Genomic DNA, 111527 nt, shown 5'->3' with positions numbered 1-111527 from the left:
ATTCGACAGCACGTAGAATACATTCCCGCGAGGCAAGTAGAAGACGAGATTAATACAATTAGCAGTGGGTGGAATACAATGGACAATGTTTTCAGAGCTGGGAGACCATCCTGTAAGTGCCCCATATCCATGGCAGGCTCGTGTCACTTGTTAGGTTTAGCAATTTTTGTATTTCCCTCTGTGTGTAGTATTTGAATGATGGTTTCACTGTCTCCTTCGGGGGCTGGTGCAAATACTGGCTCACCCGTGTTTCCGTCAGGAGGCGGTCGGTTACATTGTGCCAGGTCGGAGCAGGGGACACAGAAGTTCCTCACGGCAGTACTCACAGGGCCGTGAACCTTTGTGTCGGTCGGTCGGCGGATGGTAGGTGTGAATGCTGGTGTAGAACACACTCACCCTGCGTTTATGTTCATCCACAGGTGGCTGGCCAATACTCCCACCGTCTCAGGATGGAACATACACACACATTGCCCATTGTCCAACTCGTCCCAAAGACACGTGCCCAGTGACATATCCCTGCTCTGTGCTAGGGAGGTAGGGGTAAGCGCGCCCTCTCCAGAGGCTCCATCCTGTGCACCCTTGAGCGCACAAAACTGGAATTTCTTTCCTTTCCTAATCCCAAAGCCCAGGGTGACCCAAAGATTCCCATGGCCAGTCCTGGGAGCAGGCTTACTTTCCAGATCTGTCCCCACAGGCGGCGGGTGAACAACTTGAACAGTTTTGCCTGGTGTAGTAGGGTGGGGTTTCTGGGCACAGCTAGAGAAATCAATCCAGGGTAACTTTGCTTAAAATCTGGGCTACTTAGAGCCCCAGGCTGGGATTTCCTTCTCACTAAGTCAAATCCAACCAGCCACTACTGCACCTCTGCCAGCCTCACTGGCCAGTCACACCCACACAAACAAACCCACAGACTTCTCAGCTGCTACCAGCCCAGACCAACAACCCCAACTTAAGGTGAGAGGCTCTTAAGCCTGATTCACCCACCTCCCCCCCACATTTTTCCAGGCTCCACCACAGCCCCCAGATCCAAGTATCTAAAGATTTTTTAATAAAAAGAGAGAACAGGGTTAGAGGGAAGAACTATTAAAGCAATACTTTACATACATCAACTTCATTTACTGATGCAGCCAGCAATGTTATTTGCTGATTGTTGAGAGTCTCTGAAAGTCCATTTCTGGTTCCATAGTTTTAATTACTGGAGAATTGTAGATTGGCCCACTGGGGCCAGCATGCTGGGAGGTGGACCCTTGGAGACAGGCCCAGGTGCCAGTAGACAAAAAAGTCCACGATGAACAGTAAGTCTCTCTTGGAGGCCAGGGACAAAGCCCTTTCTTCTTCCCCTCAGGCCCTTGAGGGACAGAAGACACAAGTCCCAGGTGAGCTGCCTGTGACGAGGTATCTTTTATATAAGTGGAGATACACATCTCCTAGAGCTGGACGGGACCTCTGCAGGTCATCTAGTCCAGTCCCCTGCACTCTCACCAAGCACCATCCCTGATACCTATTTGCCCCAGTCCCTAAATGGCCTCTGTGATGGAGTGGGGGGGAGTGCACGTGTGAGTCAGGCTGGATGTCTGAGGCAAGCAGCAGCTCCCAGTGGCTAAGGATGACCCTGGGGCTACAACTGGCAGGTAACACCTCTGCCCTGAACAAAGAGGAGGGAGGAGCCGAGCTGGTTTTTGAATCGGGGGCGGCAGTTAGAAGCTGGGGAAAGAGGAGCTGGAAGGCAGCCAGCCTGAGGAGGGGGAAAGCTACACCCCAGAAGGGCACCCCTCGGGCTCCTCTCCCCAGGACAGTTTGGAAGGACTGTCTCTGGCTGCTGTGCTGTCGCTTCTGTGAGAAACTGGGCATCTGTTGCCTAATAAACCTCCTGTTGTACCTGCTGAGTGAGAGTCACTCCTGCCAGCGGACGGGGTGCAGTGCAGGGGGACCCCTGAACCCCATCACACTGGTGTGAGAAGTGGGATGCACTGCACCCAAGGATGAGCTCCCAGCAGTGGCTGACTGAGCGCAAGAGAAGGAAGGAGCCTCACAAGAGCCAGAGGGGGAACAGAGCAATTCCTGCAGCTGCTGCTGGTGAGTGGATACCCCGGGAGATAGCGGGGAGATGCATTATACCTGACTCCTGAAGGCAGAGCTAGCGGGGCTGTGCAGAGAGAGGGGCCTGACCGTGGGGAAGGCGACCAAGGCCCAGCTGATTGCCCAGCTGGAAGAGAGTGACCGATCCGGGGGGGGCAGAGCCTGTCCCGGCAGAAAGTGGCCGGTCAGCCTCGGGAAGCGTTTCGGATTCTCCGACAGGAGCAGGGGCTCGACGCCGTCAGACAGACGCGGTGCCCGCCAGGTCGCGCTCAGCTAGCGGTGGTCCATCGCGGGCAGAGTCCCCCGCTGCAGAGCTGCGACGGATGGAGCTCGAGGTGAGATTAAAGGAACTGGAAGCCCAGGAACGGCAGAGGGAACACGAGCGCCAGGAATGGGAAAGAGAGCGTGAGCACTAGTGCCAGGAACGGGAAAGAGAGCGGGAGCATGAGCAGGCCATGGCGGAGGCGAGACGCCAAGAGGCCCCAGCTGCGGTAAGCGGGGAGAGGGCCAGGCGGCTCGGGGTGGCCAGTCACTTGGAGACGCGTGTGCTGGCCCAGTGTCAGGACCCAGGGGACATGGACGAGTTCCTTACCGCCTTTGAGCGAGCCTGTGAGTTGCATGAGGTTCCCCCAGATGAGTGCCTCCGGCACCTCACCCCCTTGCTGGGCCAGAAGGCCGCAGCGGTGCTCAGCCAGCTGGAGGGACTGCAGCCTGGGGACTATGAACGGTTCGAACAGGCCCTGCTGCATAAGTTCGGGCTGACTCCGGAGATGTACAAGAAGAAGTTCCAGGAGGCGCAGAAGAGGCCAGAGGAAACCGACGTAGATACAACTGCCCGCCTGAAGCAATACTACCAGAAGTGGGCGATCGGAATGGGAGTCCAGTCCGTAGAGGACCTGATCGAGCTGGCGGTCGTGGAGCGATTCTACGAGATGTGCGCACCTGACCTGAGGGTGTGGCTCGTGGACCGGAAGCCAGGGGACTCTCAGGATGCAGGGAAACTGGCAGATGACTTCACAAACAGCCGGGCCAGGTTTGAAAGTGAGCCCCATAAAGAAAGGGAGTCTCGGAGAGAGAGGGAGTCCCGGAGGGAGAGGGAGTCCTGGAGAAACCGAGAATCTCAGAGAGACCGGTTCCTGACTGTACGACAGAGGGGACCACCTCTTGGGCGGGCCCAGGAAAGAGGGGCCGGCCACCCACCCCCCAGAGAGCCAAACAGAGCCCGGACAGAGCAGCCGGCCCGAGGGACACAACAAGACCCAGGCTGTTATCGCTGTGGGCTAAAGGGGCATAGAGAAGCCCAGTGCCCCAAGCTCCCAGACAGGTTGAGCAGGCCGGGGGGTCATGGAGTCAACTGGGTGGAGTCCCAGAAGCCAGAGGAGCTGGCGGCCAAGGTGGGTGGTGCTGACAGTGGGCACTCGGATTGGGCCGAATCCGCCCCACAGACCAGCTCCTCAGGGGGACCAAATGCTCAGAGGCCATTTTACAGAGTGGGGGCGGCACTGCCTCTGTGGAGCAAGTGTCTCAAACACCTCGAGGTAGACGGGAAAAGGTCACGGGGTTCTGGGACACAGGCGCTGACGTGACGCTGGCCTGACCCGGGGTAGTGGCACCGGGCTGTATGATACCCAATTCCCACCTGAGGATAACAGGAATTGATGGGACCCCTTTCAAGGTGCCCATGGCGAGGGTGCATCTGAAATGGGGGAAGAAGGAAGGCCCCAAGGAAGTGGGTGTGCACAGCCATTTGCCGGCGGATGTACTGATGGGGGGTGACCTGGAGAACTGGCCAGGTGAACGCCCTCGTGCCCTGGTCCTGACCCGTAGCCAAAGAAAACGAGGGGTGCGCTCCCCAGATTCAGGGGTACAGGCCCAGCCAAAGTCACAGGAGCCACAGGGGCCAACCCTGAGAGAAAGGGGGCCCCCAAAAACCAGATCTCACAGGCCAGGGGTGCTGGAGCCAGGCAGGGATGGGGAAGTAGCATCCGCCCCTGCCCCAGCCGAAGAATTCCAGGCAGAGCAGCAGAGAGACCCCTCCTTGCAGAAGCTGAGGGAACTGGCCAGTCTCAGCCCAGCTCCACAGCTGCGGGGGGCTGCAGGGAGAGATTCCTGTGGGAAAAGGGATTCCTGTACCAGGAGTGGGCTCCCAGACGCAAAGCGGAGCCATGGAAGGTACAGAGGCAACTGGTGGTTCCCCAAAAGTACCGGCGCAGGCTGCTGTACCTAGCCCATGATGTCCCGCTCGCAGGACACCAGGGGATCCACCGCACCAGGAGAAGGTTGTTACAGAACTTTTTCTGGCCAGGGATCTTTGCAGCTGTCTGTCTGTATTGCCTGTCCTGCGATCCCTGCCAGAGGGTGGGGAAGACCCGGGACAAGGGGAAAGCTGCCCTGAGGCCACTACCCATCATAGAGGAGCCTTTGCAGAAAGTGGCTATGGACATAGTGGGACCCTTCAGCAAGGCAATGCGTTCGGGGAAGAAATATATTTTGGTGGTGGTAGATTTTGCCACGCGATACCCAGAAGCAGTGGCCTTGACCTCTGTCGACGCTGACACCGTGGCGGATGCACTGCTGTCCATTTTCAGCAGAGTGGGGTTCCCCAAGGAGGTCCTCACAGATCAGGGGTCCAACTTCATGTCGGCCCTACTGCAAAGCTTGTGGGACAAGTGTGGGGTCCGGCACACCTGGGCCACAGCCGACCACCCGCATACCAATGGGCTGGTGGAGAGGTTCAATGGGACTCTGAAGCAGATGCTGAGAACCTTCATGAATCAATACCCCCATGACTGGGACAAGTACTTACCCCACCTGCTGTTTGCGTACAGGGAGGTGCCCCAGGAATCCACGGGGTTCTCCCCGTTTGAGCTGCTGTACGGAAGGAAGGTACGGGGACCCTTGGACTTGCTCAGAGAAGAGTGGGAGGGGACGGCCTCTCCTGAAGGGGAGTCAGTGGTACAGTATGTACTGACCTTCCGGGAAAAACTCACCGAGCTTATGGGCCTGGCCAGGGAGAACCTCTCCATGGCCCAAAGGAAGCAAAAGGTCTGGTATGACCGTAACACCAGGGCCCAAGCCTATGTCACCGGGGACCAAGTGATGGTCCTTGTACCTGTGTGGCGGAACAAGCTGCAAGCGGCCTTGGATGGGCCCTTCAAGGTCGTCAAACAGCTAAATGACGTGAATTATGTGGTGGAACTGTCAAACTGGCCCACAGCCACCGGGTCTATCATGTGAACATGATGAAACCTTACTGGGACAGAGAGAACTTGGTGCTGGCCGTGTGCAGACACTGGGAGGGGCAGGGGGATGATCCCTTGGTGGATTTACTCACAAGGACTGGAGCCGGCTCCTTGCTGGAGTCTATTCCCCTCTCAGACCAGCTGACTCCTGCCCAGCAGACGGAGATCAAGGAGGTGCTGCATTCTCACCAACAGCTGTTTTCTGACAGACCTGGACGCACTGACCTAGCTGTCCACCGAATAGAGACAGGCACCCACGCCCCTATCAAGTGTGTGCCATTCAGAGGCACAGGGAGGACGGCTCAGGACATAGAGCGGGAGGTTGAAGACATGCTGGCTCTGGGGGTGATCCAACCCTTGTCCAGCCCCTGGGCCTCCCCCTTGGTGTTAGTCCCTAAACAAGATGGGTCTGTTCGGTTTTGTGTGGACTATCGCAAGCTTAACACCATCACTGTCTCGGACGCCTACCCCATGCCCAGGCCTGATGACCTTTTAGACAAGCTGGGGGGAGCCCGTTACCTCACCACCATAGACCTCACCAAGGGGTACTGGCAAGTGCCATTAGACCCAGATGCCCAGCTCAAGTCGGCTTTCATCACACCTGTGGGGCTCTACGAGTTCCTGGTCCTGCCCTTCGGCCTCAAGGGGGCACCCGCTACCTTCCAGCGTCTGGTGGACCAGCTACTGAAAGGGATGGAGAGCTTTGCCCTGGCTTACATGGATGACGTTTGCATCTTCAGCCAGACGTGGGAGGACCATGTGTCCCAGGTCAAGCAGGTGCTGGACCGACTCCAGAAGGCTGGTCTGACTATCAAGGCAGGGAAGTGCAAGGTGGGAATGGCTGAGGTGACCTACCTGGGCCACAAGGTGGGCAGCAGCTGCTTAAAGCCAGAGCCGGCTAAAGTGGAGGCTGTCAGAGATTGGCCCACACCCCAGACTAAGAAGCAGGTCCAGGCCTTCATTGGGATGGCGGGGTACTACTGGAGGTTTGTGCCCCACCTTAGCTCCATCGCAGCCCCCCTCACGGAGCTGTGTAAAAGGGGAAAGCCTGACAAGGTGGTCTGGACCGAGCAGTGCCAAGAGGCCCTCTGCGCGCTGAAGGAGGCTCTGGTCAGGGCCCCAGTGCTGGCAAATCCAGACTTCAACGAGCCCTTCCTGGTGTTCACCGATGCCTCAGATGTGGGGCGGTGCTAATGCAGGTGAATGACAAAGGGGAGAAACACCCCATCGTGTACCTGAGTAAGAAGCTGCTGCCCTGGGAGCAGAACTACGCGGCCATAGAGAAGGAATGTCTGGCCATGGTGTGGGCGCTGGGGAAGCTGCAGCCGTACCTGTTTGCACAGCGTTTCACCCTGTACACTGATCACTCACCCCTGACCTGGCTGCATCCCATGAAAGGGGCCAACGCCAAGCTCCTGCTGTGGAGTCTGCTCCTGCAGGATTACAACATGGAGGTGGTCCATGTGAAGGGGAACAACAACACCATAGCTGATGCCCTGTCACGCAGGGAGGGCCCCAAACTTCCCCAGGTCACTGGCTGAGTGACCCCGCTCAGTTCGGTCTGGAAGTGGGGAGAGATGTGATGGAGTGGGGGGGGTGGCTGTGTGAGTCAGGCTGGATGTCTGAGGCAAGCAGCAGCTCCCAGTGGCTAAGGATGACCCTGGGGCTACAACTGGCAGGTAACACCTCTGCCCTGAACAGGGTGGAGGGAGGAGCTGAGCTGGTTTTTGAATTGGGGGTGGCAGTTAGAGGCTAGGGGGAGAGAGAGCTGGAAGGCAGCCAGCCTGAGGAGGGGGAACACTACACCCCAGAGGGGCACCCCTAGGGGCCTTCTCCCCAGCACAGGTTGGAAGGACTGTCTCTGACTGCTGTACTGACACTTCTGTGAGAAACTGGGCAGCTGTTGCCTAATAAACCTCCTGTTGTACCTGCTGAGTGAGTCACTCCTGCCAGCAGACAGGGTGCAGTGCGGGGGGACCCCTGAACCCCATCACAGCCTCCTCAAGGATGGAACTCACAACCCTGGGTGTAGTAGGCCAATGCTCAAACCACTGAGCTATCGCTCCCCCCAGTGCTGTTGGTGGCTGGTTTGGCCAGCCTGTTGCAGCCCATTTCCATGGCAGGTGGAATGGGTGTCTGGGCATCTGATTTCAGTTTCTTCGCTCAGCCCACGTCACCTGCCCAGCGGCTGCGCTCCAGGGACAAGCCCCAAGCCTCTGGGATGTGGGTTCGACGTCTGAGCACTTGTTTACACTCCGTTCATCCTGGCTGGGCTGAGTTCACACCTCCCATGGAGAAGCTCAGCAGTCGAACGTTGTCTAACCCGGCTGCAGTCTGTCACTGCACCTACGCACAAGTAGCACACCCAGACTCAGGGCATCCTCAGCTTCCAGGCCACACCTCACACACCGCCCCGCAGCAGGATATTTGGGAACAATAGACACACTGGACACACACAACATCTTCCATACCCAATATGAAAATGCAGCCATGTGACGCACACGCAGCTTACCCATGGTGGGGACACACAGCATTCCTTCGTAGTTATAGGTAGCAGATAATGACTGGGGAGGGGAGGGGAGGGGAGGACCCCCCCCCCAAAAAAAAAAAAAGGCTGCTTACCCTTTTTAGATGTCAGCCAAATCCAGTAACTTTTAGTAGTTCAGAGCTATCCTCTTTCTGGGCCTTTGCTGTGTATTAACACACTTACCATAATTCAACTTATTCTGCACCTTCATTTCTACATGCTTAATTGTACTGGCTTTGAAGCACATATGCTTCAGTCAAAATAATTACAGGTGGTTGCAAAATTTACATTTTTATCTTTTGACCCTTTTACCAAAACATCACACAAGCCAGCAATTGTTAAAACACCCTTTATCCATGCGGCAATGTCTTGAGGGTCTGTGGCCTTCCATGCCCCGCCTAGAGGCTTTATCCCTAGTCTTGCTTACCCTGTGCCTTCCTGCCCATTGTAAGGGTGTGAAAGTGAGTATTTTTGCCTAAAATGACTTGTTTCTTCCCCTGATGCTGTCCAGTTGGAGATGCCTATAAACACAAAAAGGGTTTACAGGTGAAAAATAGAAATTTAAAATTGTCCCCAGTTTACAGTCCTAAAGTCCCATTTTGGTTTTGCTTTTTTAAAATGTACTTTTACATGTTGAATCATTGATTACCTCTATAACTTATAAATAGATATATTTTTACTTCAAATATAGAATATTTTATTAGTGCTTTTATAATTTTTAAAACCATATACAACAATGCTAGCAACAAGACAGCACAAACACAAAACCAAACAACACAAAACATAATTTTTGACATGATAGTAGATTGATTTATGGCATTGGGGTTGTTTCTCAGCTGGTACCAGTTGGGTTTTTGTTTTTCTGAAGTTTTTACAGACAAGAAAAATGTTTTCTGTCCCCTTTGGGGTGGCAGGTTATTACGTAAAATACTTTTTTCTTTTGCAAATGTTCCTGCTGGTTTCTCTGTTTTGCCTGTAACTTACCTGTTCTTTTGTTTTATTAGCAGGTCATGTTTCAATGGCTTTTACTTTTCAAGGTTTAGGGTAAACTGTTTCATTGTTTAATTATTATATTTATGAGGTGGTGTACCTCAGTCTCCCTTCTTATACAGCAGACCAGGTTTGTAATAGTTTATCCACTGTGCCAAGCTTTAAATTTATCTACGGACAATAACTGAGAAATGTCATTTTATCATGAGGTGAGTTTTTAATACCATTTCTATTTCTAACCTTCTTAAAGGCTTTTTTTTAACCAAAAGAAAATCATACATCACACCTTGTTACCCAGTCATTCATAAACATTACATTTGTTCCAGGGTTAAACAGTAACATTAGCATTAAGTCTTTTACAAGTGGGTGTTTAGAAGTATTTGCTATACTATGCCTTTTATTATGATGAGGAAGTGAAATCTTTGCATAAATTTTTAAATTTAATCATGTCCTTGAGATGTAGGTGAATTACAAGGCAGGGGTGTGATATGTAGGAGCAGATCGCTTTTGTATGTGTTTCTAGACTTCAACACTGTGCATACACCATAAAATGGTTTTGATTTTCCTTCTGTCCCCTTTAATTCTCAGTTTGGCCTTTTTTCCCCTCTCCACCTTCCTTTCCAGAGCGTCGTAATGTTTGCTTTTGCATTTTTGCTGACCAGGTATATTTATTGTCTGCAGCTTTTTTGTGCTGCCACTTTGGGTATCAGCTAGGTTACCTGTGTCTGGCACACAGACACTTTCTGGCTTTTTTGATCTAAAGCTGGCAGTAGCTCATAGACTTTGCCTTAGAAAGGGACACTTGCACCAGAGTTTTGATTACTTTTCACTTTTAACTTCTGCTTCCACAACACATAGCAATCTGATATTTTATTTGAATAACATGTTTTCTAGGGATTTCTTTGACTCCTACAATACACTGCATGTCATAGGAGAATACATGTTCCTTCCATGTTACTTACGTGATCAAAGGCACATTCTCATGCACTTCCAGCAACATTATTTATGCTATTATGTGCCAACAATTCCCGGACACTATGTACATTGGACAGACTGGGCAAAACCTTCGTCAAAAAATAAATGTACGCAGAGCAGACATCAAGAAACTCAATACGCATAAGCTGGTCAGTGAACACTTCAACACTACAAGATCTTTACGAAATATTCATAAACCTGAATTACCCATCAGGAGAAGTAAAAAAACAAATCGACAGGGCCAGATGAATACCCAGAGACCAGCTACTCCAAGATTGGCCCAAAAAAGCCAAGAACAGAACACCACTGGTGATCACCTACAGCCCCCAACTCAGACCACTGCAGCGAGTTATTAAAGACCTACAGCCTATCCTTAATCAGGATGCTACACTCCAGAAGGCCCCGGGTGACATGCCTGTTCTGTCCTACAGACAACCTCCCAACCTCATGAGGATCCTCACTAACAGCCACAGTCTATACCCCAGGAATACCAGTCCTGGAACCTTTCCCTGCAACAAAGCCCACTGCCAGCTTTGTCCACATATCTTCTCTGGAAATACCATCACTGGACCTAACCAGGTTACTCTCAGAATCACGGTCACTTTCTCATGCTCCTCTACTAACATCATATATGCCATCATGTGCCAACAATGCCCAGATGCTTTGTATATTGGACAGACTTCTAACTCCCTTAGACAAAGGGTCAACGGGCACAAAACAGACATCAAAACACTCCAGATCCACAAACCAGTTAGTCAACATTTTAATGGAATGGGGCATTCTGTCAATGACCTCAAGGTATGTGTGTTACTGAAGAAGAATTATCGCACCGTTCTGGAAAGGGAAGCAGCCGAGCTGGCTTTTATATTCAAATTCGGCACATTAACACATGGTTTAAATCGCGATGGGAACTTTGAGTCACTATAGGGGCTCATCTGCATACTTGGCTCAATCTAATTCTTGATCTTCTCCCCCCCCTCCACCCTCTGATTTGCTCACCTTGATTATCTTTTTCTGATTTGTCCTCCTTGCTTACTGTTTTTGGTTCTCTGTGCCTTAAATATTGAGTCTGTTCTGGTCTGGCTACGGTCTGAAGAAGTGGGTCTGTCCCACGAAAGCTCACCTAATAAACTATTTTGCTAGTCTTTAAAGTGCTAGTTGACTGCTTTTTATTACAAGTACTGCTTCCCTTCCTTTGATGCTCATAATTATCTCAGACAGGACAGTTAACATTTCCACACCCCTCACCCTCTTCCTTCTATCCTATTTGATTTGTCAGTTTTTATTGCAATTTTTTTTTCTGTTTTGGTCCTCTGTACTTTTGTCAGTCTGTATTGGTAATGAAATTGATCTGAAGCAGTGGGTCTGTCCCTCGAAAGCTCATCACCGAATAAATCATTTTGTTAGCCTTTGAAGTGCTACATTTCTGCTGCTTTGTTTCGCTGAAGTACAGGCCAACATGGGTAGCTCTCTGTTGCTGTTCCTTCCATAGCTTAGCTTTTATAACCTTACATTAGCCATTTCAGCTTTTGCATAAGGTGCATCAGTTTCTTTTGTCCTTACAGAGGTTTTAAGGGCTCTTATTAAAGTGACATTCTTACTACTCAGAGCCACCTTAAGGCTTAGTGTTCTTAATAATGCTTTTTTGTGCACCTTAGTTCATTCCTTATTCCAGAGGACACTGTTTTATTTTTATGTCTGTGTACATTACTGCAGCTTGAGGCCGCTCTTTATTACAACAGGACTTTAGCCTTTCTTTAGAAACCTTATAAAACATTAAAGTACCTTGAAGATTAAGTGCATACCAAAGTCAAACAACAATAACTATCTGGGTCTGACAAAACGCATCTGTCAATTTAGGAACTTTAAATGAAAAAATTAAATAGATTTTTAGTGGCGTTAATTAAAAACAAAACAACATTTTTTTTAAATTTACAAACAGGGTTTCAAAACCCAAGAGTATTGGCTTAGGTCTTTGAAATATTAACTTTTTTCATACAAATACAAACATACTTATACATACATTTATTTCTAAGTATTGTTTACACTGCTTTAATTATTTTTACACAGCTGCACATCGATTACGTTTCCTTTTATACATTTGGGGGTAGTTACATTCCAGTATAAGCCCCTGTTTTTTTCAGCAAATTTGACTAAAGAGTTCACAGTTACATGATTTAGCTGAGATTGTCTCTTCACCTGGTTTATTTACAGATGTTCCTTGGGGGGAGGGGCCCAGTTTCCCTTCAGAACGGCTGCACAGAAACCAAGAATTGTTTAACTGCTTAGTTCTCTGCGGAGTTAACATCTCACTCTTCCCTGAATGACCCCTTCATTGCTTCAGGTCTCTCCAGTCCAAGTATTATTCCAGGGATTTGAATTTCCCATTCCTGGATTTACTGCTCTTGCTCCTGCCATTACGCCCCTGCCCTGGGCTTTCAGCAAGCAGTCCAATTTCTTTATGTGCTGCCTGCCTGTCTGGGCTTAGCCCTGCTTTCCTAGGGGAACCGTGTGTTCCATGGACACAGACTTTGCTCCACTAACAGTCGAGCAAGGGAGGGCGGTTTTCTCCACGAGCTCCCATGCCTCGTGGTGTACATGTGAATTTTCATTTCAGCATCAGCTGCGAGCTTTCCGTGAGAGCTGAACTGCGGCAGCTGGTGTCTTCATTGGAGTTGAGGGTTGGTAAGGCAATAAGTATTTAGCCAATTTGTCGGGTGCATCTGAAACTGTGGGCGTCGGCTAGCATTCGATCAGGCCAAGGGCTGTGTCTGAATTGCAAGATTTGTTCAAAAGGAGTGACGTCTTTTACAAATGTCACTTTCTGGGTGGCCTCTCTGGGAGCCTTCTTAAAAGATTGTTTGCACATATTTTTAATATGCCCAACCTCCTATTGGGACTTAGTAGCAATCTGTAACCTTCTCATTCTCTGTCTTGTACGCTTTAGAACCCACCACGAGGTAGAGCAGACACTGAGCTTCGTTGGGTTTTAGGGCCGGTCTTTGCTACAGCTGAAGGTATATCAACTTTAAATTATTCCCCGATCTGCTGTATTGGAGAGTGGAATACGAAACCTCCTCCTTATACGACAGTGCTATGACTGATGGCGTGTAGACCTTTAAGACAGTTTCACTCTAAGAAAAGAGAGAATTCCTATTCTCCTTTCTTCGACTGTCCCTCCGGGTGCTCCACCTGACGTGTCAGGCTCGCCCTGGCGTCACAGCTTGGAGATCGTGCCAGCTGTTTCTCCCAAACAGCACATGTGCTTCTGCTGCTCCTCTTCGCGCTCTTTTCATCGTGTGCATGGTCCAGTCCCATCTAGTTCCTCTCAACTGCCAACGGCTGCAGATGGAGCTTCCAACTCTCTCTCTGGCTTGACCATTGTTCTGCTTCATCACGTTCCTTGTTGGTTTGTGATTTGTTGATGGAGACTGCATTGTTATCGTTTGTGTTATAGTTGATTCAGCATTAAGCTGCTGTTTGGCTGATGCTTAGTTTTTCCATTGAGTGTGTTGTGAAGTCAATTACGAAGTTCTCCAGAGCGAGGGCTCCTTACCTGTTAGTGTTTTACATTTCAAAGAACTGTTGTTAATGCCTGGCACAGCCAGCTTTAAGAAGTGTGAATCTTGTTGGAGGCAATGCCTGCCTCTGATGGACATTCCCGTTGTATTCATTGCTCCGGAGAGGAGCACGCGCCTCTGAGGTGCCCTAATTGTTCTAAGTTAACCCCACAGGCCTGGAGAGACAGAAAAATACGTCTTCGCGTGCTCCTGTTTGAGAAGGCCTTACAACCTGCTCCGCTAGAAAGTGGCGAGCCTTCTCAAGAGGGCCAATGCAAGCATAGAGCTCCGTCCACTGAAACGGTCACACACAGGTGTCCAAGAGTCTCTCCTACTTGAATGCTACCCAGTCTGCCTGCAGATGTTGTGATGGGGTTCAGGGGTCCCCCTGCACTGCACCCCGTCCGCTGGCAGGAGTGACTCTCACTCAGCAGGTACAACAGAAGGTTTATTAGACAACAGAAGCCCAGTTTCTCACAGAAGCGACAGCACAGCAGCCAGAGACAGTCCTTCCAACCTGTCCTGGGGGGAAGACCCCGAGGGGTGCCCCTCTGGGGTGTAGCTTTCCCCCTCCTCAGGCTGGCTGCCTTCCAGCTCTCCCTTTTCCTAGCCTCTAACTGCCGCCCCCGATTCAAAACCCAGCTCAGCTCCTCCCTGCTCTTTGTTCAGGCAGAGGTGTTACCTGCCAGTTGTAGCCCCAGGGTCATCCTTAGCCACTGGGAACTGCTGCTTGCCTCGGACATCCAGCCTGACTCACACATGCACTCCCCCGACTCCATTACAGATGTGATGAGTCAGACTGAAGTGAGCCCTGGAATGGTCCCTGGTGCTCCTAAGAAGGCCAAGACCAAGAGGAGACCTTCATCTTCAACATGAGAGAGAAGTGAGTGTCTCACGAACTCCTGACCATCCCAAGGTGGCACCAAGGGCCAGGCTTTCACTACCCCAGAGGCCTGGGCAGCGGCACCGGTTGAGTCTCTCAGTGCGGCACTGATGTCAGCAGCGCTGACTCGCACATCGATGGCACCGACGGTCTCAGCACCAGCAACCCGAGCACCGACAATTCCAGCACCGCAGCACATGCAACTAGTTCCTGCATTCTCGGTGCTGACTTCATCGGTGCCGACAATTTCAACAAGACATGGCAGAGCAAGCACCAAGTTGATGCACAGGCACCATCGAGAACCCTCACCTCAGCACCCAACATCACCTGTATCTGTAACTTCACAGATTTCTCCGGGATGGTATTCTGTTCCATCGGCGTTTTGAGCTTCCTCATTTCCCCACCATAGTCCAAGATCACCATCTCCAGACTGGTACGTACAAGTGCTGGCGGAAGTACCAGAGAGGCTTTCTGTGGCATCCTGGTCTCCCAGCCCTTCTCTGATGCCTCCACTACCATTGACTTCTCATCTTCTGTCTCCACCACCTTTGTCTGGGGAAGAGTCCGCTCGATCTTCTGATACTGACTTTCCTCCCATCCTCACCCAACAGTCCATCCTCATCTTCACCAGACGAAGCTGTGATCCCGGGCAATGTGTCTCCCCCGGTCGACCTCCGTGAGTTTCAGGACTTATTTCATAGGGTGGCTAACTCTCAAGGAATTCAAGTGGCAGAAATGCCTGAAAAGAGACAAGGGTTGTCAAAGAACTTGAGACCCCCTGTCTCGACTAAAACTGCAATTTGTCTTGGTGAGGCCAGCATAGAGGTGTCCGATAACATCTGGCAGATGCCTGCATCTGTGCCTGCCACAAATATGAAAGCGGACAGGAAGAACTTTGTTCCCTTTGTGGGTATGGAATTCTTCTTTGTCCACCCACAGCCAAATTCTTTAGTGGTGGAATTCTTGCTACAGAGACTGCAGGCACCTCAATACAAGTAGATGGGCAAGGAGTCCAAATGACTGGACCTGTTTGGGCAAAAGATTTATTTGTCCTCAACGATGCTGTTGTTGCACATGGCTAATTATGCTGCCACTTGTCCAACCACAGTTTTGATAATTACTCCCAGCTGGTGTCACTGATGCAGTGTCTTCCTGATTCCAGAAAAGCCGTTACTGAAAGCTATCGTTGAAGAGCACTACGCTGCCTCCAGGGCTAGTGTCCAGACTGCCCTTGACAAAGCTCCATCTCCTTCCTCGATGCTGTTTCACCGCAATCTACCACCGTATCTCAGCCAATGGTCCAGAATCACAACAGACAGATGGGTGCTAGAAATAGCGTCTTTGGGTTACGTTGTTCCGTTTTGAACCATCCCACCCACCACTCCACCAATCCCTTCCCTCTTCAGAGACCTCTCTGATGAGACCGGGTTGTGGCAGGAGGTCGACCATCTCATGCCCTAGGGGCAGCGGAACCCTTGCTGTGCAAGTTCAGAGGAAGGGGCTTCTGCTCCCGACACTTCCTCACGCAAAAGAAATCCGGGGTTCTTCTTCGAGTGTCCCCGTGGGTGCTCCACATTAGGTGTTGGGCTCGCCCGGTGCCGCAGATCGGATCTTCCAAGCAGTTTCTGCTGGACCGCACATGCGCCGGTGCGCGCCACTCCCCCGCGCACGTGATCCGGTCCCCGCCAGTTCCTCTTAACCGCCGTCGGTTGCAGACGGAATCCGACTAGGCTAAGGCCAAATAGCGTATTCAACGACTTTATCTGTTTTTCTTTCAAAGTTTTTTTCAGATACTTAGGCTACTATGAGTTAGCCGGTTGTTATGTTGCAAAAAAAAAAAAAAAAAAAAGAGAACGAACAACAACAAACAAACTACGAGCGGGACAGCTTCAGCCAGTCCCAATAACAAGCGCCGGAGGCCAGGAGCTACGGCCATCAGCCCTCCTGCTGAGGCAGGCCATCGGACGGGGAAAACAGCACAGGGAAGGTGCTAAGTACCCACTTAATAAAACTCAAAGACTCACCAACAATGTCCTCTTCAGGCTTTAAAAAATTTGAGTCCTGCCGAGAGGCGATTAAGGAGAGACAGGGAGATGCGGCTTAAAATGCTGCTTTGGATAAGGCCCTCCAGCCAGACGTGCCGGAGCGGCCGCAGCAGGAGGGACCCTCCAGGGCCCATAAAAGGAAAGCTGCCTCCCTCACTCCATCAGCGCAGAAACGGAGGAAAGTCTCCCCAGCCCGATCCCTGCCGGCAGCAACAGCGAGCGGGACGGGAGGAGCGCACAGCCCCCAGCCGCAGCAACAGCTGATCGGCGGCGGCAGGGAGAGCCACGTGGAAGCGGCTCAGCCTCCGATGATCAGCCAGCCGCCCCGCACCGCAGGCAGGGCAGCGGCTTAAAACTGCTTTTCATAAGGCCCTCCAGCCAGACGTGCCGGAGCGGCCGCAGCAGGAGGGACCCTCCGGGGCCCATAAAAGGAAAGCTGCCAAAAACGGAGGAAAGCCTCCCCAGCCCGATCCCTGCCGGCAACAATAGCGAGCGGGACGGGAGGAGCGAGGAGACCCCAGCCGCAGCAACAGCTGATCGGCGGCGGCATGGAGAGCCACGTGACAGCGGCTCAGCCTCCGATAATCAGCCAGCCGCCCCGCACCGCAGGCAGGGCGGCGGCTAAACAAGCGCCGGTACCGGCGGCACCGCAGGCAGCGGCACCGACCCCCGGGGAACCGGCGGTGCAGAGCGCGCAGGCACGCAGCCTGCAGGCACCGGAGGACACCGCACCTGCGGCACCGCCCTCCAGCGTGCCGAGCTCGGTGCGCACGGGGCCAGAATCCCCTGTACGTCAGGGGGCAGAGTTACCTCCTCAAGGGAGGGGGAAGGCTGCACACAAGAGGAGGCATTGCAGCCCCTCTCCGCACAGGGCTGTGGAGTTGCTTTCTCACAGCCCTCCGCTTATGTTACAGACTCCAACCAGAAGGCAGGGGTCCCCCCTAGCCTACCCGGAGCCCCCTTCTCCATTTTTTGCAACCAGCCTCACCCTGGCTGGGACCACCTTCACCCTTCCTGGGGTTTGAACCGCTGGACTATTATGCAAAATCGCTCTCTCCAGCCCTCCCCCAGACGCAGAGGGTATGCACCAAGGGAGTGGTCTAGGTCACCTTCCCAAGAACAGTGCCTATACTGCCATGGTCGCCCCTACCATGCGGGGCATAGACACCATCGGCTATCTACTAGGGAAGTATCCCCACAAACGATCTCGTACCCCCGAGGGCAATTGCGACCGGGGACAGAGACTCAAGCATCTCAGGGGGGACTGGTTATGGAACCCCGAGATTTTCCCTCGCAAACCTCTAGTGAGAGGGTGTACCATCACCAGCAGGAACCGGAAGGGTCCACAGAGACGTATCCCAGTGGTTCCTCGCTCTCCTCCCCGGATGAGGCTACGGCCCCGGGGGACGTCCATCCTCCGGACGATCTCAAACAGTTCCAAGAGCTGTTTTACGAGGGTGGCCTTCACGCAAGGCATCCAGACAGCTAAGGTGCAAGAGAAACACCATAAGCTCCTCAAAAATCTGAGACCTCCGGCCTCCTCCAAAATAGCAATACCGCTTAATGACGCAATCTTGGAGTCTGCCACTATGATATGGCAGACCCCCGCGACTATTCCGCCTGTCCACAAGAGAGCAAAAAAAAAAAAAAAAAAAAAAAAACTTCGTGCCGACAAAGGGCACGGAGTTCCTGTTCAGCCACCCACAACCAACTTCCTTGGTGGTGGAGTCGTCGCAATGTGGGGGAACAGACAAACATGCCAAAAAGCTAGAGCTGTTGGGCAGAAAGGTCTACTCCTCCTCCACTCTACTGTTGCGAATGGCAAATTACGCAGCGCATCTAGCGAACCATAATTTCGATAACCACATTAGGTTAACCTCCCTCATGGACTCGCTTCCAGAGGGCAAGAAACCAGTGCTCAAGGCCATCATGCAAGAAGGCTACGCGGCCTCGAGGACGGGAGTTCAGATCGCCCTGGATGTTGTGGACTCAGCAACAGCGTCCCCAGTACCACAGGGGTTACGAGCAAGGGCGACATCAACAGCACCAGCAGTACAGAACTCCCAGGCGTCATTCCCAACACAGCCGTGCGTCCTCGGGGCAGGGCCAAAGGCCACAAGTTTGACACACAGATCCAGGGCTGCGCCATCACTACCGTCGCAAGGTCATCCGAAGCGGTTATTCCACCATCGCCTCCGACCATTCTATAACCAGTGACGAAGGATCACCACAGACAAATGGGTGCTGGAGATCATAGCCACGGGGTACGCCATCCCCTTCCAGTCGCTCCCACCGCCATGACCTCCACCCAGGCCCCACCTCCAGGAGGCCTCCCACGTGGCGAGGCTCAAGCAGGAGGTAGACCATATCATGCTCATAGGGGCAGTGGAAAGAGTGCCGGAGCAACTGCAAGGGAGAGGGTTCTACTCCAGGTACTTCCTCACGGGGAAAAAGACAGGAGGCGGGAGGTCCATCTTAGATTTTCGAGGCCTCAACCGGTACCTGCGCAAGCAACGCTTTCGGATGATCACAATCGCCTCCATCTTTACGGCACTAGACGATGGAGATTGGTTCGCAGCCCTCGACTTATAAGACGCGTATTTTCACATAACTATTCATCCGGCTCACCTACGATTCCTCTGGTTTCTCATGGTAGGCAAAGAACATTTTCAATACAAGGTCCTACCGTTTGGCCTCTCCTCGGCCCCCAGAGTCTTCACCAAGCCCTTAGCAGTGGTGTCAGCCTACCTGCACAGACAGGGGGTATTTATATTCCAGTATCCGGATGACTGCCTACTCAAAGGGGCCTCGAAGGAGGAGGTACTACGCATAATATGCGTCACAGCAGGCACGTTCTCTCGCTCGGCCTGGTTATCAATCTGACAAAATCAAAGATAGACCCCACGCAGGACATAGAGTTCGTAGGGGCACGCATAAATTCTATTACAGCGAGGGCGTATCTACCAGAGACTCACTTTCGGGCCGTTGGCTCCCTCGTGCAAGTCTTCACCTTCAGCCCTACGGTGCTGGTTCTGACGTGCTTACAGCTGCTGGGCCACATGGCAGCAGCGGCGTTCGTACAACAGAACGCCAGGTTACACATGCGCAGCATGCAGCACTGGCTGGTGAGCGTATACAACCCGGCAGCACACACTGTTCACAGGGTGGCATCGCCCACAACAGAGGTGCGCAAATCCCTGCAATAGTGGGTAAACCCCGAGAACCTGCTAACGGGTACCCTTCCACCAACCACACATATTGGTTTTTCTTACTACAGACGCCTCCCTCATAGGGTGGGGAGCACACATGGGCGAAGAGGTGACGCAAGGGCTGTGGTCCTCCACGGAGCAGTCACTGCACACAAATATACTGGAGCTCAGAGCAGTGTTCAACGCCTGCAGACACTTTTGAGACCGTATAAAAGGCAAAGTAGTCGGGATCAGTACAGACAATACCTCCACCATGTTTTATATAAATCGGCAAGGAGGAGCTCGGTCCCGTGCCTTATGTGCAGAAGCAGTCCGGTCGTGGAACTGCTGCGTCGCCAACAATATAACCTTGAAAGCCTCGTACTTACCAGGCGCTCACAATGTGAAGGCAGACCAGCTGAGCAGGCGTTTTCGCATTCACGCACGAGTGGCAGATCCGTCCCGATCTGCTGCAACCGATTTTTCATGCATGGGGTTTTTCCCCAGATAGACCCTGTTTGCTACTCAGCACAACAAGAAGTGCCCACGATTCTGCTCCAGGGCAGGACTGGGACGGGGGTCCCTGAGGGACGCCTTCGCGATCTCATGGAGGGGCCCCCTGCTTTACGTTTTCCCTCCCACAGCGCTCATCCACAAGGTGTTGCAGAAAGTCAGGAGGGAAGGAACCTGAATGATCCCGATAGTCCCAACGTGGGATCGACAGCAATGGTTCCCCCTACTCCTGCGCATGTCGGACCGGCCACCGATGCCCCTTCCGGTGGCGCCGGATCTGCTCACGCAAGCCCAGGGGTCCATAGTGCATCCGCACCCCCAAGGCCTGCGACTACAAGCGTGGTTAATCCATGGCTCAGCTCCCTACAGAGCACATGTACGGAGGAAGTGCAGCGAGTCCTAGAAAGTAGCAGGAGGACTTCCACCAGGAAGACCTACAAGCAGAAATGGACTCGCTTTACGGCATGGTGTTCTACCAAACAGCTAGCCCCCCTTTCGGTGCCTATGGCTGTGATATTAGAGTATTTACTGGACCTCAAGAGAGGAGGACTCTCGCTATCCTCGTTTAAGGTCCACCTTGCCGCCTTTTTGGCATTCACGCACGGAGAGACAGGGCACACGGTGTTCGCCCATCCCATGGTTACCAGGTTCCTCAAAGGGCTGGTAAACCTATACCCCCCCCTCGGAAACCGCTTCCACCTTCGTGGAACTTGGACCTGGTGCTTAATGCGAAAAGGGGACCACCGTTCGAGCCTTTGGCCACGGTTTCCCTCCGCCTCCTTATGATAAAGACGACCTCTCTTCTCGCAATCACGTCAGCTCGCAGGGTGAGCGAGCTTGCGGCAGTTTTGGCGACGCCACCCTGCGCTGTTTTTTCCAAGGAGGCGGTAACCATACGGCTGCATCCAGCCTTTGTTCCTAAAGTTTCTTCTGAGTTTCATACTAACGAACCTATTGTTTACCCTCGTTTTATCCAAAGCCTCATAACTCTGACAAAGAGGCGCGCCTACGCCTCCTGGACGGGAGGAGGCGCTAGCTTTCTATATAGACAGGACCAAGTCCTTCCAGAGAACGGATAGACTCCTAGTCTCTATCGCTCCCAAATCAAAAGGAGAATGTCTCTCTTCGCAGAGAATCTCGAAGCACATTGTATCTTGCATTAAAAAGTGCTACAAACTCAAAAAGACTCCTTTCCTGGCCATGCCCAGAGCTCATTCCACTAGGGCGGTGGCAGCATCAACAGCCCTTTTTCAAGGGCGTTGCGCTAAAAGACATTTGCAGAGTGGCGACCTGGTCATCCTATGACACCTTCACCAAACATTACGCCCTTCACAGGGTATTCCAAGAGGATGCCCGTCTCTCGACAGCGGTCCTCTCGGGGACAAGCTGCACATACTCCGATTACCCACCTCCTATCTTGGGTTACTGCTGGGTAGTCACCTAATGTGGAGCACCCACGGGGACACTCGAGGAAGAAAGAGAAGTTACTCACCGTAGTAACGGTGGTTCTTCGAGATGTGTCCCCATGGGTGCTCCACTACCCGCCCATCCTCCCCGCTTCGGATCTCTGTTTAGTGTTTTGCAGGAGCATCCGAGGCGGTTGGTCAAGGAACTGGCGGGGACCGGATCGCGCACGTGGCCGGGAGCGCGCGGGGGAGTGGCGCGCACCGGCGCATGCGCGGTCCGGCAGAAACTGCTTGAAAGATCCGATCTGCGGCGCCGGGCGAGCCCGACACCTAATGTGGAGCACCCATGGGGACACATCTCGAAGAACCACTGGTACTACGGTGAGTAACCTTTCTCTGTTTAGATCTGAAGGGTTTGGTCAGGCGTGTTGTTTTGGGTAAGATCCAAGTGTGTCTAGGGGGCTGGACCCTTTGGGTCCTGGAAGAATCTGTGTGGAGTTGGTGACACAGGTATATGAACATCTCACCTCAATCTGGAGGTTGCTGGGCTGGGCTGGTAGCAGCTGGGCAGTCTGTGGGTTTGCGTGTGGGGCTCTGGCTGGCAGTGGGGCTGGCAGAGGTGCTGTGGTGGCTGGTTGGATCTGCCTTAGTGAGAAGGAAATCCAGCCCAGGGCTGTGAGTGGCCCAGACTTTAAGCAAAGGTGCCTGGATTGATTTCTCTAGCTGTGCCCAGAAGCCCCGTCCTACCACAGTCTCATCAGCATGTATCACCTGGCTGATCTTTCTGTGGGTCAGTGGCTGCAGGCCCACAAGTGTCCCCACCCTGGGGCTCAGGTCCGTGGCCTTTGCCTGCAGCTCGTGTGAAGGAGCTGCAGCCGTGAGCTGATCCCAGGGCTCCCAGCCTCTCCTCCCGGTGCTGTGCCAGGCTGTGCTTGGCTGTGCTGAATGTGACCCCATCCTATGGGCACCGGCATCAGCAACCAGAGATGGAGCTTTGGGTGGGTAAAGAACAATGCAGCGTGGCACCATTGTGTGGAACAAGACGCCGCCCCCACCCGCTGGGCCTGGGAACACGCCTCCTGGTTGTGTGCTGTCAGCGAGGGCCACGCCGCCCCGCTGCTGCCAGGGACACAGCACAGAGACTGGAGGCCCCAGGTGGGCCGGATCCTGGCTGGCCAGCGAGCCAAGAGCGCCCGTTGTATTGGGCGTGGTGTGTGCGTTTGCCTGGCTTGGGCATTCGTCGGGGCGATTGCTAACAAATGGAGGGTAAACGGCTCTTGCTGTGTTGGGTTGGCTCCCAGGTAAGCCACCTGCAATGCCACAGAGGGAGAAAATCACACCAGGCTCCCCACTCCACAGGTGTGTCACAGACAATTTGTAGGGGTAACCCCAGCCCAGCTCCTGTGGGGGGGCCCGTATACCCCAGCCCAGCTCCTGTGGGGGGGGCCCGTACCCCAGCCCAGCTCCTGTGGAGAGGCCCCTGTACCCCAGCCCAGCTCCTGTGGGGGCGGGGAGGCCCCGTACCCCAGCCCAGCTCCTGTGGAGAGGCCCCCGTGCCCCAGCCCAGCTCCTGTGTGCGGGGCCCCGTGCCCCAGCCCAGCTCCTGTGTGCGGGGCCCCGTGCCCCAGCCCAGCTCCTGTGTGCGGGGCCCCGTGCCCCAGCCCAGCTCCTGTGTGCGGGGCCCCTGTACCCCAGCCCAGCTCCTGTGTGCGGGGCCCCGTGCCCCAGCCCAGCTCCTGTGTGCGGGGCCCCGTGCCCCAGCCCAGCTCCTGTGGGGGCGGGGGGGGCCCCGTGCCCCAGCCCAGCTCCTGTGGGGGGCTCTGTTCCCCACCCAGTACTGACCATACCACACATGCCATGTGCCTGCTGTACCAGCTCTCCCCTCAGTGCCCCTCAGTCTGGCCAGTGCTCTGCTTCTGCCTACCGCCCTCAGCCCATGGGGCAGGAGCCCTCTGGGGCCCCCCTGCCCCAGGCCTCGCCCTGGCTGCAGAGCCAAAGAGCAGCCCCGCTTGCGGGGCCCAGACCCTGGGGCACAGGCCAGGCCAGGCCCAGTGGGAGCCGGGGCAGCTGGCTGCTGCATGAGCATCTCTGGTGCCTGGCTAGGTCCTGGAGCCAGCACCCGGCTCTCTCCCACCCCGGGACTGCCTGTCCCCAGACCTCCCCCTCTCCTGGGAGCCAGGGCCTGGCCCAGGCGGTGACTCAGTGTCACCCGACGCCACTGACAGCTGCAGCTGAGCCCCGGATAAAATTGGCTCTGGGATGCCATGAGGCCCATGTGGCCTGGCCCAGCGTTTGGCTAAAATTAGCCGCTGTGCTCACCGCCGGGGCTGGGGCCGGGAGGGCAGACAGCAGGAGCGGCTCTGGGGCGCAGCAGCCCCCGGAGCTAGAGGCACAAACAGCGTGACCCAGGGCCAGGGCCAGGCAGCGCCAGGGAGCCGGGTGGTGTGGGCAGAGCTGTGAGCACGGGCTCGGGGGCACAGCCGGGTGGCAGGGATGAACTTCGCCGTGGGGTTCAAGCCCATGCTGGGGGACTCGCACAGCATGGACAACCTGGAGAAGCAGCTGATCTGTCCCATCTGCCTGGAGATGTTCAGCAAGCCCGTGGTCATCCTGCCCTGCCAGCACAACCTGTGCCGCAAGTGTGCCAACGACATCTTCCAGGTGAGAGCGGCGGCTGGGGGGCAGGCGCTGGGGTGGTCTGTGTGATGGAGTGGGGGATGGGGGTGCATGTGTGGGGCTCACAGAGGGTGGGGGGCTCCTGCTGGGGGTAACCTGGTGCCCAGGTGACACCTCTGGGCTGCAGACAGAGGAGGAGGTGGAGCCTGAGGGGTTTGAACTGGAACTGGGAGGTGGGACGTAGTGAGTCTGGGCTGGGAGAGAGAGAAACAAAGGAGGGGGCCCCTCGGGGCCTGCTCTCCCCAGCATGGATGGGACTGGCTGTCTCTGCCGGCTGCACTGACTCCTCTGTACGACGCTGTGTCCTGTCAGCTAATAAACCCGCTGTTCTCCTGCCGAGTGAGAGTCACTCCTGCCTGCGGAGGGGGTGCAGAGATTGGGGACCCCTGAACCCCATCACACTCCTGACGGGGTACAGAGCTTGGGGACCCCGAACCCCATCACAGCCTGCACCAGGGATGGCTTTGGGGGGTTGGGAGCTGCACTGGGGCTGCCAAGCTAACCCCATGACCTTGCCTCTGCAGCCCCTCCAAAGGCGCAGGCGCAGCTGGTTGGTTGGCAGCGGCAGGGCTGGGCTGGGCTGTGCTGGGCGCCAGCGGGTGGCACGGCAGGTGCTCTGCGTGAGAGACGCACACAGGATCTTTTCAGAGGGGCACGTTTATTGAGAATACAGCCCCACCGCATCACAGGGCTCTAATGTACTCCCACGCCTCACGGGCATGGCTGTGCACATGCGCACATGCACGAGTACACACGTGCACGTGCATGCACACTAGTGCGCATGCACACGAGTGCACACGCACACGAGTACACGCATGCACGTGCACGAGTACACATGAGTACATGCGCACGCACACGAGTGCACATGCACACGAGTACATGCATGCACATATACGAGTACACACGCACACGAGTACACATGCACACGTACACACACTGCAGATGTACAGTTACCATTCCATGGGGGCTCGTCAGTCTTACTTGCCAGGCAGAGCTGACTGAGTGCGGAGTCAGGGTTACTCAGACCCTCCCAGGACTGAACCCCGAGTCCCATGGGGAGATCTTCCCTTCTTATACACGTAAGCCCCCATTACAGTCTCTGGGCCTGGCAGTGTCGTGCTGCACTCGTCCCCCCTTAGAAGGTGTCAGTCTGCGTTTGTCAGGGCTCTCCTTGGATGGTGGCTGTCAGGCTGCTCATAGAATCACAGACTCCCAGCGCTGGAGGGGACCTCAGGAGGTGATCGAGTGCAGCCCCCTGCCCAGAGCAGGACCAACCCCACTAAGTCATCCCAGCCAGGGCCTTGTCCAGCCGGGACTTAGAATCCTCCAGGGATGGAGAATCCGCCACCTCTCTAGGCAACTCATTCCAGTGCTTCACCACCCGCCTGGGGAAGTAGTTTTTCCTAATATCCAACCTACACCTCTCCCTCTGTAACTTCAGACCATTACGCCTTGTTCTGCCATCTGACACCACTGAGAACAGCCTCTCTCCACCCTCTTTAGAGCTCCCCTGCAGGAAGTTGAAGGCTGCTATTAAATCACCCCTCAGTCTTCTCTTCTCTAAACTAAACGAGCCCAAATCCCTCAGCCTCTCCTCATAGGTCTTGTGCTCCAGACCCTTAATCATTTTTGTTGCCCTTCGCCGAACCTGCTCCAGCAAATCCACATCCTTTTTATACTGGGGGGCCCAAAACTGACACAATATTCCAGATGTGGCCTCACCAGTGCTGAACAGAGGGGAAAAAAGCCACTTCTCTAGATCTGCTGGAAATGCTTCGCCTAATGCACCCCAGTCTGCCGTTAGCCGCCTTGGCTACAAGGGCACACTGTTTACTCATATCCAACCTCTCATCCACTGTAATCCCCAGCTCCTTTTCTGCTGCACTGCTACTTAGCCAGTCGGTCCCCAGCCTGTAACAATGCTTGGGATTCTTCCATCCCAAGGGCAGGACTCTGCACTTCTCCTTGTTGAACCGCATCAGATTTCTTTTGGCCCAATCCCCCAATTTTTGCAGGTCACTCTGGACCCTGTCCCTACCCTCCTGAGCTTAGTGTCAACTGCAAACTTGCTGAGGGTGCAATCCAGTCCCTCATCCAGGTAATTAATAAAGATGTTGAACGATACTGGCCCCAGAACTGATCCTTGGGTCACTCCACTTGAAACTGACTGCCAATCAGACACTGAGCCACTGATCGCTACCTGTTGGCCTGACTAGCTCTAGCCAGCTTTCTGTCCACCTTGTCTATCCAGCCTTGTCTCTCACTCTTGAGGGCGTTTCTGCCTGTCTCCAGGATGCGTCAGTATTGCTGATTCTGTTCCATCCCAAGGCACAGCGCATCTTTCAAGTTATCTTCAGCGTTCCCACTTCAGCTCGACCACCTGGGCATCTGGGTTGACTTTCACGCGCACTCGTGAAAACATAGACAGAGAACATAGACACATACACAGAGAACATAAGAGCAGCCACACTGGGTCAGACCAGAGGCCCATCAAGCCCAGCATCCTGTCTTCCGACAGTGGCCAATGCCAGGTGCCCCGGGGGGAACGAACAGAACAGGGAACCATCAAGTGATCAATTCCCTGTCACCCATTTCCAGCCTCTTGCAAACGAGGCCAGGGACACCGTCCACGCCCATCCTGGCTAACAGCCATCGATGGACCTGTCCCCCATGGTGGGTGCATAACTGGCTGGATAACCGTACCCAGAGAGTAGTTCTTAATGGTTCTCAATCCTGCTAGAAAAGTATAACTAGTGGGTTCCACAGGGGCCTGTTTTAGGACCGGTTCTGTTCAATATTTTCATCAACAATTGAGATATTGGCATAGAAAGTACACTTATTAAGCTTGCAGATGATACCAAACTGGGAGGGGTTGCAACTGCTTTGGAGGATAGGGTCATAATTCAAAAGGATCTGGATAAATTGGAGAAATGGGCTGAGGTAAACAGGATGAGGTTTAATGAGGACAAATGCAAAGTGCTCCACTTAGGAAGGAACAATCAGTTTCACACATACAGAATGGGAAAGGACTGCCTAGGAATGAGCACAGCAGAAAGGGATCTAGGGGTTATAGTGGACCACAAGCTAAATATGAGTCAACAGTGTGATGCTGTTGCAAAAGAAGCAAACAAGATTCTGGGATGCATCAACAGGTGTGCTGTGAACAAGACACGAGAAGTCATTCTCCCGCTCTACTCTGCGCTGGTTAGGCCTCAGCTGGAGTATTGTGTCCAGTTCTGGGCACTGCAGTTCAAAAAAGATGTGGAGAAATTGGAGAGGGTCCAGAAAAGAGCAACAAGAATGATCAAAGGTCTAGAGAATGTGACCTATGAAGAAAGGCTGAAAGAATTGGGCTTGTTTAGTTTGGAAAAGAGAAGATTGAGGGGGACATGATAGCGGGTTTCAGGTATCTAAAAGGGCGTCATAAGGAGGAGGGGGAAAACTTGTTCTTCTTGGCCTCTGCGGGTAGAACAAGGAGCAATGGGCTTAGACTGCAGCAAGGGAGGTCTAGGTTGGACATTAGGAAAAAGCTCCCTCTCCAGCCAGTCCAGACTGCCCCACTCTCCAGCCCAGCTGCAATTCAAACTGGCCAGGCTCCTCCTCTGCCTTTGGCCTGTTTCCGAGTGGCATGGGGGGGAAGGGGAAGGTGGCACCTGGGTGCCCAGGTTACAAAGGCCATGGAGGGTCATTGCGTGTGAGGGGACGTGTCACCTGGTTGCCTGGGTTACAAACAGCAAACGTGGCTTATAGTGTAGGTGGGAGAAATCATCACCAACTGTGCATGGCTTCTGTGCCTGGGGAAACTGAGGCACACGGCTGCTCTTACTACAAGGCAGTTGGAAACAGGCAACTGAACCTGGGGACTCAAACCCAACTCAAACAGGATCCCCAGGGGCCGAGAGGAGGTGGGGCTAGGCTGTTTGCCAGCGCCCGCCCCGCACTTCCCTGGCCAGGCTCCAGGCCCCAGCTTTGCTGCTTGGGGAGACGTGATGGGCTGCAGCATGTTCACAAATGAGGCCTTTTCCCTTCGTTAGCACGGCCACAACAAGGCCTCATACGCTGGCATTGGCTCCAAGCATGGGGCCGGCCACGCCTTCACACCAGCCCAGGCCACGTGTGGCTGAGGCAGTGCATTCCAGAGCCTGGGGCCACGGCTGGAACAGTGCTTACATGGCACAGGGGGGACGTGGCTCAGCCCGGGCACCTCGGCTGGCTGACACCAGCCCCGTCACTGCACCCCAGCACCGCCCTGGCCTGCCTGGGGCCTGCTCGCCCCGTCTCACATGGGCAGGGTTAGCACCAGCCCAGCAGCCTGACTAGTGTGGGTCACAAGCACTTCTGGGGGTCAGGCAGCTTCTCCATTCTGGCTGCCGCTCGTAACCCCCCACAGGCCAACTTGAACCTGGGACCGCGGGAGCTCAGTGCAGGAGCCAGCTGGCTCCCAGGCATGGCCGTAGAGAAGACTCCTTCTCTCTCTGCACGTGGTCGTGGTGCCGCTCCGGGGGGCAGTGACCCACCCTTAGGTGTGAGGGTTACATGGGGCTCCTGGGCCCTTGTGGCTGGGCCAGGCACTTGGCTCCCTGGCTGGTCCCGGGGCTGATCCTGGTGGGGCTGTATGGGGGTGAACTTGTTTCAGAACTTCACACGCAGAGCTGGACTAACGTTCCTGCCTTGGCTGGCTGTGCTTCTTGGCCCCTTTCTTCTGGGGCTGAGTCCCGGCTTCCTTACAGCCCTTCCTCGCACCCGGCGCTGGGTCCCCAGGCTCTGGCACGTCCCAGCCGTGACGTGCCCGCTGGCTCCAACAACCCTTACCCCTTTCTATGCTGAGCAGTGGGCGGGGCTGTGGGCGGGGCTGATGGAGCAGTGGGCGGGGCTGTGGGCAAGGCTAAAGGAGCAATGGGCAGGGCTGAGGGAGCGGGGGGGGTGAGGCTGTGGTCAGGGCTGATGGAGCAGTGGGTGGGGCTGTGGTCAGGGCTGATGGAGCAGTGGGTGGGGCTGACTGAGAAGTGGGTGGGGCTGTGGGCAGGGCTGAGGAAGCAGTGGGTGGGGCTGTGGGCAGGGTTGAGGAAGCAGTGGGTGGGGCTGTTGTGGCCTGGGCGGGGCTGTGGGCAGGGGTGAGGGAGCAGTGGGCAGGGCTGTTGTGGCCTGGGCAGGGCTTCAGGCTATGAGGGACTTGCACCCCGGCACTGGGCAGATCTGGCCCCTTTGCTGCCTCAAGGCCCTGCCCTGCCCTGCCCTGCCCTGCCCTGAGTTTGTGGCTCTCCCTACACTTCCCAGGTGCCCGGGGCAGAGCCCCACAGTCTGCTCTGGAGCTGGAGGTCATGGTGGACCTGCAATGGAGGGTCCCCAGGCCTGACCCCAGGGCTCAGCTGGTGTAGCGGGATCTCCCCGTATGGCCTCCCGGCCTCAGTATCTCTGCCCCCCAGCTAGTGCCCGTTCCCTGCAGGCTTCCAACCCGCTGTGGCAGTCCCGGGGCTCCAGCTCGGTGTCCTCGGGGGGGCGGTTCCGGTGCCCCTCCTGCCGCCATGAGGTCGTCCTGGACCGGCACGGCGTCTACGGGCTGCAGCGCAACCTGCTGGTGGAGAACATCATCGACATCTACAAGCAGGAGTCGTCCCGGTGAGGGGCCGGGCCGAGCGAAGGGCCGTGGGGGACAGGACCCAGTGAGGGGCGTGGGGCTGCTGGGACAGGACCTGGGGAGGGATGCTCCGGCCTGGGGAGCTAAGGGTTTGGGGAGGAGGCATTGAGGGTCTCAAGACAAGGTGAGTGGGGGCCCTCCTGGGCGAGCGAGGGCTCCCTGCGGACGTGGGGCGATGGCAGGGTGGCTGGGGAGTACCTGGGGTGTGGAGGGGAGCGTGGGTCCTGTGGGCACTGCTGAGAGTATCTGTTTAGGGCAGACTGGTCACAGACACAGAGAGGGAGCCGTGCTCGTCTATACACTATCGAAACAAAAGCAGTCAAGTAGCACTTTAAAGACTAGCAAAACGGTTTGTTAGGTGATGAGCTTTCGTGGGACAGACCCGCTTCTGGTCTGGCTCTGCTCTGAAGAAGTGGGTCTGTCCCACGAAAGCTCATCACCTAATAAACCATTTTGCTAGTCTTTAAAGTGCTACTTGACTGCTTTTGTTTTGGTCACAGACAGGGCTACATACAGCCCAGAGCAGGTCCTCTGCCGTACGGCCCCAGCCGGCACACAGCAGGTGTGTCCTCACAGCGCCCGGCCAGACGTGGCACCAGCAATTCCCTCCCACACGCCAGCGCCCCAGGCCACGGCCAGTCCCCTCCGCACGCAGGCGGGAGGCCGAGGAAAGCAGCCGCAGCCCCACACAGGTTCCCCCAGCCCCTCCCCAGGTCAGCGTGCAGCTCAGGTCTGACCCCACAGAGCCCCCGGGCCCGTCCCTTCCAGCCGCGTCCCGGAGGAATTCAAAGCTCGCCACGCGCGGGTGTCCATCTTCCCACGTCGGCCGCGGCGCGTTATGCAAATCTGTCTGGCGTAATCTCAGCCTCTGGGTCGGTATTTCGCACCGAGCAACAGGCCGGCAGCAGCTCAACGCTGCACTTGGCAGGGCCCTTGGGAGCCAGGGTGACGCTTGGCCGCCCTGCTCTGTTACTGCAGCCTGGGAACCAGGCAGCCTCCGCTGCGATTGGCACCGCCTCCCGTTTTACCCAACACCTGCAGGCTCTTTGCCTCCCCGGCCCCCGGTAAATGCCCTGCCCCCACTGAGCCAGGCAGCCCCCGCCCCCCCGTTCTAGTTCAGTGCAGGTGTGATGGAGTGGGGGGTGCATGTGTGAGTCAGGCTGGATGTGAGAGACAAGCAGCAGCTGCCAGTGGCTAAGGATGACCCTGGGGCTACAACCGGCAGGTAACACCTCTGTCTGAACAAAGAGCAGGGAGGAGCTGAGCTGAGTTTTGAATCGGAGGTGGCAGTTAGGAAGCTGGGGAAAGAGGAGCTGGAAGGCAGCCAGCCTGAGGAGGGGGGAAGCTACACCCCAGAGGGGCACCCCTCGGGGTCTTCTCCCCAGGACAGTTTGGAAGGACTGTCTCTGGCTGCTGTGCTGTCGCTTCTGTGAGAAACTGGGCATCTGTTGCCTAATAAACCTTCTGTTGTACCTGCTGAGTGAGAGTCACTCCTGCCAGCGGACGGGGTGCAGTGCAGGGGGACCCCTGAACCCCATCACAGCAGGCGACTCACCAGAGCCACTGGGGCCACTGCCGTGCGCTTCTCCCACCAAGCGGTGAGGTGCTTGCGTGGCGCGGGCAGGCGGCTCCCCGGGGAGCCGCGTTTAAAGGCTCCAAGAGCCGCAGGTGGCTTGAGAGCGGCAGGGGGCCTCCCCCGTGTTCCCCACAGCGCAGTGTCCGATTTGCCACGTGTGGGGCACCGTGGGTTTAGAATCGCCCCCTAGAGGGTTATAGAATGAGCCAAGCAACCAACCCAGCGCCCAACGGGTGAACGGGACCGGAGTCTGCGCCTGGACCTGCTGCAAGGGTCTGGGTGCAGCAGAGGTGGAAGGAGCCTCGGGCTCAAGGCAGCCCTCCGGAGCACAGCCGCCTTTGGCTGGGCCGTCAGTCCTCTGCCCAGAGCTCCAGGCAGAGCCCCTCCGGAGGGAGAAGCCGGAGCAGAGGCGAGCTGGAGATCCCAGGGCCCCTTATCTCTCCTGGGCCAGGTGGAGGGCTCCCGTTGTTCTGGCTGTGTGACCGCACATCCCAGGCCGGCGGCTGGAGCCTTCTGGGCCGGCCCCGGCCATGCCCGACTCTGGTCTCTGCCGGTGGGCGCCAGGGCCCACGGTCCCACCAGACCCTTGGCAGGACAGTCCATTCGGTGCCCCCGGCTCCAGTGCCTGGAGAGGGGCTGAGCAGCCTCTCCCAGCCCGCTGGCGAGCTGCTCCGCGGTGTGACTCCAGGGGCCGGCGTGTGACACAGACACACCTTTAAATACCACCAAGGGCCGCGCCAGAGCCGGCCCGGCAGAGCAGCGCTGGGAGGCCGTGCTCCCGGGGGGCGTGATGGGTGCGAGAGGGACCCAGGTGCTTCCAGCACACGCTGATAACGCCACGGGTCCTGGGGAGGGTGGGAGTGGGTCCAGCATGGTTATAGGCTGTCATGTGACTGCAGGGTGCTTGGGAATGGAGCATGTGTGGGCCCCCAAGGGAGGTCCCTGAGTGCTAATGGGGGTGAGGGCCCATTGCAGGGAGGTTGTGGGTGCCTGGGGCAGAGGCTGGGGAGGTGTTGGGGGGTCCCTGGAGGGTGTGGGGTGTTTATGGGGTGCGGGGGCCATTGCAGGGAGGTTGTGGGTGCCTGGGGTGGAGGCTGAGGAGGTGCTGGGGGATTCCTGGGGATGCGGGGTATTTATGGGGTGAGGGCCCGTTGCAGGGAGGTTGTGGGTGCCTGGCGGGGAGGCTGGGGAGGTGCTGGGGGGCCCCTGGGCATGCAGGGTGTTTATGGGTTGCAGGAGCCATTGCAGGGAGGTTGTGGGTGCCTGCGGTGGAGGCTGGGGAGGTGCTGGGGGGCCCCTGGGCATGCGGGGTGTTTATGGGGTGCAGGGGCCATTGCAGGGAGGTTGTGGGTACCTGCGGTGGAGGCTGGGGAGGTGCTGGGGGGCCCCTGGGCATGCAGGGTGTTTATGGGGTGCAGGGGCCATTGCAGGGAGGTTGTGGGTGCCTGGGGCGGAGGCTGGGGAGGTGTTGGGGGGTCCCTGGGGGGTGTGGGGTGATTATGGGGTGCGGGAGCCATTGCAGGGAGGCTGTGGGTGCCTGGGGCGGAGGCTGGGGAGGTGCCGGGGGGCCCTTGGGGATGCAGGGTGTTTATGGGGTGCAGGGGCCATTGCAGGGAGGTTGTGGGTGCCTGGGGCGGAGGCTGGGGAGGTGCCGGGGGGCCCCTGGGGATGCAGGGTGTTTATGGGGTGCAGGGGCCATTGCAGGGAGGTTGTGGGTGCCTGGGGCGGAGGCTGGGGAGGTGCCGGGGGGCCCCTGGGGATGCAGGGTGTTTATGGGGTGTGGGGGCCATTGCAGGCTCTGCAGGGTGGCTGCTGTGATCACGGATGGGGAAGGACCCTTTGGAGCCAGCGGGGTGTGTGGGAAGCTGGACCCACATGCCGCCTGCCCCCCTCCGCCCCCTCCAGGCCCCTGCACGCTAAGGCAGAGCAGCAGCTGATGTGTGATGAGCACGAAGATGAAAAGATCAACATCTACTGCCTGAGCTGTGAGGTGCCCACCTGCTCCCTGTGCAAGGTCTTCGGGGCTCACAAGGACTGCGAGGTGGCCCCGCTGCCCAGCGTCTACAAGCGCCAGAAGGTACCGAGGCCAGGAGCCAGGCAGAGGGTATGCAGCCGGGCGGGGAGCAGGGCGGGGTCCCCTGCCAGGCACCCCTCTACTGAGGCTGGTACCCTGCAGCTGTGGGGCCCTCTGGCTGCCCTGACCTCACCCAGGAGCCAGCCTGGCTGGAGCAGCTTCATCCCGGCAGCTGTCCCCCTTCTGGCCCTGGCAGGTCTCTTCCCCATGGGTGCCAGGAGGCCAGAGCTGGTCCCTTGCATCATTGGGAGGGCCCTGGCCAGGAGCCCTCAGGACCCATTTCAGGCAAGCTGAGCCCCCAAGCGCTCATTGCAGGGGTGGCTGCAGGCTGCGCCCGTGCCTGCAGGGTGGGAGCGGCCCCCTTTTCAGCGCAGCCCCTCTTTGGCAGAGCGAGCTGAGCGACGGCGTGGCCATGCTGGTGGCTGGGAACGATCGCATCCAGGCCATCATCACCCAGATGGAGGAGATGTGCAAGGCCATAGAGGTGAGAGCAGCACCCGGACCGTCTGCAGGGAGGGGCTGAGAGCAGCAAAGATAAGGGCTTGGCAGGGACCAGGTGGGCAGAGAAGTACCTGACGGGGGCAGGGCAGCGTGGAGCTGTGCCCAGAGGCACAGGGCCCCATGTAACCCAGCCAGCGCCAGCCCTCCCCCATGCACACAGCCAGGTCCAAGGTGGGAGCTGAGCTGGGCAGCAGGGAAGGGGGCCTGCCAGATGCCAGCCTGTGGTAGGACGGGGTTTCTGGGCACAGCTAGAGAAATCAACCCAGGATAACTTTGCTTACAATCCAGGCCACTCACAGCCCCAGACTGGGATTTTCTTCTCACCAAGGCAAATCCAACCAGCCACCACAGCGTCTCTGCCAGCCCCACTGGCCAGCCAGAGCCCCCCACTCAAACCCACAGACTGCCCAGCTGCTACCAGCCCAGACCGGCAACCCCTAAATTAAGGCGAGAAGATCGTAAGCCTGTTTCACCCAACACCACACAGATTCTTTCAGACCTCAAAGGGCCCAGCCCCAGACCCCAGTCAACATGTACTTGGATCTGACCCAAACAACATGTTTGCCAATTCTTTAGATCTAAATATCTGAAGATTTATTACTAGCACAGAAAGAACGGGGCTAGAGAGAAGAGTTGTTCGAGCAATACTTCACATCTGTCAGTCGTAACTACTGCTGCAGCCAGCTGTCTTATTTACTGATTCTTGAAAGTCTCTGAAAGTTCATTTCAGGTTACATAGATTCAGTTACTGGAGTGCTGTAGGTCCAGCCTGGTGGGGTCCACGTGCTGGGACACAGACCCTTGGAGACCAAAAGACAAAGGATCCCAGATGGACACTGCTAAGACCACAGCATTGTTCTCTCTTGTAGTTGTCTCCAAGTCTCTTGAGGGACAAAAGCCATTTCTTCCTCCCATAGTCCCTTGAGGGCCTGCCCCTCCGACTCAGGTGGGCAGTTGTAGCAAACTGCCATTGGATGAATCCCAGGAGACAGTCTCCAGTTTCTGAAATGGACCTGTTCCTTTGTCTCAGTTCATAGAATCACAGAATCCGAGGGCTGGAAGGGACCTCAGGAGGTCATTGAGTCCAGCCCTCTGCTTCCAACAGGATAAACCCCCCACTAAGTCATATCAGCCAGGACCTTGTCCAGCTGGGACTTAAAAACTTCGAGGGATAGAGATTCCACCACCTCTCTCAGTAACACATACCAGTGCTTCACCGCTCACCTGGGGAAGCCGTTTCTCCTAATACCCAACCTTTACCTCCCCCTCTGTAACTACAGACCATTGCTGCTTGTTCTGCCATCTGACACGCCTGAGAACAGTTTCTCACCCTCCTCTTTAGAGCTCCCCTGCAGGAAGTTGAAGGCTGCTATTAAATCACCCCTCAGTCTTCTCTTCTGCAAACTAAACAAGCCTAAATCCCTCAGTCTCTCCTCATAGGTCTTGTGCTCCAGACCCTTAATCATTTTTGTTGCCCTTCACTGAACCTGCTCCAGCACATCCACATCCTTTTTATCCTGAGGGGCCCAAAACTGGACACAATATTCCAGATGTGGCCTCACCAGAGGCAAGTAGAGGGGAACAACCACTTCTCTGGATCTGCTGGCAGTGCTCCTCCTACCGATCCCATTGACACAGCCCAAGCCTCTGGGATGTGCATTCAGCGTCTGAGCACCCGGCTTCCACCTGATTGTTCAACCCAGTGTCCTGGCTGGGGCTGAGTTCACAGCTCCTATTGCGAAGCTCAGCACTGAAACATTGTCTAACAAAAGCAAAAAGCCGTCCAGTAGCGCTTGAATGACTAACAAAATGAGAACAGAGAGGAGCCGGGCTAGTCCATACGCTATCGAAACAAAAAGCCGTCCAGTAGCGCTTGAATGACTAACAAAATGAGAACAGAGAGGAGCCAGGCTAGTCTATACGCTATCGAAACAAGAAGCCGTCCAGTAGCGCTTGAATGACTAACAAAATGAGAACAGAGAGGAGCCGGGCTAGTCTGTACGCTATCGAAACAAAAAGCCGTCCAGTAGCGCTTGAATGACTAACAAAATGAGAACAGAGAGGAGCCGGGCTAGTCTATACGCTATCGAAACAAGAAGCCGTCCAGTAGCGCTTGAATGACTAACAAAATGAGAACAGAGAGGAGCCGGGCTAGTCCGTACGCTATCGAAACAAGAAGCCGTCCAGTAGCGCTTGAATGACTAACAAAATGAGAACAGAGAGGAGCCGGGCTAGTCCGTACGCTATCGAAACAAAAAGCCGTCCAGTAGCGCTTGAATGACTAACAAAATGAGAACAGAGAGGAGCCGGGCTAGTCCGTACGCTATCGAAACAAAAAGCCGTCCAGTAGCGCTTGAATGACTAACAAAATGAGAACAGAGAGGAGCCGGGCTAGTCCGTACGCTATCGAAACAAGAAGCCGTCCAGTAGCGCTTGAATGACTAACAAAATGAGAACAGAGAGGAGCCGGGCTAGTCCGTACGCTATCGAAACAAGAAGCCGTCCAGTAGCGCTTGAATGACTAACAAAATGAGAACAGAGAGGAGCCGGGCTAGTCCGTACGCTATCGAAACAAGAAGCCGTCCAGTAGCGCTTGAATGACTAACAAAATGAGAACAGAGAGGAGCCGGGCTAGTCCGTACGCTATCGAAACAAGAAGCCGTCCAGTAGCGCTTGAATGACTAACAAAATGAGAACAGAGAGGAGCCGGGCTAGTCCGTACGCTATCGAAACAAGAAGCCGTCCAGTAGCGCTTGAATGACTAACAAAATGAGAACAGAGAGGAGCCGGGCTAGTCCGTACGCTATCGAAACAAAAAGCCGTCCAGTAGCGCTTGAATGACTAACAAAATGAGAACAGAGAGGAGCCGGGCTAGTCCGTACGCTATCGAAACAAAAAGCCGTCCAGTAGCGCTTGAATGACTAACAAAATGAGAACAGAGAGGAGCCGGGCTAGTCCGTACGCTATCGAAACAAGAAGCCGTCCAGTAGCGCTTGAATGACTAACAAAATGAGAACAGAGAGGAGCCGGGCTAGTCCGTACGCTATCGAAACAAGAAGCCGTCCAGTAGCGCTTGAATGACTAACAAAATGAGAACAGAGAGGAGCCGGGCTAGTCCGTACGCTATCGAAACAAGAAGCCGTCCAGTAGCGCTTGAATGACTAACAAAATGAGAACAGAGAGGAGCCGGGCTAGTCCGTACGCTATCGAAACAAGAAGCCGTCCAGTAGCGCTTGAATGACTAACAAAATGAGAACAGAGAGGAGCCGGGCTAGTCCGTACGCTATCGAAACAAGAAGCCGTCCAGTAGCGCTTGAATGACTAACAAAATGAGAACAGAGAGGAGCCGGGCTAGTCCGTACGCTATCGAAACAAAAAGCCGTCCAGTAGCGCTTGAATGACTAACAAAATGAGAACAGAGAGGAGCCGGGCTAGTCCGTACGCTATCGAAACAAGAAGCCGTCCAGTAGCGCTTGAATGACTAACAAAATGAGAACAGAGAGGAGCCGGGCTAGTCCGTACGCTATCGAAACAAAAAGCCGTCCAGTAGCGCTTGAATGACTAACAAAATGAGAACAGAGAGGAGCCGGGCTAGTCCGTACGCTATCGAAACAAAAAGCCGTCCAGTAGCGCTTTAAAGACGAGCAAAATAGTTTATTAGGTGATGAGCTTTTGTGGGACAGACCCACTTCGGGCCCCACATCTGTGTCCCACTTCGGGTCTGGCCCACGAAAGCTCATCACCTAATAGACTATTTTGCTAGTCTTTAAAGTGCTACTGGACGGCTTTTTGTTTTAACAAAATGATGTATGAGGTGACGAACTTTCCTGGGACTGACCCACTTCAGCTCAACAGGGGGTCTGTGATCTGTGATCAACAGTGATCTGAAGAAGTGGGTCTGTCCCACGAAAGCTCATCACCTCAGGAATTATTGTGTCAGTCTGTAAAGTGCTCCAGGACGGCTTTGTTGTTTTGTTAGCTCAGAGATTAGCGCAGCTCCCTCTCTGCTACTGCTTCTAACAAAGCTACAGCGCTGACATCTACACCGTTGAGACAGACACACCAGTCGCACACACAGACTCACGGCACCCTCAGCTGTCATCAGTCACCTCACACGGCCCCCGGCACAATATCTGGGGCCTGTAGCCACACTGGGCATTAAAATGCTTCCAGACCCCGTACAAAACCCAGGGACATGACTGTGGCACAGTACTGAGGAGGGCAAGCGTGCACCATTGGCGCCCAGCTGGGACAGGCAGGTGTGGCATTAACTCTCCAGCCAGGGACGCTGGGTCTGGGCCTGGGCCGGCTCTGCCAGCCTGGTGCAAACAGCCTGGGCCTGGGCCTGGGCCGGCTCTGCCAGCAGGGTGTGGAAGGCCTAGACCTGCCTGGCTGTCCATTGTCTGGGGCCCCTCCCCAGAGCCTAGGGGGCCCCAAAAGCAGAAGAAGCAGAGCCACAGACAGGGATAAGAGGAGGCTAATGAGTGGACATTATGAGCCAGTGGGCCCCCAAATCTTTGGGTGCCCTGTGCAGCTGCGTATTCTGCGTATGGGGAAGGACGGCTGTACCCAGACAGCTGCAAAAAGGCACATGGAGCGCTGGGTCTGGTGCTGCGAGGTTTTGCTAGACAGCTGTGAAAGCCAAATCCAGGCAAACCGTTTAAAACAGGGCTACTGACAGCCCAGCCTGGGGGGTCCTCCACTATAAGGCACCAAACCCGTCACATACTGCCTGGCCAATCACCAGCAGTTCCCTCCCACGCGCCAGCTTCCCTTGTGCCACAGCCAGTCCCCTCCTCACACAGGCGGGAGGTCGTGGAAACCAGCCACACCACGTCCACACAGGTTCTGCCAGCCCCAAAGGACCAGCCCCTCCCAGTCAATGTATTGTACTGAAAAGTCCTGCAGGGGATCTTTCCAGGGGAAAAGGCAAAACGCTGCATTTATTGGTAATACACACATAGCAATCAACACTTATCATATGCATGTGATAGATTACACACACACACACACACACACACTCGGTAGGTAGGCATCCTTCAGTCTGCATAGACTATGGATCGCGCCCTTTAGAGTTTCAATTGAGGGCTTCATTTACAGCGTCTATTGTGACTATGAAGGCCCACACGAGAGTGACAGTCCTTGCTGCATCTCTTGCAGATGTGCTGGGTGTCTGGCAAGTCCTTAGTGTGCCTTCTGTGCGCTCGCTTCTCCTCTGATCCTCATCTCGCCCTTCTGAAGGCCCTTGTGTAACCCCTGCCTACACACACACTCGACTTATATGCATATGGTGTATTACACACACACACACACACACTCCTGTCTTGTTGCTGTTACCAGTAGTCACACCCCCTTTCTGCCCTGGCCAGGTGAGTTAGAGGGGGGAGGGGTGGAGCCGGGCTTCTGCGGATCCAGGTCGGTGCTCCAGTGCTGACAAGACAAACCCGGGGTCCCTGTGCGAGATGCCTTCCACTGACCGTGTCCCCTCTCGCATGCAGGTTGACACCAGTTAGCCGGCTCATGCATATGCATAATCTGGAAGAGCAATCTTATGAATATGCATTTAGCTCCTTCTTCTGGGTGGCGCTTCCAAAGGCGGCACTTGCTGGTGACTCCCGTGTGTCCAGTCTTCTCTCAGTGGGCCCACTTCACAGGTTCCATTGTTCATCTCATGGGCTTGAGTCTGCCTCCTCCAACCCTTGCAAGTACCTGGAGGTGCTTTCGCCCACGCCCTCCCATTCCGCCTCATTCACGCCACAGGGCAATCAATGAAGCAGTCCGGAAATAAAGGGTGCAGAGAGGTTTTCTTTGCTTTGCCTACTTCCAGGAACTGTTGTACAAAATAGAACGACATGTCTGTAGAACAGGGCTTGACACAGCGATACGTAAAATGACTTGGTACAATATTTAAAAACTGCGATGAGGAAGTAGTTAAAGATGTATCTACAAGTGTGTACCTCAGATCTGACCCAACGCACACGCTGGGTCCTAAGGATCTAACATCTAAAGGTTTATTAAGAAAAAAAAAGAAAGAAATGGGTGAGAATGAAACCATTAAAGCAATCCAATTCCATGCACCAGTCCCAGAGGTCTTGGTGCAGGCTGCAGCAGTGGCGGGGGGAGGCAGCTGTCTTAAAAGTCTCTGGAGTACATCCTGTGTTAGGATAAGAACAGCAAGCAGTCCTGTGGCACCTTATAGACTAACAGATATTTTGGAGCATAAGCTTTCGTGGGGAAAGACCCACTTTATCAGATGCATGAGCAGGGGTGGGGAGTTCAGAGGAGTATTTAAAGAGGGGGGGTCCCGGTAAAAGGGAGGGCCAGAGCTGAGAAGGTCTATTCAGTCAGCATGGAAATGGGCCATTATCAGTAGTACACATCAAGAGAGGAGAAAACAAGTCAGATCAGTTAGGCGGGATGTGGCCCATTGTCAGAGTCTAATGTGGAGATGTTAACACCCAGGGCAGAGAAGCTGCTTTTGTAAGGGGCCAGCCACACCCAGTTTCAGTTTAATCCTTGGTTGATGGAGTCAAATTTGCAAATGGAAGACTGAAGTGCTCCCCCACAGGCTTCTGTACATGACCATTCTTGATGTCTGAGTTATGTCCATTTATTCTCTTACGGAGAGACTGCCCAGTCTGGCCAATGTAAATGGCAGTGGGGCATTGCTGGCACATGATGCGTATATTACACTAGTAGCTGTGCAGGTACATTGGCCAACCTGGACCTTCTCTACGTAAAAGAATAAATGGACATAAATCAGACATCAGGAACTTCAGTCTCCCTGGACACTCAGTAACAGATTTAAAATTAACAGACCTACAACAAAAAAATTTCAAAAATCAAATGGAGAGAGAAATCTCTGAGCTGCAATTCATTTGCAAATTTGACTCCATCAGCCAAGGACTAAACACAGACTGGGAGTGGTTGGCCCATTGCACAAACAGTTTCTCTGCTCTGACAATGGGCCACATCCCCCCGACTGATCTGACTTGTTTTTTCACCTCTCTTGATCTATACTACTGATACTGGGCCATTTCCACCCTGACTGAACAGACCTCCTCAGCTCTGGCCCTCTCCATTACTGAGCCCCACCTCTTTAAATCCTCCTCTGAACCCCCACCCCACTCGTGCATCTGATGAAGTGGGTCTTTGCCCACGAAAGCTCATGCTCCAAAATATGTGTTAGTCTATAAGGTGCCTCAGGAGTTCTTGTTGTTTTTGAAGATACAGACTAATATGGCTACCTCTATGTTAGGGCAGGTCAGCGATCTTTCCAGGGCCCCACTCACAGCAGAGATGCTCCTGAAGAGAGGAGCCGGGCTGCAGACAAAGACGGAGGAGCCCCAGGGCCCCTTTATCCCCTGGCCCGCGTGGAGGGAATTCCCTGGTTCTCCCTGTGGGGAAGCTCAGCGGAGATGGAGCCTGTTGCCTGGGCAGGTCCCCAATCTGAATCCTTTTTAGGCAACCAGATATTGTCTGTTTTCTGGATGGCAGGTTGCAGCTGAGTTCCTCATCTGGGGTTTGGCCCCTGATAGGCTCTTTGTCTGTGAGGTGCGGCTTCCCCGACTTGGGGCCTTTCCCCGTGGGTTGCCGAGCCTGCTGTTGAGGTCTCCCAGAAACAAACGTGACACCAACTGACCCGGGTTGTCAGCAAAAGGGATCAAACCTGCAAACACAGGGTCTAAAGCCTTGTGTGCTAACACAAGAGCAATGTCAGCCTCACCTCAGTCCCTGTGAAAATCGTGGAGGGGATCCTCAAGGAATCCATTTTGGAGCACTTGAAAGAGGGGAAAGTGATCAACAGAAGTCAGCGTGGATTCACCCAGGCCAAGTCCTGCCTGACCAATCTGATTAGCTTCTGTGGCGAGGTAACTGGCTCTGTGGACATGGGGAAGTCAGTGGATGTGATATACCTTGACATCACTAAGCTTTTCATGCCGTCTCCCACAACATTCTTGCCCATACACTAAGGAAGTATGGATTGGATACAGGGACTAGAAGATGGATAGAAAACTAGCTTGACAGTCAGGCCCTACAGGTAGGGGCTCAATATCTGGATGGCGGTCGGTTTCAAGCGGAGTGCACCAAGGCTTGTTTCTGGGGCTGGTACTGTTCAACATCTTTATTAATGACCTGTATGAAGAACTGGATTGCACCCTCAGCAAGTTTGCGGATGACGCCAAGCTAGGGGGTCAGGTAGATACGTTGGAGGGTGGAGAGAGAATCCAGAGGGACCTGGATAAATTGGAGGATTGGGCCAAAAGAAATCTGATGCTGTTCAACAAGGAGAAGTGCAGAGTCCTGCACTGGGGATGGAAGAATCCCAAGCATTGTTACAGGCTGGGGTCCGACTGGCTCAGCAGCAGTATGATGGAAAGGGACCTAGGGGTTATGGTGGATGAAAGGCTGGATATGAGTAAACAGTGTGCCCTGGTAGCCAAGAAGGCTAACGGCATATTGGGGTGCATCAGGAAGAACATTTCGAGCAGATCTAGAGAAGTGGTTGGTCTCCTCTATTCAGCATTGGTGAGGCCACATCTGGAATATTGTGTCCAGTTTTGGGACCCCCAGTATAAAAAGGATGTGGATGTGCTGGAGCAGGTTCATCAGAGGGCAACAAAAATGATTAAGGGTCTGGAGCACAAGACCTGTGAGGAGAGGCTGAGGGATTTGGGCTTGTTTAGTTTGCAGAAGAGAAGACTGAGGGTTGATTTAATAGCAGCCTTCAACTTCCTGAAGGGGAGCTCTAAAGAGGATGGAGAGAGGCTGGTCTCAGTGGTGTCAGATGGCAGAACAAGGAGCAATGGTCAGAAGTTGAAGAGGGGGAGGCGTAGGTTGGATATTAGGAGAAACTACTTCCCCAGGCGGGTGGTGAAGCACTGGAAGGCGTTGCCGAGAGAGGTGGTGGATTCTCCATCCCTTGAGGTTTTTAAGTCCTGGCTGGACAAGGTCCTGGCTGGGATGACTTAGTGGGGGTTGATCCTGCTTGAGGCAGGGGGCTGGACTAGATGAGCTCCTGAGGTCCCTTCCAGCCCTGTGATTCTGTGATTGTATGAGCTAAAGGCCAGCTGGTGCTCAGCTGAGGTGGCAGAGCAGAGACTTCACTCGCCCTTGTGCGTGGTCTCACTGCCACTGGGGTTGCACAAACATTTCAAATACGAGCACAGCGCCAACACTTGTAGCTCCATGTATAAAAAGGTACAGACATTCAAGCAGCATAAAGAGATTGAGCGAATCACCAGCTTTTGATAGACACCTCCCTTGGCTGACTTGGCCAAGATTTGTTGTGAACACAGGCCAATGGCTGCAATGTTTTGCATGGTCATGTCGAAGTCCGATAACGTCGCAGCCCTCCACTGCAGAAAGGGTGTGGAGATGCTGGAGAGAGTCCAGCGGAGGGGAACAAAAATGATTAGGGACTGGGACACGTGACCTGTGAGGAGAGGCTGAGGGGTTTGGGCTTGTTTAGTTTACAGAAGAGAAGACTTAGGGGTGATTTAATAGCAGCCTTCAACTTCCTGAAAGCTGGTCTAAAGAGGATGGAGAGAGGCTGTTCTCAGTGGTGTCGGATGGCAGAACAAGGAGCAATGGTCTGTAGTTACAGAGGGAGAGGTGTAGGTTAGATATTAGGAACAGCTGTTTCCTCAGGAGGGTGGTGAAGCACTGGAAGGCGTTGCCTAGAGAGGTGCTGGATTCTCCATCCCTCGAGGCTTTCAAGTCCTGGCTGGACAAAGCCTTGGCTGGGATGCTTTAGTTGGGGTTGGTCCTCCTGTGATGTGCAAAGGTGGCAGCCTGTGATGTGCATGTGGGCTGTGACATGTGAAGCTGCTGGGCTGTGATGTGTGAAGCCAACAGGCTGTGAAATGCACGCCGGTTGTGCTGTGCGAAGGTGGTGGGATGTGACGTGAATATGGGCTGTGACATGCAAAGCTGGTGAACTGTGATGTGTGAAGCTGGCGGGCTGTGATGTGTGTGCAAGGTCTGACATGCAAAGCCAGTGGGCTGTGATGTGCACGTGGGCTGTGACGTGTGAAGCCGGCGGGCTGTGATGTGCATGTGGGCTGTGATGTGCAAAGCTGGCAGGCTGTGATGTGCACGTGGGCTGTGACTTGTGAAGCCGGCGGGCTGTGATGTGCACGTGGGCTGTGATGTGCAAAGCTGGCAGGCTGTGATGTGCACGTGGGCTGTGACGTGCGAAGCCGGCGGGCTGTGATGTGCACGTGGGCTGTGACTTGTGAAGCCAGTGGGCTGTGATGTGCATGCGGGCTGTGATGTGCAAAGCTGGCAGGCTGTGATGTGCATGTGGGCTGTGACGTGTGAAGCCGGCGGGCTGTGATGTGCATGTGGGCTGTGATGTGCATGCGGGCTGTGATGTGCACGTGGGCTGTGACTTGTGAAGCCAGTGGGCTGTGATGTGCATGTGGGCTGTGATGTGCATGTGGGCTGTGACGTGTGAAGCTGGCAGGCTGTGATGTGCATGTGGGCTGTGACGTGTGAAGCCGGCGGGCTGTGATGTGCATGCGGGCTGTGATGTGCACGTGGGCTGTGACTTGTGAAGCCAGTGGGCTGTGATGTGCATGTGGGCTGTGATGTGCATGCGGGCTGTGATGTGCAAAGCTGGCAGGCTGTGATGTGCATGTGGGCTGTGACTTGTGAAGCCAGTGGGCTGTGATGTGCATGTGGGCTGTGACGTGCGAAGCCGGCGGGCTGTGATGTGCACTTGCAAAGCCAGTGGGCTGGGATGGTGCAAAGCCAGCGGGCTGTGATGTGCACATAGGCTGTGACGTGCGAAGCTGGTGGGCTGTGACGTGCACGTGGGCTGTGACGGGTGAAGCCAGTGGGCTGTGATGTGCACTTACGAAGACAGCGAGCTGTGATGTGCGAAGCCGGCAGGCTGTGATGTGCACATGGGCTGTGAGGTGCGAAGCCGGCAGGCTGTGATGTGCACATGGGCTGTGAGGTGCGAAGCCGGCAGGCTGTGATGTGCACATGGGCTGTGACATGTGAAACTGGCAGGCTATGATGTGCGTGTAGGCTGTGACGTGCCCGTGTGCTGTGATGTGCAAAGCTGGAGGGCTGTGACATGCACGTGGGCTGTGACGTGTGAAGCCGGGGGGTTGTGACATGCACGTGGGCTGTGACGTGTGAAGCCGGCAGGCTGTGATGTGCACATCGGTTGTGATGTGTGAAGCTAGTGGGCTGTGATGTGCACGTGGGCTGTGAAGTCCGAAGCCAGTGGGCTGTGATGTGCACGTGGGCTGTGATGTGTGAAGCGATCGGGCTGTGATGTGCACGTGGGCTGTGATGTGTGAAGCGATCGGGCTGTGATGTGCGCATGGGCTGTGACATGCAAAGCTGGCAGGCTGTGATGTGCCCATGGGCTGTGAGATGTGAAGCTGGCAGACTGTGATGTGCACTTGCAAAGCCAGTGGGCTGTGATGTGCACATAGGCTGTGACGTGCAAAGCCGGAGGGCTGTGATGTGCACATGGGCTGTGACATGCGAAGCTGGTGGGCTGTGATGTGCACATGGGCTGTGATGTGCAAAGCCGACGGGTTGTGATGTGCACGTGGGCTGTGACGTGGAAGGCCGGCGGGCCGTGACGTGCACGTGGGCCGTGACGTGCACGTGGGCTGTGACGTGGAAGGCCGGCGGGCTGTGACGTACATGTGGCTCCCCTGCAGGAGAACAGCCGGCGGCAGAAGCAGCACCTGAGCCAGCGCTTCGACGCGCTCTACGGCAGCCTGGAGGAGCGCCGGAAGGAGCTCGTCCAGCGCATCAGCCGGGAGCAGGAGGAGCGGGTGAGCCACGTGCGCTCCCTCATCCGCCAGTACGGGGAGCACCTGGAGACCTCCTCCAAGCTGGTGGAATCCGCCATCCAGGCCATGGAGGAGCCCCAGATGGCCGTTTACCTGCAGGTCCGTGCGGGCTGGGGCGGGGCTGGCTGGGGCAGGGCTGGGCAGGGTTGGGGCAGGGTGGGGCAGGGCAGGGCTGGGGCAAGGTGGGGTTGGGCAGGGCTGGTTGGGGCAGGGCTGGGCAGGGTGGGCCTGGTTGGGGCAGGGTGGGGTTGGGCAGGGCTGGGGCGAGGCTGGTTGGGGCAGGGTGGGGTTGGGGCAGGGCAGGGTGGGCTGGGGCAGGGCTGATTGGGGCAGGGCTGGGGCGAGGCTGGTTGGGGCAGGGCGGGGAAGGCAGGAGCTGGGGCTTTTCCACACAGGGCCAGGGCTAGGGCTGGGGCGAGGCTGGTTGGGGCAGGGCAGGGTGGGCTGGGGCAGGGCTGGGGCGAGGCTGGTTGGGGCAGGGTGGGGTTGGGCTGGGGCGAGGCTGGTTGGGGCAGGGCAGGGTGGGCTGGGGCAGGGTGGGGTTGGGCAGGGCTGGTTGGGGCAGGGCTGGGGCGAGGCTGGTTGGGGCAGGGTGGGGTTGGGGTGAGGCTGGTTGGGGCAGGGCTGGGGCGAGGCTGGTTGGGGCAGGGCAGGGTGGGCTGGGGCAGGGCTGGGGCGAGGCTGGCTGGGGCAGGGCTGGTTGGGGCAGGGCTGGGGCGAGGCTGGTTGGGGCAGGGCAGGTCTGGCTGGGGCAGGGCGGGGAAGGCAGGAGCTGGGGCTTCTGCACACAGGGCCAGGGCTAGGGCTGGGGGGTGGCACAAGATCACCGTTGCCTGTGGCTGCCTTAGCCCCCGCGAGAGCCGGGCCAGGCCGGTGCCGGTGCCGGTGCCGGTGCGGGCGGGCGGAGCAAGCTGTGGGCTGGGGGTTGGTGGGGGCTTGGCTCCAGGAGCAGCTGCTTACACTAACCGATGTCTCTGCCTCTCCCTCCCCGCAGCAATCCAAGGAGCTGCTTCACAAGTAAGTCTGGGACTGCAGGGAGACCTGCTGCAGCCCTCTCTGTGGGGTCGGGCTCCCGGGGCAGGCGCCCACAGGGCAGGGCTACAGCCCAGCCCGCGAATAGGCTCTGAGAGGGGTCAGTGCGTGGGTCAGACCCCTGGGAGTCCGCCATGTGCCTCGTGAGAATGGGCTCTGGGCCAGCCCCCTCCCTGCTCCTCACTGGGAGCTCTGGGCAGCCAGTCCCAAGGAGCCGCACATTTGGGGGGCAGGTCCTGTCCTTGGGGCTCAGCGCCTCTTGCCTGGCCCTGTGCACCCAGGCAGGTTTAGCAGGCCCAGGAGGCCCAGAGAAGTGAAGGCTCCAGCCCTTGGCGCAAGCTGCGTCTGACCTCCCTGGTCGGACTCCTGACTCCGTCCAGCCCCCACAGCTCCCAGCCGTTGTTCTCAGCTGGGGACGGGCTCGGACTCCCTGCCACGAGCGAGGGACACAGGGCCATGTCCCACGTCCACTGCCTTGGAGTCTCCTGTCACCAGGGTGTGGGGGCTCCTCAGGCCCTGCCCCACCTGCAGGCAGACGTGACCAGGAGGGCTTTGAGGTGACAGGGACACAGCGCAGAACTGACCTGCCAGCACAGACACCGCAGCTTGGGGGGTGTATGCCAGCGTGTCCGGGGTGTGAGCAGAGGACAGGCTGTGATGGAGGAAGTATTTCCAGGCTCAGCCAAGAGCCAAATCAAGGCAAATTCCTTACAACAGGGCTACTGACAGCCCAGACCAGGGGTCCTCCAGCATCAGGCACCAACCCGTCACGCCGAGCATGTCAGTCACTGCAGCGCCCGGCCAGGCGTCACACCGGCAATTCCCTCCCACACGCCAGCGCCCCGGGCCGTGGCCTGTCCCCTCCTCGCGCAGGCTGGAGGGCGTGGAAACCAGCCTCAGCACGTCCACACAGGTTCCTCCAGCCCCAAAGGGACTGTGGTGTGCCGGAGGGGGGGCGTGGGGACGTGACTCCCCTGGGCGGTCGCATGTGTTTCCTGATGCCCTGTTGTTCCCCGCAGTTTCCCTAAGACTGACGGGCAGCAGGAGTGCGCAGTGGTAATGTGAGCTACCGGGCGAGACCTTTGTTCCCCTTGAGACAGGACGGAAGGGAGAGGTGGGGCCTGGCGGTCGGCATTGGAACTGGGCGCTGGGAAGGCAGCCAGTCTGGCCCCGGGGGAGAGCCCCAGCTCAGGGCCCCACTCTGGGCCTCCTCTTCCCAGACGGGATTGTGCTGTTTGTGGTGTCTGTGCTGGCAAGCCTGCACCACAGTGTCCCTGCTGCCTGATAGCCTTCAGTTCTCCCTGCTGCGTGAGCGTGACACCGAACTGAGCAGGGTCACACAGGCATATCCCCAGGTCAGCGTGTGCCTCAGTCTCACCCAGAAGAGCACACGGGGCCGGTCCCTTGGAAGCTCAGGTCTCAAGTATTAGTAATAAAGCAAATTAAAAATGGGTGAGAGTAAAAGGGTCAGAGCAGTCCAATGCCGCACACCCGTCCCGGCGGCCTCGGCGCAGGCGGCAGCAGAGTGGGGCAGGCAGCTGCCTTAAGTCTCTGGAGTACGTCCTGTGTGAGGGCAGGTCAGCGATCCTGCCAGGCTCAGCTGGGAGCAGAGATGCTCCTGAAGGGAGGAGCTGGGCTGCAGACAAAGACACAGGAGCCCCAGGGCCCTTTATCCCCCGGCCCATGTAGAGGTGTAATAGGACGGGGTTTCTGGGCACAGCTAGAGAAATCAATCCAGGGTACATTTGCTTAAATTCTGGGCTACTTACAGCCCCAGGCTGGGATTTCCTTCTCACTGTGCAAATGCAACCAGCCACCACAGCCCGAGTGGCCAGCCAGAGCCACACACGCAAACCCACAGACTTCCCAGCTGCTACCAGCCCAGACCAGCTGTGATGGGGTTCAGGGGTCCCCCTGCACTGCACCCCGTCTGCTGGCAGGAGTGACTCTCACTCAGCAGGTACAACAGGAGGTTTATTAGGCAACAGATGCCCAGTTTCTCACAGAAGCGTTGGTACAGCAGCCAGAGACAGTCCTTCCAACCCGTCCTGGGGAGAAGACCCCGAGAGGTGCCCCTCTGGGGTGTAGCTTTCCCCCTCCTCAGGCTGGCTGCCTTCCAGCTCCTCTTTCCCCAGCTTCCTAACTGCTGCCCCCCCCTCCATTCAAAACCCAGCTCGGCTCCTCCCTCCTCTTTGTTCAGGCAGAGGTGTCACCTGCCAGTTGTAGCCCCAGGGTCATCCTTAGCCACTGGGAGCTGCTGCTTGCCTCAGACATCCAGCCTGACTCACACATGCCCTCCACCCCCCACTTCATCACACCAGCAACCCCCAAATTCAGGGAGAGGCTCTTAAGCCTGTTTCACCCAACGCCACACAGATTCTTCCAGCCCCTAAAGGGCCCAGACCCAGACCCCAGCCAATATATACTTAGAGCTGACGCAACCAACACGCTCACCAATTCTTAAGCGCTAATATCTAAAGATGCATTACTGCTAAAGAAGGAACGGGGCTGGAGAGAAGAGTTGTGTGAGCAATACTTCACATGCATCAGTCACAACTGCTGCTGCAGCCAGCCATGTTATGTGCTGATTCTTGAAAGTCTCTGAAAGTTCACTTCAGGTTACACATCCACCTGATCGTGGACATTCCCTGGGGGCGAGAGGCGGAGGATGGGGTGTGGGGGTCCTTCCCTGGGGGCATGAGGCAGAACGCCCTGGCTGTCCCCCAGGATCACAGACATGTCCAAGGTGTCGATGAACAGCCGCCCGGAGCCCGGCTTCGAGAAGATGGACCACTTCTCCATCAACGTGGACTACCTGGCCGAGATGCTGAGAACCATCGAGTTCCAGACAGGTGCGGCAGGGCGGGCACATGGCATCAGTGAGTCACCATGAGGCGAGTCCCTGCCCCGGGTGCTGCCTGGGGTGGGCAGAGTTTCTCCTTGGCCCAGAGGGCTTTGGGAGTGTCTGACTGGTGCGCGCCGAGGGGGGGCAGAGTGGGCCCAGGAGGGAGGGCAGTGGGGCCTGGGGCATATGAGGGGGCTGTTCGGAGTGGGATGTAGGTGGGGGATGGGGCGGCAGAGCATTGGTCTCAGCTCTGAGGGAAGATGCTCCTTACCTCACCCCAGCTTGGCCTTGGCCTGCATTTGCCCCTCTGGGGATCTTCCGTGGCCAGGCTTTTAGGGGCAGCGTGCCCCAGGACCTCACTGGGGCATGGAGCTCCTCTGGCCCCGCTGGCTTTGACTCTTGGATTCCCTCACTCTCCTAGACCCGTCAGGAGAGAACGACCCAGATGGGTGTGTGGACGGGGCCGGAGGAGACGCCGGAGCTGAGGAGGACAGGCCAGACGGGCTGGAGGGGGATGAAGGTGAGTGAGAGGAGGGACAGTCACCCCGACCACACGAGAGCAGCAGCCTCTTCCAGCTGCTCAGGGCCCCGTGGCTGCCCAGAGCCAGGCAGCCAGAGGAGGGAACATCCTGGCTGAATGGAACAGCCTCCTGGCCCCAAGCACTGCCCGGTGGCTGCTTACCTCCCTGTTAAACACCAAATCCTGCTGGCCACGGGATCTGTCCCACATCGGCTTCCGGCACACGGCTCGAGTGCACCAGTCCTGCCCCAGCCCCCGTGCACAGCACGTGGCTCGAGTGCACCAGTCCTGCCCCAGCCCCAGTGCACAGCACGTGGGTCGAGTGCTCCCGTCCTGCCCCAGCCCCCCTGTGCACAGCACGTGGGTCGAGTGCACCAGTCCTGCCCCAGCCCCCCTGTGCACAGCACGTGGGTCAAGTGCACCAGTCCTGCCCCACCCCCTGTGCACAGCATGTGGCTTGAGTGCACCAGTCCTGCCCCAGCCCCTGTGCACAGCACGTGGGTCGAGTGCACCACTCCTGCCCCAGCCCCTGTGCACAGCATGTGGCTTGAGTGCACCAGTCCTGCCCCAGCCCCCGTGCACAGCACGTGGGTCGAGTGCACCAGTCTTGCCCCACCCCCTGTGCACAGCACGTGGGTCGAGTGCACCAGTCCTGCCCCAGCCCCCGTGCACAGCACGCGGCTCGAGTGCACCAGTCCTGCCCCAGCCCCCGTGCACAGCACGTGGCTCTAGTGCTCCCGTGCTGCCCCAGCCCCTGTGCACAGCACGTGGCTTGAGTGCACCAGTCCTGCCCCAGCCCCTGTGCACAGCACGTGGCTCGAGTGCTCCCGTCCTGCCCCAGCCCCCGTGCACAGCAAGTGGCTCGAGTGCACCAGTCCTGCCCCACCCCCTGTGCACAGCACGTGGGTCGAGTGCACCAGTCCTGCCCCAGCCCCCGTGCACAGCACGTGGGTCGAGTGCACCAGTCCTGCCCCACCCCCTGTGCACAGCACGTGGTTTGAGTGCACCAGTCCTGCCCCAGCCCCCCTGTGCACAGCAAGTGGCTTGAGTGCACCAGTCCTGCCCCAGCCCCCGTGCACAACACGTGGGTCGAGTACACCCGTCCTGCCGCAGCCCCCATGCACAGCACGTGGCTCAAGTGCTCCCGTCCTGCCCCAGCCCCCGTGCACAGCAAGTGGCTCGAGTGCACCAGTCCTGCCCCAGCCCCCGTGCACAGCACATGGCTCGAGTGCACCAGTCCTGCCCCAGCCCCCGTGCACAGCACGTGGCTCGAGTGCACCAGTCCTGCCCTAGCCCCCGTGCACAGCACGTGGGTCGAGTGCACCAGTCCTGCCCCAGCCCCCGTGCACAGCACGTGGCTTGCTTTTACCTGCCCTGCCCCAGCCCCCGTGCACAGCACGTGGCTGGCTTTCACCCATCCTGCGCCAGTCCACCATGCCCTGTGTTCACAGTGTGGTCCTCACCCCTGTACGGAAAGCGTGTGCCCATCCTGTGCCAGCCTAGGGAGCCACATGTGCCTGGCGTACAGTTCATGTTCGCCTGGCCTGTGCCAGCCCTGTGCCCACGGCGTACTCCCACTGGTGTGCCACAAGCAGGGTGGTCTTCCGGGGAGCTCACCACAGCAGCTGGGTCCCAGAAGGTCTCAAAGTCGTACGTGGCAGGTCCTGGCCATGGGGCCGGACTCTTCTCTCTGCTCCCGGCACAGCTGCAAGTGGGAGGGGTGGGCTGGGGGGCCCTGGCACTGAGTCATGCTGGGACCCAGGGCCAGGTGGGAGGAGGCCCGGCTCCATGCCTGCAGGAGGAGCCGGGCTCAGGGAGTGGCAGAGGCACAACTCTGCTCCAGCCCTGCAAACTGCTCTGCGGGATGGGCAACGGGGCCAGGAGAGCCAGCCGCCCTTGAGCGCTGGCTGGGGCAATTTCCCCTCTTGGCCCCCCTCTGTAGCTGTGGGGGCTGGGCTCCCTCCTTCCGTCTGGGTGTGTGTGTGTGTGTCTGTGTCACAGTGCGGGGGGGTCCCTGGCCTGCCCCTCCCGCAGGCAGCCGTGGCTCTCACCTCGCAGGGAGAAAGGGGTTATGAGCCGACGGGGACACAGCGCGGAACAGACCAGCAGCCGTCAGTACCGTCCATCTCGGGGAGAGGGGCCCAGAGGGGTCCCGGAGCCGGGCCCTGGCCTGCTCCCTCCCTCTCCAGCCAGCCCAGAGGGGTTCCGGAGCCGGGCCCTGGCCTGCTCCCTCCCTCTCCAGCCAGCCCAGAGGGGTCCCAGAGCCGGGCCCTGGCCTGCTCCCTCCCTCTCCAGCCAGCCCAGAGGGGTCCCGGAGCTGGGCCCTGGCCTGCTCCCTCCCTCTCCAGCCAGCCCAGAGGGGTCCCGGAGCTGGGCCCTGGCCTGCTCCCTCCCTCTCCAGCCAGCCCAGAGGGGTCCCGGAGCCGGGCCCTGGCCTGCTCCCTCCCTCTCCAGCCAGCCCAGAGGGGTTCCGGAGCTGGGCCCTGGCCTGCTCCCTCCCTCTCCAGCCAGCCCAGAGGGGTCCCAGAGCTGGGCCCTGGCCTGCTCCCTCCCTCTCCAGCCAGCCCAGAGGGGTCCCGGAGCTGGGCCCTGGCCTGCTCCCTCCCTCTCCAGCCAGCCCAGAGGGGTCCCGGAGCTGGGCCCTGGCCTCCTCCCTCCCTCTCCAGCCAGCCCAGAGGGGTCCCGGAGCTGGGCCCTGGCCTCCTCCCTCCCTCTCCAGCCAGCCCCACTCCCCAGCCCAGCCCCAATTCAAACCGCCAAGGCCCCCATCCCATATTTGTCTGGTTTCCAAGGGGGTGGGAAGGGGTCACAGAATCACAGAATCCCAGGGCTGGAAGGGACCTCAGGAGGTCATCTACTCCAGCCCCCTGCTTCAAGCAAGATCAACCCCCACTAAGTCATCCCAGCCAGGACCTTGTCCAGCCGGCACTTAAAAACCTCAAGGGATGGAGAATCCACCACCTCTCTAGGCAACGCATTCCAGTGCTTCACCACCCGCCTGGTGAAGTAGTTTCTCCTAATGTCTAACCTACACCTCCCCCTCTTCAACTTCAGACCATTACTCCTTGTTCTGCCATCTGACACCACTGAGAACAGTTTCTCACCCTCCTTTTTAGAGCTCCCCTTCAGGAAGTTGAAGGCTGCTATTAAATCACCCCTCAGTCGTCTCTTCTGTAAACTAAACAAGCCCAAATCCCTCAGCCTCTCCTCATAGGTCTTGTGCTCCAGACCCTTAATCATTTTTGTTGCCCTTCGCTCAACCTGCTCTAGCAAATCCACATCCTTTTTATACTGGGGGTCCCAAAACTGGACACAATATTCCAGATGTGGCCTCACCAGTGCCGAATAAAGAGGAATAACTACTTCTCTAGATCTGCTTGAAATGCTCCTCCTGATGCACCCCAGTATGCCATTAGCTTTCTTGGCTTCAAGGGCACACTGTTTACTCATATCCGGCCTTTCATCCACCATAACCCCTAGGTCCCTTTCCATCGTACTGCTGCTGAGTCCGTCAGTCCCCAGCCTGTGACAATGCTTGGGGTTCTTCCGCCCCAGGTGCAGGACTCTACACTTCTCCTTATTGAACCACATCAGATTTCTTTTGGCCCAGTCCTCCAATTTATCCAGGTCCCTCCGGATTCTCTCTCTACCCTCCAACGAATCTACCTCTCCCCCTAGTTTTGTCTCATCCGCAGACTTGCTGAGGGTGCAATCCAGTCCCTCATCCAGGTCATTAATAAAGATGTTGAATAACACCAGCCCCAGAACCGAGCCTTGCGGCACTCCGCTTGAAACAGACCTCCATCCAGATATTGAGCCCTTGACCACTACCCGTTGGGCCTGACCATCAAGCCAGCTTTCTATCCATCTTATAGTCCAAGGATCCAATCCATATTTCCTTAACTTATGGACAAGAATGTTGTGGGAGACTGTATCAAAAGCCTTGCTGAAGTCAAGGTATATCACATCCACTGACTTCCTTGTGTCCACAGAGCTTGTTACCTCGTCATAGAAGCTAATCAGATTGGTCAGGCAGGACTTGCCCCTGGTGAATCCATGTTGGCTACTTTTGATCACTTTCCCCTCTTCCAAGTGCTTGAAAATGGATTCCTTGAGGATTCCCTCCATTATTTTCCCAGGGATTGAGGTGAGGCTGATGGGTCTATAGTTCCCTGGATTGTCCTTCTTTCCTTTTTTAAAGATGAGCAGTACGTTTGCCTTCTTCCAGTCATCCTGTATCTCCCCCGATTTCCAAGAGTCTTCAAGGATAATGGCCAAAGCTGCAGCAATCACCTCTGCCAATTCCCTCAGTACCCTGGGGTGCATTAAATCCAGACCCATGGACTTGTGCACATCTAGTTTTTCTAGATAGCTCAGAACTTGTTCCTTCCCCACAGATGGCTGCCCTCCACCTTCCCATACTGCATCATCTAGCACCGTCATGGGGAAGTTGACTTTGTCTGTGAAGACTGAGGCAAAAAAAGCATTGAGTACTTCAGCTTTTCCTACATCATCTGTCACTAGGTTACTTCCCTCATCCAGTAATGGCCCCACACCTTCTCTGGTAACCTGTTTCTTGTTAACATGCCTGTAGAAACCCTTCTTGTTACTCTTCACATCCCCTGCCAGCTGCAGTTCCAAATGTGCTTTCGCTTTCCTGATTACTGACCGGCATTCTCCAGCCGTTTGTTTATACTCCTCCTTAGTCAACTGTCCATGTTTCCATTTGTTGTATGCATCCTTTTTAAATTTAAGCTGACTAAGGATTTCCCTGTTAAGCCAAGCTGGTTGCCTACCATGTTTGCATTTCTTACTACGCAGGGGGATTGTTTGTTCCTGTGCCATCAGTAAGACTTTTTTTAAAATACTTCCAGTTCTCTTCAACTCTTTTCCCCTTCATCTTCATTTCCCAAGGGATCCTGCTCATCCAGTCTCTTAGGGAGTCAAAGTCTGATCTTCTGAAATCAAGGGTGTGATGGAGTGGGGAGAGTGTGATGGGGTTCAGGGGTCCCCCTGCACTGCACCCCGTCCGCTGGCAGGAGTGACTCTCACTCAGCAGGTACAACAGAAGGTTTATTAGGCAACAGCTGCCCAGTTTCTCAGAAGCGACAGCACAGCAGTCAGAGACAGTCCTTCCACCCCATCCTGGGGAGAAGACCCCGAGGGGTGCCCTTCTGGGGTGTAGCTTTCCCCCTCCTCAGGCTGGCTGCCTTCCAGCTCCCTCTTCCCCTAGCCTCTAACTGCCATCCCCCCGATTCAAAAACCAGCTCGGCTCCTCCCTCCTCTTTGTGGGGCTCACTTTCAAACATGCCCCAGCTGTTTGTGAAGTCGTCTGCCAGTTTCCCTGCATTGTGCGAATCCCCAGGCCTCCGGTCCACGAGCCACACCCTCAGGTCAAGTGAGCACATCTCGTAGAATCGCTCCAGGACCGCCAGCTCGATCAGGTCCTCTACGGACTGGGCTCCCATCCCGAACACCCACTTCCGGCAGTATTGCCTCAGGCAGGAGGTCGTATCTACATGGGTTTCCTCTGGCCTCTTCTGTGCCTCCTGGAACCTCTTGTTGTACATCTCCGGAGTCAGCCCCAACTTATGCAGCAGGGCCTGTTTGAGCCGTTCATAGTCCCCAGGCTGCAGCCCCTCCAGCTGGCTGAGCACCGCTGCGGCCTTCTGGCCCAGCAAGGGGGTGAGGTGCCGGAGCCACTCAGCTGGGGGAACCTCGTGCAACTCACAGGCTCGCTCAAAGGCGGTAAGGAACTTGTCCATGTCCCCTGGGTCCTGACACTGGGCCAGCACCCGCGCCTCCAAGTGACTGGCCACCCCGAGCTGCCTGGCCCTCTCCCCGCTTACCGCAGCTGGAGCCTCTTGGTGTCTCGCCTCCGCAATGGCCCGCTCATGCTCCCACTCCCGCTCTCTCTCCTTCCGTTCTCGTTCTTTCTCCTCCCGCTGTCTCTCTCGTAGCTGGTGCTCATGCTCACGCTCTCTTTCCCGTTCCTGACGCTCATGTTCCCTCTGCCGTTCCTGGGCTTCCAGTTCCTTTAATCTCACCTCGAGCTCCAGCCGTCGCAGCTCTGCAGCGGGGGACTCTGCCCGCGATGGACCACCGCTAGCTGAGCGCGACCTGGCGGGCACCGCGTCTGTCTGACGGCATCGAGCCCCAGCTCCTGTCGGAGAATCCGAAATGCTTCCCGAGGGTGACCGGCCACTTTCTGCCGGGACAGGCTCTGCCCCCCCCGGATCGGTCACTCTCTTCCAGCTGGGCAATCAGCTGGGCATTGGTCGCCTTCCCCACGGTCAGGCCCCTCTCTCTGCACAGCCCTGCTAGCTCTGCCTTCAGGAGTCGGGTATAATCCATCTCCCCGCTGACTCCCGGGGTATCCACTCACCAGCAGCAGCTGCAGGAATTGCTCTGTTCCCCCTCTGGCTCTTGTGAGGCTCCTTCCTTCTCTTGCGCTCAGTCAGCCACTGCTGGGAGCTCATCCGTGGGTGCAGTGCTGTCCATGGCGGATGCACTGCTGTCCATTTTCAGCAGAGTGGAGTTCCCCAAGGAGGTCCTCACAGATCAGGGGTCCAACTTCATGTCGGCCCTACTGCAAAGCTTGTGGGACAAGTGTGGGGTCCGGCACACCTGGGCCACAGCCTACCACCCGCAGACCAATGGGCTGGTGGAGAGGTTCAATGGGACTCTGAAGCAGATGCTGAGAACCTTCATGAATCAATACCCCCATGACTGGGACAAGTACTTACCCCACCTGCTGTTTGCGTACAGGGAGGTGCCCCAGGAATCCACGGGGTTCTCCCCGTTTGAGCTGCTGTACGGAAGGAGGGTACGGGGACCCCTGGACTTGCTCAGAGAAGAGTGGGAGGGGACGGCCTCTCCTGAAGGGGAATCAGTGGTACAGTATGTACTGACCTTCTGGGAAAACCTCACCGAGCTCATGGGCCTGGCCAGGGAGAACGTCTCCATTGCCCAAAGGAGGCAAAAGGTCTGGTATGACCATAACGCCAGGGCCCGAGCCTATGCCACCGGGCATCAAGTGATGGTCCTTATACCTGTGCGGCGGAACAAGCTGCAAGCGGCCTGGGATGGGCCTTTCAAGGTCGTCAAACAGCTAAATGACGTGAATTATGTGGTGGAACTGTCGAACCAGGCCCACAGCCACCGGGTCTATCATGTGAACATGATGAAACCTTACTGGGAGAGGGAGAACTTGGTGCTGGCCGTGTGCAGGCACTGGGAGGGGCAGGGGGATGATCCCTTGGTGGATTTGCTCACAAGGACTGGAGCCGGCTCCTTGCTGGAGTCTATTCCCCTCTCAGACCAGCTGAGCCCTGCCCAGCAGACGGAGATCAAGGAGGTGCTGCATTCGCATCAACAGCTGTTCTCGGACAGACCCGGACGCACTGACCTGGCCGTCCACCGAACAGAGACAGGCACCCACGCCCCTATCAAGTGTGTGCCATTCAGAGCCACAGAGAGGACGGCTCAGGACATAGAGCGGGAGGTTGAAGACATGCTGGCTCTGGGGGTGATCCAACCCTCGTCCAGTCCCTGGGCCTCTCCCGTGGTGTTAGTCCCTAAAAAAGATGGGTCTGTTCGGTTTTGTGTGGACTATCACAAGCTTAACGCCATCACTGTCTCGGACGCCTACCCCATGCCCAGGCCTGATGACCTTTTAGACAAGCTGGGGGGAGCCCGTAACCTCACCACCATAGACCTCACCAAGGGGTACTGGCAAGTGCCATTAGACCAAGATGCCCGGCTGAAGTCGGCTTTCATCACTCCTGTGGGGCTCTACGAGTTCCTGGTCCTGCCCTTCGGCCTCAAGGGGGCACCCGCTACCTTCCAGCGTCTGGTGGACCAGCTACTGAAGGGGATGGAGAGCTTTGCCCTGGCTCACATGGACGACGTTTGCATCTTCAGCCAGACGTGGGAGGACCATGTGTCCCAACTCAAGCAGGTGCTGGACCGACTCCAGAAGGCTGGTCTGACTATCAAGGCAGGGAAGTGCAAGGTGGGAATGGCTGAGGTGACCTACCTGGGCCACAAGGTGGGCAGCGGCTGCTTAAAGCCAGAGCCGGCTAAAGTGGAGGCTGTCAGAGATTGGCCCACACCCCAGACTAAGAAGCAGGTCCAGGCCTTCATTGGGATGGCGGGGTACTACCGGAGGTTTGTGCCCCACTTTAGCTCCATCGCAGCCCTCCTCATGGAGCTGTGTAAAAGGGGAAAGCCTGACAAGGTGGTCTGGACCGAGCAGTGCCAAGAGGCCCTCTGCGCGCTGAAGGAGGCTCTGGTCAGGGCCCCAGTGCTGGCAAATCCAGACTTCAACAAGCCCTTCCTGTTGTTCACCGATGCCTCAGACGTGGGGCTGGGGGCGGTGCTAATGCAAGTGAATGACAAAGGGGAGAAACACCCCATCGTGTACCTGAGTAAGAAGCTGCTGCCCCGGGAGCAGAACTCCGCGGCCATAGAGAAGGAATGTCTGGCCATGGTGTGGGCGCTGGGGAAGCTGCAGCCGTACCTGTTTGGACGGCGTTTCACCGTGTACACCGATCACTCACCCCTGACCTGGCTGCATCACATGAAAGGGGCCAACGCCAAGCTCCTGCGGTGGAGTCTGCTCCTGCAGGACTACGACATGGAGGTGGTGCATGTGAAGGGGAACAACAACACCATAGCTGATGCCCTGTCACGCAGGGAGGGCCCCGATCTTCCCCAGGTCACTGGCTAAGTGACCTCGCTCAGTTCGGTCTGGAAGAGGGGAGAGATGTGATGGAGTGGGGGGAGTGCATGTGTGAGTCAGGCTGGATGTCTGAGGCAAGCAGCAGCTCCCAGTGGCTAAGGATGACCCTGGGGCTACAACTGGCAGGTAACACCTCTGCCCTGAACAAAGAGCAGGGAGGAGCTGATCTGGTTTTTGAATCGGGGGTGGCAGTTAGAGGCTAGGGAAAAGAGGAAGCTGGAAGGAGCCAGCCTGAGGTGGGGGGAAGCTACACCCCAGAGGGGCACCCCTCGGGGTTTTCTCCCCAGGACGGGTTGGAAGGATTGTCTCTGGCTGCTGTGCTGTCGCTTCTGTGAGAAACTGGGCATCTGTTGCCTAATAAACCTCCTGTTGTACCTGCTGAGTGAGTGTCACTCCTGCCAGCAGACGGGGTGCAGTGCAGGGGGACCCCTGAACCCCATCACACCATGGCGGAGGCGAGACGCCAAGAGGCCCCAGCTGCAGTAAGCGGGGAGAGGGCCAGGTGGCTTCGGGTGGCCAGTCACTTGGAGGCGCGTGTGCTGGCCCAGTGCCAGGACCCAGGGGACATGGACGAGTTCCTTACCGCCTTTGAGCGAGCCTGTGAGTTGCACGAGGTTCCCCCAGCTGAGTGGCTCCAGCACCTCACCCCCTTGCTGGGCCAGAAGGCCGCAGCGGTGCTCAGCCAGCTGGAGGGGCTGCAGCCTGGGGACTATGAACAGCTCAAACAGGCCCTGCTGCATAAGTTCGGGCTGACCCCGGAGATGTACAAAAAGAGGTTCCAGGAGGCGCAGAAGAGGACAGAGGAAACCTATGTAGATACGACCTCCCGCCTGAAGCAATACTACCGGAAGTGGGTGTTCGGGATGGGAGTCCAGTCCGTAGAGGACCTGATCGAGCTGGCAGTCCTGGAGCGATTCTACGAGATGTGCTCACCTGACCTGAGGGTGTGGCTCGTGGACCTGGGGATTCACACAATGCAGGGAAACTGGCAGATGACTTCACAAACAGCTGGGGCATGTTTGAAAGTGAGCCCCACAAAGAGGAGGGAGGAGCCGAGCTGGTTTTTGAATTGGGGGATGGGAGTTGGAGGCTAGGGGAAGAGAGAGCTGGAAGGCAGCCAGCCTGAGGAGGGGGAAAGCTACACCCCGGAGGGGCACCCCTCGGGGTCTTCTCCCCAGGACGGGTTGGAAGGACTGTCTCTGACTGCTGTACTGACGCATCTGTGAGAAACTGGGCATCTGTTGCCTAATAAACCTCCTGTTGTACCTGCTGAGTGAGAGTCACTCCTGCCAGCAGACGGGGTGCAGTGCAGGGGGACCCCTGAACCCCATCACAAAGGGTCTGTATGTTACTGCTCACCCTTCTTCCTTTCGTCCAGATCCTGAAATCTACGATCTCATGGTCGCTGCAGCCCAGGTTCCCCCCCACTTCTATTTCTTCTACTAGTTCTTCCCTGTTTGTGAGCAACAGGTTAAGTTGCGCACGGCCCCTGGTCGGTTCCTTCAGCACTTGTACCAAGAAGTTATCCCCAACATGCTCCAAAAACTTCCTGGATTGTCTGTGTGCTGCTGTATTGGTCTCCCAACAAATGTCCGGATGATTAAAGTCTCCCATGAGAGCCAGGGCCTGTGATTTGGAAGCTTCACTTAGCTGCCTGAAGAAAACCTCATCTACCTCCTCTCCCTGATCTGGCGGCCTATAACAGACACCAACTACAACATCAGCTCTGTTACTTCCACCTCTAAGCTTAACCCAAAGACACTCAACTGGATTTTCTCCTGCCTTAGACTGGAGCTCTGAGCAATCATACTGCTCCCTCACATAGAGCACAACTCCTCCTCCTTTTCTCCCGTCTGTCCTTCCTCAACAATTTATAACCGTCCATGACCGTGCTCCAGTTATGCAAATTGTCCCACCAAGTCTCTGTTATTCCAACCACCTCATACTTGTGTGACTGTGCCAGGGCCTCTAATTCTTCCTGTTTGTTCCCCAGGCTTCTGGCATTAGTGTACAAGCATCTTAGAGAAGGGGCCGATTGGCCCAGTTTCTCCTCTTCACCCAGGAAACCCACTTGATTGTTCCCTCCTCCTCCCCCACTTACCTCTGGGCTTGTGTCACCTTCCCCCGACAAACCTAGTTTGAAGCCCTCCTCACTAGGTTTGCAAGCCTGCCCGCAAAGATGCTCTTCCCTCTTTTAGTGAGATGGATCCTGTCTCTTCTCAGCAATCCTTGTTCATGAAACAGAATCCCATGGTCAAAGAAACCAAATCCTTCCCTGCTACACCACCTACGCAACCACGCATTTACCTCTGTGATTCGACGATCCCTCCGCGGACCCCTTCCTTCCACAGGGAGGATAGACGAGAAGACCACCTGTGCTCCGTATTCCTTGATCTTTCTCCCGAGGGTTACGTAGTCTGCCGTGATGTCATCAAAGTTGTTCTTGGCTGTATCATTGGTTCCTACATGAAGTAGGAGGAAGGGGTAATAATCTACCGGTTGAAGAATTTTTGGCAGTGACTCTGTAATATCCCGAATTCTAGCTCCAGGCAAGCAGCAAACTTGCTGGGATTCTAGGTCCGGGCAGCAGATGGATGCCTCCGTCCCTCTTAGGAGGGAGTCCCCGACCACCACCACTCATCTTTTTCTCTTGGGGTGGTGGCCATAGAACTCCCATCCCTAGGACTGCGCATCCCCTGCCTTCTAAACCGTGGGGACTCTTTCAGATACAATCCCTGGGAGGTATCAGCCCCAATTATCTCTGCTGTATCACCTGTGGAGAGAGGCTTAAAGCAGTTACTTAACTCCACTGGAATTGGAGCGACTGAAACTGGTTTTCTCCTCCTGGAGGTAACATGCTTCCAGTTCTCCTGGTTGCCCAGGTTACAAAGGCCATGGAGGGTCACTATGGGTGTGTCAGAAGTCATCGCACCCAAATTCCCATCGCCAGCTTTGCACTGATGCCTTGCCTAGGGAAACTGAGGCACCCAGCTGGAGCTGCCACAGGACAGTACGAAACACATGTGCCGTAACTAGGGGGGTGAAATCCCCACTGCTGGGCTCCCCTCTTCCCTGTGGGGCATGGGAGTGTGTGTGTGAGAGCAGGGCTCTCCCCTTCCCTCTGGCATGTGTTCACACTCCTGATATAAAAACACTTCCATCAGTAGCCGATGGGGGCGGGGCCATGGTGGCACTCACCTGAGCGCACACACACACGTCCTCAGTATTGGTGCACAAAACAAAACTCACTTCACTCAGGGATGACTACCCCCTGCCTCCTGACACCCCTGGCCACACCCATCCTTCTGCCCTCCACCTGATACTTAGTTCTCTTACAGGCACTGTTTTATCACAGGCGAGGACAGGCTGTGATAGTGCGTTACCGGTAAGAAGTGTGCTACTTTCACCCCGGTTCTGAATGAACACACAAGGTTGGAAAAAGGTTCCAATCCTGATGTGTCTCTAAGGATCTGAGAGTTTAAGAATCACCTCCGTGACATTCACTGAAGGTACTCAAGTTTGAGAAACTCTAATCCCCTCAGAAATATTAAAAAGTAAAGAGGAGCTACGATTACTGACCAGTTGGCAAAGAAGGATAGTACAGGAGACTCAGAGCTATAAAGTCATAGACTCATAGAATGCTAGGACTGGAAGGGACCTTGAGAGGCCATCGAGTCCAGCCCCCTGTCCTCATGGCAGGACCAAGTACTGTCTAAACCATCCCTGACAGACACTATCTAACCTGTTCTTAAATGTCTCCAGAGATGGAGATTCCACAACCTCTCTAAGGCAATTTATTCCACTGTTTGACCACCCCGACAGTTAGGAACTTTTTCCTAATGTCCAACCTAAACCTCCCTTGCTGCAGTTTAAGCCCATTGCTTCTTGTTCTTTCCTCAGAGGCCAAGAAGAACAATTTTTCTCCCTCCTCCTTATGACCCCCTTTTAGATACTTGAAAACTGCTATCATGTCCCCCCTCGGTCTTCTTTTTTCCAAACTAAACAAGCCCAATTCTTTCAGCCTTTCTTCATAGGTTATGTTTTCTAGACCTTTGATCATTCTTGTTGCTCTGTTCTGGACCGTTTCCAACTTCTCCACATCTTTCTCAAAATGCAGTGCCTGAAACTGGACACAATACTCCAGCTGAGGCCTACCCAGCGCAGAGTCGAGCGGGAGAATGACTTCTCGTGTCTTGTTCACAACACATCTGTTAATGCATCCCAGAATCATGTTTGCTTTTTTCGCAACAGCATCACACTGTTGACTCATATTTAGCTTGTGGTCCACTATAACCCCTAGATCCCTTTCTGCTGTACTCATTCCTAGGCAGTCCTTTCCCATTCTGTATGTGTGAAACTGATTGTTCCTTCCCAAGTGGAGCACTTTGCATTTGTCTTTATTAAACTTCATCCTCTTTACTTCAGAACTTTTCTCCAATTTGTCCAGATCATTTTGAATTAATACCCTATCCTCCAGAGCAGTTGCAACCCCTCCCAGCTTGGTATCATCTGAAAACTTAATAAGTGTACTGTCTATGCCAATATCTAAATCACTGATGAAGATATTGAAAAGAACTGTCCCAAAACAGACCCCTGTGGAACCCGACTTGTTATACATTTACAGCAGGATTGAGAACCATTAAGAACTACTCTCTGAGTCCAGTTATCCAGCCAGTTTTGCACCCACCTTATAGTAGCCCCATCTAAATTGTATTTGCCAAGTTTATTGATAAGAATATCATGCAAGACTGTATCAAATGCTTTACTAATGTCTAGGTATACCACATCCACCACTTCTCCCTTATCCACAAGGCTCGTTACCTTATCAAGGAAAGCTATCAGATTGGTTTGACATGATTTGCTCTTTACAAATCCATGCTGGCTGTTCCCTATCAGCTTACCACCTTCCAAGTGCTTGCAGATGATTTCCTTAATTACTTGTTCCATTATCTTTCCTGGCACAGAAGTTAAACTGACCGGTCTGGAGCTTCCTGCATTGTTCTTATTCCCCTTTTTATAGATGGGCACTATATTTGCCTTTTTCCAGTCTTCTGGAATCTCTCCCGTCTCCCATGATTTTCCAAAGGTGATAGCTAAAGGCTCAGATACCTCCTCCATCAGCTTCTTGAGTATCCTAGGGTGCATTTCATCAGGCCCTGGTGACTTGCAGACACCTAACGTTCCTAAGTGATTTTTAACTTGTTCTTTTTTTATCTTCTAACCCTACCCCTTTCCCAGTAGCATTCACTATGTTGGGCATTCCTCCTTCAGGCTTCTCAGTGAAGACCGAAACAAAGAAGTCATTAAGCATCTCTGCCATTTCCAAGTTTCCCATTAGTGGTTCTCCCTCCTCACTGAGCAATGGGCCTACACTGTCCTTGGTCTTCCTCTTGCTTTTAATGTATTTATAAAAAGTTTTCCTGTTTCCCTTTATGCCTATAGCTAGTTTGAGCTCATTTTGTGCCTTTGCCTTTCTAATCTTGCCCCTGCAGTCCTGTGTTGTTTGCCTGTATTCACCCTTTGTAATTTGTCCTTGTTTCCATTTTTATATGATTCCTTTTTTATTTTGAGATCATGTAAGATCTCCTGGTTAAGCCAAGGAGGTCTTTTGCCATATTTTCTGTCTTTCCTACGTGGGCCCTTAATAATGTCCCTTTGAAAAACTGCCAACTCTCCTTTGTTTTCCCCTCAGTCTTGCTTCCCATGGGACCCGACCTACCAGCTCTCTTGAGTTTACCAAAATCCACCTTCCTGAAATCCATTGTCTCTATTTTGCTGTTCTCCCTTCTACACTTCCTTAAAATTGTGAGCTCTGTGATTTCATGATCTCTTTCACCCAAGCTGCCTCCCACTTTCAGATTCTCAATCAGTTCCTCCCTATTTGTTAAAATCAGATCTAGGACAGCTTCCCCCCAGTAGGTTTTTCAACCTTCTGAAATAAAAAGTTGTCTCCAGTGCAGTCCAAGAGCTTACTGGATAGTCTGTGCCTTGCTGTGTTAGTTTCCTAACATATATCTGGATAGCTGAAATCCCCCATCACCACCAAATCCTGGGCCCTGGATGATTTTGTTAGTTGTTTAAAAAAAGCCTCATCCACCTCTTCCATCTGGTTAGGTGGCCTGTAGTAGACTCCTGGCAGGACATCACCCTTGCTTTTTACCACTTTTAGCTTAATCCAGAGGCTCTCAACACATCCATTTCCTGTGTTCATCTCCACTTCAGTCCAAGTGTGTACATTTTTAATATACAAGGCAACACCTCCTCCCTTTTCCCCCGTCTATCCTTCCTGAGCAAGCTGTACTCTTCCATACCAACATTCCAATGATGTGTATTATCCCACCAAGTTTCTGTGAAGCCAACAATGTCATAATTGTATTTATTTATTAGCACTTCCAGTTCTTCCTGCTTATTACCCATACTACTTCCATTTGTATATACGCATCTAAGATAATTGATCTGATCTTACCTCCCAGTTTTGCCCTGACCCTCCTTTTTCTCTGCCATTATAGCCTGTGCTCCCTCCCATTTCCGACCCATCTCCCAGGTCTCCATCTTCTCTACTTACCCTTGGGCTTTGCTCCCCTGTCCCCAACAAGCCTAGTTTAGAGCCCTCCTCACTAGGTTAGCCAGTCTGTGTCCAAATATGGTCTTTCCCCTCCTTGAAAGGTGAACCCCATCTCTGCCCAGCTGTCCTTCCTGGAATAGCATCCCGTGGTCAAGGAAGCCACAGCCTTCCTGGTGACACCATCTTCGAAGCCAGGCGTTCACCTCTAGGATGCACCTATCTCTGCCTGGGCCTCGACCACTGACAGGCAGGATTGAGGAGAATACCACCTGTGCCCCCAGAGCCCTGAAGTCACTCTTGACCTGCTCAGTGTCACACCTCGCAGTATCATTAGTGCCCACATGGATGAGTAGCATGGGATAGTAGTCAGAGGGCCGGATAATCCTCGACAATGCCTCCATAACGTCTCGGATACGGGCCCCCGGCAGGCAGCATACCTCCCGAGATGAAATGTCAGGGCGACAGATGAGCGCCTCCATCCCCCTCAGAAGAGAGTCCCCGACCACCACTACTCTACCTTCCTTCCTCACAGTGGTGGCAGCTGACCTCCCAGCCTTTGGGGTATGAGGCTTCTCCTCTGCTATACGGGGCGATTCTTTGTCTCCTGTATCAAGTACAGCATAACGGTTTCCTGGTACCACGGTGGGAGGGTTCTGAGCAGGGGTGGAACACTGCCTACTGCCAGCAGTAACAAGCTGCCAGTGTCTACTCTGATCTATCTATCTCCTCAACAAGTGGTTTATCAGCTGTCCTGTGTACTGGGACAGTTACCTCAGCTGTCTCCACATGAATACTGTCCAGGAACTGCTCGTGGAGTTCAATACTCCTCAACCTGGCTACCTCCTCCTGTAGCTCTCCCACCTGCCACCTGAGAGATTCCTCCAGCAGGCACCTTTCACACTGGATGGTCCCCAGCCTGGATATCAGTGAGTGGGAATTGCAAGCCACAGTCCCTGCAAAGCCACACCAGGATCCTGGCTAGAGGCATCCACGGTCAGGCAGTGTCTGGCTGCAGGCACAGGTGGAGGAGACAGTAGTAGTGCTGGCACAGGTGTTGCAGGTCTTCATAACCATCGTAGGCCTCCCTCTGTCAGACTCCCTCTTGAGCTCCCGTGTCTGCAGCCCCCTGGTTGCCCTTCCCTCTGGCTTATGAACGCCTGCTGGCCTGGGTCAGGACTTGCCCTCGCTAGTCACACAGGTGAGGGCTGACCCTGAGGCTGATCATGGCAATCAAGGGAACGAAGGGCAGGAACTCAGTCCCAAGTGCCACAGGAACTGAAACAGACATCACCAAAATGGCTGGCTGTGTAAGCAAGGGTTTGTTGTCTTTGCACAGTAACTAGCAGCAAAGGTGTTCTGGGAAAAAGCCGTTAGCATTCAAAAGGGCATTTGCTGTCCTGCCAAGGAGTCATTTGTGTATAACTGTCTGGGCCCTACCTGGTAATCTTGCCCAGCCCATGTAATATGGTGGAGTTTCTGGGCACAGCTAAAGAAAGCAAACCACAGTATCTTTGCGTACAACTAGGCCACTTACAACCCAGGCTGGGATTTCCTTCTCACTAAGGCAAATCCAACCAGCCACTACAGCACTTCTGCCAGCCCCACTGGCCAGCCACAGCCACACATGCAAACCCACAGACTTCCCAGCTGCTCCACCAGTCCAGACCAGCAGCCCGTTACTCAGGGGAGAAGTTCTTAAAATCTATTTCACCAACTCCACCCAGATTCTCCCAAGCCCCAAAGGGTCCAGCCACAGTCCCTGGCAGTATATACTTGGATCTTACCCAAATCACCACACCTGCCACATCCTTTAGACTCTAAAGTCTAAAGGTTTATTAACAAAGAAAGAAGACATGGAGTGAGAGAGAATATTTGTAAAAGTGATACTTTCCGTACATCAATTGCCACTATCGGCGCAGCCAGCGATGTTCTGTGTTGATCCTTGAAAATCTCTGAAATTCCAGCCTGTAAGGGGTAAGATTCCAGGTTACATAGTCTTAGTTATGGGAGAATTGCAGATCTGGCCTGCTGGAACATGGGTGCTTGGAACAGGAACAAAGACAAAGACCAAAGGCAAATGGCCAAGAGGGACACTGTTTCCTAGGCCCATTTTATAGTTTTCTCCTGTGAAGGGGAGAAGCCCTTTCTCCTTCCCATAGGCACTGGACAGTCAGGAGCACCTGACCCAGGCAGGCTGCTGTGGCTCTCTGCCGTTGGGTGTTGTTTGCCAGTGCACCCCAGTCCATATGCATAATCCGTGGAATGGATGTCTGGGCATCCAATTTCCATCCTGGAAATTAGCCCTCCCTTTTACTGGGACCCCACTCTTTAAATACTGCTCTGCAACCCCACCCCCCTACTCATGCATCTGATGCAGCAGTTCGTTGCCCACGAAAGCTCATGCTCCAAAATATCTGTTAGTCTATCAGGTGCCACAGGACTTGTTGTTCTCAAAGACACAGACTAACGTGGCTCCCTCTCTGATAATTTCCATCCCATTGCTTAGCCCAAAGCCACCTGGCCCAGGTGGGCGACTGTGCTGTGTTGTCATTCCTTGCAGCCCAGAAGGAAAGTCCCACATGCCCAATATAGGTATTGGCTGCCTGAGCCTTTGTTCAGCCTGTTATCCTGGCCGGGGAGGAAATCACAGCTCCTCGTGCAAATCTCAGCACTAAAATGTTTCTCACACAGCTGTGGAGCTAAAATCTAGAACTCCCCCTACCCACACGGCGCAGGCATACAAGTAGTGCACACAGATTCAGGGCAGCCTCCAGAGCTTTCACTAGGCACCTCACACATGGCCTGGCACAATATTTGGTGCCTCTAGATACCAAGGACACACAAACAGCCCTTAGCTCCAATACAAAAATGCAGTTATGTGACAGTCCATTGTAAAGGAAAGAGTTTCTCAGACAAGTATGAAGTGGAACTAAATGGAAGCCCAAATGCCCCACCCTGGGGCACTGTTATCCCCCCCAAAGCTGGGGAGTTGGGAGACATAGGAAAGCTTTAAGTGTAACTTCAGCAGTGTTTGTGGTGTGACAGCAGGTTGGTTTCTTGACTGCCAGGAAAAACCCCAGCAGGAGGTCGTTCTTCAGCTCTGGCGCTCCTACAGTGAAACACGGTGAGGGGACAGAGCAAAGAGTAGCCAGCCTGGGGGAGCTGTAGGAAAGGAAAGAGTGAGCTAGCTTTTCATTTGGTGTGGCTGGGGCAGATGGGGGAAGGGGGAGCTGTGATGGGGTTCAGGGGTCCCCAAGCTCTGCACCCCAGCCACAGGCAGGAGTGACTCTCACTCAGCAAGTAGAACAGGAGGTTTATGAGGCGACAGATGCCCAGTTTCTCACAGAAGCATCAGTACATCAGTCAGAGACAGTCCTTCCAACCCGTCCTGGGGAGAGGAGCCCGAGGGGTGCCCCTCTGGGGTGTAGCTTCCCCCCTCGCCAGGCTGGCTGCCTTCCAGCTCCCTCTCCCCCCAGTTGCTAACTGCCTCCGATTCAAACCCAGCTCGGCTCCTCCCTGCTCTGTGTTCAGGGCAGGGGTGTTACCTGCCAGCTTAGGGTACAGCCCCAGGGGTAGTCTTAGCTGCTGGGAGCTGCTCTGCCTGTCACACACACCCCCAGCGTGAGTCTCACATGCACTCCCCGGTCCATAACAGGATCCTCAGCGAAACAGCAGAGCCAGAGCTGCATAAATAAAGTGTCCTACATTCCTGGAGCCCAGCGTCCCCACTCTATGGCTCCATCACTGCCAGGTGGCCTCCAAGGGGCATGAACCCCAGCCAGGGCAGGCGCAGGATAAAAGACTTACTACTCTCACAAAACTGAACCACCTTGCCCAAAAGCCCTGCCTTTCCAAAGAGGCCCTGCCCCTCCTCTGAGGCCCTGGCCCTGCTCACCCGATCACCCGCCCTTTGCCACTCGATCTCCCCATCCTTGCTCAATTGGCGCCAGGCTGGCTCAAGGGCTGGGGTGCAGGGAGGTGAGGGGTCTGGCTTACGGTGTAGGCTCTGGGGTGGGGTGGAAGGCGCAGGAGGGTGCGTCAGGCTGGAACTGAGGGGCTCAGAGGGCCAGAGACAGGCTGGAACGGGTTGGGGTGCAGGGAAGGGTGAGGGCTTTGGCTGGGTGTGTAGGCCCTCGGTGGGGGTGTAGGACTGGGATCATAGAAGCACAGAATCCTAGGGCAGGAAGAGACCTAAGGTGGCCATCTGGTCCAGTCGCCTGCCTAAAGCAGGACCAGCCCCCACTAAATCATCCCAGCCAGGACCTTGTCCAGCCGGGACTTAAAAACCTCCAGGGATGGAGAATCCACCACCTCTCTAGGCAACGCATCCCAGTGCTTCACCACACGCCTGGTGAAGTCGTTTCTCCTAATGTCTAACCTACACCTCTCCCTCTTCAACTTCAGACCATTGCTCCTTGTTCTGCCACCTGACACCACTGAGAACAGCCTCTCTCCATCCTCTTTAGAGCTCCCCTGCAGGAAGTTGAAGGCTGCTATTAAATCACCCCTCAGTCGTCATTTCTACAAACCAAACAAGCCCAAATCCCTCAGCCTCTCCTCATAGGTCGTGCTCCAGACCCTTAATCGTTATTGTCTCCCGATGCTGGACTGCCTCCAGTGCATCCGCACCCTTTCTATACTGGTGGGCTATGATAGGACGGGGTTTCTGGGCACAGCTAGAGAAATCAATCCAGGTACCTTTGCTTAAAATCTGGGCTACTTACAGCCCCAGGCTGGGGTTTCCCTCTCACTAAGGCAAATCCAACCAGCCACCACAGCATCTCTGCCAGCCCCACTGGCCAGCCAAAGCCCCCCACGCAAACCCACAGATTGCCCAGCCGCTGCCAGCCCAGCCCAGCAACCCCGAAATTAAGGCGAGAAGCTCTTAAGCCTGTTTCAGCCAACGCCACACAGATTCTTCCAGCCCCTAAAGGGCCCACCCCAGACCCCGGTCAATAGATACCTGGATCTGACCCAAACAACACGCTCACCAGTTCTTTAGATCTGAACATCTAAAGATTTATTAATACAAAAGAAAGAACGGGGTTAGAGAGAAGAACCGTTTGAGCAATACTTCACATGCGTCAGTCATAACTACTGGTGCAGCCAACGACATTTGCTGATTCTTGAATGTCCATGTCAGGTTACATACCCACCTGACCATGGGTAAAGCTGACCAGCTGCACCCCCCAGGCTGCTCCTACCCAGGTTGGACTCCAACCCAAGCCTGGCGTTGTGGGGGGGATGTGCCGAAAGGTGCCTGAGCGCAGCCCCCAGAGCAGAGCGCCCAGCCCAGACAGGACCCCGCTCGGGAGCTCAAGGTGCTAGGCAGGACCCAAGCCCCTGGCAGGGCAGGGCCTGACCAGAACCACCCCAGGGCCTCCTCCCTGACCAGTTGCTGGCTGGGCCACGCCATGGCCATTTACAGCTGCTGCCAGGCTGGGTCCCCTTGGCTGGGTTGAGCCTGCCTGTGAGACGGCCAGGCCGGCCTCCAGCCATTCCACTGGCTTTTCCCCAGCTCCTCAGCCCCGTCCCGGCCCCACCACAGAGCTCAGGGCTGAGGCTGCTGGGCCGGTCTGCAGGACAGTCAGCCTGAGCCAGACGCTGGGGGAGCCTTGCACCAGCTCGGGGAGCAGTGTACCTCCCCCAGCGGCTGTGGGGGCCTCCAGCCAGGCAGGGCCTCCGGGGCCTGGCCCAGGCCGGTTCCTGCAGCACCCGCTCTGGGCAGCCAGCGCCCAGCCCAGCTGCAGTGCCCCTGGGGTCACAGCCCTTCCGGCTGCCCTCTCGCTGACGGCCTCCAGCTGCCGACCTGGCCCCCCAGCGGCCCCTTGTTCTCAGCTGGGGGTTGCTCAGCTGCCCCGAGGAGAGGCAGGACATGCCTCTCTCCTTGGGCACCCCCCCATGCCACCTCCAGGAGATTGGCTCTGCCAGTGTCGCCTGCAGGGCCCGGCTGATCGGGGGCCTGGGCAGCTGGGCAACCCCCCGTCCCCGGCTGCCTTGAGAGCACACGGCCTCTTCCTGCCCACTCGGGGACCACGCAGCACCGAGGGGAAACTGAGGCACACGCAGGCCTCGTTACAAACCGGTCCCTGGGCCCAAGTGTGTGTGTGTGTGTGTGTGTGTCTCTCTCTCTCTCTCTCTCTCTCTCTCTCTCTCCACCCACACGTCTGCCACGTGGGCCACAGCGAGGTGGGAGGGGCCTGGCCTGAGCTCGACCCCACACACCTTCACTGCCCCCCCTCTTGGCTTGCCAATCAACCTCCTCCCCCAGCTCCCCTGCAGGGCACGGCCGGGTGGGGGGCCGGGCAGAGGGGGAAATGTGGGGGCAGCCAACCTCCCTCTGCAGCTCACCTGCCCTCCCTCCCTAGCTGTGGGGCCCAGGCAGAAGCCAACCAGCTCCCCGCCCAGTAAGTGCTGGACAGCCTGCGGGAGGGGGCAGCTGGGGGCACTGACCCACTGGCAGAGTGTGGCTGGGGGCAGGGCCGGGGCGCAGCGGGTGACTGCCTGGCAGGGAGCTGGGTGACCCCGGCGCACATCAGCGCGGGGCACATCGGAACAACAGCCTGGGTGGGGACCCCTGTAGCCCCGACTCTGAGGCCCTGCCTACACCCTGGCCCGGTCCTACCCTGCCCTGGCCCAGATCCCACCCACCTGGCCTGCATCTTATCCTGCCCTGCCCTGGCCCAGATTCTGCCCTGCCCTGGACCCTGCGCCAGGCATCAGGTCTGACTCAGCTCTTACCCAGTGCCCACTCGGGCACCCAGAGCAGGCAGGCACTGAGCCCCCTTTCCTTGCACCAGGTCAGCCCTGAGAGCCAGCAACACGCAGGAGCCCACCAGTGAGGTCCCACGAGGAGGCGTCAGCAGCGACCGAGTGCTCCAGCTGAGACCACCCATCTCCCGACCCTCGCCCGGCCTCAGCCAAGACCCCCCCCATCTCCCGACCCCTGCTGAGACCCCCCCATCTCCTGGCCCCAGCCGAGACACCCCATCTCCCGGCCTCTGCTGAGACCCCCCATCTCCTGGCCCCAGCCGAGACACCCCATCTCCCGGCCTCTGCTGAGACCCCCCATCTCCTGGCCCCAGCCGAGACACCCCATCTCCCGGCCTCTGCTGAGACCCCCCATCTCCTGGCCCCAGCTGAGACACCCCATCTCCCGACCCCTGCTGAGACCCCCCATCTCCTGGCCCCAGCCGAGACACCCCATCTCTCGGCCTCTGCTGAGACCCCCCCCATCTCCTGGCCCCAGCCAAGACACCCCATCTCCCAGCCCTCTCCCGGCCTCAGCCGAGACCCCCCCCATCTCCCGACCCCTGCTGAGACCCCCCCCATCTCCTGGCCCCAGCCGAGACACCCCATCTCTCGGCCTCTGCTGAGACCCCCCCCATCTCCTGGCCCCAACCAAGACACCCCATCTCCCAGCCCTCTCCCGGCCTCAGCCAAGACCCCCCCCATCTCCTGGCCCCAGCCGAGACACCCCATCTCCCGGCCTCTGCTGAGACCCCCCATCTCCTGGCCCCAGCCGAGACCCCCCATATCCCAGCCCTCTCCCGGCCTCAGCCGAGACCCCCCATCTCCCGACCCCTGCTGAGACCCCCCCCATCTTCTGGCCCCAGCTGAGACCCCCCATATCCCAGCCCTCTCCCGGCCTCAGCCGAGACCCCCCCCATCTCCCGACCTCTGCTGAGACCCCCCACATCTCCTGGCCCCAGCCAAGACCCCCCATATCCCAGCCCTCTCCCGGCCTCAGCCGAGACCCCCCCCCATCTCCCGACCCCTGCTGAGACCCCCCATCTCCCGACCTCTGCTGAGACCCCCCCTCCATCTCCTGGCCCCAGCCGAGACCCCCCCATCTCCCGACCTCTGCTGAGACCCACCCCATCTCCTGGCCCCAGCCGAGACCCCCCCATCTCCCGACCTCTGCTGAGACCCCCCCTCCATCTCCTGGCCCCAGCCGAGACCCCCCATATCCCAGCCCTCTCCCGGCCTCAGCCGAGACCCCCCCATCTCCCAACCCCTGCTGAGACCCCCCCCATCTCCTGGCCCCAGCTGAGACCCCCCCATCTCCCGACCCCTGCTGAGACCCCCCCCATCTCCCAACCTCAGCCGAGACCCCCCATCTCCCGACCCCTGCTGAGCCCCCCCCCCATCTCCCGATCTCAGCCGAGCCCCTCCATCTCCCGGCCCTCCTCTGTCCCCAGCCGAGACCCCGCATCTCCCGACCTCAGCCGAGACCCCCCCCATCTCCCGGCCCTCCTCTGTCCCCAGCCGAGACCCCCCATCTCCTGACCTCAGCCGAGACCCCCCCCATCTCCCGGCCCTCCTCTGTCCCCAGCCGAGACCCCCCATCTCCTGACCTCAGCCGAGACCCCCCCATCTCCCGGCCCTGCTCTGTCCCCAGCTGAGACCCCCCATCTCCCGACCTCAGCCGAGAACCCCCCCCCATCTCCTGGCCCTCCTCTGTCCCCAGCCGAGACCCCCTATCTCCCAACCTCAGCCGAGACCCCCCCATCTCCCGACCCTCTCCCAGCCTCAGCCGAGACCCCCGCCCCCCATCTCCTGGCCCCAGCCGAGACCCCCCATCTCCCGACCTCAGCCGAGACCCCCCATCTCCCATCTCTCCTCTGTCCCCAGCCGAGACCCCCCATCTCCCTGCCCTCCTCTGTCCCCAGCTGACACCCCGCATTTCCAGTGCCCAGATGAGAGCCCCGTGTCTCCTGACTCCGGCAAGTCCCTGTGTTGCAATGCCTGCCCCGGCCTGGCTGCCGGCCAAGTCCCACTGTGTTCCTGGCTCCCCTTCCCGCAGGTTTTGCGCTGCCAAGACTAATGGGATTTTGTTAGTAATTTTGTTAAAAGCGTGTGAAACTCTTCCTGTGTGGCTGCTGGGGGAGGGGGCTCAGCGGACACTGGGAGGGGGCAGGATCGCCCCATGGTGTCACCAGCAGCACCAGTGCCAGGGCTCATCAGCCTCCCAGAGCACTGGTCACATACGGGGCGGGGGGGTGATGGCACCCCCCCCAAGTCCACAGGCCAGGCCCATCAGACCCCCGACCCACACCTCTGCCAAGCCACACTTACCACCCCCGCTGAGTGCAGTGGGCCACTGCCTGGTGCACCCTGCCCCCTTTCCCCCCACTGGGGCCAGCCCTGCCCGGGGAGAGCGTCCCCTGCGGATCCCCACCCTGCCCCCTTAGCCCCACACTGGGGCTGTAGATACAGCTTTGTTTTAACTATTTCCTCACTGGAGTTTTTAAATATTGTATCAAGTCATTTCATGTGTCCTTGTATTAAGCCCTTTTCTCTAGTAATGTAGTTATATTTTGTAGAGCAGTTCCTAGAAATAGGTAAGGTAAAGGAAAACCTCTCTGTGCCCTTTATTTCTGTGAAAACAACACAGCAGTCCAGTAGCACTTTAAAGACTAACAAAATAAGTTATTAGGTGATGAGCTTTTGTGGGACAGACCCACTTCTTCAGACCACAGCCACACCAGAACAGACGCAATATTTAAGGCACAGAGAACCAAAAATAGTAATCGAGGAGGACACATCAGAAAAAATATTATCCAGGTGAGCAAATCAGAGAGCAGAGGGGCAGAAGGGGTGGGGGAGAGGCAAGAATTAGATTAAGCCAAGTATGCAAAAGAGCCCCTATAGGCTACGTCTACACGTGAAGCCAACATCGAAATAGCTTATTTTGATGTAGCGACATCGAAATAGGCTATTTCGATGAATAACGTCTACACGTCCTCCAGGGCTGGCAACGTCGACGTTCAACTTCGACGTTGCGCGGCACCACATCGAAATAGGCGCTGCGAGGGTACGTCTACACGCCAAAGTAGCACACATCGAAATAAGGGTGCCAGGCACAGCTGCAGACAGGGTCACAGGGTGGACTCAACAGCCAGCCGCTCCCTTAAAGGGCCCCTCCCAGACACACTTGCACTAAACAACACAAGCTACACAGAGCCGACAGCTGGTTGCAGACCCTGTGCCTGCAGCATGGATCCCCAGCTGCCGCAGCAGCAGCCAGAAGCCCTGGGCTAAGGGCTGCTGCCCACGGTGACCATAGAGCCCCGCAGGGGCTGGAGAGAGAGCATCTCTCAACCCCCCAGCTGATGGCCACCATGGAGGACCCAGCAATTTCGACGTTGCGGGACGCAGATCGTCTACACGGTCCCTACTTCGACGTTGAACGTCGAAGTAGGGCGCTATTCCGATCCCCTCATGAGGTTAGCGACTTCGACGTCTCGCTGCCTAAAGTCGAAGTTAACTTCGAAATAGCGCCCGACGCGTGTAGCCGCAACGGGCGCTATTTCGAAGTTAGTGCCGCTACTTCGAAGTAGTGTGCACGTGTAGACACAGCTATAATGATCTAAAAAATTCCCATCCCGGTTCAAACCACATGTTAATGTGTTGAATTTGAATATAAAAGAGAGTTCAGCAGCTTCTTTCCAATCTGTTGTGAAAATTCCTCTGCAGTAAGACACAAACTGTCAGGTCATTAACAGAATGGCCCATCCATTAAAGTGCTGGCTGACAGGTTTGTGGATCAGGAGTGTTTTGAGTCTGTTTTGTGCCCATTGACCCTTTGTCTAAGGGAGTTAGAAGTCTGTCCAATATACAAAGCATCTGGGCATTGTTGGCACATGATGGCATATATGATGTTAGTTGAGGAGAATGTGCTTGTGATTCTGTAACATGGTTAGGTCCAGTGATGGTATCCCCACAATAGATATGTGGACAAAGCTGGCAGCGGGCTTTGTTGCAGGGAAAGGTTCCAGGACTGGTGTTCCTGGGGTATAGACTGTGGCTGTTAGTGAGGATCCTCATGAGGTTGGGAGGTTGTCTGTAGGAGAGAACAGGCCTGTCACCCAGGGCCTTCTGGAGTGTGGCATCCTGAGTAAGGATAGGTTGTAGGTCTTTAATAATTCGCTGCAGTGGTCTGAGTTGGGGGCTGCAGGTGATGACCAGTGGTGTTCTGTTCTTGGCTTTTTGGGCCGATCTTGGAGTAGCTGGTCTCCGGGTATTTGTCTGGCCCTGTCGATTTGTTTTTCCTGGTGGGTAATTCAGGTTTATGAATATTTGAATTTGACACATTAACATGTGGTTTGAACCGGGATAGGACTTTTTTAGGTCATTATAGGGGCTCTTTTGCATACTTGGCTTAATCTAATTCTTGACTCCCCTCTCCCATTCTGCCCCTCAGTGCTCTGACTTGCTCACCTTGATAATATTTTGCTGGTTAGTCAACCTTGATTACTGTTTTTGGTTCTCTGTGCCTTAAATATTGAGTCTGGTCTGGTCTGGCTGTGGGCTGAAGAAGTGGGTCTGTCCCACGAAAGCTCATCACCTAATAAATTATTTTATTAGTCTTTAAAGTGCTACTGGACGGCTGTTTTGTTTCGTTAGGAGATAGACTAGCGCGGCTCCCTCTCCTGTATTTCCGGACTGCTTCATTGATTGCCCTGTGGCGTGAATGAGGCGGAATGGGAGGGCGTGGGCGAAAGCACCTCCAGGTACTTGCAAGGGTTGGAGGAGGCAGACTCAAGCCCATGAGATGAACAATGGAACCTGTGAAGTGGGCCCACCGAGAGAAGACTGGACACACAAGCCCATGAGATGAACAATGGAACCTGTGAAGTGGGCCCACTGAGAGAAGACTGGACACACGGGAGTCACCAGCAAGTGCCGCCTTTGGAAGCGCCACCCAGAAGAAGGGGCTAAATGCATATTCATAAGATTGCTCTTCCAGATTATGCATATGCATGAGCCGGCTAACTGGTGTCAACCTGCACGCGAGAGGGGACACGGTCAGTGGAAGGCATCTCGCACAGGGACCCCGGGTTTGTCTTGTCAGCACTGGAGCACCGACCTGGATCCGCAGAAGCCCGGCTCCACCCCTCCCCCCTCTAACTCACCTGGCCAGGGCAGAAAGGGGGTGTGACTACTGGTAACAGCAACAAGACAGGAGTGTGTGTGTGTGTGTGTGCGCGCGCGCATGTGTGTAACCTATCACACGCATATGGTAAGTGTTGATTGCTATGTGTGTATTACCAATAGTTGTGGCCTTTTGCCTTTTCCCCTGAAATCGTGTGCAGGACTTCTCAGTACAACAGGGCCAGCCCTGCCCCCTTAGCCCTACACTAAGGCCAGCCCTGCTGAGCTGCTCCCCACTGGGCACCGTGCTGGGGCTGGTGCCCGGTGGTGTTGATACCTGGGGTCGGGCACTGGGGAATTGAGCCCTGGCACTTTGGTTGCTGTCCTGCTTTCATGGCACACGCTGCCTGCACGCAGGCCCTGGCTGTCCCTCCTTGGCCTGCGGGGCTCCTGTTTGTGTCTGGCTGGGGACGGCTGCAGGCGCAGGGGCGGGAAGCAGCCCCAGCAGGTGCCGTGTCACACGCAATTTCCTCTGGCAGCTACAAGCAAACAGGGCCGGAGCGGCTGGCGGCTCGGGCTATGCAATTAGTGCCGTGTGCTGGGAGACGCGCCCCTGCCTGCCCCTGGCGCTGTGCCAGCCGCCGCCGCGGCCGGCTCCGCAAACCTGACCCCAGCCCCAGCGCTGCCAGCAGGCCCGTGACGCAGGAGCTAGCCCTGGCTTCGTGCACGGGGGCACTGCTGTGGGTGCTGCGCGCAGCCCGGCGTGAGGCCGAGGCCGCTGCCGAAGCACCGGAAAGCTGAATCCACGCAGCATTCATGGCACGGGGGTGGGGCTCAGCTCCCCACTCCTCACCCCACAGCCCCCCATGGCTGAAGGAGGCCAAGACCCCCTGCCCCACCACATGGCTGGTGCCAGGAAAGGGCGAGAGTGGGCTCTGCTTCCTGGGGCCAGGGCCAGGCCCTTGGGTGTGGGGCCTGCACCCCCCCCCGCCTGCAGCTACCCAGCCCGGGGCACAGCACCAGGCCCAGTGCAAGTGACCTGGGGGCTGCAGGGGGCCATGGGACACTAGGGCAGCCATGAGACACTGCCCCCACCAGCCCCCTTGTCAGCCCTGTGCAGCTGGAGGGCTTCTTCAGAGTCCCCCAAGGGCCTGAGAGGAGCCCTGCGCCTGGCCCAGCTGGAGGCCAGCAGCAGCCTGGGGACACCATGTGCCCGACGGCGCCCTGTGACGGGGTTCAGGGGCCCCCGGGCCCTGCCCCCAGCCCCAGCCAGAGGTGCCTCTCAGCCAGCAGGAGAACAGGGAGTTAGTCCCCAGAGGCACAGCTCAGTGCAGAGGCGTCAGTGCAGCCGGCAGGGACAGGCCGTCCAGCCCACCCTGGGGACAGGAGGCCAGGGGGAGCCCTCAAGCCCGGGCCTGGACTGGGGCCGGGACTGCCTTTTCCTCCCTCCCCAGCCCAGGCCCACTGCCGTCCAACTCCTCTCCCACGAACTGCAGCCTCCAGTTCCTAAGCAGGTAACAGAGGTGTTACTGCCAGCTCAGCGTACAGCCCCACGGGGTCACCCCCAGCCTGGGGGAGCCGCTTGGCCTGTCACACATGTACCTCCCCAAGACACTGCATGCCCCCAGCGCCCAGCACCTGGCCGAGCGCCTGTCCCTGCACTGCCCTGCGCCCCCCCGCCCCCACACTGCCCCGCGCCCCATCCCCACACTGCCCTGCGTCTCCCCGCCCCCCCACTGCCCTGCGCGCCCCACCCCCACACTGCCCTGCGCCCCCCCGCCCCCACACTGCCCTGCGCGCCCCACCCCCACACTGCCCTGCGTCCCCCCACCCCCACACTGCCCTGCGCGCCCCACCCCCACACTGCCCTGCGCACCCCCGCCCCCACACTGCCCTGCGCGCCCCACCCCCACACTGCCCTGCGTCCCCCCGCCCCCCCACTGCCCTGCGCACCCCATCCCCACACTGCCCTGCGTCCCCCCGTCCCCACACCGCCCCGCACCCCATCCCTGCACTGCCCTGCATACCCCATCCCCGCACTGCCCTGCGCCCCCCTGCCCCCGCACTGCCCTGCGCCCCCCCGCCCCCACACTGCCCCGCGCCCCATCCCCACACTGCCCTGCGTCTCCCCGCCCCCCCACTGCCCTGCGCGCCCCACCCCCACACTGCCCTGCGCCCCCCCGCCCCCACACTGCCCCGTATCCCATCCCCACACTGCCCTGCGTCCCCCTGCCCCCCCACTGCCCTGCGCACCCCATCCCCACACTGCCCTGCGTCCCCCCGTCCCCGCACCGCCCCGCACCCCATCCCTGCACTGCCCTGCATACCCCATCCCCGCACTGCCCTGCGCCCCCCTGCCCCCACACTGCCCCGTACCCCATCCCCACACTGCCCTGCCCCCCCGTCCCCCCACTGCCCTGCGCACCCCATCCCCACACTGCCCTGCGTCTCCCCGCCCCCCCACTGCCCTGCGCGCCCCACCCCCACACTGCCCTGCGCCCCCCCGCCCCCACACTGCCCCGTACCCCATCCCCACACTGCCCTGCGTCCCCCTGCCCCCCCACTGCCCTGCGCACCCCATCCCCACACTGCCCTGCGCACCCCATCCCCGCACTGCCCTGCGTCCCCCCGTCCCCGCACCGCCCCGCACCCCATCCCTGCACTGCCCTGCATACCCCATCCCCGCACTGCCCTGCGCCCCCCTGCCCCCACACTGCCCCGTACCCCATCCCCACACTGCCCTGCCCCCCCGTCCCCCCACTGCCCTGCGCACCCCATCCCCACACTGGCCTGCGTCCCCCCGTCCCCGCACCACCCCGCACCCCATCCCTGCACTGCCCTGCATACCCCATCCCCGCACTGCCCTGCGTCCCCCCCCGCCCCCACACTGCCCTGTGTGCCCCATCCCCCCGCTGCCCTGCATCCCCCCGCCCCCCCACTGCCCCGCACCCCCATCCCCACACTGTCCTGCGTACCCTGTCCCCGCAGTGCCCTGCATTCCCCCCATCCCCCACTGCCCTGCACCCCATCCCCACACTGTCCTGCAGCCCCCCTGCCCCCACCCTGCGCTGAGACCTGCCATGCCTCTGGCCCTGCAGTGCCCCACACACCCTCCCTGTTCCCCCAGTTTTTAGAGGGACAGTCCCCTATTTAAGCCAATTCTCCCATGTGTTTGGTCTCTGCCCTCCCAGGAGTGCTGGTGGGTCCTGCCGCTGGCCAGGTTCTGGGGCACCAGCCACTCACTGACCAGTGGACCGCGGGAGGCTCCAGTGGCTAATGGGGGCGGGGTGAGTGTAGAAGGCTGGATGTGGGGCAGAGCTGCAGCATATGGGGCCACATGCCCCCGTCTGGTCCATCGGGGCAATCCCAGCTGCCTGCCAGCTCAGCCAACAGGCTTCCTCCCGTTTCCAGCCTGCACTGGCTGCTTGCTGCTGTGGCTGGTGAGTGTGGGCAGGTAGGGGCTGGTTATGAGTCACCTCTGCCGCCTGCCCATTGGGCCTTGATGTGCCCCCCATCTCGCCGTCCTCTGCCTGCTGTGCCCCTGCACCTCTCACAGCCCCACAGCTCCTCCCTAGCCCACCCAATGGGGTGTGCAGAGCATCATTCAGCTGGCAAACAGGCACCTGCCTTCCTCCACCGGCTCTGGCTGGGCTGGCACCAGCGAACCATCAAGCCCCTCTGGCCCAGGGCTCTGGCCAGGAGAAGACAAGCCCTGCATGGGCCAAAGCCCCACATGGCAGTGGTATGGGGCAGCTTCTCTGAGCTCTGGAGAAACAGGGAGGAAGCTATTTCCAGCCAGCCCTGCAGGTGCCCAGGCAGAAACACTCAGCATCCTCTTCAAATGCTGCCCTCCAGCTGCTTGCCGCTTGGTGCCCTAGGTCCACCCCGCTGCTGAGCTACCTCTCTGGTGTAGGTCGGTTCCCCAGGTCCTGGTGTGCAGGGCATCCTTAACCCCTTCCTGCCCACGCTGTAGCAGCTGGGTTACGTGGGTGGCCAGCAGCAGCGTGGAGGTATTAGCTGCTCTTTCTGTGCTGTGCGGGGAGGAAGGGACAAAGAGCAGGAGGAAAGAGATGGCCTCTGCAAAACACAGTACAGGTCATCCATCCCCTCAGCCCTCCTTTGGCTGGCAGCAGCGCCCGGCCCTTCCCGCCTGCACAGTGCTGCAGGGCTGACTCCAGCCACATGCTGGTGTGAATTCTACCAGCAATCTGGGGTGTGGGGCCTGTGACCCTGCACGGCTCTAAATGGAGCCTTGAGCAGAGAGGGCATCAGGTACTAGGAGCGCCGCGGCCATCAGTGGGAGCCCAGCCAGTCGAGGGCGGAGTGCGCTGGCGAGGGAGGGTCGGGTCAGTCACTGCCATTCCTGGGGGAGAGAAAGGGACGGGAATGTGCCTGTGTCTCCTGTTCCCGTGTAACCCTTGCAGAGCAAAGGTGCCTAACGCCACCCAGCTGCACAGGCTTCTGTTAACGGGGGCTCAGGCGACTTGCTGGTGAGCAGATGTTTGCACTGCACAGTGCTGTCTAATTGTCAGTGAACTCTCTTGAATACAAGCACTTTTACCAGGTGCTCCATATTCGGCACAGGGAAATGTGGGCGCCCTAGTCAACGGACGCCTTGCAAGGGGCTGTGGCAACCCTCTGCCAGGCCCCCGGCCCATCAGAGTTCCTGCCTTCTGCTCCACCAGGCCCCAGGAATCTGTTCCCCAGCCTGCAGATGGAGGCAGGGCCCAGTCCGCCCGCTGCAGTCAGGGAGCTGGCTGAATGGTACCATGAGAGCACTGGCCTGCTAAACCCAGGGTTGTGAGTTCAGCCCTTGAGGAGGCCACTTAGGGATCTGGGACAAGTAGGTTGAAAAGTATCTGCCAGGGATGGTGCTAGGCCCTGCTGGGAGCGCAGGGGCCTTGACCCGCTGGCCTCTCGAGGGCCCGTCCAGCTCTGAGATATGTGTATTACAATTAAAAAACCAACACCCAGGAAAAGCACAAAGAGGGAGGCACCTGGTGAGGGCCTGGCTGGCTGCCCAGCACCCTGTGGGCCTGGCCATGGTGCCAGGGCACATGTGGGCCCCCAGCCCTGCTCTCAGACGTGTGCCCCTGCCCAGCCAGGGGCAGGGGCCCGGGATGAGCAGCCAGGCTGAGCACCATGGTCCCTATGGGTCTCTGCTCCCTAAGACAGTCCCTGGGCCAGGGCATCCCCCAGCCTGCTGCAGAGAGCCTGGGGGAGGAGTGGGGCAGAGCAGTGGGACTGGAGCCCCTTGGGCGTGGTGCCCTCCTCTGCACTCTGCTTCTTGGGTTGGGCTCCCCCCATGGGGCAAGGCTGGGCTGGGTGCTGGTGTTGGCAGGACCCTGCTAATGACCCACCCAGGTGCCACTTACAGCCCTGGGCCAGCAGCTGGTGTGCCAGGCTCTGGGCAAGCAGGGGCCAGCTTGAAGTCCTGCTCCCCACTCCCCCGGACAAACGCCCCCTGGCAGAGGTCACCCTGCACTGAACTTCCCCAGTCGCACAACCCCCAGGGCCGCCGCCCCAGACGCGCAAACCCCGGCACTTTTCCAAGACATTTTATTAGAAAATCGCAGGACCGAGCGCGCCTCCAGCTGCGCCCTGGCGGCGGTGCCCCGGGCGGGAAGGGGCGCAGGCCGCTGCGGGGGGCGAGGGGCCGGGGGCTCCAGCGGCCCCGCGCACGTGCCTCACTTGCCCACCGAGTCGAAGATGAGCCGGTTCTGCTCTGCCTGCGCGCGTTGGCTCTGCGCCCGCGCAACGTCCAGCATGTGGCGCAGCAGGTGGAAGGTCAGGTTGATGGAGAGCGGCGGCTCCTCTCGCCGCGCCCGCTCCAGGACGCCCCCGGGCCGCAGGGCGTGCAGCTGGACCGGCTCCGGGCTCAGGGACCGGCTCGGGCGGGGCTCGGCCTCGGCGCTGCTGCGGGGCCCGGCGGGGTGGGCGGCCGCGGGGCGCAGCGGGCAGAGCAGCAGCGAGGCCAGCAACGCGGTCAGCAGCGCCAGCCTCATGCCGGGGACTGTACGGGACCTGCGGAGAGAGAGGGCAGGTGACCGGGGCTCCCTCCGGCTGCGCGCCCGGACCCCCTGCGCTCCCCGAACCCCCTGCGCTCCCCGGACCCCCTGCGCGCCCGGAGACCCCTGTGCTCCCCGGACCCCCTGCGCTCCCCGGACCCCCTGCGCTCCCCGCCCCGCTCCCCGGACCCCCTGCGCGCCCGGAGACCCCTGTGCTCCCCGGACCCCCTGCGCTCCCCGGACCCCCTGCGCTCCCCGCCCCGCTCCCCGGACCCCCTGCGCTCCCTGCCCCGCTCCCCACCCTCCCCATCCCAGCTGCGCTCCCGGAGCCTCCTGCGCTCCCCGCCCCCCGCCCCTCGTCGCCGCTGCGGTCCTCGCCCCCCTGCGCTCCCCGTCCTGGCTGCGCGCCTGGAGCCTCTTGAGGTCCCCACCCCGACTGCACTCCCCGTCCCCCCTGCGCGCCGCGCCGCGCCGCGCCGAGCACCCCCGCCTGGCGCAGGGCCCCGCACCCAGTCCTGCGAGGCTGCCGGGGCGCGCGGCTTCTCCTTCCCACCGGCGTCCTCACCGAGTCGTGCCGCGCCGTGCGGGGTGAGGCGAGTGGGGTGGGGTCGGGTCCGGTCCGGTCCGGTCCGGTCCGTCCCGTGCGCGCGCTGAGCCGGGGCTCGCGGGAGGTTTATATAGAGCCGGGAGCTCCATTGACGTCAGTGGGACATGAACTGATTAGAGATGGAGCGAGCCGGGGCCGGGCCGGGCCGAGCCGGGCGGGGGAGTCCCGGGGCCAGCGGGGACCGTCTCCTGCGCCCCCCGCCCTGGGCCCATCCCGCGGCCGGCAGCGGGCGAGCCCGAGTCGGGCGGGGACCGAGCGCCTTGGCTGGGGCTTTGCTTGGCCCGGTCCCAGCCCCTGCGTCTCTCGCTCCCTGCGCTTTATTTTCAGATGCTGAGATGAACGGCGCAGAGCCGGGCCGGCCTCCCCCGCCCACCGCCGGCCCCCGTGGGCTTGTGGCCCCGTTCCGCGGCCCTCACTGCCCCCAGGGCGCCCCCCACGGCCTCCCCACTGCCCCAGAGCAACCCCCATCTGGAACTGCCCCACCTCCCGCCAACACTGCCCCAGGGCAACTCCCACCTGTAACTGCCCCACCTCCTTCCCCACTGCCCCAGGGCAACTCCCACCTGTAACTGCCCCACCTCCCCCAACACTGCCCCAGGGCAACTCCCACCTGTAACTGCCCCACCTCCCCCCAACACTGCCCCAGGGCTACTCCCACCTGTAACTGCCCCACCTCCTCCCAACACTGCCCCAGGGCAACTCCCACCTGTAACTGCTCCACCTCCCCCCAACACTGCCCCAGGGCTACTCCCACCTGTAACTGCCCCACCTCCTCCCAACACTGCCCCAGGGCAACTCCCACCTGTAACTGCTCCACCTCCCCCAACACTGCCCCAGGGCAACTCCCACCTGTAACTGCCCCACCTCCCCCCCAACACTGCCCCAGGGCAACTCCCACCTGTAACTGCCCCACCTCCCCCCAACACTGCCCCAGGGCAACTCCCACCTGTAACTGCCCCACCTCCCCCAACACTGCCCCAGGGCAACTCCCACCTGTAACTGCCCCACCTCCCCCCCAACACTGCCCCAGGGCAACTCCCATCTGTAACTGCCCCACCTCCCCCCAACACTGCCCCAGGGCAACTCCCACCTGTAACTGCCTCACCTCCCCCAACACTGCCCCAGGGCAACTCCCACCTGTAACTGCCCCACCTCCCCCCAACACTGCCCCAGGGCAACTCCCACCTGTAACTGCCCCACCTCCTCCGCACTGCCCCAGGGCAACTCCCACCTGTAACTACCCCACCTCCCCCCAACACTGCCCCAGGGCAACTCCCACCTGTAACTGCCCCACCTCCTCCGCACTGCCCCAGGGCACCCCCACCTGTAACCACCCCACACACCCCAACACTGCCCCCAGAGATTGTCTGCCAGCCAAACCCCAGCTCCACACATCCATAGGTGTCCCCTAGGGCCAGCCCCACAGACACGCCTTCAATGGTGAGGGTGGGCACCGGGGCCAGGGCTGCCAGCTCTGAGCATGTTGCTGTGGATGGTGCTGAGGCCACTCACTACATACCCAGGCAGGGAGGTGGCTGCGGTGACCCTCGGCCCTGCCCCCAGGGACACCCACTGACTGAGGTGGGGGCTGCTGCTGCCTGGCTGGGCCCTGTTGCTGCTGGGCTGATGGAGCACGGGCAGGACAGCTCAGCACCATGGACAGCGACTCCCCTGGCACCGGGCAGGGCACTGGGTGAGCCGCTCCGAGGGTGACCCAGGCTATGCTAGGCCCCCGACATGCCCCCGGAAGCTTTCTGGAGCTGGGGGAGCATGCAGGGGCTGGACAGTAACGCAGAGCCTGGGCTGTGGGGTTGCAGTGTGCTGGGGCAGGTGCCTGTCCTGCTGCAGAGCTGGGCACCCACCTCCCCAGGCCAGCGCTGTGTGGGGTGAGGGGTGGGCGAGGGGCCAGCACTGAGGAGCGGTGGGGGCCATGTCCAGGAGGAGCCAGTAAGGGGGGGGGCCTGGTCAGCCCCAGCCAGGCTGGAGAGGTGCGTGTGCCAGGCCTTGGGCTGACACACTCAAAGGGAGGAGCAGGACCACTCTGGGGCCATAACCCATGGAACTCACTGCCACGGGGCAGGGCAGCAGCTGGGACCCGAGTGTGAGTCCAGGGCCTGGCCGTGCCCCTGCCCCACAACAGCACCATTACGGCCATGCCAGTGAGCCAGGCGCCTGCTTCAGGGCAGACGGTGGTGCTCGCGGCTGGGGGACCTCGCGCCTCGCCCGGTCCAGGCTGGGCAGTCGCCCTCAGCCCTGGGCACTCGCTGGGCTGCTGTCAGGCGCTGCCGTGTGCCCAGAAGGGGTGGGGGGCACATGTGGGACTGGGTTTGGCAGAGCTGGAGGGCAGTCTCGCCCCAAAGCCCTGGACCGGCTGTGCCCCATGGGTGTCTGCTGCCAGCCGTTGCTCCAGTGCTCGCGGGTCTGTGCCCCATCCCCCAAGGTGAGCATATGGGGGCCTATGGGGGATGGGGCTCTGGCTGCAGCCACCCTGTGGGCACTTGGGGCTGGGGGGTGGCTCAGTCCATCATGGGGCCCCGGACACAGCAGCAACAGTGGCTGAGAAGCAGCCTGGGCCTGGCATCACCCCATGCACTGGCACACAGGAAGCAGCTGCACCTTGCTCCAGCTTTGGCAAACAGCGGGAGGCTCTGGGGAGCCTGGCCAGCGCCCACAGCCTGCAGGAGCTGCTGCAGAGCCAGCCGGCCGCCAGCCAGCCTGCTCCAGAACCGCTGCGTGCACTGCCCTGCGGAGAGCCTGCCGGGGGCGGGGGCACAGGCCTATGGGGGCACCCGACTCTGCATCCCACCGGGTGACACGGCCCATCCTGCCCACCACAGCCCACCCCAGACAGTATGTCTGATCCCCCTGGGACATCCTCTGCCACAGCCCATCCCCCACAGCATGGCCGACCCCCCCAGGACATGCCCACCACAGCCCATCCCCCCAAGCACGCCTCACCCCGGGACATGAGCACCACAGCCCATCCCCCGCAGACACACCCCCCCCACAGCACACCTGACCCCGGGACATGATCACCACAGCCCATCCCCCGCAGACCCCCCCCACACAGCACGCCTGACCCCGGGACATGATCACCACAGCCCATCCCCCGCAGACACCCCCCCACACAGCACGCCTGACCCCCGGGACATGATCACCACAGCCCATCCCCCGCAGACCCCCCCACACACAGCACGCCTGACCCCTGGGACATGATTACCACAGCCCATCCCCCGCAGAACACCCCCCCCACACACAGCACGCCTGACCCCTGGGACATGATTACCACAGCCCATCCCCCGCAGAACCCCCCCCCACAGCACGCCTGACCCCTGGGACATGATCACCACAGCCCATCCCCCGCAGACACCCCCCCCACAGCACGCCTGACCCCCGGGACATGATCACCACAGCCCATCCCCCGCAGAACCCCCCCACAGCACGCCTGACCCCTGGGACATGATCACCACAGCCCATCCCCCGCAGACACCCCCCACAGCACGCCTGACCCCGGGACATGATCACCACAGCCCATCCCCCGCAGAACAGCCCCCCCACAGCACGCCTGACCCCTGGAACATGATCACCACAGCCCATCCCCCACAGACACCCCCCCACAGCACGCCTGACCCCTGGAACATGATCACCACAGCCCATCCCCCGCAGAACCGCCCCCCACAGCACGCCTGACCCCTGGAACATGATCACCACAGCCCATCCCCCGCAGACACCCCCCCACACAGCACGCCTGACCCCGGGACATGATCACCACAGCCCATCCCCCGCAGAACCCCCCCACAGCACACCTGACCCCCCCCCGGGACATGCCCCCCACCACAGCCCATCCCCCGCAGACACCCCCCCCACAGCACGCCTGACCCCTGGGACATGATCACCACAGCCCATCCCCAACACCCATTCCCCACAGCACCCCGACCCCAGGGCCATGCCCACCCACAGCCCAGCCCCCCCCCGCCAACCTATCCCATCCCCCCTGTACCCAAGCAGGGAGGTGTGGGGCTGGGGCCATGCACACCAAAGATGCTGCCTCGCAGTCTGGCTGTGGCTAGTGGGTGACAGCAGGCCGCACAGCAGCCCTCTGAGGCCTGGCCAGCCCGTCTGCTCACAGTGAGTCCCTGGCGGGGTGCTGCTTTGTGGAGCATGGGACCCTCGGCTGTGGGCTGTGGGGCTGCATGGCCTCCACCTTGCATGGGCCATGGCCTCGGGACGGGCTGGCTGGGGCCGGGGGGCTAACGCAGGGGGCCTGAGAATGTGGCTCATCAAACAGCCCAAGGGAGTGGCCCTGTGCCACTGCCCTAGTGCCAGGGGGCAGGAACCCTGGCCACCCTGGCGCACTGGGCCCTGGGTGGGGCTGTGCTTGCAGGGGGCACAGTGCAGCTGGGGGGGATGGTCAGCCCCTCAGGAAGGAGCAAGTGGTGGGGGCAGGGTGTGATGGGGTTCAGGGGTCCCCCTGCACTGCACCCCGTCCGCTGGCAGGAGTGACTCTCACTCAGCAGGTACAACAGGAGGCTTATTAGGCAACAGATGCCCAGTTTCTCACAGAAGCGACAGTACAGCAATCAGAGACAGTCCTTCCAACCTGTCCTGGGGAGAAGACCCCGAGGGGTGCCCCTCTGGGGTGTAGCTTTCCCCCTCCTCAGGCTGGCTGCCTTCCAGCTCCCTCTCCCCCTAGCCTCTAACTGCCGCCCCCGATTCAAAAACCAGCTCGGCTCCTCCCTCCTCTTTGTTCAGGGCAGAGGTGTTACCTGCCAGTTGTAGCCCCAGGGTCATCCTTAGCCACTGGGAGCTGCTGCTTGCCTCAGACATCCAGCCTGACTCACACATGCACTCCCCCCACTCCATCACATCTCTCCCCACTTCCAGACCGAACTGAGCGGGGTCACTTAGCCAGTGATCTGGGGAAGTTCGGGGCCGTCCCTGCGTGACAGGGCATCGGCTATGGTGTTGTTGTTCCCCTTGACGTGGACCACCTCCATGTCGTAGTCCTGCAGGAGCAGACTCCACTGCAGGAGCTTGGCGTTGGCCCCTTTCATGTGATGCAGCCAGGTCAGGGGTGAGTGATCGGTGTACACGGTGAAACGCCGTCCAAACAGGTACGACTGCAGCTTCCCCAGCGCCCACACCATGGCCAGATATTCCTTCTCTATGGCCGCGCAGTTCTGCTCCCGGGGCAGCAGCTTCTTACTCAGGTACACGATGGGGTGTTTCTCCCCTTTGTCATTCACCTGCATTAGCACCGCCCCCAGCCCCACGTCTGAGGTATCGGTGAACACCAGGAAGGGCTTGTTGAAGTCTGGATTTGCCAGCACTGGGGCCCTGACCAGAGCCTCCTTCAGCGCGCAGAGGGCCTCTTGGCACTGCTCGGTCCAGACCACCTTGTCAGGCTTTCCCTTTTTACACAGCTCCGTGAGGGGGGCTGCGATGGAGCTAAAGTGGGGCACAAACCTCCGGTAGTACCCCGCCATCCCAATGAAGGCCTGGACCTGTGTCTTAGTCTGGGGTGTGGGCCAATCTCTGACAGCCTCCACTTTAGCGGGCTCTGGCTTTAGGCAGCCGCTGCCCACCTTGTGGCCCAGGTAGGTCACCTCAGCCATTCCCACCTTGCACTTCCCTGCCTTGATAGTCAGACCGGCCTTCTGGAGTCGGTCCAGCACCTGCTTGAGTTGGGACACATGGTCCTCCCACGTCTGGCTGAAGATGCAAACGTCGTCCATGTGAGCCAGGGCAAAGCTCTCCATCCCTTTCAGTAGCTGGTCCACCAGACGCTGGAAGGTAGCGGGTGCCCCCTTGAGGCCGAAGGGCAGGACCAGGAACTCGTAGAGCCCCACAGGAGTGATGAAAGCCGACTTCAGCCGAGCATCTTGGTCTAATGGCACTTGCCAGTACCCCTTGGTGAGGTCTATGGTGGTGAGGTAACAGGCTCCCCCCAGCTTGTCTAAGAGGTCATCAGGCCTGGGCATGGGGTAGGCGTCCGATACAGTGATGGCGTTAAGCTTGAGATAGTCCACACAAAACCGAACAGACCCATCTTTTTTAGGGACTAACACCACGGGAGAGGCCCAGGGGCTGGACGAGGGTTGGATCACCCCCAGAGCCAGCATGTCTTCTGTGATGGGGTTCAGGGGTCCCCCTGCACTGCACCCCGCCCGCTGGCAGGAGAGACTCTCACTCAGCAGGCACAACAGCAGGTTTATTAGGCAACAGATGTCCAGTTTCTCACAGAAGCAACAGCATAGCCGCCAGAGACAGTCCTTCCAACCTGTCCTGGGGGGAAGACCCCGAGGGGTGCCCCTCTGGGGTGTAGCTTTCCCCCTCCTCAGCTGGCTGCCTTCCAGCTCTCCCTTTTCCTCGCCTCTAACAGCCGCCCCCGATTCAAAACCCAGCTCAGCTCCTCCCTGCTCTTTGTTCAGGCAGAGGTGTCACCTGCCAGTTGTAGCCCCAGGGTCATCCTTAGCCACTGGGAGCTGCTGCTTGCCTCGGACATCCAGCTTGACTCACACATGCACCCCCCCCACTCCATCACATCTCTCCCCCCTTCCAGACCGCACTGAGCGGGGTCACTTAGCCAGTGACCTGGGGAAGTTCGGGGCCCTCCCTGCGTGACAGGGCATCGGCTATGGTGTTGTTGCTCCCCTTGACGTGGACCACCTCCATGTCGTAGTCCTGCAGGAGCAGACTCCACCGCAGGAGCTTGGCGTTGGCCCCTTTCATGTGATGCAGCCAGGTCAGGGGTGAGTGATCGGTGTACACGGTGAAACGCCGTCCAAACAGGTATGGCTGCAGCTTCCCCAGCGCCCACACCATGGCCAGACATTCCTTCTCTATGGCTGCGTAGTTCTGCTCCCGGGGCAGCAGCTTCTTACTCAGGTACACGATGGGGTGTTTCTCCCCTTTGTCATTCACCTGCATTAGCACCGCCCCCAGCCCCACGTCCGAGGCATCGGTGAACACCAGGAAGGGCTTGTTGAAGTCTGGATTTGCCAGCACTGGGGCCCTGACCAGAGCCTCCTTCAGCGCGCAGAGGGCCTCTTGGCACTGCTCGGTCCAGACCACCTTGTCAGGCTTTCCCTTTTTACACAGCTCCGTGAGGGGGGCTGCGATGGAGCTAAAGTGGGGCACAAACCTCCGGTAGTACCCCGCCATCCCAATGAAGGCCTGGACCTGCTTCTTAGTCTGGGGTGTTGGCCAATCTCTAACAGCCTCCACTTTAGCTGGCTCTGGCTTTAAGCAGCCGCTGCCCACCTTGTGGCCCAGGTAGGTCACCTCAGCCATTCCCACCTTGCACTTCCCTGCCTTGATAGTCAGCCCGGCCTTCTGGAGTCGGTCCAGCACCTGCTTGAGTTGGGACACATGGTCCTCCCACGTCTGGCTGAAGATGCAAATGTCGTCCATGTAAGCCAGGGCAAAGCTCTCCATCCCTTTCAGTAGCTGGTCCACCAGACGCTGGAAGGTAGCGGGTGCCCCCTTGAGGCCGAAGGGAAACACCAAGAACTTGTAGAGCCCCACAGGAGTGATGAAAGCCGACTTGAGCCGGGCATCTTGGTCTAATGGCACTTGCCAGTACCCCTTGGTGAGGTCTATGGTGGTGAGGTAACGGGCCCCCCCAGCTTGTCTAAAAGGTCATCAGGCCTGGGCATGGGGTAGGCGTCCGAGACAGTCATGGCGTTAAGCTTGCGATAGTCCACACAAAACCGAACAGACCCATCTTTTTTAGGGACTAACACCACGGGAGAGGCCCAGGGGCTGGACGAGGGTTGGATCACCCCCAGAGCCAGCATGTCTTCAACCTCCCGCTCTATGTCCTGAGCCGTGCTCCCTGTGGCTCTGAATGGCACACACTTGATAGGGGCGTGGGTGCCTGTCTCTATTCGGTGGACAGCCAGGTCAGTGCGTCCGGGTCTGTCCGAGAACAGCTGTTGATGCAAATGCAGCACCTCCTTGATCTCCGTCTGCTGGGCAGGGGTCAGCTGGTCTGAGAGGGGAATAGACTCCAGCAAGGATCCGGCTCCAGTCCTTGTGAGTAAATCCACCAAGGGATCATCCCCCTGCCCCTCCCAGTGTCTGCACACGGCCAGCACCAAGTTCTGCCTGTCCCAGTAAGGTTTCATCATGTTCACATGATAGACCCGGTGGCTGTGGGCCCGGTTCGACAGTTCCACCACATAATTCACGTCATTTAGCTGTTTGACGACCTTGAAGGGCCCATCCCAGGCCGCTTGCAGCTTGTTCCGCCGCACAGGTATAAGGACCATCACTTGATCCCCGGTGGCATAGGCTCGGGCCCTGGCGTTACGGTCATACCAGACCTTTTGCTTCCTTTGGGCCATGGAGAGGTTCTCCCTGGCCAGGTCCATGAGCTCGGTGAGTTTTTCCCGGAAGGTCAGTACATACTGTACCACTGACTCCCCTTCAGGAGAGGCCGTCCCCTCCCACTCTTCTCTGAGCAAGTCCAAGGGTCCCCGTACCCTCCTTCCATACAGCAGCTCAAACGGGGAGAACCCCGTGGATTCCTGGGGCACCTCCCTGTATGCAAACAGCAGGTGGGGTAAGTACTTGTCCCAGTCATGGGGGTATTGATTCATGAAGGTTCTCAGCATCTGCTTCAGAGTCCCATTGAACCTCTCCACCAGCCCATTGGTCTGCGGGTGGTAGGCTGTGGCCCAGGTGTGCCGGACCCCACACTTGTCCCACAAGCTTTGCAGTAGGGCCGACATGAAGTTGGACCCCTGATCTGTGAGGACCTCCTTGGGGAACCCCACTCTGCTGAAAATGGACAGCAGTGCATCAGCCACGGTGTCAGCGTCGATAGAGGTAACTAGTGGTGTTCCCCAGGGCTTCACAATGGAGGGGGGTAACTAGTGGTGTTCCCCAGGGCTCAGTCCTGGGACCGATCCTGTTCAACTTGTTCATCAATGATCTAGAAAATGAGGTAAGCAGTGAGGTGGCAAAGTTTGCAGATGACACCAAGTTGTTCAGGACAGTCAAAAGCAAAAGGGATTGTGAAGAACTACAAAAAGATCTCAGCAAACTGAGTGATTGGGCAGCAAAATGGCAAATGAAATTTAATGTGGGTAAGTGTAAGGTAATGCATGTTGGAAAAAATAACCCAAATTACACGTACTACATGATGGGGTCAAATTTAGCTACGACAGATCAGGAAAGGGATCTTGGAGTTATAGTGGATAGTTCTCTGAAGACATCCACGCAGTGTGCAGCGGCAGTTAGTAAGGCAAATAGGATGTTAGGAATTATTAAAAAAGGGATCGATAATAAGACAAAAGATATCATACTTCCCCTATATAAAACTATGGTACGCCCACATCTCGAGTACTGCGTGCAGATGTGGTCTCCTCACCTCAAAAAAGATATATTGGCATTAGAAAAGGTTCAGAAAAGGGCGACTAAGATGATTAGGGGCTTGGAAAGGGTCCCATATGGGGAGAGGCTAGAGAGACTGGGACTTTTCAGTTTGGAAAAGAGGCGATTGAGGGGCGATATGATAGAGGTATATAAAATCATGAATGGTGTGGAGAAAGTGAATATAGAAAAATTATTTACCTTTTCCCATAATACAAGAACTAGGGGACACCAACTGAAATTGATGGGTAGTAGGTTCAAAACTAATAAAAGGAAATTTTTCTTCACACAGCGCACAGTCAACCTGTGGAACTCCTTGCCCGAGGAGGCTGTGAAGGCCAGGACTCTATTAGGGTTTAAAAAAGAGCTTGATAAATTTTTGCAGGTCAGGTCCATAAATGGCTATTAGCCAGGGATAAAGTATGGTGCCCTAGCCTTCATAACAAGGGCAGGAGATGGATGGCAGGAGATAAATCACTTGTCTTCTGTTCTCCTTCTCTGGGGCACCTGGCATTGGCCACCGTCGGCAGATGGGATGCTGGGCTTGATGGACCTTTGGTCTGACCCAGTATGGCCATTCTTATGTTCTTATGTTCTTATGTAGAGGTCAAGGCCACTGCTTCTGGGTATCGCGTGGCAAAATCTACCACTACCAAAATATATTTCTTCCCCGAACGCGTTGCCTTGCTGAAGGGGCCCACTATGTCTATAGCCACTTTCTGGAAAGGCTCCTCTATGATGGGCAGTGGCCTCAAGGCAGCTTTCCCCTTGTCCCGGCTCTTCCCCACCCTCTGGCAGGGATCGCAGGACAGGCAATACAGACGGACAGCTGCAAAGATCCCTGGCCAGAAAAAGTTCTGTAACAACCTTCTCCTGGTGCGGTGGATCCCCTGGTGTCCTGCGAGCGGGACATCATGGGCTAGGTACAGCAGCCTGCGCCGGTACTTTTGGGGAACCACCAGTTGCCTCTGGACCTTCCATGGCTCCGCTTTGCGTCTGGGAGCCCATTCCCGGTACAGGAATCCCTTTTCCCACAGGAATCTCTCCCTGCAGCCCTCCCCCAGCTGTGGAGCTGGGCTGAGACTGGCCAGTTCCCTCAGCTTCTGCAAGGAGGGGTCTCTCTGCTGCTCTGCCTGGAATTCTTCCGCTCGGGCAGGAGCGGAGGCTACTTCCCCATCCCTGCCTGGCTCCAGCATCCCTGGCCTGTGAGATCTGGTTTTTGGGGGCCCCCTTTCTCTCAGGGTTGGCCCCTGTGGCTTTGGCTGGGCCTGTACCCCTGAATCTGGGGATCGCACCCCTCGTTTTCTTTGGCTACAGGTCAGGACCAGGGCACGAGGGCGTTCACCTTGCCAGTTCTCCAGGTCAGCCCCCATCAGTACATCTGCCGGCAAATGGCTGTGCACGCCCACTTCCTTGGAGCCTTCCTTCTTCCCCCATTTCAGGTGCACCCTCGCCATGGGCACCTTGAAAGGGGTCCCATCAATTCCTGTTATCGTCAGGTGGGAATCGGGTATCATGCAGCTCGCTGCCACCACCCCGGGTCGGGCCAGCGTCACGTCAGCGCCTGTGTCCCAGAACCCCGTGACCTTTTTCCCGTCTACCTCGAGGTGTTTGAGACACTTGCTCCACAGAGGTAGCGCTGCCCCCACTCTGTAAACTGGCCTCTGAGCATTTGGTCCCCCTGAGGAGCTGGTCTGTGGGGCGGATTCGGCCCAAGCCGAGCGCCCACTGTCAGCACCACCCCCCCCTTTGCCGCCAGCCCCTCTGGTTTCTGGGACTCCACCCAGTTGACTCCATGACCCCCCGGCCTGCTCAACCTGTCTGGGAGCCTGGGGCACTGGGCTGCTCTATGCCCCTTTCGCCCACAGCGATAAACAGCCTGGGTCTTGTTGTGTCCCTCGGGCCGGCTGCTCTGTCCGGGCTCTGTTTGGCTCTCTGGGGGGTAGGTGGCTGGCCCCTCTTTCCTGGGCTCGCCCAAGAGGTGGTCCCCTCTGTTGTACAGTTAGGGACCGGTCTCTCTGAGATTCTCGGTCTCTCCGGGACTCCCTCTCTCTCCGGGACTCCCTCTCTCTCCGAGACTCCCTCTCTTTGTGGGGCTCACTTTCAAACCTGGCCCGGCTGTTTGTGAAGTCATCTGCCAGTTTCCCTGCATTGTGTGAATCCCCAGGCCTCCGGTCCACGAGCCACACCCTCAGGTCAGGTGCGCACATCTCGTAGAGTCGCTCCAGGACCACCAGCTCGATCAGGTCCTCTGCGGACTGGGCTCCCATTCCGAACGCCCACTTCTGGTAGTATTGCTTCAGGCGGGCGGTTGTATCTACATGGGTTTCCTCTGGCCTCTTCTGCGCCTCCTGGAACTTCTTCTTGTACATCTCCGGAGTCAGCCCGAACTTATGCAGCAGGGCCTGTTCGAACCGTTCATAGTACCCAGGCTGCAGCCCCTCCAGCTGGCTGAGCACCGCTGCAGCCTTCTGGCCCAGCAAGGGGGTGAGGTGTTGGAGCCATTTGGCTGGGGGGACCTCGTGCAACTCACAGGCTCGCTCAAAGGCGGTAAGGAACTCGTCCATGTCCCCTGGGTCCTGACACTGGGCCAGCACACGCGTCTCCAAGTGACTGGCCACCCCGAGCCATCTGGCCCTCTCCCCGCTTACCGCAGCTGGGGCCTCTTGGCATCTCGCCTCTCCCATGGCCTGCTCATGCTCCCGCTCTCGCTCTCTCTCCTCCCACTGTCTCTCTTGTAGCTGGCGCTCGTGCTCACGGTCTCTGTCACATTCCTGACGCTCGTGTTCCCTCTGCCATTCCTGGGCTTCCAGTTCCTTTAATCTCACCTCGAGTTCCAGCCGTCGCAGCTCTGCGGCGGGGGACTCTGCCCGCGATGGACCACCGCTAGCTGAGCGCGACCTGGTGGGCACTGTGTCTGTCTGACGGCTTCGAGCCCCTGCTCCTGTCGGAGAATCCGAAACGCTTCCCGAGGCTGACCAGCCACTTCCTGCCGGGACAGGCTCTGCCCCCCCGGATCGGTCATTCTCTTCCAGCTGTGCAATCAGCTGGGCCTTGGTCACCTTCCCCGCGGTCAGGCCCCTCTCTCTGCACAGCCCCGCTAGCTCTGCCTTCAGGAGTCGGGTATAATCCATCTCCCCACTGTCTCCCGGGTCATCCACTCACCAGCAGCAGCTGCAGGAATGGCTCTGTTCCCCCTCTGGCTCTTGTGAGGCTCCTTCCTTCTCTTGCGCTCAGTCAGCCACTGCTGGGAGCTCATCCTTGGGTGCAGTGCATCCCACTTCTGACACCAGTGTGATGGGGTTCAGGGGTCCCCATGCACTGCACCCCATCCACTGGCAGGAGTGACACTCACTCAGCAGGTACAACAGTAGGTTTATTAGGCAACAGATGCCCAGTTTCTCACAGAAGCGTCAGTACAGCAGTCAGAGACAGTCCTTCCAACCTGTCCTGGGGAGAAGACCCCGAGGGGTGCCCCTCTGGGGTGTAGCTTTCCCCCTCCTCAGGCTGGCTGCCTTCCAGCTCGCTCTTCCCCTTAGCCTCTAACTGCCACCCCCCGCCCCCAATTCAAACCCAGCTCGGCTCCACCCTCCTCTTTGTTCAGGGCTGTGGTGTTACCTGCCAGCCTGGGTTATAGCCCCAGGGTCATCCTTAGCCACCGGGAGCTGCTCTGCTTGTCTCACACATCCAGCCTGAGTCTCACACATGCACTCCCCCCACTCCATCACAACTTGATTTCCAGAAAGCCTTTGTCATGGGCAAGAGGTAAGATTCTTCCATGGACTGAGAATTGGTTAAAAGACAGGAAAGAAAGGTTAGGAATAAATGGTAAATTTTCAGAATGCAGAGGGATAACCAGTGGTGTTCCCCAAGGCTCAGTCCTAGGATCAATCCTATTCAACTTATTCATAAATGATCTGGAGAAAGGGGTAAACTGTGAGGTGCCAAGTTTGTCGACGATACTGAACTTCTCGGGAGAGTTAAGACCAAAGCAGATTGTGAAGAACTTCAGAAGAAATTCACAAAACCGAGTGACTGGGCAATAAAATGGCAAATGAAATTTAATGTGGATAAATGTAAAGCGAGACGGATATTTCAAAGGAGGAAGTAGAAAAAGCAGTGAAACGAGTAAAGAACAAGAGCCCTGGAAATGATAAGATCACAGGAGAGATGATCAAATATGGTGGAGAAAGCAGGATTCAGGAAATACACCGACTATGCAATATCACATGGAAAGAAGGGAAGGCACCTAAGGAATGGACAAGATCTGTGCTAGTGACAATACCCAAGAAAGGAAGTGCACTGGAGTGCAAGAACTACAGAACGACTGCCCCAACGAGCCATCTAGGCAAGGTGCTGGTTATGATGCTGAGAGATTAAGATCGCAGATAGAAGAACATATAGCAGACAAGCAAGCAGGGTTCAGAAAAGATTGAAGTACCATACAGCAGATATTGGCACTAAGACTGATAGTGGAGAAAGCTCGATGAAAGAACAAAAATACGTACACTTGCTTCGTTGATTTTCAAAAGGCATTTGACAGTATAGATCAGAAAGTGACTTGGGCGGTGTTGGACTCATAGCTGGAGTGGATAGCAGACTGATACGGTTGTTGAAGAATATCGATGATAATGCGGAGGCAGCAGTGAGAACATGTGGGGAGCTGGGAAGCTGGTTTAAAACAAGTAGAGGTACGAGACAAGGAGATCCAATATTGCCAAGTATCTTCATCGCACATCTGGAGAGAGCGATGGACAAGATCAAGGAAGAGGCAGAAGGGGTATCTGTGCGTGGGAAAAGAATTAACAACTTGAGGTTTGCGGATGATATAGTTATCATTGAGGAAGATGAGGAGAAGCTAGCGAAAACGGTGCAGGTGCTAAACGAGGAAGGGAATCGGTACGGACTGATTATGAACATCGATAAAACAAAAACAATGGTATTTGGAGATAAGGAAATAGGAAGGAAGATCAGTGTGGATGGTATTGAACTAGAGAATGTAGAGAAATTCACCTATCTGGGGAGCAACATAACGTATGATCTAGACTGTAAGAAGGAAATAGCGACTAGAATAGCGAAAGCAAGAGCGAGTTTGAAGGCGCTGGGTAAGATCTGGAAAAGCAAAGCAATTAGCTTAAGAACAAAGCTGGGCATCTTGAAAACGTGTATTCAGCAGCATGTCGTACGGATGTGAGACATGGGTGATAACGAAAGACTTGAAAAGAAGAATATTGGCGTTCGAGAGGAGTTGTTATAGAAAGATTCTGAGAATAGGATGGATGCAGAAGGTCACCAGTGAGGAATTCCATAGGAAGATACAGCCGAAAGAGAACCTGCTGCAGAAGGTTATAAAACAGAAGCTACAACTATTTGGGCATATTTGCAGAATGAACGACAAATTTAAAATCATGACCCTGATATTCGGCATAATGGCCGGTTCGAATAGGAGAGGCAGACCCCACAGAGAATGGACAGATGATGCAGTAGATTGGTGCGGAGCTGGTCTACAGAAACTAAGCCACTCTGCACTGGACAGGGAAAGAGGGAAGGAAATAGTGAGAGAGGCGTCTGAGAGGCTGAGCCCACGGTTATTGATGATGATGACGATGATGATGATGAGTGCACATTGGAAAAATGACCCCCTACTACACATACAGCTAATTTATCTACAACTCATCAGGAGCAAGATCTTAGAGTCATCATGAATAGTTCTCTGAAAACATCCACGCAGGGTGCAGCGGCAGTCAAAAAGCAAACCGGATGTTAGGAATCATTAAAAAAGGGATCAAGAATAAGACGGAGAATATCTTATTGCCCTGGTATAAGACCATGGTACGCACACAGCTTGAATAGTGCGTACGGTTGTGGTCTCCTCATCTCAAAAAAGATACACTGGGATTAGAAAAGGTTCAGAAAAGGGCAACTAAAATGATTAGGGGTTTGGAACGGGTCCCATATAGAAAGCGATTGAAGAGACTAGGACGTCTTAACTTAGAAAAGAGGAGACTAAGGAGGGGGAATATGATAGAGGTATATAAAATTATGAGTGGTGTGGAGAAAGTGAACAAGGAAAAATTACTTGTTTCCCTAATATCAGAATGAGAGAAAACCAAATGAAATTAGTGAGCAGCAGGTTTAAAACAAATAAAAGGAAATCCTTCTTCACACAGTGCACAGTCAACCTGTGGAACTCCTTGCCAGAGAAGGCTATGAAGGATAGTACTATAATAGGGTTTTAAAAAGAGCTAGATAAATTCATAGAGGTTAGGTACATTAATGGCTATTAGCCAGGATGAGTAAAGAATGGTGTCCATAGCCTCTGTCAGAAGCTGGAGGTGGATGGCGGGATAGGGATCACTTGATTGATACCTATTCGGCCCACTCCCCTGGGCGCCTGGCACTGGCCATTGTCACAGACAACTTGCCAAGCTGCTCTCCTGCACAGACACACAGGCACCTTCCTCGGCCCAGGCCTGGAAAACTCTTCACAGGTCTGTCTTGGCCACTAGTAGATGATGGGTTGGAATTGCTCCTTCCCTCCTTGAGCGTGGCAGGTCACTCGGCTCAGAGCTCCAGGCAGTCCAGGGTTCCCTGCCCTGATCTGGGCTCACCCCTGCAGGAGTTTCCTTAACCCTCAGCTCTGCCACTGGACATCCATGCTGCCTTGTCCAGCTCCTTTAACCTCGATTCGGTTTCCAGGCGCTGCTGTTCACAGCGGAGTTGCTCAGCGTGGTTGCAGGCTCTCAGGCTGATGCCCTCTGCAGCCCACGACTGCTGGAAGAATCCCTTCAGTGTGCCAGACTCTGTGCAGGTCACAGGCTCCCCGGGGTTAGGCTGTAGGCCCCTCCGCCCTCTGGGACCAACCCCAACAGACTCCCAGAGGAACCCCTTCTTCGCTGTGACACCCACTCTCAGGGACCACGACCACACTGTCTAGGGAAGAGCTCATTCAGCGTGTCAGGCTCCTCGCGGGTCACTTGTTCCTGGGGGTTGGGCCCTCGGCTCCTTTGCCTTCTGGGGCCGACTCCAATGGACTCCCAGGAGTAACCTCTCCTCAGGTGTGACACCCCCTCTCGAGGACCACGACTGCAGTTGCTCGGGTTCGGCCGCAGGCCCCTCCGCCTTGGGGAGCTGCACCTCACTGCCCTTCAGCACACCTGGGTCTCACTGGCCCCCCTTCTTCCTCCTGGGCCCCCACCACTTACTGCTGGGTGCTCCATCCTTGGGGTGCAGCACACCCCACTGCTCACACCAGTGTGAAGGGGTTCGGGGGTCCCCAAGCTCTGCACCCGTCCACAGGCAGGAGTGACTCTCACTCGGCAGGAGAACAGCGGGTTTATTAGCCGACAGGACACAGCGTCGTACAGAGGAGTCAGTGCAGCCGGCAGAGACAGCCAGTCCTATCCATGCTGGGGAGAGGAGGCCCTGAGGGGCCCCCAGAGCTGGGCCCTTGCCCCCTCCTTTGTCTCTCTCTCTCCCAGCCCAGACTCACTGCTTCCCACCTCCCAGTTCCAGTTCAAACCCCTCATGCTCCACCTCCCCCTTTGTCTGCAGCCCAGAGGTGTCACCTGGGTGCCAGGTTACCCTCAGCAGGAGTCCCCCACCCTCTGTGAGCCCCTCACATATACACACATACACATGTATCCCCCACTACATCACAGCCCATGTTTGGGTCCCAACCCATACGGTTGGACCCTGGCCTATGTGAAGAAGAAAGGACTTTTCCCCTCCACTTGAAAAACTGTAAGAGGCACCTGGCAGGGAGCACCTTTGTTCTTGCAGTCCCCACAACCTAAGCCTGCCTGGACCGAGGGGCCCGCCCCTCAAAATGGTGCTTGCAAAGATGTTCAAGAAACCAGCACAGCACATCACTGGCTGCATCAACAGCTGTAAATGACGTACGTAAAGTCTCACTGCAACGTTTCTCCCTCACCCTGTTCTTCCTTTGTTAATAACCCCTTAGAAGTTAGATTGCAAGGGCCTGGCCCAGCGGGCTGGTTTGGGTAAGAGCCAAGTGTGCGCTGAACTGGGGCTGGGGCTGGGTCCTTTGAGGCTGATTCACTGATTCTGGTTTCACTGCTCATATCACGTTTACAGCAGAAGGTGTAAGCATTGGCTCTGTGCTTGCAGTGACATTTTAGTTTCTGGGAGACCTCAACAGCAGGTGTGGCAACCCATGGGGAAAGGTGCCTTGGCAGGGGAAGCCACTTGTCAGACAACGGGCCTATCAGGTGCCAATCCACATCTGAGGAATTTGGCTGTGTACATTCAGACCAGCAGACAGACCACAGCTGGCTGCCTAAAAAGGACGGGGACAGGGCACCTGCCCAGGCGACAGGCTCCATCTCAGCCGGGCTTCCCCACAGGGAGAACCAGGGAATTCCCTCCACACGGGCCAGGGCATAGAGAGAACTCAGAGGTTCTTCCGTCTTTGTCGTCAGCCCAGCTCCTCCCTTCAGAGGTATCTTTGCTGTGAGCTTGGGCCTGGAGGGACGGATTACACATCCTAACAAAGGGTGCTCTTCAGAGACTTTTAAGATAACAGGTTACTCCACCTCTGCTGCAGCCTGCACCAAGAGCTTCAGAATTTGACTCTCAGCTTATTCTTTCTTTGGTATTTTATTAATGAACCTTTAGGTTTGAGATTCTAAAGGACGGACCCAGCGGACTCTTTTGGTAAGACCTAAGGATGTGGCTGGTCCTTTGGGGCTGGAAGAACCTGTGTGGATTTGGTGAGATTGGTTTTCACAACTTCCTGCCTGTGTAAAGAGAGGACTGGGGGAAGCAGAAAGGAAGCTGGAGTGTGCAAAGAAATTCCTTGCTGGACTTCTTGCTGACCTCTGTGATAACAGAAGTGCTCTGTGTGACGGGTTTGGTACCTTATAGGGGAGGATGCCCAGTCTCAGGCTGTCAATAGCCGTGTTTTAAGCCCTGATTTGGCCCTCTAAGCAGAGCTCAGAAAAACCTCCAGTATTACATAGGATCATAATTCAGAATGATCTGGACAAACTGGAGAATGGTCTGAGGTCAATAGGATGTGGTTCAACAAAGGACAAAAGCAAAGTGCTCCACTTAGGAAGGAACAATCAGTTTCACTCAGACAAAATGAGAAGTGACTGTCTCAGCAGGAGCACTGCAGAAAGGGATCTGAGGGTCACAGTGGACCGCACGTTAAATGTGAGTCAACAGCGTGACGCTGCTGCAAAAAAAGCAAACATAATTCTGGGAACTGGGATGCATTAACGGGAGTGTTGTGAGCAAGACACGAGAAGTCGTTCTTCTGCTCTGCTCAGCACTCATTAGGCCTCAGTGGAAGCGTTGTGTCCAGTTCTGGGCGCCGCATTTCAGGAAAGAGGTGGAGAAATTGGAGAAGTTCCAGGGAAACCAGAGTGATTGAACATCTAGAGAACATGAGCTATGAGAGGGGATGGGAAGGACCGGGCCTGTCTAGTCTGGAAAAGGGAAGGCTGAGAGGGGACATGATAGCAGCTTTCAAGTGCCTAAAAGGCTGTTAAAAGGGGGAAGGAGAAAAATATTCTCCTTAGCCTCTGATGACAGGACAAGAGCTGTGGGCTTATACTGCAGCAGGGGAGGTTTAGGTAGTACATTGACTCATGGAACACTAGAACATGGAAGAACCTCAAGAGGTCATCAAGTCCAGTCCCCTGCCCTCCCAGCTGGTCCAAGCAGTGCCCAGACCATCCCTGATAGGTGTCTAACTAATCTGCTCTTAAATATCCCCGGTGATGGAGAGTCCACACCCTCCCTGGACAATTTATTGCAGTGTTTAACCACCCTGACAGGAAGCTTTTCCTCATGTTCAGCTACCTTCCCTGTGAGCACCTTGAGTATTCTAGGATGCATTTCATTTGGCCCTGGTGACTTGAAGACATTTAAGTACCACAGGTCTGGAAGGAAGAAGTTCTAGGGCACAGCACCTGGGAAATCAGCCTTCAAAGGGGATCAACCCCCTAAATAAATCCATCTCTCTCTGTGCAAAAGATGTGCACGGGGAGGGCTCACTGGATAAGCCCCTTTTATGAATAAAAGGCGGATAAGCACAGTGGTCACCCTCTCTGGGTAGTAACAACTTACACTGGGCTTGATTTGAAACAAAAGGGTTTTGTTAATCAAAAACAGGACGACTTCAGTAGTTATAAGTAAAAACCAGGCAGCTCAAGGTGAGTTATTAAACTGAAATAAAAGAAAACACACAGCTTGTTCCCTTCCACTAAGACTCTCGTTACATGTGAGTTCCTACCCTGAGCGGCTGTTCTTATATCAGCTGAAAGCTTTGAGTCAGAAATGATCTTACCCTGATCTGGGTCTCCAGGTCTCCTTCTTTGGGTGTGTCGGGCAATTTCCAAGGAAGGCTGAAGACAGAAGAGAATGAGCCCTGCTGGTGCTCTTTGTACCCTCCCCATGTGGAGGGAATGCTGTTGTTCTCCTTGGGTAACAGTACACGCCGAGACGGAGATCGTCACGCGTGGCTCACCTGTCCATGCATGATGCAGCACTTTCTCAGGCTGCAGACATGTCCTCCATGCCAGCCTTCGCCTTCAGAGCAAAGTTCCTTAGAGGGGGAATTGGTGACTATTAAGGTCCTTTGTTAGTTTTAAGTATTGTTGTTCACCTGACAAGTGACCCACTTCCACTGGAGTGGCCATGGCTCCGGCTGAGGTCTTCACAGAAGCCAACATTTGGAATACAGTAACCCTTTGAAATGCGCCATTTTGAGTTGTGCTTAACTTGCATTGATGTGAGTTAAGTGCAACTAAAAATCCTGCTCCCGCAGGCCCTGGCTCAACACCCTCCCCAGCCCCACGCGGCCCCAGTTCAACATGCCCATTAGCCTGGCTCACCACCCCTGCATGGCTTGAGCTCACCCCCCACACACATGCCTGGCTCTGGTTCTGGCTCACCACACCCAGGCATGGCTCCAGCTCACCTCCTGGCCCTGGTTCAAACCCCCCTGGCCCCACTCACCACCTCAGCACAGCTCTGGCTCAACCCCCACCTCCGCATGAGGCTCCAGCTCAATCCCCTTGGCCTGGTTCAACCCCCCCCCCCCCCCCGCAACGCACAGCTCTGGCTCACCAGCCCCCACAAGTGGCTCAAGTTCAACCCCCATGCACAGCTCCAGCTCCACCTCCCCTCCCCAGTTCAATCTCCCCGAGCTCTGGCTCAGCACACGTCTGTGTGGCTCTGGCTCAACTCCACACCCCGCCCCCCCCCCACAGCCCTAACCCACCCTGGGCTAAACCCCCCAGCCGCCTCCCATGGCCCCAACCCACCACCAGGCTTAACCCTCCCCAACTGCCCCCCCCCCCCCCGCCCCAGGACTTACCTTTCCAAGGAGCTCCAGGTGCTCCTGCTCTGGCCCCAGCTGCAGGCCGTGTGCCCCGAGGGTGGAAAAGCTGCCCCCCCACTTACGCGAAATTCCAGTTCTGCCGAGGTTTATGAGAGCACAAGCTGCTCGAAAGCCAAGGTGCTCCCGCACACACGGGTGGGTAACACTCGTCACTCAATGCACGCACGAAACCAGGAGCTACCGACCCGTGAGCTCATACCACTGCAAACGACGGGTTATGGGAAGCAGCTTGTCCCACGCATCTTGGAGATATGTTATTATCGTCATAATCCATAAAGTACTGGGGGGCCATCACAGTAACCTCTCGCTTGACTCAGCCTCTGCTCTGGATGACTGAGGATCGCTCACGTGACACCAGCTAATAAAGGCGGCGTGACGTTACTGGATGTTTAACTAGGAAAGCCATTTCTGTCACCATTGGATATAACTGGCACCACATCTTGCACCAGGTGGGCCAAGTGAGGTGTCTAATGAGAGCTGAAACTGCTCATGTTACTTGTATATCTATACCATCTTGCTATGCAATGAGCTAGTTATTGGGTCTCTCTCTGTATTAGAAATGTGTTAGTGCCGAGAATCGCAGTGGGAGGTGTGATCACCTCCCCACAGAGGCGACCTGGGCTGAACAAAGGCAGAGACCAGATACCCAGACGTGGCGCCCACGTTTTACGGAAGTGGCTGGGATGTGCTGGCTAGCCCAGCGACCAATGGCAGAGCACCGCAGCCGCCCACCTGGTCAGGTGACCCCTCCAGTGCCTATAGAAGAAAGAAGTTTTTCTCTCCACATGACAAGTGACAAGAAGGCCCTGGCAGTGACCAGCTCTGTTCTCCATCCTCATGAGCTGGGCCCGGGTGGACTGAGGGACCTGTCCCTCAGAAGGATGCATTTTCAGATTCTCAAGAAATCAGCACAGGCCATCGCTGGCTGCACCAATAGCTGTAACTGATGTATGTAAAGTAACACCTCAGCCATTCTGCTCTCTCCCCCCTGTGTTTTCTTTCTTCTTAATAACCCTTTATATTTTGCTTTCTAAAGGATTGGACCAGCGGGCTGGTTTGGGTAAGTCAATATTGACCTGAGACTGTGGCTGGTCCTTTTGGGGCCCAGAAGAATCTGTGTGGATTTGGTGAAATGCGTTTTCATAACCTGTCACCTGAGTAGAGGGTTGCTGGTCTGGGCTGGTAGCAACTGGGCAGTCTGTGGCTCTGGCTGGCCAGTGGGGCTGGCAGAGGTGCTGTTGCAGCTGGTTGGATTTGCCTTAGTGAGAGGAAAATCCCAGCCCAGGATTTAAGCAATTCACCCTGTACTGATCCTCTGACCACTGCCCCTCAGGAACCTCGGCTGGAGATGACCGACCTTGGGACCCACTGGAGGACAAAGGGAGAAGTAGGAGGCCAGGTGCCAGGTTTGCCCGGTGTGATGGGGTTCAGGGGTCCCCCTGCACTGCACCCCGTCTGTTGGCAGGAGTGACTCTGGCTCAGCAGGTACAACAGGAGGTTTATTAGGTGACAGACGCCCAGTTTCTCACAGAAGCGTCAGTACAGCAGTCAGAGATATTCCTTCCAACCCGTCCTGGGGAGAAGAGCCTGAGGGGTGCCCCTGTGGGGTGTAGCTTCCCCCCTCGCTAGGCTGGCTGCCTTCCAGCTCCCTCTCCCCCCAGCTTCTAACTGCTGTCTCTGATTCAAACCCAGCTCGGCTCCTGCCTGCTCTGTGTTCAGGGCTGAGATGTTACCTGCCAGCCTAGGTTATAGCCCCAGGGTCATCCTTAGCCACGGGGAGCTGCTCTGCTTGTCTCTCACATGCAGCCTGACTCACACATGCACTCCCCCCACTCCATCACATCTCTCCCCACTTCCAGACCGAACTGAGCAGGGTCACTTAGCCAGTGACCTGGGGAAGTTCGGGGCCCTCCCTGCGTGACAGGGCATCGGCTATGGTGTTCTTGTTCCCGTTGACGTGGACCACCTCCATGTCGTAGTCCTGCAGGAGCAGACTCCACCGCAGGAGCTTGGTGTTGGCCCCTTTCATGTGATGCAGCCAGGTCAGGGGTGAGTGATCGGTGTACACGGTGAAACGCCGTCCAAACAGGTACGGCTGCAGCTTCCCCAGCGCCCACACCATGGCCAGACATTCCTTCTCTATGGCTGCGTAGTTCTGCTCCTGGGGCAGCAGCTTCTTACTCAGGTACACGATGGGGTGTTTCTCCCCTTTGTCATTCACTTGCATTAGCACCGCCCCCAGCCCCACGTCCGAGGCATCGGTGAACACCAGGAAGGGTTTGTTGAAGTCTGGATTTGCCAGCACTGGGGCCCTGACCAGAGCCTCCTTCGGCGCGCAGAGGGCCTCTTGGCACTGCTCGGTCCAGACCACCTTGTCAGGCTTTCCCTTTTTACACAGCTCCGTGAGGGGGGCTGAGATGGAGCTAAAGTGGGGCACAAACCTCCGGCAGTACCCCGCCATCCCAATGAAGGCCTGGACCTGCTTCTTAGTCTGGGGTGTTGGCCAATCTCTGACAGCCTCCACTTTAGCTGGCTCTGGCTTTAAGCAGCCGCTGCCCACCTTGTGGCCCAGGTAGGTCACCTCAGCCATTCCCACCTTGCACTTCCCTGCCTTGATAGTCAGACCGGCCTTCTGGAGTCGGTCCAGCACCTGCTTCACATGGGACACATGGTCCTCCCACGTCTGGCTGAAGATGCAAATGTCGTCCATGTGAGCCAGGGCAAAGCTCTCCATCCCTTTCAGTAGCTGGTCCACCAGACGCTGGAAGGTAGCGGGTGCTCCCTTGAGGCCGAAGGGCAGGACCAGGAACTCGTAGAGCCCCACAGGGGTGATGAAAGCCGACTTCAGCCGGGCATCTTGGTCTAATGGCACTTGCCAGTACCCCTTGGTGAGGTCTATGGTTGTGAGGTAACGGGCTCTCCCCAGCTTGTCTAAAAGGTCATCAGGCCTGGGCATGGGGTAGGCGTCCGAGACAGTGATGGCGTTAAGCTTGCGATAGGTCACACAAAACCGAACAGACCCATCTTTTTTAGGGACTAACACCACAGGCGAGGCCCAGGGGCTGGACGAGGGTTGGATCACCCCCAGAGCCAGCATGTCTTCAACCTCCCGCTCTATGTCCTGAGCCGTCTTCCCTGTGACTCTGAATGGCACACACTTCACAGGGGTGTGGGTGCCTGTCTCTATTCAGTGGACAGCCAGGTCAGAGCGTCCGGGTCTGTCCGAGAACAGCTGCTGGTGTGAATGCAGCACCTCCTTGATCTCCGTCTGCTGGGCAGGGGTCAGCTGGTCTGAGAGGGGAATAGACTCCAGCAAGGAGCCGGCTCCAGTCCTTGTGAACAAATCAACCAAGGGATCATCCCCCTGCCCCTCCCAGTGTCTGCACATGGCCAGCACCAAGTTCTCTCTGTCCCAGTAAGGTTTCATCATGTTCACATGATAGACCCGGTGGCTGTGGGCCGGTTTGACAGTTCCACCACATAATTCATGTCATTTAGCTGTTTGACGACCTTGAAGGGCCCATCCCAGGCCGCTTGCAGCTTGTTCCTCCGCGCAGGTACAAGGACCATCACTTGGTCCCCAGTGGCATAGGCTCGGGCCCTGGCGTTACGCTCATACCAGACCTTTTGCTTCCTTTGGGCCATGGAGAGGTTCTCCCTGGCCAGGCCCATGAGCTCGGTGAGTTTTTCCCAGAAGGTCAGTACATACTGTACCACTGACTCCCCTTCAGGAGAGGCCGTCCCCTCCCACTCTTCTCTGAGCAAGTCCAGGGGTCCCTGTACCCTCCTTCCATACAGCAGCTCAAACGGGGAGAACCCCGTGGATTCCTGGGGCACCTCCCTGTATGCAAACAGCAGGTGGGGTAAGTACTTGTCCCAGTCATGGAGGTATTGATTCATGAAGGTTCTCAGCATCTGCTTCAGAGTCCCATTGAACCTCTCCACCAGCCCATTGGTCTGCGGGTGGTAGGCTGTGGCCCAGGTGTGCCGGACCCCACAATTGTCCCACAAGTTTTGCAGCAGGGCTGATAAAAAGTTGGACCCTGTGATGGAGTGTGGGGAGTGCATGTGTGAGGCAAGCAGCAGCTCCCAGTGGCTAAGGATGACCCTGGGGCTACAACTGGCAGGTAGACAGACAGACGCGGTGCCCGCCAGGTCGCGCTCAGCTAGCGGTGGTCCATCGCGAGCAGAGTCCCCCGCCGCAGAGCTGCGATGGCTGGAGCTCGAGGCGAAATAAAAGGAACTGGAAGCCCAGGAACGGCAGAGGGAACATGAGCGCCAGGAACGGGAAAGAGAGCGTGAGCACAAGCGCCAGGAATGTGACAGAGAGCGTGAGCACGAGTGCCAGCTACAAGAGAGACAGCGGGAGGAGAGAGAGCGAGAGCGGGAGCATGAGTGGGCCATGGGAGAGGCGAGATGCCAAGAGGCCCCAGCTGCAGTAAGCGGGGAGAGGGCCAGACGGCTCGGGGTGGCCAGTCACTTGGAGACGCGTGTGCTGGCCCAGTGTCAGGACCCAGGGGACATGGACGAGTTCCTTACCGACTTTGAGCGAGCCTGTGAGTTGCACGAGGTCCCCCCAGCCAAATGGCTCCAACACCTCACCCCCTTGCTGGGCCAGAAGGCCGCAGCGGTGCTCAGCCAGCTGGAGGGGCTGCAGCCTGGGGACTATGAACGGTTCAAACAGGCCTTGCTGCATAAGTTCGGGCTGACTCCGGAGATGTACAAGAAGAAGTTCCAGGAGGCGCAGAAGAGGCCAGAGGAAACCCATGTAGATACAACCGCCCGCCTGAAGCAATACTACCAGAAGTGGGCGTTCGGAATGGGAGCCCAGTCCGTAGAGGACCTGATCGAGCTGGCGGTCGTGGAGCGATTCTACGAGATGTGCGCACCTGACCTGAGCGTGTGGCTCGTGGACCGGAAGCCAGGGGACTCACACGATGCAGGGAAACTGGCAGATGACTTCACAAACAGCCGGGCCAGGTTTGAAAGTGAGCCCCACAAAGAGAGGGAGTCTCGGAGAGAGAGGGAGTCCCGGAGGGAGAGGGAGTCCTGGAGAAACCGAGAATCTCAGAGAGACCGGTCCCTAACTGTACGACAGAGGGGACCACCTCTTGGGCGACCCCAGGAAAGAGGGGCCAGCCACCCACCCCCCAGAGAGCCAAACAGAGCCCGGACAGAGCAGCCGGCCCGAGGGACACAACAAGACCCAGGCTGTTATCGCTGTGGGCTAAAGGGGCATAGAGAAGCCCAGTGCCCCAAGCTCCCAGACAGGTTGAGCAGGCCGGGGGGTCATGGAGTCAACCGGGTGGAGTCCCAGAAGCCAGAGGGGCTGGCGGCCAAGGCGGGTGGTGCTGACAATGGGCACTCGGATTGGGCCGAATCCGCCCCACAGACCAGCTCCTCAGGGGGACCAAATGCTCAGAGGCCATTTTACAGAGTGGGGGCAGCGCTACCTCTGTGGAGCAAGTGTCTCAAACACCTCGAGGTAGACCGGAAAAAGGTCACGGGGTTCTGGGACACAGGCGCTGACGTGACGCTGGCCCGACCCGGGGTGGTGGCACCGGGCTGCATGATACCCAATTCCCACCTGAAGGTAACAGGAATTGATGGGACCCCTTTCAAGGTGCCCATGGCGAGGGTGCACCTGAAATGGGGGAAGAAGGAAGGCCCCAAGGAAGTGGGCGTGCACAGCCATTTGCCGGCGGATGTACTGATGGGGGCTGACCTGGAGAACTGGCAAGGTGAACGCCCTCGTGCCCTGGTCCTGACTCGTAGCCAAAGAAAATGAGGGGTGCGCTCCCCAGATTCAGGGGTAGAGGCCCAGCCAAACCCACAGGAGCCACAGGGGCCAACCCTGAGAGAAAGGGGGCCCCCAAAAACCAGATCTCACAGGCCAGGGGTGCTGGAGCCAGACAGGGATGGGGAAGTAGCATCCGCTCCTGCCCCAGCAGAAGAATTCCAGGCAGAGCAGCAGAGAAACCCCTCCTTGCAGAAGCTGAGGGAACTGGCCAGTCTCAGGCCAGCTCCACAGCTGGGGGAGGGCTGCAGGGAGAGATTCCTGTGGGAAAAGGGATTCCTGTACCGGGAATGGGCTCCCAGACACAAAGTGGAGCCATGGAAGGTCCAGAGGCAACTGGTGGTTCCCCAAAAGTACCGGCGCAGGCTGCTGTACCTAGTCCATGATGTCCCGCTCGCAGGACACCAGGGGATCCACCGCACCAGGAGAAGGTTGTTACAGAACTTTTTCTGGCCAGGGATCTTTGCAGCTGTCCGTCTGTATTGCCTGTCCTGCGATCCCTGCCAGAGGGTGGGGAAGACCCGGGACAAGGGGAAAGCTGCCCTGAGGCCACTGCCCATCATAGAGGAGCCTTTCCAGAAAGTGGCTATAGACATAGTGGGACCCTTCAGCAAGGCAACACGTTTGGGGAAGAAATATATCTTGGTGGTGGTAGATTTTGCCACGCGATACCCAGAAGCAGTGGCCTTGACCTCTGTCGACGCTGACACCGTGGCAGATGCACTGCTGTCCATTTTCAGCAGAGTGGGGTTCCCCAAGGAGGTCCTCACAGATCAGGGGTCCAACTTCATGTCGGCCCTACTGCAAAGCTTGTGGGACAAGTGTGGGGTCCGGCACACCTGGGCCACAGCCTACCACCCGTAGACCAATGGGCTGGTGAAGAGGTTCAATGGGACTCTGAAGCAGATGCTGAGAACCTTCATGAATCAATACCCCCATGACTGGGACAAGTACTTACCCCACCTGCTGTTTGCATACAGGGAGGTGCCCCAGGAATCCACGGGGTTCTCCCCGTTTGAGCTGCTGTACGGAAGGAAGGTACGGGGACCCCTGGACTTGCTCAGAGAAGAGTGGGAGGGGACGGCCTCT

At 57.1% G+C, this 111527-nt stretch overlaps 2 protein-coding genes across 3 annotated transcripts; one reads left to right on the top strand and one right to left on the bottom strand.

Moving 5' to 3' along the window:
• Positions 1 to 23742: 23742 nt before the first annotated feature.
• TRIM54 (tripartite motif containing 54) lies at positions 23743 to 73166 on the top strand. Of its 2 annotated transcripts, XM_074991572.1 has the most exons (10): positions 23743 to 24069; positions 29531 to 29703; positions 33204 to 33375; positions 33761 to 33856; positions 45561 to 45794; positions 46690 to 46712; positions 47747 to 47788; positions 49455 to 49579; positions 49994 to 50092; positions 72201 to 73166. In XM_074991572.1, the coding sequence occupies exons 1-10, from the start codon at positions 23902 to 23904 to the stop codon at positions 72209 to 72211; spliced, it is 1143 nt and encodes a 380-aa protein (XP_074847673.1). In that variant the 5' UTR covers positions 23743 to 23901; the 3' UTR covers positions 72212 to 73166. The 2 variants fall into 2 exon arrangements, with proteins under 2 accessions (XP_074847673.1, XP_074847674.1); XM_074991573.1 differs by lacking the exon at positions 47747 to 47788 and having other exon boundaries at positions 23744 to 24069; positions 72201 to 73163.
• Positions 73167 to 82964: 9798 nt separating this feature from the next.
• On the bottom strand, positions 82965 to 95968 carry UCN (urocortin). The gene is made up of 2 exons (XM_074989166.1): positions 95922 to 95968; positions 82965 to 83301 (listed from the first exon to the last, which is right to left on the bottom strand). The coding sequence occupies exons 1-2, from the start codon at positions 95966 to 95968 to the stop codon at positions 82965 to 82967; spliced, it is 384 nt and encodes a 127-aa protein (XP_074845267.1).
• Between the last annotated feature and the right edge of the window lie 15559 nt (positions 95969 to 111527).

Source organism: Carettochelys insculpta, chromosome 3, assembly GCF_033958435.1.
Source record: "Carettochelys insculpta isolate YL-2023 chromosome 3, ASM3395843v1, whole genome shotgun sequence".
NCBI lineage: Eukaryota > Metazoa > Chordata > Testudines > Carettochelyidae > Carettochelys > Carettochelys insculpta.
This window is presented reverse-complemented; position numbering and strand designations above follow the sequence as displayed.

Bases quoted from the DNA above. Each gene is read 5' to 3' on its own strand.
- TRIM54 (XM_074991572.1), top strand. From the start codon at position 23,902: ATGAACTTCGCCGTGGGGTTCAAGCCCATGCTGGGGGACTCGCACAGC. The intron at 24,070-29,530 runs GTGAGAGCGGCG...CGTTCCCTGCAG, and splicing joins GTGCCAACGACATCTTCCAG to GCTTCCAACCCGCTGTGGCA. The intron at 46,713-47,746 runs GTAAGTCTGGGA...TGTTCCCCGCAG, and splicing joins TCCAAGGAGCTGCTTCACAA to TTTCCCTAAGACTGACGGGC.
- UCN (XM_074989166.1), bottom strand. From the start codon at position 95,968: ATGAGCAGGCCATGGGAGAGGCGAGATGCCAAGAGGCCCCAGCTGCG. The intron at 83,302-95,921 runs GTAAGCGGGGAG...CTCTCTCCGCAG, and splicing joins GCCAAGAGGCCCCAGCTGCG to GTCCCGTACAGTCCCCGGCA.